This window comes from Cannabis sativa, chromosome 4 (genome assembly GCF_029168945.1).
Source record: "Cannabis sativa cultivar Pink pepper isolate KNU-18-1 chromosome 4, ASM2916894v1, whole genome shotgun sequence".
Lineage (NCBI taxonomy): Eukaryota > Viridiplantae > Streptophyta > Magnoliopsida > Rosales > Cannabaceae > Cannabis > Cannabis sativa.
Genome location: NC_083604.1, coordinates 80,119,943 through 80,246,928, shown reverse-complemented (window position 1 = coordinate 80,246,928; position 126,986 = coordinate 80,119,943). Strand labels below are relative to the sequence as shown.

The window sequence follows — 126,986 nt, the reverse complement described above, 5'->3', positions numbered from 1 at the left end:
TCTTCGCTTTATATGCATGCCAATTCCTCACCCTTTTTATTTGAATAAATTAGTGAGCTTAATTACCTTTAGTAATCCAATTAATGTAATATTAAGCAAATCATAAACAAATGGGGTATTATTGAGCACCACTCCTAAAAATGGGCTTATAGGTAAAGTTAAAGATTTTTCTTATGTTGAAGTGTAGTCATGTTATGCCCCCACATGGAATAATAATTTTGCAAATGAATGGAAAGAAAATCTCATATGCATGTGAAAAATCCTATTTTGACTAATTATTCTGCCCAATTCGACAAGATGGATGGAAAATGAAAGCATTTCAGAAAAGGGTGAAGTAAGAAAAAAGCATGATTAGAGGGTTGATGAAGCATCGCCATCCTAACTCCGACTATTGATATTAAGCATTAGTAATGTCAAATATCAATACGAGGGTATTTTTTTTTTTAATGTAAATTGGAATTTTATTAATTTGCTAAATCAGTTAAAAGACAAGACTGTAATTCAGTAGGAACATCCCTTGCATTGAAAACTCGATCTGAAAAAGAATATGGCACTTTAGCAAAGTTGTACGTAGTCATATTAGCAGATCGTTTAATAAAAAACAAAAAAACATTGTTTAAAATATATAGAAGCTTTCGACAGACCATCACCACTCCCCCAAAAGGCGAAACTACGGTGATGTTACTTCGAATAGCTTAGACAATTAAGAGACACAACATTATGCCATTCATGATCCTTGATCCAACTTAACGCCTCTTTAATAATAATTATTATATTAAAATATATTGAACCTGATACTTAAAACACTACCTCTTTTTAATTTTTCTATCCCAACACAGCCTAATGAGCCATAATTATGATACTTTGGTCTAAACAATGCAACCATGCAACTTAGTTATACAAAGATCTATTTGAGTAATAGTCTTAAGAAGCTATGATTGTACAATAATCAAAAGAGAAAAACATGAATGTTGGAGTGGAGATTAAATTATTGTATCTATATGTCAATGTGGACCACACTCTTGTTTGGCCACTTATATCTTTAATTGCATGGTGAAAGGAACCTAACATGAAATGGGTACTACTGTAGTGATTTGATGTTGAAAATCAATCTTGATGTATAATCTTAGATTAAAATAATAATAATAATAATAATAATTAACAAAAGGGTTAACGTTTTTGTTTTCTTTTTCCTTTTTTGTGGGTTATTTCGGTAGAAAAATTTGAATAAAAGGGGATTCTTTGCTGTTGAGAGGTCTTTCTTTTTCTTTTTTCATTGGATTAGTAATATCATTATATATAACTCATAAACACGTGTACGTGATATTCATTAGCCACACTCACACACACATGGTATTTGTACAATTTTTCTTGCCTTTTGATCCATTATAATCAATTTATTATTTTTTTAAAAAAGTACTATTAATTATACATGCATGTTACTTAATCAATTAATTTATTTGTGTTTGACTATACCTAGTTCTTGTCCATTTGATCTTAGATACTATTCTTTTAACATTTATAGATAAAAATGTATGTATATGCTTATACATATAGGACTCGTTTGGAATGCCGTATTAGGTCGTATTGTATTGTATTGTATTATATTAAATTGGATTATACATTATATTTTTATATAATACTATGTTAAACTTTAAGTTATACTAAAATATTATATATTTAGGTGTCCATAAAAGTTAATACCACATATAGTTTTACATAAAAATATTGTATAAAATACAATTCAATATAATACAATACAATACAATACGATCTAATACGGCGTTCCAAACGAGCCCATAATACATTAATTATGATATTTTAATTAAGCACTAAAGAATAATTTATATCTATTTTTTGTAGGCTAATTACTAGACTTCATTACTACGCAACCTTCTTACTTTTTATGTCTGCAAATATATATAAAGATTCGTAGCCTATTTCTTATTATGCCAAAGTAATAAACTGTGATTAATGAATAAACAACATTACTTTTGATAATTTAATTAATAACTTTGATGAATATAAACTATTTGGAATATTCTTTTTCCTCTTTTAGTTTATTTTTAGTTCATCTCATTTATTAATTAAAATGCAAATGAAAACTTCAAGGTAAATAATGGTATATACAGACAAATATTGTGGAAGAACAAAAAAGTTGTCATCATAGAGTTTTTTTTTTTTTTTTTTTTAAAAGGTCATATATAGTAAAATGTTAACTCTATATATATACACATATAATAAAATACAAATATACATATTAATTTTCTCACTCTGAAAAATATAGAGCATCAAATACATATAGTATACATATATGCAATGAAATTGAAAACTAGGTACGTACAGTCCAAAATAATGTTAATTTTTTTTGTTGCCCCGAAAAAATATATAATGTTATATAATTAAAGAAATATATATGTTCAATTATTCAACATAAATAAATTTTTATACAAGAGAAAAGTTACCAGCTTAATTATACCTTTTTCTTACACAATATTTGACCAATATTTAAATATTTATAGATAAAATAAAAAAAAAATAAAAAACAGAGAGAGATTTGACTATATATATTTGTCTGAGTGGCCGTAACCAATAATAAAAGTTGGAAGAAGACATTATTAATAATTTATATATGAGTGCATGTAGAAGCTGTAATAGAAAGAAACTCAATCAATTATTATGATCAAAAGTAGTGAAAGTATTATTAATTGTTTGATAACTTATCTAATCAATATTATTCAACGAAGAAAACAAAAGTATATATAGGAGTACTAGTGTTTAAAGTTAAAGCTATATATAGGATTGGAATCAAGTAATTAAAAAGCAAGAAATTATTATAAGAAAAAAAAAACAATATATATATATAGCTATAGCTCATCTTCTCAATATAGAGAATCCTTTTTTCTCTAGGCCTTTTTTTTTTTTAATTAAATATATTGTATTTCTATTAATGTGTCTTTCTGCCTTAAAAGTTGAATTGACCAGCAGTACTACTGTTCCTTCATTGACTAATCATCACAAATATCAAATAATTAATTAACTCCATATATATAATATAGATCCTTAATTAACAAAGATTCTTAATAAATAATATCATCATGAGAGGGAAGAAGAAAACAAAGTTTGTATATGTAAAAATGTTCTATATGGATATACATATAAAATACCTGCATAATAAAAAGGAGCACCAAAATATATATGGATGCCTAGCTTTTATAATAAGATTTTTTTATAAATACATTATTATATAAAAGGGTTCAATTATTTGTATATAATTATTAAGTACACAGGTGGAGCCACATTTGGCGCGGAGTATATGTACATATATATATACTTTAGTAATAATATATGAAAATATATATAGTAATAGTATAACATTAATTTATCATATATTAGTGTCCACATACTGACCAGTAGTACTACGTACTATTATAATTATGGGAAGAAAGAATATGAAAATCAAAATTAATTGTGTAATAATATTTGTTAATTAATTATAATATACATGAAAATAATATTGATTCGTTATTGACACCAAGAGAAGCTTAATTTCTTGCTTTGAACATCCTCCTCCACCAGACAATATATATATATATATATATATTGGAATTCATTGTTTATTTTCCCATAATTAATATATATATTTAATTATATGATTCAAATACATATAATATATAATATAAAAAAGCATGAAAACCATGCATGCATGCATATATACATTGTGAATTAATTATTCTTTGCATGCATATATGTGTTACCACAAAGTGATTAATTTCCTATTATTTGGGGTCAAATCCAATCCATTTGTGCTAATTAATAAAATTGCATCTTGTCTTTTTAAATTATCCTTAATATTGTTTTTGTTAGACACAATTAATATATATTTATATTTATATGTAATTAAGTTTGTAACTTTTTTTATCTCCTTCTCCTCTCTCACATCAAGGCTGTCTCTTTTTTATCTTTAATTTAAATCAAAAGACTTTGTAGCTATAGCCCAGAAATAAAGAAAGAATATTATTATAACTGCCGTTCATCCTTTTAAGAAACAGATGTAACTGAATTATATATATTTATATATATTTTATACAAAAATTATCCTCATTCATATATGACTATATATATATATATACTTACTTAACCAGTTTGTAAAAAGGTAATATATGAAAACAAAGGTTTCGTTTTTCAAAAAAGATAAAGAGGAGGACTAGGTGTATGCATGTCTTTCTCCTTTTCCCCGTTTTAATTAATTGTTGATTTTTTTTTCTTAATATATAATTTACACCATTAATATTACTTTTAAGTATTTGGACAAGTATTAATTAATAATTAATACATATAATTATACAATACCAACCAAATTAAGAAAATATGTGCAAACCTATATAAAACAACTAATTTATATGTTGGTTAAACACTCTATTTTTCAACTCAATAAATCAATTTTACTGCCCTAGATGACTTGTATTATAAACCATATATATATATGCACTCTTAAATTATATTATTATATATATATAATGAATGAACATGATGCATGGATGCATGATTGAGCTAGAGTGTGATGTAGAGCTTACCCTCAAATATTATATAGTTGACATTTTAATAGACAACATTAATTACGTGGTCTTTGATTTGCTGCCATATATATTACTATGCTTACCTAAACCAAAGAAAATATATAAATAAAAATTCAAATAATGAAGAAAACAAGATTGACTATACATATAGCTAATACTAGGTGATTGTTACGTGCCAAGCCACGTAGTGTTAGTTTTATTTAATATTTTAGTTTTTTATTTTAATTAATAATTAAAATAGTATAATTATTTGAACGATTTGTTTTATAAAAATAAAATATGTGTCAGTATATTTAGTAAGTAAAATATAGTTGTGTTATAATAATGTATGTTATTAATAGTAAAATGTACATTAATCTTCTAATTGAAAAAAAGTTCTATTATCTCATTTCATATCTAATAATAGCTACACAACTATATATTTATAGACTTTCACATTCTTTGCAAATTACTAATAAGCACCAATAATATTTTCATATTCTAATATTTTTCAACCTTCTCCTCTTGGTGGTAAAATTAAAAATAAAACTAAAAATAAGCACAAACATATAAGGTAAATACTAATTACAGCCCATTTCATCTTTTTTTTTTTTAATTATTTTTTTAAGCCCAAGCCCAAAAATCTCTAAGCCAACACAATCAATCTTTTTTTATATTATCTATATTTTATCTATATTTTTATTTTTTAAAAAATAAATAAAAAAATTATTAATATTCTCCCAGATAGGTTTGTTAGAGAGATATGTGGCTAAGATGATTTTTTTAATTTAAAAAGAAATTATTAATATTTAAAAGATTGTTTAATTTTTTGAGTTAATTATTGGGTTTATTTTTTAACGGGAGATCAAACCTAATCGTTAAATTTAACAGAATATTCTTTTATTTTTAAGTATATTCTGTTAAACCAAGAATGTTAAACCAAGAAATGCCGTTAGATAGGCACTTTTAATATATAAAGATATATATAGTGCGATCTTGTCTTTTAGGTTCATATATCACATTATTGATGCCTGATTTATCGCTTATTTTGCTATCCAACTCATATATATACATATTTATATATCATATAATTAATTCCATGCTTACTTATTAATAATTAATCTACCCATATTATTCATGAAAAGTTTCAAGGTCCACTCCATTGACTTTTGCCCCTAAATAGTACATTATGAAATATAGGGCTGGCCCTGAGAATAGACGAACTAGCCGTAAGTCTCGAGTTCCCAGATGTTCAAGATTCCAAAATTATGAAAAAAAAAATTATTAATATATAAATAAAACATTAAATAATAAAAAAATATTTTGAACAAATTTATCATTACACCAAAATAATAAAATTATTATTTTAGTAATAATTAAATTGGGATCAATTTTTTTTTAATTAAACATTTATATATTATAATGTATAATTTAAAACTCGAACTCAAACCTTCAACACTGATGCAGTCTTTTATGGCCACTTCAACTAGTTTAAAGTCGTTAAAATGGGCTCAAAATTGCCCCATATATATCTTAACACTGATTGATGATATATCGATGAAAAGGATCAGAGAGACAACTCATAAGAGAGGGCCTATGTGTGTGTGTGTGTACTGCTGTGCTGAAATTACCAAAATAGCCTTAACGTACCATCCCTCTCCTTGAACATGTTACCGAGGCAGCAGTACTGGGGACCCCATGCATCACCCATCATGGGAGACAATCTTGTCTTTTCCTAATTCTCTTCTTTCAATTAATTAATTAATTAATTAATATCTTTCAATTAATCAATTATAAAACGCCATGTCATAGACATTTAACTATTTTGGTATCTCACAAGATTAGGACCGGTCTCAAATTAAAATAGGTTATACTTAAAAAAAAAAATTAGCCTCTTATTACAAAGTTAAATGGTATTTTTAAAAAATATTTTTTTATTTGAGCCCTTAAAATGAATGGGTCCTAGACACGGGCTTAGCCCGCCTATACCTAAGGCCGGCCCTGCACAAGACGGACCCTGAAATATAATGGACTATTAGAGAAAATAAAATTCTCTAGCCCTTATTTAGAAGAAAATATAGTATTTTTTAAAATTAGTAAAAAAAAAAAATTAATTTAAAAAAGAATTTTTTTGAGTTCCTAAGTTAGGTATGCCCTAAGCACAAATCTAATCAGCTTATGCCTATAGTCGGGCCTGGTGCCCCATAGCAATGCTTAATGAAAAATGAAAAATGTTAAAAGTCACCTTATTAGCATCACTTAGAAATGTCATATATATTTTTATATGCATGAATTAATTAATTAATTCTATCAACAAATCTAGCTATGAGACTATATTGATGAGAATACGATGCTTTGCTTTCTTGTCCTTTTTTTTTTTCTTCACGATCAATTAATTAATATCTATTTATAATATATATAATAGTACGTATAAAATATAATAGTGACTCTCTTTTTCAAGCACTTAGTTTTCACACTTTGTAATTTATCACTCTTGTGAAAAATATATAATATTCACGTGGGGAAATTATGGTTGGATGATTAGAGAAAGTTTAAAATAATAATAAAAAAAAAAAACAAATTAAATTGAGCGTTTATCAATATTAGTTTAATTATAGCTATCAAATTATTGAAAGGTTAATTTTTTAAGACAAAGTTTGATTTTTTTTACTTTATTATAATTATTATTATTATTATTATTGGAATAGGGTGACTTAGTTAAGGACTTTGATTATTCTTTCTCCTTATTTTGATGGGACACACAAAGAATCAAACTATAGCTAATTCAATTATTTTGATATATAACTAAATTTGATTAATTTGCTTTTTTGAAAATGCTATATATACAGCCCATTGAACAAGAAATAGAGTACGTTGTGAATATAACTTTGTATGTATATATAAATATAATTATATATTTATTTAGTTTTATGAATAGTTTAAGCTCATGCATATATTATATTTAATTACCAATAAGTAAAAATAAAAAAGTAAAAGAGAGTACCGTACTAAGATTCGAGGATTGAATTGAAGAGTAGTATATATTAAAGAAAAAGAAAAATAATGAAAGAAAGAACAAAATCAAGTAGAAGCATATAATAATATATATATATATTTAAATTGTAAATTGGGTTGAGGAAGTCAAAGAAAGATTTGTTGAGGAACCGTCCAAAGAAGAAAAAGGCATTCCACCACCTCTCTTTCTTTCATCCTTTTCTTTCTATCTCCTCCCATTCCTATTACCTTTACCTTTCTAATACATTAATTCTTTAATTAATATTATATATTTAATTTACATTTTAATATATACATATTCTAATTATATATTCTCACATATTAATATTCCTTGACAATATTGCCCTCTTATGTCATCAATCCCCCTAATAATAATTGTGATCATCTTCCTATATTTTTATATACCAATTAATTAATAACCCTAATCTTGTCTCTTTTCTTAAATTTCATCACTTTCACTACTACAAAAATAGAGAATTTTCCTATGATAAATAAATTTTTTTTGAAAACCAACAAAAAAAATTTATGCAACTTTTTAAAACTGACGGCTATAGTTTGAAATTGTTGTCGATTTTTAACACTCACAATTTATTCCCATCTAGTTACTCATGGAAAACAAAAATGGTGTGTTTATAAGTTGATTATACATGTTGGTGGCTCCATAATCAGCTAAAGTATAACTGATGGTTTAAAACAGTCGACTATACTATATTTAACTATTTATAATGGTCACGAAATTCCTTTTTAAGTAGTGGATATATCCAAATTGTAAAATATTTTTTTCTTGAGGGAGAAAAGAAAAAATAAATAAATAAAAATAATAATTGTATATGTAATACCAGCTAGTTCCCAATAACATGTCGTTCAGAAAACAAGGAGACATGCATGCATAAAATTTTGTGTGATAATTATGTATGTAATAAAATGATCTTTTTTGCTTTTTAATTTTGTTTTATCAAATATACACACATGTATATGTATGTACTAAATATGGTATGTTTATGTACGTAAAATAACAAAGGGTATTCTAGTCATGTGATCAGTTTGACAAATAATCCCAAAAGTCATCAAACAAGAGCTAGGGTTTTTTCTTATCATATAATTATTATAAAATACATTATGTACATGTAGTTTTGATTTCATTCTATATATATCTTCCAAATATTATTTTTATATATTTTCTTGTAATTCAAATAGAAGAGGGTTATTATAGTAAATTCAATACCCCTTTTTCATATAATAACTTCCATTGTAAGCTTAGTTATATTTGGTTCTCTTTCTAAGTAGCTAGGTAGACAAATGTGTATCGAATTTCAAAACCTCCTTTCCAATATTCACTTTTCTTGAAACCCTTCTTCTCTCTCTCTTTTATCAACTTTCTCTCTTTTCTTTTCTCTTTCTCTCTCTCTCAGTACTCTCTTCTCTTATTATCTTTAAGCCTTGGTTCCGGTTCATGGATATTGAACCCTTGTGGGCTCTTGGGGGGTGGTTTCTTCTTCAAATTTGCATGGCAACACCTAAAACATCACCATCATCATCACCATCATCACCGACATCGTCGTCTTCAATCTTCGAAATCCAACCGAAATCTCTTCTTTTTCTAACCCTAATCTTCATTTTCCTTCTTCTCCTCACTAGTACTAGTACTAGTTCTAGTTCTTCCACTACTACATCGAATTTTCGGTATTCTTCATCAACATCTATGGCTTCAACTTCCTTAAGGAGAAGACTTCTCTTGGATTCTTCATCATCATCTTCTTCTTCTACTGCGAAATTGAATCCAAAGAAAAACGAAGAATCTGCACGAAAATCATCATCGTCGGCTACTTCGAGTAGAAGAGAGTTTGGAGTTGAAGCTCATGAAGTTCCTAGTGGTCCTAATCCCATATCCAACTAGGTATATATAAATAAATATAGCAAATTATCAAAATTATGATGATGATGATGAACATGGAGGTTTGTAATGGCAAATTTAATATGTTTTTTCATGATCTTTTGTGGGGTACTATTGGTTTTTTTTTTTTTTTGGTTGAGACACTTTGCCATTAATACTCCTTTGTCTTTTGGCAGAGGTTTGTTGCCTTAATTAATGGTTTATATATCTTCATTACTATTTTTTTTTTTTATTTTAATTTTATGTTTTGTTTTTTGTTTTTCGATTTAAGCTAGAAATGTATAGCAAGAGATACTATTTTTCCATATTTATTATGTATCCATTATTATCTATTTGTTTCATATTAATATAGACGATATATATATATGATGTTTATGCTATATATTATAATATTTAATACATAATCTACGGTTGTTTATTCTTCTGTTTTTGAGGTGCATCTATATTTCTCTCTCTCTCTGACTCTCCATATAATATTTACATATAAATAATCTATAGGTTTAAATATATATAATTTGCCAATATATAAAGATTTAACCATTTTTTATTTTTTTATATAATAAAATGGGCAAATAATATAGAAACCCCAAAACCCTAATTTCCATATATGCAACTCAAAAAATGAATAATATATAATTCCACATTTAATTAGGGTTTCTTATATATATTAATATATCAAGTAACATCTTTATATATATGTTTGGCTAATCAAATCTAAAATACATACAAAAGAAGCAAAAATAATAATATCCCAGCCAGAAAGGAATATATATATATATGTTGTAATACTAATAGGGATCTATAAATGTAGTAGCATAATTGTGTAATAAAATGATTTTATTTTATTTTAAAAAAAGAAAAACAACCTGATGAATGAAAGTGAGGGAAAGTAAAAAAGAAAGAAAGAAAGATTAGATTAGGGCAAAAGGGGAATCTGAGGGTGATAGAGGAAGCAAGTTAATTATAGTGTCAGATCTGAGATATACAGTCACGTACAGAGAAAAAAATAAATAAAGAGTTATTTAGCTTTTACTTTGTTTTGTTATGAAAGAGAAAATTTAATGATTTGGTGTTGAGTGGCTTGGTTGGTTTGGAGTTAGCTTTGTTTTGTTTTTTTTTTTTTATGAGAAAATTGAAAGTGAAAATAATAATTGTTTGTTTGGTTTGGAGTTTGCTTTTGTCGTCTCAAACACAAAATCCGATAAAGTTGATCAGATACCAAACCGAACCAAACAAACACAACTACAAAACTTCTCTCTCTCATCAGACCCCATGATTTGATAATTATAACTGTATCATTTTTCCCTCTTTGTTTCTCTCCACCCATATATACCCAATCATATAGGTATATGATTTTGTCTCGTGGTGTACTTTCACGGAATGTATTTTGGTACATTAGATGAGTGAGTCTTAGGGTACACTAAATGAGTATCAGGGTACGTTTCTACTTTTTAACCCTAATTACCCCTAGATCTCAGCCGTCAGATCAAATAACTCCTTCATCTGATGGCTGTTGTACATCACGGATTACAATACGTGAAAGTACAATAACGGGACAAAATCATATCCCTATATATATAATATCAACAATATTGCTACAGCTACTAGCATCTTTTATAGGTAGTATTTTATAATTGGTTAGTAATATTTTTTAAAAAATTATTATTTTAAATTGAGACCCAATTTTTATTTATAATATGACACATTGTAAGCGACTGTTTTTTATATAATTTGTTTCAATAACATGCTATTGGACACCAGTGTGCTTTGTGATTGGTTAGACAAACTTTTAAAGTTATTACATTAAATTATATAGAATTCGATATTTAATTACACTAATAGCAAAAGGATAGGTATGAAGGTGCTAGATACAACTAGTATCTTTTAACATTTCTCTTTTTTAAATCAAAATATGTTGCACGTGATATTGAGTTACATATATAGCGATATGCCATGTAATTTGTCACCATAAAATCTACCCCTTAACATTTCTCCTTAATTAATGATGTCGTTTTTCCATTTCATTTATTTATTGTGATTCGCAAGTACAATTTTTTTTCTCTCTTCTATCCACCATTGAATAATGATAATATTCTTTTTTCTTTGGTGTTTTTATATGTGTATATAAAATAAGCTAACTTTCTAATTTAAATATACTAGCTAGGTCTAAGATTTGCATTGAGATTTGTAACTATTTCATTTTTTCAATTATATATATATAAAAAAAGATACATTTAGAACCTTTTAGTGACAATATAGAGTTTTTGTGACTAAATGTGATTTTTAGTCACAATAAAATTACTTTGTGATTAAATATAATATTTAGGCATAAGTTATCACTACTTACAACAAATATTGTAACTAAAAACACATTTACAATAAATTATAATTTTTGTAAATAATACCTTTTAGTCAAACTTTTTGATGATAATATAAAAATAATAATTTATAATTAGTTACAAATTTTATTATGGTTAAAATATTTTTTCTTACAACCTTATCTAATACAATTAGATAATATAATCTAAGCGCTATATAGTAATAAGTGGAATAAATTTAAATAAAAAAACAATTAAAAAGTATTATAATATATATGGTACTACATCTAAATGCATGGTGTTAAACACTTGAGATGATATAATATGGGTGATTATATTTAATTAATCTAATGTTTTTAATTATAATATATGTTCGATCTTAAATTCAGCCATAAATATATTATGTTCAATAAATGAAAATATGAATTAATAAAGGCATATGATATTGTGGGAAAGTTATGTTCTACTTCAATACAACTATAATGTCATGTAATTTAGAAATAAAATAAAAAACTGTAAGAGATCACAAGAGTCATTATATGTATTTGTTTCTTTTAAAATAAAAATAAAGTCATTAATATTATTTATACTTAAAAAGATTACAATAATTTTGAGACGTCAATGCTTTTTTCTATGTTTTTATAGTAAAGCTAGCTAATTAAATAGAGAGGAAAGGAATTTAATTAAGGGTAAAAAGGGATGATAAGAAAGAATGGTTATTTATTTTTGTATATAATAAGAAGAAGTATTATTACGTTCTTTCACATATATATATTACATAATATGATATATCTCTCTTCATGTCCAATCAATAAAGCAAGTCCATTATATTATGTTAATTAATATAAACAAAAAAGATAAGAGAAAATCAATAAAGTAGAGATCGTACCAAATATGACATGTAAAATTATATGTATAAGATAGCAATGATGGTTGTTTCATGGACTTGGTAATTATTGCATTAAAATTATTGTTTATTAATTGTCCCCTTTGAACAATCTACAGTTTTTTATAATAATTATGATAATAAAAGATGAAAATAATATCCAATTTCTCCATTTTTTTTGCTTCAAGATAAAAACTAAAAAGGTTTAGTTCTGTTTTTAATATATACTCTTAAACAAAAAAAAAAAGGTCTTGTCTTATGACATGGTTTTGATTGTTTTGATCGTTTCAATTGTCCAGTTATAGTTTGTTTTGATCGTTTCGATTGTTCTGGTATAGCTTGATTGGTTTTGGTATTGCTCTGTACTACGAAATGGAGGCTGGCAGTGGAAGCATGGGTGGTTTGGGGGATGATATCTTCAATTTTCAGATTGAAGAAGAAGAACTCGAGGAGATGGCTGTGAGTGTGGATAGTGGGAATGAAGGAATTGATGATAGATGGTGTTTGGTCGGCAGATTTTTATCGAATCGAATTGTGGATTTTGAAAAAATGCAGAATATCTTGATTCTACATGGCAACCGGGGATGGGCATGTTCGTCAAACAAATGGACAATAATCGCTTCTTGTTTCAGTTTTATCATGAAGTGGATATTAAAAGGGTCATTGACGGTAGTCCATGGACTTACGATAGAATGCAACTGATTATAGGGAGACTACCAGTGGGCGGTGATCCAAAAACTTTGGCGCTCAACACGCTGGATATATGGATACAGATGCATGATGTTCAACCGGGTTGTATGACAGAGGCCACGATCAAAGGAGTAGGCAATGCTATTGGTAAGTTTCTTGAATCCGATCCAAAAAATTTTATCGGCGTTTGGAGAGATTATCTCCGTATGAGGATTACTATCGACATCACCAAACCTTTGAGACGAAGATTGAAGCTGACAAAGGATGATGGGACATGGTTTTGGGTGAATTTCAAATATGAGAGAGCGCCAACGTTCTGCTTCATATGCGGTATTATTGGACATACAGAGAGATTTTGTAGCAAGCTTTTTCATCAGTCAATTGATACGATTGCGAAACCATATGGCGAATTCATGAGAGCTCAACCACAGCGTAGCCATAAGAATATCGGAGCTAGATGGCTTCGAACAAGGGGCTGGACTCCACCAGTGGCGGTCGGAGGTGTACCGGGAAGCATGGCTGGACAGTGGCATCCGAATATGGAAGGTCCTGGAGGTGTTGACTCGGCAAGCAATCAAGTGGGGAGTGATTTGCTCAATGGTGCAATAGTTTCGGATGTAATGAGAGCAAATCAAGGAGGTGGTAAACATGGAAATAATGCTATGGGAAATCAAGGAGAGAATCAAGGAACCTATAAGGGGAAGGATATCATGTGTGATCAAGAAGATATATTGGTCATTTATGATAGCAAAAAAAGGAAAGTGGGTGAAGGTGCTAGTGTGGGTCACGTGGAGGGAGAAGAATATGCTGGTGAAATTTCAAAAAACTCAAGTTTGGCGGGCCTTGGAAATGGGGCTCGCCCACAATTATGAAAATTCTGAGTTGGAACTGTCGTGGGCTTGGGCCTTCACGAAATATTCGCCCTTAAAGAGCTTGTTGCTCAGAAAAGGCCCAATGTTATTTTTCTATGTGAAACTTTGAGTAATAAAAAAAAGATTGATTATGTGTGCACTAGTTTAAAGTTTGAAGGTTCTTTTACTGTTGAGGCCCAAGGACATAGTGGTGGGATTGCTTTGATTTGGAAAAACAATGACGAAGTGGCAATAGACTCTTTCTCTAAGAACCATATTGATTGTTTGGTCACCTTCGAAGGACACCAACCATTTCGGTTCACTGGAATTTATGGTGAACCGAACCGGAGCTTAAGACAACAAACTTGGACTCTCATTCGTACTCTCCATGCTCGGTCACTGGCACCATGGTGTATTATGGGGGATTTCAATAATGTTCTTCATCAAAATGAGAAGTTGGGTGGTAATCCTTATCCAACATGGCTAATTGATGGTTTCCAGGAGGTTGTTCAACAATGTGGCTTATGTGATTTGGATATGTTTGGGCATCCTTTCACGTGGGAGAAAAGTCGGGATACTTCTAAGTGGATCGAGGCTAAGCTTGATAGGGCGATGTGTTCTCAGAGTTGGCTTAATGTCTTCTCGACAGCAAGGTTATTTAATCTTGAAGTCTCTCCTTCGGATCATTGTCCTCTCCTTCTTGATGTTCAGCACCGTGAACCTCGTGACCAACCGCGTCCCTTTAAATTCGAAAATTGCTGGTGTAGTCATCAAGAGTGTGAAAATATCATCAGAGATTGCCGGGTACAACCAATGGTACTACTAGAGCAAAAAATTCAGCAATGTGGTGAAGCTTTACAAGTTTGGGGTAAGGGAGTGACGGGGAACTTTTCTTCACGGATAAAGCAAAGGTCTTGAACAAAACCATGAAGCATTTTAAGAAGAGAAGAGACGAGGAAGGAAAGCAACGTTTCAAACAAGCGAAGCAGCAGCTTTTCAGAGTGCTTAATCAAAGAGAAGTTTTTTGGCGCCAACGGTCAAAACAATTGTGGTTGAAAGAAGGGGATCACAATAGCAAGTTCTTCCATGCTAAAGCATCCGCTCGAAAGAGAAACAATCAAATTGTTCAGTTGAGAGACACTAATGGTGTGTTGCGGAGTTGGGATAATGGGTTGGGGGACGTTATGGTGGACTATTTCACTAACATTTTTAAAGCTGAAGAAGGAGATTGGGCAGATGTTCTCCAATGTGTGGAGCCGAGAATGAATGAGACACACAATCAATTATTGCTCCGGCCGGTTAGTGACCAAGAAGTGAAGGATGCCGTCTTTCAAATGCACCCTGATAAGTCCCCGGGACCAGATGGTATGAATCCTAAATTCTTTCAAAAGTATTGGCATATTGTTGGGAATGATGTTGTAAACTCTGTCAAGGATTTTTTTCGAACTGAGGTAATGCCCGCGGGGATGCAAAATACTAATATTGTGTTGATTCCCAAGAAAAAGAAACCAGATATGATGAGTGAGCTACGTCCTATTTCTTTATGTAATGTTGTTGCTAAAATTATCACCAAGGTTCTTGCCAATAGGATGAAGGGTCTTCTTTCGGAGGTGATTTCTGTTAACCAAAGTGCGTTCATTCCAGGAAGGCTTATCACTGATAACATAATGGTTTCCTTTGAGATTTTGCACTATCTCAAAAGGAAGCAGGTTGGCAAAGATGGGTACATGGCGTTGAAGTTAGACATGAGCAAGGCTTACGATAGAGTGGATTGGAATTTTCTTTGTGCAATGCTCTCTCGGTTGGGTTTTCCTGATAGATGGGTTCGTCTCATTTATGGTTGTCTTTCTACTGTTCAATATAATGTTGTTAGTAGCGGATACACTCTCGGTCCCATTGTTCCTAGTAGAGGGCTTCGGCAAGGTGATCCAATATCGCCTTATCTGTTTTTGGTCTTCAGAGAATTTTATCGCTCTTATGAGAAGATATGAAGAACGCAAATGGATTCATGGGTGTAAGGTGGCAAATGGAGCTCCGGTGGTTTCCCATATGCTCTTCGCTGATGATAGTTTCTTGTATTGTAAAGCAACACATGAAGAAGTATCCCATATCATTCATCTTCTGGATAGTTTCGCCAAGGCTTCGGGGCAACGAGTGAACTTTGACAAGTCCACCGTTTCTTTACGGTAAAGAGCAACACTACTCCAAATGGTGAGAAATTCTATTTGCCAACGCCCGGGTATTCATGAAGGCGATGAACGAAGCAAGTACTTGGGTCTGCCTAGTACTATTGGAAGAAATAAGAAGTCAGTCTTCAGCTATCTGTCCGACAAAGTGCAAAAGAGAATTCAGAGTTGGGATAACAAGTTTCTCTCCAGAGCTGGCAAAGAAGTTCTTATCAAATCGGTGGTTCAAGCTCTTCCTGCTTACACTATGAATGTCTTTCTAATCCCAGTTGGAATTTGCCAAGATATTGAAAGATCAATAAGCAAGTTTTGGTGGCGTTCCAACACAAACAAAGGCATACATTGGATGAGTTGGGATAGACTTTCGCATCATAAGAGTACGGGTGGCATGGGCTTTCGGGATTTCCGTGATTTTAATATTGCTTTACTTGCAAAACAAGGTTGGAGGTTGCTTACTTGTGACAATAGTTTGGTTGGGAGGATTTTCAAAGCAAGGTACTTTGCCAATGGTACATTCCTCACGGCAACACTAGGTAATAATCCCAGCTATATTTGGCGAAGCGTTTTGGAGGCTCAAGGCTTGGTTCGAGATGGAGTACGGAGGCTTGTGGGAACTGGCTCAACTGTGAGTATACTCAAAGATCCGTGGCTCTTAGATGACACTAATCCTTTTGTTGAGTCTCAGCAATTGTGTTTAGTGGATAAAATGGTGGACTCACTCATGAAAGTTAATGTGCGTGAGTGGGACGAGGAAGTATTACGGGATGTGCTCACGACAAGAGATCAAGAATTAGTGTGGAAGATTCCTTTGTCATCGGACGTTGAAAAAGATGGTTGGTTTTGGAATAAGGAAGCTTCGGGTCTATTCACGGTGCGAAGTGCATATAGAATTCTGCAAAGAAGAATTTAACACGCACCAAAGGTTCTTGCGGGTGCATGGACGAAGCTTTGGCAACTCAAATTACCTCCGAAAGTCAAAGATTTTCTCTGGCGAGCGTGCACTAATAGCCTCCCCACCCGATTTCAGCTTACAACTAAACATGTCCCCATTAACTCCGACTGCCCCATGTGCTTGGCTGCCCCAGAAACCGCCTTACATGTCCTTGTTCGGTGTCCTTTTGCTCAAAATTGCTGGCGGCAGACGCAACTTCCTGCTGTTGGGTTGGCTGCAATGCTCTTCTGTAGCTGGTGGGAAGATGGGTTACAAGTTTGGAAGGAAGCCGAATGCTTGGAGGCAAGCATGATTTTGTGGTCCATTTGGAAGGTTAGAAATGAGGTAGTTTGGAATGAAAAGCAGCCTACATCTGAAGAAGTGCTATTTTTGGCAAAACTAAACTTTGTTGATTGGTATAATGCTCAAAATCAAGAGTTAGGACTTCCTAATGAACCCCATCGGGTTCGTCTTGAGCATTGGACCCCTCCCACTTTTCCTAAATACAAAGTTAATGTTGATGGTGCACTTTTTTCAAACGAGAAGAGCTATGGTATTGGCTTGGTTGCTAGAGACAGTAATGGTTTGGTCATTCAAGCTAAGACTCTGAAGAAGGCGGGGGACTTGCAACCTCATGAAGTGGAAGCCATTGGTATCAAAGAGGCTCTAAGTTGGATTAAGGACAACAATTGGCCTAACGTGATTGTGGAATCGGATTGTCGTCGAGTTGTGTTGGACCTTCAAGGAAATAAAGATATGACTTCCCCTTATGGTCATATAATTTTAGATTGTAAGGCTATGTTAGCCTCTGTTACGGATGTTTCTCTTAATTTTGTTAAGCGGTCTGCTAATAAGGTTGCACATTCATTGGCGCGATCTTCTCTTTTTGAGGCTGACCGTGTTTTTAGTGGTGTTGAGTTACCTACTGTAATTGCTTCCTTTGTTTTGGAAGATTTGATTTAATGAAATTTCATTATTATTCAAAAAAAAAGATGAAAATAATATTTTAATTTTTAATAACTATTAACTTTTTATTCTCCACTCAAAAATAGTGTTACAACTTACAAGAAATATGAGAAGAAAAAATTGGTGTTTTTTTTAATGGGAGACATAGGTACTGTTTAATTAAGAAGGATTTATAATCTATTTATATAATTATTATTAAATTAAAATTGAGTAACAGTATATAATTTTTTAGTTAATTTTTACGCTTAAAATTACATGCCGCAAAAAATATTCTTTATAACAGTATTTGTTTCAGTTATAATATTATCTCTATATTTTTTGAAAAATTGCAAATAGTATTACAGTACACAAAATAGAATTCATGATATTTTTATTTATCACATGTGTTTAAGAAATTTTAAACTTATTTTTGACAAGGATAATATTATAATTTATAATTATTATAATGAATATTATTATAAAAAAATAAAAAATATATATTTTTGGTAAAAGGAGGTTGAAGGTACCACTATTCAAGATTGATAAGGGAAATAATATGTGAAAAGAAAAATTGTAATAAAATATTGATTAAGACATTAATGCTAAAGGAATATGGTAGCAAGTGATTGGTCGATTAAGCCAACTAAAAATACGATTAAGGTAAATATTAATGCTTCGATTTTTTACAATTAAAAGTTGTAGTGAAAATATTTTACATGATTAAGCCAACAGAATTTGGAGTTTTTTTTTTAACATAGTATAGTATTTTGAAAAAAATGTAAATAAAAAAAAATTCCAAAAATATAAAAAGATTCCGTTTGTAGGTGTACTATCTAGATTTTCTTAAGTTTCGTATTTGTACACCACATATTAATATTTTCTATTTTAAAAAAAAAAAACATATTGTGTACTATGTTAAGTTTTCATGCTTGTTTTATTGTTGTTTTTTAATTGTTCTGTTTTTTTATTTTACCGTTGTTTTATAAAAGAGTATTTTCGTAAAAAAATTCGTGTAACAGTAAAATTGTAAACTTTAACCTAAATTTCAATATTTTTGTAAAAACTTTTTTAAATTTTGGGATAATTATATAAGACACTATTTTTTGTAAAAAAAATTACATTTTTATGTTTAAAGAATTTTTTATATATTTATAGTTTTCTATAAAAATAACACGAAAACAACAAGAAAATTACATAAAAATAACATCAAAACAACAACAAAAAATAATATACAAATAACAAAAAATCAACAATAAATTAAAAAGAGTTATATAAAAATACCATATTTTTTGTAAATAAAATCAAAAAAATTGTAAAAATATTTAAAATTCCACAAAACCGTATTTTTATATATTTTTTTATTGGTTTTGTGTATTTGTGAAATAATTCCTTTTAAGTTTTCCCATCTTCGAGTCTAATAAAGTGGGCTTGTGAATGGGCCGGGCCCATAAGAGTAAAACCCTAAGCCAGTAGGCCTAAACCCCAAGTCCAACAATCAAATCCTGAACTTCCGACTCAACGCCGGAGAAGGAAAATCTCAGGCGTCAAGCTCCTCCGCTGGAAGAAATTCTTCATTTCCTTGAAAATCATTTCTGAAGAAAATGGCCTTGCGGTTTCGCCGATTGAGAGAAACCTCGAGGTTTTTCACCCGAAGTTTCTCAGGTTCTCCTCCTTCAAATTTCACCGTTAATCTTTGTGTATGCATTACCTTAAGAATTGTTTCTTCAATATGAAACCTAATGATTTATGGGTTTGTCCAGGTGATGATTACAAAAAATGTAGAACAGCTAAAAATTTGCGGGCTTTATATGGAGTTCCTCAAACGCATGTTTCGGATAGAGTTAGCAGAAGTGTTTTACCAAGCCAATTTCAATTTCAACGGTAATTATAATCCAATTTTGTGGTGTTCTTATCTGGGGTTTCTTCCATTTGATTCTAAATGAAATGAATTAATGTAGATTTTTAGCTTTTGTATCTTTCCTAACTTCTAAAAGACAGTCTTTTTCAGGTTCTCATCTGCTTCGAAATTGCCTAATAAGTTTACCTCAGAATCTAATATTGTGTCATTCATTAAATCCTCTTTGGATCAACCAGAAGGTATAAAGTAATTTCATACTTTCATTTTGCTAGATAATGATCCTTTTGTAATAGTGAATTATTTTTTGTTACTTATGGGAAGATTTGATCTTGGATCCTAACCTCTACAGATAATTTTATATGTATATATATATATATATATATTATTATTTGTTACATTTTCAATAGCTATGATCATACTATTTTTGGATGAAATAATTTTTTGTTATATATAATGAGTAAGTATTATGAAGAATGAGAATTCCATGGACGTTACTCCAAATTTTATCCATTTTTTGTTTATATTACATTCAGGTGCATCTCATTGTTGGTTGAACAAATTGGAAGGGAGCAACAATGTCTTTAAAAAAAATGGAAACTTCTTAGTACTCGCTGGACAATTTTCTGAAAGTTCTTTCACAAATGAGTTTGAAGCTGTTACATTTTTTGAAAAAGTAAAGTTACTTCAGCAAAGGTAAAGAAATGATAGTTGCACTTTTCAAATTCCCTGAAGACATTTTAGCTAAAATACTCAATATGTGGTCTGCTCTCGCTCTCTTGCTCTTTTTCTTTTATCTATTAATCTATTCATATCTTTCTATCTGATGCTATGTAGTGTGGTTATATTGTTGCAGATTTCCTCAGCTACACATTATCGGTTTTCAGTCTGGCAGTTTAATTTGTTCTGCAGCCGGCAGAAGTAATTTAGTCCAATTAATAGTGAAAGAAAACATTTTCTTTCCCATTTTGTTATCTAACAAGAACTTTCCTGAAGTGAGTTCTTTTGTTTATGTTGAATTTTGTATTTGGAAAATGTTGACAGATAGCTTACTAGCTGGCACTATAAGTTTGTTGCTTTTTAATTTCTTGTGTCTGCAGGTGGGGAATGGTGTATGCTACATATTATTTAAACATTTTAAGAATCCAGTTTTTTATCACGAGAAGGACCTTAATCTTGAAGTTCTTAGTAAAGGTAAACATACTTTGCGTGTGTGGCAATATTAGTTTCAGCGTTGTTCAATTGCTTAGCTTTTTGATTTGTGTGAATAACTTATTGTTGGGCCTGAATATATTTTGCATTTTGGCATACTGTCTATTGTACAAGTATGTAGAAACATACTGCACGTCTGATTATCTGGTGTTTTTCTCTACATTGCTCTTATGCAGCTGTTGAGGAGTTACATGAGCAGCACAATGGAAAATCTGAGCCACCTAAGTTGTTCGGAGACTTTGGCTCAAAGCCAGATGAGATCATCAAGGAATCAAATTTAAGTTCCATGCAAAACTTACTTTTTAACTTCCCAGGTATTATGCTGTGTAAAATTCCAAACTTTTCAGGCAATTGTATGTGTTACACATGATTTATTCTTGTTTGTTTTGAGGCTTTAGCAACAATTGTAAAACCTATCTATGTTTCCTTTATCTTCTTCTTTTCCCCAAGGGAAAAGATAATAGTAGACTTTCAAGCTTATAATTTCCTTGAAGTAAAAAAGGGTCAAATGGCACCACATTGGACGTGCTGCCAAAGATTCCATGGTACGGGAGATACGATTTCTAATGAAATTCTTAGTTTTAGCATTAATGTGGCCTTTGTCAATCCTCTGTGATGATCTGAAAATGTAAAAATTCCAAATTGAAGTGAGGCAAAATATAATAATTGGTTGTGGTTTAATTTTGGTTTATTAAACAAAACTGATAATATATGGTTTCATTCCATCAGTGAAATACAATGCCATACTTTTCTCCTATTTTTATTTTTTTTTTTTCAAAAAGGAAAGCCATTAACTTCTTTCTGGCTACATGTTTTCATTTACTTTTGTTATGGTATACATTAGAACTATCCTTCGGCATCTCATGAGTAAACTTGTGTAACAATTTAACTAAAAGTTTTATGTTTCAGGATGCATATCTGCGGATGAAAGTGGGAATCGTCTGTTCATTTCTGACAGCAATCATCATCGGATTATCATATTTAATAGCAATGGGAAGATTCTGGACTGTGTATGTATGAAAAACTTTTGCATTCAAGCTAAAGTGCAATGTGGTTTGTGCGCTTGTTTTAGCATATCAAGTTACTTTACAACTCCCTATACAACTACTTGTCTAAAACAGCTAAACCAGTTCAAATTTGAGGTTTTCTAATTTTCATTCTAACCAAAGACATTTGAAGTATGTATATCAGCTATGTATAATGATCTGCATGATCTTGTTTGTCTTTATGAATTTGTGATTCGTTAAAAACAAGTTGTGTTACCTGGTTTTTCTATGTTTTTCTTTCTGTTAATTACTACACAATTGCTTGAAACATAGTCTTAGATATGCGCTTGCATTGTTTATTCGTCAGATTGGTTCTTCTCCAGGCTTTGAGGATGGTGAATTTGAATCTGCTAAACTGATGCGCCCAGCTGCATCATTTTATCATGATGCTGAGGATTGCTTGTATCTTGTTGATTCAGAGGTATTTTGTTAACTTGTATCACTGTTCTAGCCTCAGTCTATAACAAACGTACTTTACAAATTTCTCACTTACCAATTTGCTTTGCTGAAATTTGGATCAACTAAGAATCATGCCATCAGGAGAGCAGATTTGAGCAAACGGATTCTAGAAACTTTTTCTCCAGCAAGCAACATTAGTAAGAGTAATCAATTTTGGAACTGGGTCAGGGAGTTGGGTTTGGGAAGTGTTGCAGAGCCCGAAGCACATGCTGCTGAATCACTTTTGTTCCCTTGGCATATGCTATATTCAGATGACGATAATTTGTTAGTTATAAACCGAAGGTAAAGAAGTTATAACTTTTTATTATTTTTTTTTTAAAAAGGAAACTTCTTATTCAAATAGCAATAGGGAAAATGAGTGTTGTCATTAAGCCAGTAAAGTCCTTGTACAATTTTTAAAGAAAATCACAAATATTTTAAAGTTCTTAGGGATGAAAATGAAGCACTGTGTTGGTTTTAGAAATCTCAGACTATTATATTGCTTTCTAGTGACAAAGTAAGTTGAAAATATTCCTCATTGAAGTATCTTGTGAAGTGGCATGTGCGACTTTAATGGTTACCAGTTTTGCATGTTACGACTAATTTGATTTATTTGGTAATTTTTTCAGTTTTGAAACTTTATGGACGATAAATATGGCCACAGGAGAGATAGAGGATGTTGTCAAAGGTTTGAAAATGGTTTGCTACTTTTTTTTATCATTATTATTAATATCATTATGTGAAATGATGTCTAATGTTAAACTCTTATCGTATAAAGGTTTTTCGAATATTTTGGAGATATGTAGAGAGCAAATATTGGAGAAAGTATCCCTCTTGAAACAAATTCCACCTAATTGTTTGCAGCAGCTAGCAAATGCTACCTGTGCATCATATGAGCATCCACATATTGGTCTCATATCTTCATTAACCACCTTTCAAGATCAGATAATCATGTCTGACACAGGTACTGAATTTTAGGGGATTAGTTTATTTAAGATATTTTATTTTTCAGAATCAGATAGTCATATGATTTTGGAGTTTATTATTTTTCTCATGTACTATGTTTTTGAAGTTGGACAGAGAGTTATGAAACTAAGTGAAGATTCTCAAGTTGCTTCCAACTTTCAATTTTCAAATTTCGGGACTCTTGGATTGCCATATTGGTTGTCACCCCGTCTAGAAAGAGCGAATCTGATGTATGTTAGCTGGTCTTTCATTCCATTCTTGACTCTTTATCTCAACATTTGTACATACTGTGTAGCTTTAAACTGCTTCCAAGAATTATAGATATAATGTCAATTTTTTTCCACGGCTAAAGTTACCAGTCCTGGATTTGTTTCACTCTCTGCGTCAGTAATTATCTCCACAACTTTAATGCCTTTTCAGTTCTGGTGGACTTCAGGGAACAGAGATTGACCATCTCCAGTGCTTCAATTTGCTGCCAGGTATTTCCCTATTACAGTTTTTGTTTATTTTTTAATTATTACAGTTAGATGAATTAGATTTTTGCATTCCTTAGCTGTCAGCAGATCAGATCTCACACTTTTCCCCAAGAGAAATGGTTAGGCATGTGGATTTTGCTCCATCAAGTTGTAGTTTCGAGTCCCTTAGTTGCTATAATTGTCTAGTCCTTAAATTTTGTATGGTTAGGCAGGGATTCCAGTTTCAGAAAAGATCTCACCTTTTTGTACAATATGCCATATGGTGGTGATTCTCCCTTTACTTCTGCTGATATCAAGTATTCTAAAGTTATACCAAAACATTTGTCTGTGGCAGGTAAAGTCGAGATACAACTAAACGTAAACATCCCTGTGGATACTGAACTTGTAGAACCGTTACAAGAAGGTTGCATATGGCGTCAGGCAAGAGGAGTTGCTACTATAGTATCAGAAATAGAAGATGTGGCAGGATCGTCAGAAAAGGTTCTTACCTTGCATTGTGTGTGTTGTGTGATCTGAGAGAGAGAGAGAGAGAGAAAGAGATACAGAGTGATTATAACTGTGACTGCATTTGGAGTTGGGGTAGTTGTGTTCCCCACAAGTTTTTCTGCTATTTTTCTTTTGAAAGCTTATGCAGTCATTCATTCAATGCAGGTTGGTTCTGCCCAAAAATGGTATGATGAGCTCGACACTCTTGTCTTTACTAGTCCCGAGTCAGAATCAGTTGATGAAGATGAAGATACAACTTCAGTCATAAAATTTGATGATGATAAAGTTCACATTATTACTGCTGTCAATACAAGTCCCGGAACAAGTGAGGTATGCAGTTTTTACTTTACCTCTCTGCGGTTTTATTTTACGTCTTTGTTGCTTGTTTTTGTAACATTTTTATAGTTTTCTTTTACTAATTTCTGCTGTCATAATGCAGGTTATTATAACCGCAGTTTTATACTTGAGACTACGAAGAAGCCCCGACCAACCAAACGATAATCAAGAGAAATACGCTGCGAGGATAGTGGATTTATCGAACTCAAGGAGAAGCGGAAAGATGGAAAGAGATGGATGCATTCAGTTCTTGTTGAAATCAAATAGGGACTTGAGAGATCTCATTTTTATGAAACCTCTACACGTTAGAGTAAAATTTGACAGCTTTGATCACCCGAAAGCTGATAATTCAAGAGATATCATCTCAACAGAATCGTCCATTGAGGTCAATGTATCTCTCAATTCATGATAGTTGTTACAGTTGAGCAAAACTGCTTATTCTTTGTGATATTCCCATATAGTTTAATACTGTATCAATCATTGGTGGTGGTAGTGAGTCACTAGATTAGTTATTTTTTTTCTCTTTTTCCAATTCATATATTATACAGGACTGAAAATTGCCAAGAGTGTAATTTCAGTCCATAATTGAGGTATAAGGATTCAAAAAAGTCATATTTATTTGTCAAGAAGTTATCTATAATAAAAAAAGGATTATTTTTATGGGTCTGTATTTTGTTGGCATCTAAAAACAGGAAAGCAAAACAAAACAATGTCATATGGTTTATTTTATGCTCTTATTCACATTCATACAATTTGTCATTTACCATTGAAAGGGTATCTGTTACTTAATCAGTTAGCTTTTTTATTTCTCTCTTTTCCATTAAAAGTGAAAGTTTCATTAGTGGGGTTGCACCATAAGATATGATGATATCAAGTCCTTGAGTCACGGGGCTAATATTTAGTTACATATATTGTCAAATTAATAGACAACTCACTTACTTTTCTTGCCCTTTTTATTTACCTTTAATTTCAATGCAATTTAATCTCACTCACCCCACCATGACAAAGTTACTGACACTCTGACATAATAATGAACTCCAACAACTACTGCTTTTGGCCGTTGTAAAGAAACCCTACCCTTCAATTACCAAAAACTTAAGCAAAGAGAACTACTGACAAGAACTTATGGAAAAATCTGTAAAAGAAATTTTTCGGTGTACTTTTTTATTTGTTTTTGGCATTTGATAAAGTTTTGGCTAATCATCAATTTTTCCCCCGAACTTTGACATATACCAAATCATGTTCCCTGAACTTTTTTAGCTGTTAAAAATTCTCCCTGAACTATTGAGATTGTTAAATTTAAGGACTTTTGTCTAATTTCATTCAATTTTACTGTTTCAAGTACTAAATCATGCTCCCCAGACTTTGATATCTACCAAATCATGCCCCTCAAACTTTTATATGTATTAAATCATGTCCCCTCGTCCATGTTAGAGTTTTTTTTCTAAAATTAGATAAAAGTCCTTAAATTTAACAATCTTAATACTTTAGGGGGAATTTTTAACGGCCAAAAAAGTTCAGGGGGCATGATTTAGTACATGTCAAAGTTCGGGGGGAAAAATTACTTATTAGCCTAAAGTTTTTTAGTTTAATTTTTTTTTTTATGATAGTGTACGTTGTAATTAATTAAGTTTGTTTATAAATTTTTAAAAAATTCTGAATAATTTATAGTCTCGAAAATAAAATTTAAATATTTTGTTGCACTGTAATTATTTTTTAATTAATTATTTAAATCTTATTTTTAACTGTATAAACTATTCAAAATTTACGAAATAAATAAAATGTGTACAAATATACAAATTTTTTTTGAGAGATGTCCTATAGACTTACCTAGAAGTTCACCCCAAGATTATTTTTTATATATAATAATTAAAAGAAAAAAGAAAACTTGTCTATATAAATAAGGGGTTAAGCATCTAACCCAAGCAACCAAAAATAGGTTAAAAAAAAAAAACAAAGCTGTGGTGACAAACATTTTGTGAGTGTGAAAAGTGAGAGGAATTAAGGAAGAATGAGTGGGAAACAGGGAAGAAGCAGTGCAGTAGTAGGAGTAGGAGTTATTGTAGTGGTTTTGAGTGTGTTTCTTTCTTGTGTGAGTACTACTATTGAAGGTGCTACCTATGTTGTTGGTGATACCTCTGGCTGGACTTATAATGTTCAGAGTTGGACCAAAGGCAAGAAATTCAAAGCTGGAGATGTACTTGGTAATTAATCATTATACATACATACATTCATATGCTTCTTTTTAGTGCATCATTTTCATTTTCAATTTCAAATATTATACATTTATATATTCTCTCTCTTCTCTGTTTTTGACCAGAAAGTGTGGCATTTTTTTCTTCAAATTTTCCTAAAGAATGTGTCATATAAAAAAGACAAAAATTTATATGTATACATATAATAATGATTATAAGTTCTTTGAATTTTGAAGACAAGAATAAGAAATTTCAAATAAAGAGCTGATATATAATAGCTCTCAAAATATCACTTGTTAAAAAAGGTTAGTTGTTGTTATTGTCAAAGTTTTATGAATAAAATTATTTTGTATCTTTGTGTATTATAAGTCTTATTCAACAGTCAAAATTTAACAAATCATGAGTTATTAACTTAAATTTAGATTATCCTACTTATATTTATTCAAAATTCACATTTTTATTAACCATTTCCTCAACTATATTTTTGGTGTGTTTACTTTTTATTTATATTCTTATTATTAGAGTATCCATATATTGTCATCAATCTTTCATAATTTTACATGGCAAATTTTGTGGTAATTATAAGGATTTTGGCATAATAATTAATATGAGTCATTAATATATATTATGTTTTGTGTGTAAATAAATTATTATAATAAATAATGAATGAGAACAGTTTTCAACTATGATCCAAACCTACACAACGTGGCAGTAGTGGACTCGAATGGGTACAAAGGTTGTTCTTCAAGTTCTAATAAGTCTAATAATAATAAGGCTTATTCCACTGGAAAAGATCAGTTGAAATTATCTAAGGGACCAAACTACTTCATTTGCAGCATTCCTGGCCACTGCCCAGGTGGACTCAAGCTTTTCATCAACGCTTCCTAAATTATTATATATATAAAAATATATATTATGGTATGGTGTAAGATCTAGTAAGAGAGAGGTTTTCATATATGTGACTATAATATATATATAATAATGTTTAATATTATGTTTGTGTCCAACTGTGATTTTGGACTCTCTGGCTATGTGTAAAAATTTTAATGCTGTTATATATAGTAATAATAATAAAAATAATTTACTAGCCTAAGCATCAATATCATATGTGTATTTAACAAAGTAGAGGCTATAAGCATCAAAATTTTACTTAATTTGCATTCCTATAACAAAAATATATATAAGTACACACGTTTTGAATTCTGTTTCGATACTCTGCAAGTCAAATACTTGACTTAATTGATAGCTATGTAAATAAATACAAATTTAGTCAAAGATGTAATCACAATAATATATAGAATAATTATCTTTTTTACCCCCTGTACTTATGACACTATACTATTATGCCCCTTAATCTATTCAGCTTGTTACAAATAGTCCTTGTATAATTTTATATGCATACATTTAGTCCTTCTGTTTATTTTGTTTAAAAATACCGTTTGCATTGATGATGTGGTATTATAACAAAGGATAAAGTAGTAATTTCATCTATTTTTAGAGGGAAAATTGACTATGAGGTGGCATAATAACTGACAATGAAAGATGATTAAAAAAATGATTTCATAACCTTTTAAAAAAATTTAATAAAAATAATTTTATTAAAATAATTCCAATCGTTTTTTAGCAGTTCAAATTAGAAAAAGGTGTAAAATTAGGATTCTACAGTATTTGAAGAGATGGATATCACTAAAAAGAACATGGGATTTTTGGAAAATTAAGGTAATGATATTCTATTTTTTGGGATGTTATTTTTCATTTTTTTTTCCTGTGATTGTAATTTTTATGACTTGTAATTTATTTTCCTAATGGTATATAATTTTTCAACTACTATCTATGTATAATGCCACATTATTAATTTAACAGTCAACTTTAGTCAATTTTAACAGAATTAGATAGAAGGATTATACTATTCCAACTGATATATTTTAAGGGGTATTTTTAACTACACTTATAAATTAAGGGGCATCATAGTATAGTGTCATAAGTACAGGGACTAAAAAAGCTAATTATTCTAATATATAATAGTAAATATTTTAATTTATATGGTAAAAATTGTGATTAATCAATATCACTAATTTTGTAGGAATTTTGGCATTAATTTCTTTGTGTTCACACTTAGGTGGCGTTTAGTTGAAAGTAATGAAATGGAAAAGAAACAATTTTCATTCTATTCCTTTGTTTGGTTGCATATAATAGTATTGGAATGTCATTCCAGTGGAATGACCTTTCTACCATTTTGGTGGAATGGCTATTCCATTTTGAATTAATGGAATAAAAGACCATTCCAATTCATGATGAGAAAAAATTTAATAATTTTTTTATCAATTTCTTTATATATTTTTAAATTTTATTCCATTCATATTCATATTTCCATTCTCATTCTTATTCCTATATTTTTATTCCTTCCAACTAAACGCTACCTTAGTATTTTTCTTTCTTTAGTATATTCACATTAAAGTAAAGGACAAATTTGTTCTTAAGGAAAGAGTGTTTTACGTTCCCCGAGTTTCCTTTTAACTACTAGTTTTACATCTTATTATTTGTATTTATACTTTTATTTTTTAATTAATTAATAATATATTATTATGTTTGTTTATTTCATTCATTCTCTATCTTATTTATAACAATACTTGCTAAATTTTGATTCGGTAATTTCATTCTTTCTTTTATTTTGTGAAGCAACCTTTCAAACAATCATGTACCAATTAAGAATATGAACACATTTGTCTTATTAAAATGGTATTATTCAAATATAACTTAAAAAGTTTAGAGAGATTTGTGTGAAAGAAATAAAAACATGCATGCATATGCCAATATTGCCATATTAGCAAAACAAAGACTATATATAAATATTAAATAATATACGCGCTTAATTATCTATGCAACGTTAGTGACACGTTGCTTTTAAAGTTTACCACCCTTAGTGATCACCATGATCATAATAATCAACTCTTTCTTTAACTATTTTTGCATAATTAATATTTCTTTTTTAAATTTAATATATAAAATATAAGTTATTAACTAAAAATGATATAATTAGGATGATCTAAAAACAAACTTATAAACTTGAGTTTGGTTTGGTTTGGTTTCCCATGTTTTTCTCCCTACAAAGAATCTTTAAGCATTATATTTTTAACCTTATTAATTTCCTCATTCTTTAAAATCACCATTTTATGCGGAAACACCTTCAAATTAATTAACCCATTTTCGTTGCTATGCTTTTTTTGGTCCAAAAACTTTCTTCTCTTCATCTCAGGTAAACCTCTCTTACTGGATTTCTTTTCTCATAATTTTCATCTCTTATTCTTCTTCTGTCCATGTATGTAATATAATATTTTTTAAAAAATTTATATAGATAAGAAAATTTACCATTAAAAAAAAGAAGGAAAGAAATGAGTTGCTTTTCGTGTTTTAAAAAAAGTAAAAAGAAAACAACAAAGAGATCAATTGACATAAGAAGGTCTGGCCAAACAACTGGAGTTCATCCAAGAAAAGAGACCAATTCTACTACTGCACCACAACCTCGCCCTTCAGGTAATTAAACCAAATTATAGCTCCTTTTTTGCAATTATATGAAACAGAGCTCTATCTCTCTTTTCTATTTATTTATTTATTTAAATTTTTTTAGTATTGTTATTAGGCACTAGAAGCCACTCTTGAGTTCAGGATAGTCAGACAAAAATTTATATGTATTTTCATATATATGCTCAGATAAAAAAATAATTATATGTGATAATTAACAATTTGCCCCCCAAAAGGTTTTTTTAAACAATTTCCCCCCCAATAGTGCCTTTTAGCATATTATATAAAACAGAGCTCTCTCTCTTTTTTATTTATTTATTTAAATTTTTTTAGCATTGTTATTAGGGACTAGAATCCACTCTTGAGGATAGTCAGACAAAAAAAATTTATATGTATTTCCATATATATGTTCAGATAAAAAAATAATTATATGTGATAATTGACAATTTGCCCCCCAAAAGGTTTTTTTAAACAATTTCCCCCCCAATAGTGCCTTTTAGCATATTATATGAAACAGAGCTCTCTCTCTTTTTTATTTATTTATTTAAATTTTGTTAGCATTGTTATTAGGGACTAGAATCCACTCTTGAGGATAGTCAGACAAAAAAAAATTATATGTATTTCCATATATATGTTCAGATAAAAAAATAATTATATGTGATAATTAACAATTTGCCCCCCAATAGTGCCTTTTAGCATATATGACATTTTTACTTCATTATTATGTAATTTGCAGAAAACCCAAAACCAAAATCAGCAGCAGAATCTGAGACCACAAACAACAACAACAATAAAGATATCAATAATAATAATAATGAAGGAACATCTAATGGGAACCAAAATATTGGAGCAAAAACATTTACATTTAGAGAATTGGCTACAGCCACAAAGAATTTTAGGCAAGAGTGTTTGCTTGGTGAAGGTGGATTTGGTAGAGTTTATAAAGGCAGACTTGAAAAAACTGGCCAGGTTAAACATTACTTCATTTTATTTATTTTATTTTTTAATTTACAAAATTATAATACATTTATTATTTTAATAATGGGATTGTTGTTTTTTTTAATTATTGAACTAGTTCAGGTTGTAGCTGTGAAACAACTTGACAGGAATGGTTTACAAGGAAACAGAGAGTTTCTTGTTGAGGTTTTGATGTTAAGCCTCTTACATCATCAAAATCTAGTCAATCTTATTGGGTATTGTGCTGATGGTGAACAGAGACTTTTGGTCTATGAATTCATGTCATTGGGTTCTCTAGAAGACCATTTATTAGGTACTCTTTTCTCTCTACATTTGTTAACTAAGCATTGCTATTGCTACTACACTAATGGTTTTAATACTATATTGAGCATGTGATGCATTGTAAGTATTTATGAGTTTTTTTGTATTATTTGCTTAATTAAAATAAGTGGATCTGATATTAAATTACATCAATAATGAATATGATACTTCTTACGATACTTGACAATTTAAGGTATTCCTGTAATATTTATCTTCTTAACTAATGTCCGACATCCTAAGACATGTCATAAGCGGGCTTATTAAACCCTTATTTAAAAAACATAATATTTAAGAAAAAAAAAAATTTGTGCCCTAAGTTAGAAGGGTTGTTGGCACAAGTCTAGTCTAAGGATCAGTCCTAATTACATTGATATTAGTACAAAAACTAATACGGTAGAACCTCTATTTAAGAATACTCTATTCAAGAATAACCTCTAATTTGTTATAAAAAAATATACCTCTATATAAGAATAATTACATCTTAAAAAAATATATACATATATTTTATAAATTTATTTATGTAGAATTAATAATTTTATTTCAAATTATATTACATATATAAATATTATATGTACTCGAAAATAATTTTAATATAATATAGTATTAAGAATTGTTTATTGGTATTTTTGTTACATTAATATTTTTTGATATTTTGATTTTTTTTTAAGTGTAACTTTATTTAGTTATAACCTCCCAATTAGAATATTATTTTCTTGGTCCCAAGTGTATTCTTGGATAGAAGTTCTACTGTATCAAGTCTTGTAGCTTATCATGAACCAAATTTATTAAAGTTTTTCTAAATTATATGTAAAAAATTAAAAATAAATATTTTTTATATATTTTTACATGTATTTGTCCCGTTAAATTTCGGTTTGGTTCCGCCATTGTATTTTTTTAATTTTTCAAATTGAAGAATGTCATTGAATATTTGTGTGTGTTTTCAGAGTTGCAACATGGGCGAAAGCCATTAGATTGGTACAAAAGGATGAAAATAGCATTAGGGGCAGCAAAAGGGTTGGAGTATTTGCATTACAAGGCCAATCCACCTGTAATCTACAGAGATTTGAAGTCATCAAACATTTTGTTAGACAAGAATTTCAATGCCAAACTCTCTGATTTTGGGCTTGCCAAGCTTGGACCTGTGGGAGACAAGAGTCATGTCTCCTCAAGAGTAATGGGAACATATGGTTATTGTGCACCTGAGTACCAGAGAACTGGTCAACTCACTGTTAAATCAGATGTTTACAGTTTTGGTGTTGTTTTATTGGAACTTATAACTGGAAGAAGAGCCATTGATACTACAAAACCAAACACTGAGCAAACTCTTGTTAATTGGGTAATTTTCTTTTTACTTTTAACATTATCATTAATCATTATCATCAAAGCATCATACTATTATTATAAGTAAAAGAAACTTATTAACATCAACCTTCTTTTTGTATCTCATTAAGAACTACTTTCTCGTTTGTTTATGCAAATTGTAAGTATATATATGTATTTTTAATAATTATCCACTAAATATTTTATACTTTTTTGTTATAATGTATATTGTGGTTGTCATAGATATTTCATTAATTTCTACACATTTTGAATAAGTTTTAGTGTCAAAAAATAGTGTTCAAATAGTTTATAGTCTTTCATAAAATAGAATGTTTAAACTATGCTTTAGTCCCCTAAGATTATTTAGAAAATATCAAAAATTGATAACTACACAATGTATACATTTATACAAAACATTTTAGATTATAGCAATCCAAAAGATCAAAAATGACTCTAGAGGTACCAATACTTTTCTTCTAACTTTCTTATTAACTTATTATATATTATAAGTATTGTTATTAAGTATTTTAAAATATTCAATACTTTACAAATAATATGCAGTATTTTATATTATTTATTAAATTAAAATATATAAAATATGTTAGGACATATATTAAGTGCCCTTTAGTGACTTTGTATTAATATATAATTTTATGAATGAACAGGCACATCCTTTATTCAAAAATCCACAAAGGTTTGGAGAACTTGCAGATCCAATTTTAGGAAGAGATTATCCAGTGAGAGGATTACAACAAGCGGTCGCAGTGGCTGCCATGTGTTTGAATGAGGAGCCCTCAGTACGGCCCCTCATCAGCGATGTTGTCACCGCTCTTAGTTTTTTGGGAACCAGTCCTGATCATAACACCGCCACAAGTACAAATCACCAAAACCAAAATGACCCAACTCATAATAATGATAATAATAATACCAACAATAATAACAGAAATAGTAGTAGTAGTAATAATAGTAATAGTAATAGAGGTTATCAAGAGAAAGAAGAAGAGAGATTAGTACAAGAAAGACAAAGAGCTGTACAAGAAGCCATTGAATGGGGTTCAACTTCAAGGCATAACAATCCCAAAACTCGATTTGGAAGTGCTGCTTCATTATGATATAATTATACTTAATCATATACTATTGTTAATTATTCTTTAACTACGTAAAAAGAATCACCATATTATATTTGGTATGTGGTTTGAGTTGAGGATGATTTTCATTCTTTCCAATGAAAGTATGATACATTTTTTTTTAAAAAAAAAAAATTACATTAATTTATTTTTTGATGAAAAAAAAAAACATTTACAAAATGTAATTAGTTGATTGGTTGTATATGAATCTTCACATGGATCTTTGGATGAATGATCATGATGATAAGACTACTTCTTGATGACTTTTGTTTTTTGTTTTTTGTAAGGCACTTCTTTAAGACTTTGAATTGCATTATATTCTAAATATTGAAAACGATTTATACAATAATATACATATATTTATATATAACTAGGTGATTGTTACGTGTCAAGCCACGTAGTGTTAGTTTTATTTAATATTTTAGTTTTTTATTTGAATTAATAATTAAAATAGTATAATTATTTGAACGATTTGTTTTATAAAAATAAAATATGTGTCAGTATATTTAGTAAGTAAAATATAGTTGTGTTATAATAATGTATGTTATTAATAGTAAAATGTACATTAATCTTCTAATTGAAAAAAGTTCTATTATCTCATTTCATATCTAATAATAACTACACAACTATATATTTATAGACTTTCACATTCTTTGCAAATTACTAATAAGCACCAATAATATTTTCATATTCTAATATTTTTCAACCTTCTCCTCTTGGTGGTAAAATTAAAAATAAAACTAAAAATAAGCACAAACATATAAGGTAAATACTAATTACAGCCCATTTTATTTTTTTTTTTTATTATTTTTTTAAGCTCAAGCCCAAAAATCTCTAAGCCAACACAATCAATCTTCTTTTATATTATCTTTTCTAAATATTTTATCTATATTTTTCTTTTTTAAAAAATAAATAAAAAAATTATTAATATTCTCCCAAGATAAGTTTGTTAGAGACATATGTGGCTAAGATGATTTTTTTAATTTAAAAAGAGATTATTAATATTTAAAAGATTGTTTAATTTTTTGGGTTTAATTATTGGGTTTATTTTTTAACGGGATCAAACCTAATCGTTAAATTTAACAGAATATTCTTTTATTTTTAAAGTATATTCTGTTAAACCAAGAAATGCCGTTAGATAGACACTTTTAATATATAAAGATACAAGAAAAAATTTATAGTACATACTTTGTACAATATATAAGCACAATCAATAATTTGTCTAAGATCCAATAATAATATGCTCAAAGTTGTTATATTGGATCATAAGAGTAAATTTACAAAGGGATTTTTCACAAATACAATTTTTTTCTTAATGATTTATTTATAATTTTACAACTTAAAATTTTATTTACAAAAATATAATTTTGAAGGTTTAAATTATAAAATATAACCTTTTCAACAAAAAAATAAAATAAAAAAAAAAAAACAACGCACGAATTTACAATTGAATTGATTAAAGGTGGGAACCAAGAATTTGCACTCAATAGGGGTGTTCAATAAAATTTACAAACCGCTCAACCCGAATAAACCGCCCAAACCAAACCGAATAAACCGACAAAAAATACAACCCGAAATAATATAATGAAAATCCAACCCGCCCAATGAATATATTGGGTGGTTTACAAATTATTCTAAACCGCCCAATTAACCCGAATAAACCGAATTAAACCGATTTATATATTTTTTAATAAAAGTGTATATCTTATATTATATAAATTACATTTATTAGTTAAATTATTTTGTATTTAAAGTTTGGACATTTTAATTTTTAACTTAAAACTTAGATTTTATAGTTAATAATTTTTAATGTATTTGGATATTGAAGTTAAAGTTTAAAATCTACACTATATTATCACTTTTTTTATTATTTTATTCAATTATTTTATGTTTACTCAATTATATTTATCTTATATTAAAGTTCTTAAAATTAATTTAAACTATAGCATTATTTAACTTGAAATATAAATAATATATTTTTATTTTTTTAACTTTTTTGTTACTTGAATTCTAGAAACGAACAATAATAATTATAAAAAAAAAATGAAGAACGGTTTGGACGGGTTAACCCGACCAAACCGACAAAATCATTGGGCGGGTTGAACTTTTTCTAAATTTTCATTGGGCGGGTTACGATTAAATTTTGCAACCCGATATTTATATTGGGTTAATAAAAATATGCTATAACCCGACTAAACCGACCGACGTACACCCCTAGCACTCAATAAAAGAAAAATAGAGTCTGATAGTGAAGCCAATAACGTAGTTTGAACAATTGAGATTAAAAAATGCTAAGAGACTGAGAATCAAAAGAGTTTAAGAGCTCTTCCAAGAATGCCGCATTTTATATAAATGTCCTTTCTTTTTATATATATTTAGGTGCCGTTTGGTAACATTTTTGTTTTTTAATTTTTTAATCACAAAATGAAAGTAAAATTTTTGTTTTTAAAAAATTTATTTTTGAAAAACAAAAATGCGTTCTGTAACCATTTTTGTTTTTCAATTTTAAAAACAGAAAACAAAAATGTGTTCTGTAAAATTCATTTTTATTTTTATTTTTTAATTTTATTTAAGTCGGGTCTATGTCCGGGGTCGGATTCGGGTTCAAGTCAAAAGTCGGGTTCAGCGCCAGGGCCGTGGAGAGGGGATTTGGGTCCGGGTCTGGTTGTAATCCAAAAGATTGATTAAGAAAAAAAAACTGTTTAAAAAAATATTGAAAGTGATTTTTTTTTTGTTTTTAAAATTTTGATTTCTAATTATAAAATTGAAAAGTAAAAACAGTTTTATAGAACATGTTTTTGAAAAATATTTTCACTTTTCTACTTTTAAAAACAGAAAACTGATTAAAAAAGTGTTACCAAACGCCACCTTATATTATTTGATTTATTTATTAAATTAAGAATATAATTTTGAGAAATTTTACGATGCACATTTTTAAAAGTAATGTATTGTTTCGGTACTTGACAAATTTTTTTAGTCCAATATTTTTATAGTCGTGCATATTATAATTATTTAAAACATCTTGTAAAATTTTGAGAAATTCAAAAAAATTTAACACGCTAAAAATAATGTATCTTTTTAAAAATGGTGCACTGATATACTCCTACCTATTTTAGCATTCAAGAGACTTTTTTAATCTATTATTATTTTATAGTCGTACATTATTGTTATTTAAGATAGGGTAAATACCATTTTGGACCCTGTGTTTTGCAAAAGTTATAGATTGGACCCTGTGTTTTGTTAAATGACAAAATGGACCCTGTATTTTCTAAAATAGTAAAAATAGGACCCTGAGCTTAATTTTTGACAACTTTTTTTTTTTTAATACAACCAACTTGAAGACAATGCTTAATACGAACAGATACGAAAAATGTAAACATTTTTGTCATAGCACTTTTAGATCGGATTATAATTAAACTTTATTTTGACAAAAAAATCAATTCAGGGTCCTATTTGTACTATTTTAGAAAATACAGGGTCCATTTTATCATTTAACAAAACACAGGGTCCAATTGGTAACTTTTGTAAAACAGAGGGTCCAAAATGGTATTTACCCTTTAAGATATCCTGCAAACTTTCGAAAAATCAGAGAAATTTAACATGCCGAAAATAAAATTCAAACTGTCTGTTGCACGCATCACTTTTTTATTTAGAGGGGTGTTGCACGCATCACTTTTTTATTTAGAGGGGTACATTGTGATGATTTGAATTAATTAATTAATATGATATTAATTTTTAATTTTATCAAAAAAAAATAATATAATGATAAGGAATATTTTTTAGTGTAATTTTTGGTGTTGTGATTGGAGTGATAATACATTTTGACACAAAATTTAGTGATAGTGTAACACCATATTTAATGTGCTCCTTGAAGATGCTTTAAGTGTAATGCATAGAATGTCATTCATCCTTGAGAATGATTGACTCAAGTGTACTCACTCTCCAACAATTTTATTAAAAGGATTATTCCACAAATATACAAGAATAATAAAAAAAAAATACAAAAATACGTTTGTACAGAATTTAAATATTTTTATGTTTTTTATAAATAGAAAATACAGTTTTTTTTATGTATTTTCATGCTGTATTCTTATTAATTTTTTATTATTTGTATGTTATCATTTGTTATCATTTTGATTTTATTTGAGTGTTATTTTTTTGTTACTTTTATTTAATTTTTTATTATTTTAATAAAAATAACTGTTAAATATATATAAAAAAAAACTGAACATATAAATATATAAAAAAAATAGTCTTTCAACTAATTATCTCTTTATTAAATTTGTAGAGGTATTGAAGTAGACTGGAAATACTCCTTGGGCCATGGGCCTCCAATACCATTTTTCGCCAATATATTTACCATAAAAATAAATTAGGGGAAATTATATCCTATGCCTTTTTTAAGTTAGCCTTTCTCATTTTTACCTTTTATTTTAAATTCTCTCGTTTATACCTTTTTTTTCAGTTTCGATCCCCATTATACCCCTTCCATTCACTATCTTTATTTGTCCTCTAACCTGATATTTTTCTTAATTTCATATAGAAGGCTCCATGAGCTTCAATGCTATCATTTGTAGGCTTTGCAACCATTTTATACCCCGAACATTGATCAAGCTGAGAAGTGGACTGTTGATGTTCTCCATGAGTTGTTATGGCTCATGGTTCAAAGAAAACATACATTTGACTCATCTAAAGCCACTACCAATTATTAATTTGCTAATTCATTTGTTATGTTAATAACAGAGAAGAAGAAAAAACTAAATGGAAGATTAGAGGAAGGAGAAACAAGATCTAAAGAGAAAGAATAATACAAATTTAGAAAAGGGAAAGAGAAAGTTATTGACCTCCAAATATCGAAGGATGGTGTAGCGTTGATGCCGGCGGTGGAGGAGGCATAAGGACGCTAGTAATGGCGGAGGAGGTAGAGCTTGCGTGCGTTGGGTTGGGTCGCTATGGCAGAATGGGGAGTCTTTAGACTTTTTGGATTGGGGACTCAATTAATCTGATAAGGGTATATTTGGTAATAGACTTTATCAAAGTAGGTAGATTTTAATGGATTTTCATATGGAGGTATTTTTGGTTAATCGACAAAAAAAAGAGGTAGTTTTAAATTTATCCCAATAAATTATACATAAAGGTAATTACTGATTCAGCGACATGTTCGAGGTGTAGTAGTGCTTGGGAATCGATAGGACATGCGTTGTTCACATGCAGTTTTGCCAAATCGGTATGGAAAAAGACTCACTTTACAATTGACTATCGACATGCTCATGGTATGTTTAATGGGGATTATATCATACATTTGGCAAACACGATGGAAAAAGATGAAGTTGAACTTTTAATATGTGTGTTGTGGTGGTATATGGAATGATAGAAATAAGGTACTACATGGTGGGTTCAAAAGACACCCCTCTTCTCTGGTTGCATATGCTGTCAATTTTTTGAATAATTACCGCTCAGCTAAGGTTCCCAACTGCAAGAATCAGGCCTTAAACACTAAGGCATCAGGAACTGTAGTGCGTAATTATACACACCAGGGGGTCTTTCACTTCAGCAAACAACACACCAGCAACCCCGCAAGCTGTTGACACCTTCACTGCTGGTGTAATTCATGAAAACCAGCAAAATATTGCAACTTCGTGTCAGGTGGCACAACAGCAACAGTATCCATCCCCTGGAAGCAATCGGAAACCAACAATTGAGATTTCATGGATGCCACCTGTAGGTAATCTCCTTAAGATGAATATTGATGCTGCAGTAAATTTTAAAGACAAGAAATTAGGAATTGGTGCAGTTGTCCGTAACAACAAAGGAGAAGTTATTGCTGCGTTTTCTAAGCCTTCTCAAGGCTGTTTTAGAAGTGATGAAATGGAAGCAAAGGCGCTCTTCTACAGTCTTATTTGGGCTACTCAACATCAATTGCCAATAGCGCTTGTGGAAACAGATGCCCAAAGAGTCTCTTTTGCTTTAAATTCTTTTCATAGGGACCTGTCTTATTTTTCTGATCTCATTGATGATGTTCGCTGTCTTTTATCCTCTTTCCCTGGCGTTACTGTTACTCATGCTCGTAGGCAAGCTAATCAAGCTGCTCATGACTTAGCAAAGTACGCTCAAGAGTTGGATGAAAATGTATTTTGGATAAGAGAAATACCTTATTCTATTTTCTCTGTTGTTGTGAATGAACTTTAATTTATAATAATATGGAAAAAATTTCAAAAAAAAAAAGTAATTGTTGAAAAAATAGAGAAAAAGAAATGCTTGGCAGCATAGACCCTCTTGAATATGATCAACATTAAACTGTCAATCACAAAAACAAAAATTTCTATTGAAAAAAAGATTTTGACAGTAATACTGGATTTTAGGTCAAAGTTTATAATTTTACTGCTACATAAATTTTTTTTACAAAAAGACATTTTTACATAAATACTGTCTTTTTACAAAATAACTTAAAATAATAAAATAAAACAATTAAAAACAACAGTAGAATAACTAAAAAATAACCGTAAAAATAACAGTGAAAACTTAACACAATACACAGTATGAAACTTACACAGTATTTTTGAAAAAAATTCTGTCCCACAGTAAAAATAAAAAAATTAGAAATTTGAATAATATGTGGTGTAATTACCTCTAAAAAAATCCAATTCTTAAAGACCAATTTCACACAAAATCCATTATTTCCATGTGGGTCTTTATTCTCTTTTCTGGAAGAAAACTAATTATGATGGGCCAAGATAAACAAGGCCCATTCAGTAATAAATGCAGAGAAGTTCTGGTATGTTGGCGCTTCTGTTCATCAATCAACAACCGGAACTACACAAAGAAATCTGAGAATTACAATTCCGGCAAAGGAAATTCTCTCTATTGTCATTTGGATTTGGCCCCAATTATGAGTAAAATTTCTTCACCCTCATATAATTTCAACATACTTTGCTTAACCATCTTATATAATATATATAATGTTTTTTGTTTCTATTTCTAAACATGCATTTTTCTCCTTTTCAATTCCAAAACTTTATGCGATTCAATCTTTTATTTGTCCGTATTCGTCTGCATTCATCGCCCCATTATCGAATTTAGTTGAATTAATATTGTAACATTGTCTTTTCTGGCTTCTTGTATTGACCTTGATCATTAATTATTGTTATTTCAATTTGTGTTTTTTTTTTTTTTCCTTTTATGATCTGAATGAATTTTTTGTCTTTTTCTTTGTAGATTTGGGCTGAATTATGACATGGGTATTGTGACATTCTTCACTATACGTAAAGGGTTTTGTAGAATTTGAGCCAAAGCAATTTAGGTGAAAAGATATGAACAGTAAAGCGTGGAGATGGGTTTTGGGTTTGATATACATAGTAACTGTTGCAGCTATATGGATAGCTGCTAGTTTTGTGGTACAATCTGTTGTAGATGCAGGTGTATCTCCTTTCCTCATTACTTATATATGCAATTCATTGTTTGTGATTTACATTCCCTTAGTTGAAATAGGAAGATATTTGGAGGATAATTATGGAGGTCTTTGGTTTTGGATTAGTAAAAAAAGTAGTCTTTCCAAACAATTGGGAGAGTCAGAGAATACCATTCTTCTTGGTGAGAGTAATGAAGGTCCAAAGACTGAAGCTTCTTTGCTTTTAGAAGTTGGAGAAACAAGTCAACATGTAGAAGATATTGGTTATGCAAGAGAACATGTATTAGAAGAGCTTGATGGTCCTCTGAATAATGAACATGATATTAATGAAGTTTCGGCTAAGCAAATCGATGCAAAAGGGCGTTGGACAAGGACTAGAATGGCTAGAGTTAGTCTTTTGATATGCCCCTTTTGGTTTCTCGCTCAACTCACCTTTAATTTTTCATTGAAGTATACAACGGTTACTGTAAGTATTTCTGAATGTTGTGTTCAATGCTTATGTTTTTCTTTTTGTGTAATCCTTGTTGTAATATGTGCATTATTTCTTTTATGCAGTCTAACACCATTTTAAGCAGTGCATCAAGTCTTTTTACATTTTTAGTCTCGCTTGCGTTTTTGGGTGAAACGTTTACATGGGTGAAGCTTATTAGTGTTCTTCTTTGTATGGGAGGAACTATAATTGTCAGTCTTGGTGACTCACAAACTGGTTCAAGTGATATTGCTTCAAACCCTCTCCTTGGAGACATATTTGCTCTTGCCTCAGCTGGGCTATATGCTGTGTATATCACCCTCATTCGTAAGAAGTTACCCGACGATGATGATGATAAAAATGGTCATCCTAGTATGGCACAGTTTCTGGGATTTTTAGGACTATTCAACCTCATAATCTTCCTTCCAGTTGTACTTATACTGAACTTCACTAAGCTTGAGCCCTTTAGTATGCTTACTTGGAAACAAACTGGTCTAATCATTGGTAAAGGTATGTCCTTTGCTTCCTTCATCTGTTAAATCTTGTTCTTGTTACATTAATTCCTTATTTTGTCTCCTTGTGTATGTTGGAGACGTTACTTTCCTCTGCTAGCATGACCATTGGTTATACTTAACTTTTATTCATAAATTTAGAGTGCCACTTCATAATCTTGACATAGGTGAAAATAAATATTATTATAGGAGTTTTTATTTTAATATAAGTAACCGTTTGTAGTAGTTAAGTTAACCATTTGTTAAATTAGCCCAGTTGTTATTTGAATTCAAATACCTTACACACAACACATACCCAATTACTTGAGCTAGACACTCAGGTGGCTATTACAGAAGTTTTTCTTTGATATGACTTTTATCGGTTAATACATGTGCTTAGCTTTTCGATAACCGAAAGTTTTATTGCCTCTTAATTTCAGAAGTTTAGTGGCTTTTTCATTTTTTCCCATTGTTATTGTAAATCAGATACTCATCGTAACATGTTGCTGAAATTACAAGATTCTATCTCAAAACTGATGACACACAAAACCCCAATGGCATTTGGAATTTTTTTATCATTCCCACAAATCGGTTCCTATAAACTTGTACTAATTATGAACTCTGTGTTTTCATGTTTAGGTTTGTTGGATAATGTGCTGAGCGATTATTTATGGGCAAAGGCAGTTATTCTGACAACCACCACAGTGGCAACAGCAGGCCTCACAATTCAGGTGCCAATGGCTGCCATTGTTGATTCTCTGACGGGCAATGCCCCTCATCTTATGGATTACCTCGGTGCTTTGGCTGTCACAATTGGTTTTGCCGGCATAAATATTCCATCTGAAGCCTTTTGCGGATCAAAAGAAACCAATGTGGAAGAAGTAGAATGTAAAAGATCTACTTTGACTGAGTATGATGGCAACCCAGAAGCAGGAGTTGTTTCTTGATTATGTTTTGCAAGTTATAATATACCATACCGTTCCATTTTAGAGAATCATCTCTCAAACATATTGTTGCAATGTATTTAGCTAATTAGTATATCATTTTTTTTGCAATTCATTACATGTAATATTTGATACACATTAAAACACATATGTTAATAAATAGTCTCAATACTTTCAGATCTCAAAGCCGGAAACAAACTTCATATCGTTTCTTCTAAAACCAAAACATATTTCTTCCCATAATAGGCATGATATCGAAGAAAATAAGTTCATGTTTGGCATAATAACTAAAAAACTGTTTTTTGTTTTTAAAAACAGAAAATTGTTTTTTGAAAACAATTTAGCTTGTTTGGTCTCGTTTTTTGAAAACAGTTTTCAGAAAACAAAGTTACAAAAAACAAAAATTTTAAAAACAACAAAATATTGTTTTCTGTTTTAAAAACCAATTCAATATTGTTTTTAAAACACACTAACCAAACATGAATTGTTTTTAAAAACTTCAAAAACTATTTTTTGTTCTCATTTCTAAAAATAATTTTTTGAAAACAAAAAACAGAAAATAATACCTAACATGCTCTAATATATTTTTTTTTTTATTTCAGTGACCTTACCTAACACAATAGAGTAACTTAATTCTAACAATCATAGTGCATGTTTGGCATCATAACTAAAAAACTGTTTTTTGTTTTTAAAAACAGAAAATTGTTTTTTGAAAACAATTTGGCTTGTTTGGCCTTGTTTTTTGAAAACAGATTTCAGAAAACAAAGTTACAAAAAACAAGAATTTTGAAAACAACAAAATATTGTTTTCTGTTTTAAAAACCAATTCACTTTTAGTCAATATTGTTTTTAAAAAACACTAACCAAACATGACTTGTTTTTAAAAACTTCAAAAACTATTTTTTGTTCTCATTTCTAAAAATAATTTTTTGAAAACAAAAAACAATACCAAACATGCTCAAGTTCTCGGGACTCAATGGGGTTGAAATTCATGTGTCCTTCCCTCTAGGCCAAGGTCGTAGTCGCCGGCTTTGGCCCTAGCCGAGGGGCAATGCAGTCCCAATAACAGTGTGGGCTTGGGAGACGACCTTTGTGTGGTGACACCTTGTTGCGACGGGGCTGCAGTAGGTCCTCAGGGAGAGCTGGACCTTGGTGAGGGGCTGGAGAACCTGGCTGTGCTGGGTGTCACTTCTCTATGAATGGTGAGGGATCAACTTCTGATTGTCCACGATTCTCGACAAAATTATGTTTAATGCATTGTTGCCTAATTGTTAGATTTTAGAAAAGAGACCATTCGCTTTGTGAGTATGGTGTGATGACTGTATGAGATTCTATTATAGTTTTCTTAAGATAGATTTATACTTATAAACGAAGATTCATTAAACTAGTGTTAACCACATAATACACACCATAAAAATTGATTTAAAAGCGAGTAAACCAGAATTGTTTCCAGTTCAATTATATACGACGCATCACAATTTTATCACACAGTTTAGCTTAATGTTGTCAAAGGTTTTAATACTGGGAAAAACATGTCCCCATGTAAGAAAATCCATTGCACATAAAAATCATAGTGACATTTGTTGTTTAATGAATTTGGGAGTGTGTTTATCTAACCCACAAATGATAAACAGCATCCAAGAAAATCATTCCAACAAAATAACTGATATTCAGTTTTGTGATATCACCGAATTCAAATGACCATGTTTCTGCATCACTCTTCTAGTTGCCAAAGCTGCAGCTTCACTCGCACGCAGGGTACCAGTCGCCATAATTGCAGCAAACTCGGCAGTGATCTCCTCTTGCACCTTGCTTCGCGCATCTCCTAGAACGTCCACCACCCCATTGCTGGCAGAACCCTGCTGTGTTCCTGACTTCACCTCAACGTTCTCTGAGGTTTTCGACTTACTTTGAGAGTTCTCGCTAGTCCCCTCTGACTTCTTTCCTCCCGTGGATGGTTCAGGTTTAACGCTTGACGTTCTTGTAGCACTAGGAAACGGTACTGTAGCAGGCCTAAATTGTGGAACTTGAGGAACAGCACCAGATCTCAATGTCGACTCCAGATTCTGTATCATGGGCACTGCAACAAAAGGAAAAAGGACCGACAAATCAAATGAGGAGAACAATAGAGTTAATAGGAATCCCCTTCTGCAATATATATATAAGAATAAACACTTAGTCCACACGGGAGAAAAAAATAAAGACCTACAGTGTTACACTCTATTGAAGTTTCTCACTATATACAGTAGTAAACCTATGGAAGTACCGGTAAGTACTATTTTCAGCAGTTTCCTTTTATTTTCAATCTTAGACACTACAAGAGAAGTACTACTAAATATTTCCAACACTAAGGAGGAAGCTGCAACAACCATATAACTAGTGAAGTTCACATGGAAAAGAAAAAATTAAGAAGGAACGGTGACCTTAAAGTAAAACCAGATGAAGCTAACTAATTATTCAACCACCAGTTTGGTTTAAATACCATGTTAGTAATCTGACAATAAGTTCATTTTTGTTTTTAAGAGTTCAAGCGTTTATAATGTGTTAACAGCATTAGTGTTTGGTTACCATCCAATGAATTATACGAAAAATCAACTGAAACGACAGAATCATTTCTCAAGAAAAATTAAACCGTTATCCTAGATAATTATCTCACGCAGCATTATAAAAAATAAACACATGATAGAATAACAGTACTCAAAGGAATAGCACAATGGCACTTACACATTAGTGCTCCCATTGGACTGCTCATGACTTCGTTAGGAAGGTGCAAGATATACTCTGGTATTGTAGTACCTACCAAAAATTGAGCAACTTCGTTGCTAAAGTTGTTGCAATTGTGAGTTAGTAAACTGTAAGTTTCAGCCGTGTACCGAGGACTAATCTCTTCCAAATACGTCTCAAACACATCTTTGGGCACATGAGTGACACCCAAATCTACTCTTTTTAAGGGTGTTCCATATGGGGTCGATCCAGCCGGAGAATGTTGTATACCACCACCAAAGTAATACTCATTGCCATAAACAACAACTCCAGTGTGCCTGACAAAACATAAACTTCAAAATCAGCAATTCTGTAATTCTTCCTCTGTAGCCACAAGCATTGATATGTTCTACTCTCACTCGCTCAAAACAAAACTTCAAGAAAAACTCACCAAATGCCCTCAATGGCTTTCCCCAAAAATGTGGTGGATAGTTGCCTAGCTAATCCTTGGCTAAGGTCATACACGTTAAGAGTAACTTTGTATCCGTCCTGCAACTAGTAAGTTAAGATTCTTAAATTTTAAATGTTTTAAGACAAATGACAAATAGTTTTAGAAGCAAAATTACATTGTACACACAAATAATTAAGTTCCATACCTCAGCCATCTCAAATTCAAATGTCCAGAAACTCGGAAGTTCAGTAAGACTCGATAATGGTCCCCCAAATTAACTGACATCGAAAAATTTACAAAACTAATTAGCAAATGAATTGATAGAAAAAGAACTCAATTGCTACATGGTTCCAACATGGGTTAATCAAACTAAATTGACCTACATTACTTAAGGAAAAAACAGATACAAAATTAAGCGCCAAAAATCATCAACTTTCAGCAATCAAAGTACAAATCTCGTTCATGTTCGCATAACCTAAACGTAAGTACACATACACAAAAGCAAAATACAGCTTCAAGACCTACATTGTGAAAACTCCGTATATAATCGAAAAATCCTCCAACCGCAGTTAGAGACAAACAAATACATAAGAGCTTTTATAGAACCGCAAAAGAAAAAGGAAAAAAAAATCACACAAATTAATCGAAAAAAAATTCCACAAATTCAAACCATAAAATACCAGATTTCAAATGAATCCTACAACAAGATAATGATCTACCACTTTAAGAATGAAGAGTACCTATATATATTCATAAAGTATAATCCATCGAAATCAACAAAGATCTTACCTTAAAACCTAATCGGCAAAGATTTCAATTTTCTCGGAAAATTGGAGAGCAAGAAAATGAAAAAGGTTCGGAGATCAATAAAAAACTAACCAAGAGAAGAAATGACCCGTTTATATAGTTGGGATTCAATGGAGCCTCAGATTCTCTACGGCCGGCTGCCCAGAGACGCGGGAGCTTAGATTCTCATACTTTCCACGCTGCTTCTATGACCTTCTAGAACTTACTAGCCAATCATCGCATGACACGTGTCCTCCACAATTGGAAATTAAACCACGTCATTAATTTAATTTAATAATACTTGGTTAACGTTAAGTTAACGGAGGCGGGAGAAGATACAGTTCGTGCGGTTTCGCTTTATTAACTCGGTCTTTCGGGAAGCGGTGACATTTTTTTTTTTTTTCTTATATTCTATGTAATTATGAGAGTTAGGGTAAACTAAGCAACAAAGGAACAATGTACCAATTATTGGTGGCACAATTAATTTATTGGCAAGAGGGAGGTTAGAATTCAATGTGCTATAAATATCAGCATATTTTATAAGAGTATTGTTGTTGGACACTATTGGTGTTTAGCACCTCTAAATATGTCATTTTGGGATTAGTTAGTAATATTTTTTAAAAAAATTTATATTAAATTAGACCTGCTACTTAATTGGATTAATAACAATATTAACACATAGTAGTGTGATAAGAACTACGGGTACCTTTTAGTATTTCTTATTTTATAATAGTGTGCTTGGTATTTTGACTAAGTGTTGGGAGAGGGGAACTTACTTGTTACATGTTGGGAGTAATGGGAGCAAGGAGCTCCATTAGTTTAATGTGGAGGAAAGGGGGGGGAGGGAGCAACGAACTCCTTTGGTTGAATGGGAAGCAACGGAGAGAGAGAGAGAGAGAGAGAGAGAGAGAGAGAGAGAGAGAGAGAGAGAGAGAGAGAGAGAGAGAGAGAGAGAGAGAGAGAGAGAGAGAGAGAGAGAGAGAGAGAGAGAGAGAGAGAGAGAGGAGCTCCCTTGGTTGAACAGCGAGCAAAAAAGATAGAGAGTGAGGGAACGGGGAGCTCCCTTAGTTGAATGGAGAGCAAAGGAGAGAGAGAGAGAGAGAGAGAGAGAGAGAGAGAGAGAGAGAGAGAGAGCAGGGAGCTCCCTTGGTTGAACGGGGAACAACAGGAAGAGAAAAGGAGCCGGGAGTTCCTCGCACGAGAGGAGCTTAACCTGCACCTCGACTCCTCCTCGTGCTAGCTCATCCTCTCGTGTGTTGTCTCACCTTGCTAGTCAGCTTCCTATTTTCTTGCCCATACATTTTTTCATTTTCATTAATTTATAGATCTTCAAAAATTATACTTACTAATTTTTGAGGGGTCAACAAGTTGTAATATTATTATTGGTGTAATTTAATATCGGATTCTACTTATTTTACTTTAACAAAAAGTATAATCAAACTATTTATAAGACGTGACCTTATAATAATATTAGACATCTTAGTATCTTATAACATTGCTTTTAAAAACACACATACAAGTTACATATGAGAAGGTGTACCAGTACCAAAACACATTTTTAGAACCCCAACTATTGATTTTTTATATATATTACCATTTGTTTATACTTAAAATCTTCAAATTATATTACTTTTTTGAAACAATCATAATATTTTTACCCCAATTATTTTTCTAACTTTTTAAGTTTGTTCAATTTTAAACATGTATTGATTGTCTACGTACTAAATTGTATTTTTAAAATTTGATATCTACTAAATTATATTTCCGAAATTTAACATTTATTAAATTATGTCTCTTCAACTTTTATCTATGAAATTTATACTAATAAAATTCGACAAAAATCATTAAATCTAACTACCTTCAACTTTCATCCATGAAATTTATACTAATAAAATTCGACAAAAATCATTAAATCTAATTATCTCTGTAGTTTTTTTAAAAAAATTAACAAAAAAATTGAAGTGACAAAATTTAATAAATTTCAAATTTCGGTGGTTAAAATTATAATAATTAGTCTTTTAATTTTAATTATAATGTAACCAAAAATAGAATAAAGCACGTGTAAATTTGTGCTGCTTGTTCATTTGGGTGATGAATGATAGAATATAATTCAGTTTTGTGAAAACGCATCACTACAAATTCAAGAATCTACCATTTCCTACCCACGATTTAGGTTTTAGGGTTCCTTTCCTCTCTGTTATTTGTTCAATGGAAGACCACAATTCGGGACTTGTTGAATCTGAAGAGATCTCTGATTCGTTCATATGCTGCGTTTGTTTGTAAGTTGATCGTTCATTACGTGTCTACGCATTCCAATTTCGTTATTTGATTAGGCTTTTTATTGCTGAGAAAGGGGAATTTGAAATTTCTATCTACAATTTATTACGATTAAGATATAGTGCAGTTCGTTCGTTATGATTAATTTTTAGTTTTCGGCTGTTTTCATCAGAGGGCTTTGATAGTTCTATTTGAATTTGAGTTATAATTATTACGTTGTTTTTGGTGCAGGGATCTTTTATACAAGCCTATAGTGCTTTGTAAGTCACTCTTTTTTTTTATAAAGATGTCATTTTATATTTCAATATGAATCTTTGATGGCTTAAGAGATTTTATTGGGTTTTTTTTTTCAGCTTGTGGTCATGTATCATGTTTCTGGTGCGTGCATCAATCCATGGATATTTTTAGAGAATCACATTGCCCAATATGTAGAAATCCGTACGCCCATTTTCCAAACATTTGCCATTTGCTTCACCGCTTGCTTCAAAAGATGTATCCTCTTGCCTATAAGAAAAGGGAATGGCAAACTTTAGGTGAGAATAAGCAGTGTATATGCTTGGTAGATAATTACATTTAAAAAGATGTCTCTGAACTTTTCAATTGTTTCAATGATTTGTGGAGAATTCAGCAGTTGATATTCAGAATCTTTTATGGTTGTTGATAATGTTACATTTTTTATATTGCAGAAGAGGAGAAGAAAATGGGTTATTTCTCGCCTCAGTTTGATGACAATGCTTGTTACAATTCAGCTAATCAAGGTCTTTATTGTAACGAAAACTCTGCTTGTGAGGAATCCTGTCCTAATATAAAGCAGTTAGATTCCGGATATCAGGTTCAGCATGGTGGGGATTTCAAACAAGTTACTGGGACTGTTCAAGACACATCCTGTGGGGATATAAAGCAGTTAGAGTCCAGGTCTCAAGTTCAGGACCAGTGTTTGATTATACCAGAGAAAGACCCCGATGAAAATTGTAAGACGGCTGGCACTAGGACTGCCAATGAAATGAGTATCCCTAAAGAACAGCATAAGGGGAATTTTAAGCAAATTACAATGGAGGATGTGCTATGTGGGGATATAAAGCAGTTAGAGTCCAGGTCTCAAGTTCAGGACCAGTGTTTGATTATACCAGAGAAAGACCTCGATGAAAATTGTAAGACGGCTGGCACTGGGACTGCCAATGAAATGAATATCCCTAAAGAACAGCATAAGGGGAATTTTAAGCAAATTGCAATGGAGGATGTGCTATGTGGGGATATAAAGCAGTTAGAGTCCAGGTCTCAAGTTCAGGACCAGTGTTTGATTATACCAGAGAAAGACCCCGATGAAAATTGTAAGACGGCTGGCACTGAGACTGCCAATGAAATGAATATCCCTAAAGAACAGCATAAGGGGAATTTTAAGCAAATTACAATGGAGGATGTGCTATGTGCTGGTTGCAAACAGCTGCTTTTTCGCCCCATGGTTCTTAATTGTGGTCATGGTAATGATTCTATACAATGAGCTGCCTATCTCATACATTATCTTTTCCATAAAATTTATGTAACTAACCTCCAACTTTGTATTGGCACAGTATATTGTGAAAGTTGTCTTGTAGTAGAAACTTCTGACAAGATGAATAGATGTCAAGTGTGTCAAAGTTTGCATCCGAAGGGGTTGCTGAATGTTTGTTTGGAGCTTAATCAGTTTCTGGAACAATGCTTTCCCAAAGAATATGCATTTAGGAGAGATTCTGCACAGCTAAAAAAAATTAACTTCAAGGATCCAAGCATGATTCCAAGTATGTCTGAGTTGCTTTAGTCTCTTCCTTGCCTTTTGACTGTCATTTAGTATTGATGTTTAGATTCATACAACATCCATATTTTAATTTAACTATCAATCTTTAATTTAAGCCTAGGTCAGCTTTGCTTTTTCAGAAAATCATGATCACAAGTACATTTTTGACTTACTTCTAACTTGATGATTGATTTGCTTGTGGTGCATTCTTTTAGATTCGAAAGAAGGTAGTAAAAAAGCTAGAAATGGACAATGGTGGCGTGACCCTCATGTAAATGCTCATATTGGTGTTGGCTGTGATTATTGTGGGGTAATCTTCCCCCTCCCTTCATTGATTAAGGCATATTTATTTTACTCATTTGTTGTAAAAAATATATATTTATTTTTAGTTGGAATTGTGAGACATACACTACGAAAAGCTCTAATAGATTTGAATATTCTGCCTAGAAGTAATATTTGAACTTACATTTACAGATGTATCCAATAATTGGGGAGAGATATAGATGCAAAGATTGTGTGGAGAAAATAGGATTTGACCTTTGTAGTGGTTGCTACAATACTACTTCCAAGCTTCCCGGACGGTTCAATCAGCAGCACACCCCAGATCACAAGTTTGAGATTATGCCGATCTCTTTTCAGAATCTAATACCTATGGCTGTATATGGATCTACCCATCTAGTCATAGGCAATTTTTCTGCAGAAAATTCAGAAGATGACTCTAGTCCTCACTCTCTCTCTGGTGATGCTCATGAGAATGCAGAATTCAGTTTAGTTGCTCCTGCTCCTACTCCAGCCCCTGCTCCTGCCCCGACTTCCTCTGGTAGCGGTGAGGACAATGATCGAGCCAACTCGGGATCCACTGCTTGATTTCAAAATCAGAACAGAGCCAATGATAATTTTCTTATCAAGGTGAGAGCACCCGAGGTTGCTTGCTGTACATGCTCGTTATAGTGCTCTATACAATTAAGATCCGAAGACAGTGTACATATTAATTTTCTCATATTTTGTAATTGTTTTGCGTTGTTTCCAAAGGCTTTTATGAAATTCATGCCCAAACCCGGCTTCTTCGTTTCGATCTGCCTTGTGTTTGAGAAGAATGTAGCTGACTTGGATTCCAAGTCTACATAATATGGACACTGCCTAGTGCTTAGAGCTTCGATAATTCCACACTCCAAATGGTATAGAGCTGTGTTTGTCATGCCATTGGTGTATATAAAAAGAAAAACAAAATTTTATATTTTCTTGTTTTGTTTTTGTAATAAATCATTTCTTTGTAGTTACCGTCGTTTTAGGGCCTTAGGCAAATAATTATTAAGTGCATTGTCTTCATCACTTAACAAGGTGTTGAACCAGGGTTTTATTCAGAACATATGGTCGTTAATAGAGTAATTTGCGGCATAAATACTTAAGTTTAATTTTCAGTTGCAAATATATACTTAAGTTTAATTTTTAGCGGTAATATTACCTAAGTTATAATTTTGGAACTTATGTATTTACCTAGTTAAGTAAATCGTCACGTGACAATTTTTGATTGGTCAAAGTCATTAAATTTTTATTATTTTAAAAATAAATAGTTCAAATATACTAATAAGAAAATGACACGTGAATTTAATGGCTTAATATTTAACGGTTAGGTATCTACAGAATTCTAGAAATATAACTTAAATATTATTACCGTAAAAAATTAAAGTTAAGTATTTATTTACAATTGGAAGTTAAATTTAGATATAATTTTTGTGTCTTTTCTGTTATAATTTTACATATTTAGATATAATTTACATTATATTATTTGAGTACTCGCATAACTGTTTTAAATATTCAAATAACCTTTGATTACACGCATGTTTTGTTGTTTAAATTTTTCCGGCAACAATTATCCTGCAATTTAGTTTTGATTTAATTGAGAATTGTAGAAAGTTTTTTTGTTGAGTTACTCAATGTTTATTTACTTTTATTAAGCTTGCTCAAGCCTCTCAGATTTATGTTGATCGTGTTTTGGTGGAAAGCAATACTCCTACATTTTTTTATGTTGTTTTCGATTATTTATTATTCATATATGTTGATAAATATTATTTATAATAATTTATTAATTTTTAATAAATATTTTTAAAACAAAAATATGCATATATAATGATATGTATATTTCTATTAAATTTTAATAGTAAGGAATGATCTTATTTTTTTCATATATTTAGTAAGGCGCCCTAAAAAATTACAATGTATAGCGTAAAAAAAAAATAAAATAAAAAAGTTTCATTTAGTTTTATATTTAAAAGTATGTAATAGAAAAAAAAACTATTAAGAGTAAATAGTATCTAATAACTAGTGAAGTGTCACTTTGACAGACACTATTAATGGATAGTTAAAAAGAATGTCAAGGGGGTCTTATCATTAACAATAATTAATTAAAAAACTTGTTGTTTCTTTAAAAAATATGTTTTTTTATGTTGACACCAACACTAAATTTTAGCATCAATCTATTTTCTCTTCCACCTTATTTCATTAGGGTTCACTTATAATAAGCCCTCATGTGGCATTTTTGATGGTTAATGCTCTAAGAATATCTCTAATAGAATACTAAAATAAGTGTTATATTTTAATACTTCTAAAAAAATAGTTATTCAATGGTGTGTTAAATTTAACATATCCTAAAAATTGTATCAATTTAGCACACAATAAATACAATCTTTTTTAATTACAAATTTATTATTGATCATTAATAATAATCTTTAATTACATTTTTTTATTGTAATATTATTATTAGTTATTTTTAAAATATTTAATTTATTAGTAATTTTTTTTGAAAGAATTTATTAGTAATTATTAATAATATTTTACTTTTTGTCACGCAACATACAATACTATTTGCTCCAAGGCATGGTAGCAAATATACAATTTATTTATTTTTCTAAATTTAACACAATATTTACTTCTTACATTTTGAGATGTTCTAAACTAATACATTACACATTATAAGAACATATCTAATGAAGTGTTATAAATGTAGTATATATGCATTTTTTAACCTATGCTCATTAAATTGAACTTCAATAGTAGTGTATAATGTGGTCTAAATTTGACATATGCTAAAAATTGTGCTAAATTTCGCACAAAATATAGCATTAGAGCATCTCCAATAGAGATGTAAATAAGTAGTGAAAATCTAAAATATAGCTCCTTTAACAAAAAAAGTGCTCCAATAGTGTGTCAAAAAGTATAATATAAATGAAAAATTTGATTTTTTATGCTTACATTTGGTTAAAAAAAATTTCCTAAACAAATAATAACTAATATTTGTAGGATATGAAAACTTTTATGATATTCCTAAAATACCCCCATTTACATCACCTCCATTTACACCATCGGACCACCCATCGAACCACCTATCGGACTCATCGGACCATATCTGCTACCAATTTTTTTTATATATTTTTATACATAAAAAAAATAACATCAGGTGGCCATCGGACTACTAATTTTTTTTTTTTTAATGTTTTTGCACTAAAAAAAAATAGAAAATTTGAGAAGGGTATTTTTGGGTTTTAGATAAAGTGGTCATATATTTTCAATGCTGATATGTATTAGTTTAGGAATAAAATATTAAGTATATGTAAGTATAGAAAATCAAATTTCTCATATAAATTTAGCACATAACAAATCTTATGCCAAATTTAACACAATATTTACTATAATGTAAAATTTACATCACAATAAATATATTTCTTTAATAATTAATTATTTTTATGTATAATTAACAATAAAACATATATAATATAAAAATATTTTAATTTTAATTTTTAAAATAATATATAAAATTCTTATATTTAACCAATGTAATTCAATTAACAAAAATATAATTATATTATCTTATACAGTCAAACACAATTTATGTATTTTTCTACAATTATATTTTCCTTCTTAATATTTAATTAAATTAGATATACTCTTAGGTGTGTATATCTAATAAGAGCATTGCTATTAGACACCAGTGATGTCTAGCACCTTCTCGACATGTCGCGTTGTAAATGACTAGCAATATTCTCTAAAAGTTATTATATTAAATTATATGAGACCCGATACTTAGTTGGACCAATAGCAATATTAACACATAGAAGGGTGCTAGGCACTACTGATGCCTTTTAACATTTCTCATCCAATAAGGTGGGCCGTAGGGGTTGGAGTTAGTTGGTAGCTGAGCTTTATCAAACCGAGGAAATCTGCCCAAAAAAAAATGGCGGGAAATTTTACACCAAAAGAATCGAAAAGATTCCCTTAGGATTGTACTGTGAATTAATTGAGCTTCATGTAAGCCACATTGATTATTGTGCTTAATTTAACACACACACACTCATCATTTAATTTAATTTATTATTTACTTTTGCACTCAAAGTAAAAAGCCCCCAAACTGGAAATATCTATATTTAATATATATTAAAAAAAAAATTTCTCCCAAAGGAGGCTTTACATAGTTTTGTCAATTTAAAAGAAAGCTTTTGTTTTTGTCAAAAAAAAAAAATAATAAATAAATAAATAAAAATAATAAGAAAAAAAAAATTGGGAAAAAAACAGGAATATTCTAAAAAGGGAAAAATATTACAACACACGCGCCGCCCAATGAACATTTGTAGACAAATTTCAAAAGGAAAATAGTACAAAAATACCACTTGCCCTTACCTTCAGCCGCACGTCACAAACGGAGAGGATGAATGAAGCTCCATCGATGCAAAACACGCAAACCATAATGAAACCAGATCGAACGTAAAACAGCTGTAAATCCCGTCGAATTTCAATAGGAAACGATCAAATCCAACGATCTAAACATAAATTTTTTAAAAAAAAGAGCAGGACAACCGTGGAGAAACTGAAATTCAACATTTGATTTCGGTTTTTATAGTGCAATATCACTCAAACGATCGTCGAAAATTCGTATCAAGCAATGTAAATCAGACAATGTATCCCGAGCTCCCCCTCAAATCCAAAAAAAAGGTATGAATCGAATTTTTTTTCAACAATGATACACAGCATTTTTAGTTGCATTCTGGTTGATTCAATGTTGTGCAACAGGCAATTCATATGGTAAAACCAATAAACAAGAACTGATTCTGATTAAGGAAACAAGGGATACTAATAACTTTTTTTTAATTTTTTTTGCGTTGGCTTACAGTTGCATTATCGTTTGAAAATGGTTTAGAAATCATGAAGAAGGGTTATATGACAAGTACCAAGAGCTAGCATATATACAAGGTAAGATGTATGTTAATGGTAGCAAATTAGTTTTATAATAGTTGTAAATCGATCTGATTCGAATAAACATGATGAAAAATGACAATGCGTAATAACTATGTAATTTTGGGGATATAATTGTGGTTTTCGCCTTGGCATAATCATTTAATAATAGTTTCATTACGTTTTTTGCAGAATTTATCGGAAAGATAAGAGATGTAACAATTCGAGAAATGGTTAGTTTCCCAAAATTTAAATGAAGTTTCTTAATAGTTTTATTCTCGTTTTTGTAGTTTATTAACAACCAAAAAATGGCAAAATCAGAATTACAATGCTTGAACAAAGGAATCATTTCTAACCCAATCTAAAGTTCGGGTTGCTAAAATTTAAGTGCAATCCGCCCAATTCGTAGTTAAAAAATCATGTGCAAGAACATACAAGATTTGTTGCTTGGATCCAAAATGCAAGCCGGGCACTAACAAGATCCGTAAACGGGCCAACAAAGTCATTCATCATTCGAAAGTACGTACGTAAAGGTGATACACACTTGTGATCTAAACATCAGATGAGCCGACAAGAGACAAGCTACAACGAAACTGATTGGAAACTACATCGTCTACCGCTCACCAACATAAAAACAACTCAAACGCCACAAGACATCGTAGGAGAAATGAACACAAGTATGGGGTCGAATGAACTACATGAAAGCATGGAGAAGCAAAGAGCACACGCAAGAAGAATTACGAGGAAAAGCCAACGAATCATACAAAACAGCCGCTCCTAAGCAGACATACCGCAAAAAACTAATCCCGCAATAAGGTACATGGAAACAGAGATGACAAACTTCAAGTACTTGTTTGTCGACCGGATGCATCAATAAAAGGATGGAAGAAATGCAACCTATAATAGTTGTTGACTAACTTTCCTTAAATCAACATATGGAGGTACACCTTCTCCTCGCTTGTAATAATGTGACGCAAATGGGCACATTTTTTCCACTAACTTTTTCTCGTTGTGGATCTCGTAAAACAACAACTCATGGCAATGGTTTTTCAAAAGGAGAGAAACATAGTGGATTGGGAGAGAACAAAGGTTTTTGATCCTCGATAGACATGAGAGCATGGGCAAGGGAACCTTGTCAAGTATTTTAAATCACACATCGTTACTTCGTGTATACCAATTCGTTAAGCAACCTAAAAGCAACCTTCAAGAAGAATGCAAGCAAGTCAGATAAACCATTCTTCGCCGTGTACCGTAGCATACACAAGAGAGGAAATTTGAATACCATATGAGCGAGTTGGATGTACTTTGACACTGTAAGACCATATTTACAACAAGTCGGATACCACAAATGGTCAAGATACCACCGCAAAAAACAAATGTATTCAACTATGACTTCAAAACATTGCCGAATCTCTAAATTGCAAAGAAATCCTAAGTAACAGAGCTACCAATCACAACACCGATGGAGTCATTGAGAGCATTGATTCAACAATGGACATACACAAACATGAAAAAAGCATAGAAAACAACAACATTTTTAACACCCATGCTAGAAAAGAAATTAGTCGACAACTTTCAGGAATCATCGACACAAAATGTAATGACATGTTAAATATTTTAGTCAGATTTAGTTTCTTTATATTGTTTTTCGTTGTTATGATATATTAACAGCTTTACACTTAATCCGTTGTGTAAACCACAAACGAGACCATGTTCGAAGTCATCAATCCAACTCGTATCATGGGTCATCAACCTCAAGGAGAAAATATGCTTGCAACAGATTCCAACTTGATGAGTTACCGTGTGCTCATGCGTCATTGCTATAAAAGAGATGAACTTGAATGTTTGATAACCAACGTTCTAGTTATTACACCACGCGAACATGGCTTGAAACATACAATGGCCAATATATCCGAGACACAATCACACAACTCGGGATGTGCCACAAAACATAAAAGATAATTACCGTTCGCCACCAAACCAAAAAATAAGATCCGGAAGACCAAGTAAAACGAAGGTTTTTATCCGAATGGGATACAAAAAAACATAACAAAAAGGTGAAATGTGGACAACACTGACACACCAAAGACATGCAACACCGCAATAAAATACATATGAAATATTCGAATTGTTTAATTTTGTGTGCAAATTCAAACAAAAGCTGATCCGTGATGCCTAAATACATGGGATTTCATTTTTATGAAATTTGGAAATAGCTTTTTTTAATAGTTTCAAAATCGTTTTGTTACAGCTTTCTGCGACCTTGTAAAATATTAAGTACCGAAATGACTTCTTCTTTACAAATAGCTTTAAAGGCAACAACAATAATTGATAAAACATAACTTGAATAAGGGAAAAGAGTTAATGGAATACGAAGAATAAATATACATTCATAGCACTATTTAGGAAAAATGAAAACATAGTTTGTATTTAGTTGGTTAATAAGTTTCTCCATAGTCAGGCGACCGTATATAAGAACTTGAACAATTAAAAAAACACAATAACTTCGGGAAATACAAACCTATACAATAAAGATATTATAAGTGAGTGGAATGTCAAATATCCTAAAAGTTTTAAACCAAACTTACATAGTATAAAATCAAAATATAATAATACATTGAAACAACAACAACACTAAAACTTGTCAAGTAAATAGATTCAACAAATAACATAATAAATAGCCACCAAATTAAAAGATCCTATTTCTTCAATTTAGATGCCTTAGAAGACGGTTTGCTTCGTCCTCGCCGTCAATACTTTCGTCAATTTTCCTTTGTCCGTACGAGTAGAAAAGTGAAGCAAGCTCTGCTCCGATAAACTTCGATGTCAAAGTCCGCAAAAAGGACATCCTTTCCGTGTATAAAGAATTCCGCAAAGGCAAAGCAACATATGCTCCACAAACACCGTTAAAAAACATAGAGAAAAATAAACAACATTAGAAACTAAAAAACAACATAAAAGAAACTTAAAAGAAACACTCACTTTTCATTGAGACGCAAGACCACTAAGCTCCACGATTCCGAATGGAGTCATAGGTCGAACCCAGGCAGAACTTGTGCTCTATTCTTCCCGTAACCCAAGTAAATCGAAAACAAAGTGCGCAACACGGACAAGCCTTCATCGCATTCCTAGTCATGTGATTCATCTTCATGTTCTCAAAGAATTGTACAGAAATAACGTCCTTTCGTGCACGTCAAGACGCCCAAAACCCAATGACTTTCCCTTCTTAAATTGATGATGAAAAGCACGGACGCTTCATACCAAGGCTTGAACAGGAATGCGCATACTCCTGGAGCGTAATGCGCAATTCTGGGTGGGCAAGCAATGTGTGACATCTTAGTCTTCATTGACTTGGCCTTGTTAAATTTGTGGTACAATGCTTGGATGGAATCATCAAAAGACAATCAGTAGTTGCGAAATCTCAACGTCACAATTAAGAATACTTACTCTTTTTTCCGTGTACTGGGGAATATGGTGTTCATATGCCGAGAAAAAAACAACACAAAACACAAATGAAAAGGTTTAACAACCGTAAAAAATCGAAATGTAGTATCAAAACTAAAAAACATTTATAAAGAACTAAAAAACAAACTACCATAAGTACAATATAAATTGAAAACTTTACTCGAGTCGTTCATAAACATGTCGCATGTGGCCAAATGGTAAAACCAAGTTTTATCCTCAACATAATCAACACCTAGCCTAAAACCCAAAATTTCTCTTTTGCGCCGTCTTCATAACAATTATAATGCCTACAACAACAAAAAACAAAGAAAAAATAGCATTAAAATGAATAAATCAAAAAAAAAAATAATACAAAAACAGATTTAATAAAAAACAAATACCCTAGATAAGCGTCAATCCTTCACCAATCCAAGAATAATTTGCCTCAACTTTAGACAAGATCAGTAAAAGCATCATTAAGAGCATAAACGCCTCTTCACATAAGTCACCATTTCAATCCCTATCATCCCCACTGAACAGAACCCGAGACATAAGCTCCATTGGAGCAGCCCCGATATCAGCTTGCACCCGAAATCAACAAATGAGATTTCAAGTGTCGGAGCACGCTCCTCTTATCCAACGCAGGTGTATCGTACGCATCCCCGCTTCTTCATCGCATGGAAGGGTATCCGACTTTTCACCAACATCCGGATCAAAGTGACCTAAAAAATAAAGAATGCATTAAAACAGTTTGCAAAACATACTGTAAACCACCTAAAGAACCAAAAGAAAACCTAGTTTTTTTGAAAACAATTAAAAGTAAACTTACATTGATTTTAGCAACAACTTCCAAGCCACAACATAACACAACTGATCATCATCTATTACAAGTCAAGCCTAACCCATCAAAGAAATCGTCCCCCTTCAATCGAGACTCATCGCCCCTTCTATTTCTCAACATCCTTAACATTTTTATCACTCCTCCAACATCCTCGAAGGATTCACACGTTGTATGAACACAGAAAGAATGCTCCTGTCGCATCATCACGCATCCCCACCAACTTTAACCTAACTCACCACCATCAGTTTGAGTTCGAATCACTATTTTCTGGACGTGCACCGCTTCTCATCATCCCTCGCATCATCATCACCACGCATCACCATCGAATTCCGAGTTACTAATTCATCCGATGACTTTCCCCGTATCAACCAACATAAATGAAACTTAAATAAAAACAAGAAAGAACCATACAAAAAAAATATAAAAAAACCTAAACAATAAATTAAGTATATAACTTTATATTATTATATATTTAATCATTTATATTATATAAAACAAGAAAGAAACTATACAAAAAAATATAAAAAAACCTAAACAATAAAATAAGAATAAATACCGTCGTCAAGGACGACTTGTATGAATGGCATTAACCTTCTCTTTGGATATCCTTAATTACAAATAATTATGATTTGAAATTAAAATCAACAAAACACCTCAACGAAATGAAGTCCTCGCCAATGATGATCGATTCGAATCCAGCATCAGCCTTAGATTTCATCCAATCAATATCTCGAATCGATTTCTTTGAAGATGAGCCACTCGGCTAAGGATTGCTTCGCTACACCACGTTCATCAATAGATTCATCGAGAAATAGACCGTCATAGTTGAAGCCGCCGCCTCTTCATCGCAGGACGATGTTTTTTATCTTCAACTGAACAAGATAATCAAACATAATATGAAAAAAAAATTAAAACAATTGGAAAAACCAAAAACAACAACATATAAACCGAAAAGAAATGAAAAAAACAAGAAAGAAACCGTAAAGTACCTTCTCCAAAGGTAAATCAGTGAAAATCTTGCCCTTCAAGTCTCGGGCGGTTGGATTTTTTTGGGTGACGATGGTGTTGCTGGGCCGTAATCCCGGAATAAGATGAAACTCTTTACGTAAAAGAGTTCACCATTGCGGGTGACGTGATTCATAAAACCAAATGGAAGAAAACCCAAGGACATCCCAATGCCCTATACTCAAACCCATCATATTGGCCTCCCTTCTCTCGCCTTTCTATTTTTCATAATGATCCCATGCTCAATCCTACCTTTGAATGAGTCAATTGTCAATTCAAATGATTCCCTACCCCAACAATACTCATCCCACCGACCGCTATCAACTACATCTAGAACAAACCTAGACACTTCTTTGTCGTATATATGTTAAGAAGAAAACACCGAATGAAATACAAAATGTACCATTTTCAAACCAATAGACTCATCCAAACCCCACCGACTACCCAAAAAAGCATCCTCGATGGCTTTGTTGTCAATAGTTTTTACACCACTAAAACATGTTTCTACCAATTGATTTGTTTCCCGTGAAAACAACAACTGGTTGCAATCACCGAAACAATCTAAACCAAAATAAAATCGGTAAAATTCTTTCATGCACTAAACCGTATGCAACCAGGCCAAGAACCTTAGCCCAAAACTCCTTAGGATTAGGCCGTAAAACTTCCCTTAGTAATAAACTATGTACCACTTCAGGATGAAACAAACCTCGTGCATATCCTTTAAAATGCCCAAACCGAGTTTGACGAAACAAAGAAAGCAAATTAACAGATAAAGTGTTTTTAATATTATCTATCACAGAATAAACACCGGTGCATACACACTTAGATCTCAGAAAATCGTATGACTAAATTTACAAATGGCCCCAAACTCCGCAACATAACAAAAAAAGTGGCCAAGATAAATTATAAATCCCGAGTAAAACAAGATGAAAAACCGTAATACAACTACAAACAAACTAAAAACAAACTATCAATGGCAAACAACTACTACGTAAAAATAACAAAGAAAGACCTTAAATCGTTTGGAAACATAAAAAACAAGTAAACAACTAACCCTAAAAGAAATCGAAAAATGCAAAGATAAAAAGAACAACAAAACTATATTAAAACAACAAACAAACTAAAAAACATATACAACTATAGAAAAATATAGAAAGCAAAGTTTTGAAAATCGTTTTGAAATCTAAAATATAAATGTTAGAAACAACTAAACCTAATGAAAATCGAAAACACATCAAAACATACCAAAAGAATAAACTATTAAAAAACTCGAAAAGAAACTAACGAAGAATGATTGAAAACACCAAAAACGAAAACAAAACACATAACCTGTAAGCACAAAAAAACACTAAAAATAAAGAAAACAAAACAAAATTAAAGAACAACACCCAGACCAGAATCAAATGGAAAGATCAAAAGCAACAATAAATAACTAATAAATTTAAAAACATGAAACAAAATGCGCAAATGAAACCCTAAAATCACACAAAGCATAATGAACATGAAAACGCCAAAAATCTGGGTAAAGCAGAAATGGAAGAAAGGGGGAAACGAAAATAAAACTAAAAACCAACCTCAGTCCGATCTTCAGCATGTGTAATAGATTTTTGAAATTTTTTCCCGTAAATTTCCGGGGAAGCGTGGGCTCCTCCAAGTTCAAACTCTTCGATTTCTTCGAAGAATGGGGTCTCACACGCTTCGCATGGGAGCTTCAAAATCGTAATCAAAATCATCAATGATCGGGCGTTTACCCTTGGATTTGCTTCGGCCAAAGATTTCTTGCCCATTTTTGATTTCTTTGAGAACCGGAGAAGGGGATGAAGATGACCGAGTGATTGCCATGGTATAAATAAGATTGAAAAAAAATGAAACAGAGAGGGAAAAAAAATGGGGCCATAAATCGTGGGCCTAAGAGGAAGTTGAAAATTCGTGGATGAACCAAAAATAAGAGGGAAAAACGTGATAAATTATGGGTAGTTAATGGAGGTTACTTGAATTCAAAAATGAACTTAGAGAACGTAAAATGAAGAATAGAAAATGAAATGAAAACAAAATGAAAAAAGAGAGGGAAGAGAGTATGATTTGATTGATGATGCATGGGGAGAGAACACGTGTATGCATGGTATGATGAGTAAGTGGTAAATGTGTAATAAAAATAAGTTTGTAAGTAGAAATGTAGTAATAGGCGTGTGAGGGTAATTATGTAATAAAGTGTGTAAAAAGGATTTTTCATGTAAAAATTTCAAATTTGTTGTTTAAAGAGGGGTTGTAAAGCTCACTATCATAAGGGGCCTCAGAAGTGAAAGTCGGTAATGATTTGGTTGAGACCTTTCTTTTTTTTTTGTTGTTATTTTTAGGAAAATTCTATAATGTATTCTCTCAAAATGAACATATCTCTATCTATTTTAGAATTTAAAATAATTTTTTAGTCAAATTTTTTCTCATAGTCATGTAAATTATAGTTATTTAAGACATACTACAAAATTTTAAAAAATTCGAAATTTTTAACACGTCGAAAACTGCGTTCACATTGATTATTCCGAATTTTTTAAAATTTTGTAAGATATCTTAAATAGTTATAATGTACATGAATATGAACAAAATAGACCAAATTTTTTTATAGATAGTGAAACAAATAGAGAGTGCATCAATACATCTATTTTAAGAGGGTGCATTGTAGAATCACTCATTATTTTATAGGTAAATAGTTAATTTTTTAATATTTAATGTTTACAAAATTATAATTATTTTTTAGTTTCGTCAATACAAATTTTTATTAAGCATAACACATATAATGCAAAAATTCTAAATAATTGGGTCTAACGGAAACATATAATACTAGTTATTTCTAAATCTTTTTTTAATAAATGCAAAGTGAAAACTTTACTGATAAAATTGGAGAAAATACAGTTTAATGAATATTCGATACTTATACTTCTAAAAAAATTATTAAATTTATATTGCTTACAAACTAAAAATTTTGAAATCTTATACCATCATTTACTCTAATTTTAAAATATAATTACTAATAAGATCTAATATTTTAATAATACTATGAGTTGATCAACTAAAATAAAATAATACTATCAATTATTATTATTTTTAATGCAACTTCAAGCTAATATCAACCTTCTACTTAAAAATAGTCCTCCTTCGAACACTTTTTGAAACAAATTCATCAACTAACTCTTAATATTTTGTTGTCTCCAAAATATCATTTTTAATCGCTATCAATGCTATAATCTATTAAGCTTTTTTTGTAACATGGTAGACTGCAAGTAAGACTTTAACAACTTTAACTTTAAAAAAATTATTTCTACATGAGCAACTGACGTATAAATAATCAACAAAATTATATATGCAATAATTTTTTTTAGAAAACAATCCATGCCTTTAAAAAATTAATATGTGAATAACTCTCATTTTTTCTCTAGGCAAGATTTGTTTTAATAACTTCAACTCTACACATAATTCATTCCCATCAATATAAGATTATTTATTATGTTTTAATGTCTTTTCAAAATAACTACAACAAGACTTTAAATTTACATTGTTTAACGATTGTAACTTGTCAGTTAATAAGGTAGAAAAATTAATTAATTCTAAAAAGTTCTTTTCCAAATAACTCAATAGATGAGGTATTTAAATTTTCATCAAATTATTTTTTCTTCGAATTGTGCACCTTTGAGAAAAAATTAAATCGATATTCATTTCAATAGTAATTTCCTTAGCATTATTCAAGGCATTATAAAAAAAATATATTAATAATAAATATAAATATAAAACAAAAAACTTATTAACATGTAAAAAAAAAATAGATTAACAACTTACCTTAAAAAATATATAAAAAAAATCTCATGAGGTCTCCTTCAAAATCTAATTTCAAACCCTAAAAAATAATAGCCCTAGTCAAATTTCTACCAAAACTTAGACTATTTATCAAAATAAAACACAAATAGCTTACATTGATAATTCTAAACAAAACCTTATAAACAAATTGAAGAAAAATTATCTCGTTCGTTGCTGCTAGTTCAAAATGAAGAGTATAGAAGAGAAGTGGAGAAGACAATCGAGTGTTGGGCATTTTTTATTTGACTAGACTATCAAGCATTGCTCGACGTGGCACACCAGCACGTGCTGTTCACATCCAGCACGTGCTAGATGAATCTCTTTCTAAAAAATTTATAGTACACTCTTTATAAATACCATATATTTATTAATATAGAAAAATAGGGTAAAAATTTATAGTACACCTTTTAAAAGAATATTTTGGCACATTCAAATTTTTAAGTGATTTTAAATAACTACAACATATATAATGATAAAAAATAAACTAAAAAGCTTTCCTAATGCCAAAATAGAAAAGAAATTACAAACACATCCCTTTAAGGCGTGTACTATAAATTTTCTGAAGGCTCCTTTGGTATACCGTGATGTATTATATAATATAGTATAATATAATATTGTGTTATATTGTATTGTATTGTATTAATATTATTTAATACAATACTATGTTCGATATTAATTTGTACTAATATGTTTGTGTAAAATTATAAATTCTTTATAATAAACTCGAATCCTACCATTACCTGATCTCAAACCCAAAACATGCCCAGGACTCAAACCCAAATCGAGACCTAAACCCTAGATTCAAATCTGAACTCGGACCAAACCCAAAAAAAATTAGAAATTACAAACACACCCTTTTAAAATATGTACAAATTTTCTCCAAATAAATATGAGATAATTAAATAAGTTATTTGAAATGAATGACTACAATTGCAACCTCGTCCAATAAAAATGTATCACATTTGAAAACAATTTCGAAGCTCATAAATACATGCATAGGCAAAATGAGAATAATAAATGCATTCATTAGCCTAAAATTAATTTTTTTCATTTCATTTCATTTGGTGACCCCATCTTGATCATTTTGCTTTTCTCGTTGAAAACGACTCTGTCCTTCCATCTTAGCTATAATAAATATTTTTTATTTATCTTAAAAAATATATTTTTGATTTCACATTTTTTTTTTCTTCTTGGTAATAATAGTATTAGAAAGAAAAAAATCCAATAGAACACCCCTAAAAAATGTATGTTTATGGTATATTTTCTATATATTTAGAAGAAAAATAATTATTTTATTTTTTACACCGTAAATTATTTAGGCTATATTTAAAAATTAAGTTTTGACAAAAAAAGAAAAAATAGGAAAAATATAAAAAAATCAATTTCAAAATAATTAGCATGTAATAAATTGTATAGAAAATTGATTCAATATAATTTTCTTACTGAAACATGTAAAGCTGATTTTTTTTATAATTTTTTTTTATCATTTTCTTTCCCCATTATAGAATCTAATTTACAAATATTACTTTAAAATTTTCTAAAAGTTACAGATTTTCTAAACATTTATAATACACTAGGTGATTGTTACGTGTCAAGCCACGTAGTGTTAGTTTTATTTAATATTTTAGTTTTTTATTTTAATTAATAATTTAAATAGTATAATTATTTAAACGATTTGTTTTATAAAAATAAAATATGTGTCAGTATATTTAGTAAGTAAAACATAGTTGTGTTATAATAATATATGTTATACAGCCTCACATGTGTATATATATTTATCTATATATTTTATCTTTTCTAGGTAATTACAGAAGGGGCAACTCATATACAGTCTCACATTTATATTATATTTTCTAAACATTTTATCTATATTTTTCTTTTTTAAAAAATAAATAAAAAAATTATTAATATTCTCCCAAAATAGGTTTGTTAGAGAGAGATGTGGGTAAGATGATTTTTTTAATTTAAAAATAGATTATTAATATTTAAAAGATTGTTTAATTTTTTGGGTTTAATTATTGGGTTTATTTGTTAACGGGAGATAAAATGTAATCGTTAAATTTAACAGAATATTCTTTTATTTTTAAGTATATTCTGTTAAACCAAGAAATGTCGTTAGATAGGCACTTTTAATATATAAAGACACAATAATTTTCATATGGAACATGAAAAACTGATTTTTTATTTTTATTTCCTATAATTTTTTTTTATCTTTTTCTTTCCCGATTAAAATCTAATTTCCAAATATAACCTTAAAATTTTCCTAAAAATTATAATTTTCACATGGAAGATGAAAAATTGATTTTTTTTTTTTATTTCCGACGATTTTTTTTTATCTTTTTCTTTCCCCATTAAAATTTAATTTCTAAATAAAATCTTAAAATTTTCCGAAAAACTACAGATTCTCTAAACAAATATAACATACACAATCATAAAAAAAAACTAAATAAATCTCCTAAAATACCAAAATAGATAAAAAAAATTATACCAAAACAAATTATACTACAAAATTATCCAATAACCCACCCAATTAATTACAATTTTAATATTTTCAATAATGAAAAAAAAAATTGATACCTAAAATCTAGATATGGGATTATATATAAAAATCCTAATTAACTTATTAAAAAAATATAAAACAAAAAAAAAACAATATTCTTTTTTTTTTCCTTTGTATTTTCCATTTATAAAATTGATGAAAAAAAGTACTGTTCCCCAAAACGCCAACCCTAATTTTAAATTTCTTATTTATTTATTTATTTTATTTTATTTCTTTTACCATCAACCTCAGAGTTTCTCTCTCTCTGTGAAAAAAAAAGAGTCAGATACGAAATTGGTCCCTCTTCTTCTCTCTCTCTCTCTCTCTAAAACCCTTTTCTTCTTTCTCTCTCCTACACACTTGGGGTTTCTCTCTTCTTCTTCTTCTTCTTCTTCTTCATCGTCTCTCTCTGTGTGTGTGTCTCTTTCTCTCTCTTACTCGTTCTCTTGCTCGCTCGCTCGTTCGCTATTTCATATTTATGAATCTGAGATATGGGAAAGTACATGAAGAAACCTAAAATCACAGGCGAAGTTGCAGTAATGGAGGTATCTCTCTCTCCTCAGTGCTCTCTCGGTGTCCGTACCAGAGCCAAAACCCTTGCCCTACAAAGACAGCAGCAACAACAGCAACAACAGCAGAGAAAATCGCCAACCTCGAACCCAAACCCTGTTGATTCCTCTGCTTTTTCCTACCTCGAGCTCAGAAGCCGCCGTTTGGAGAAACCGCCATTGCTCAGTGAAGCAAAGAAGCAGAATAAGGAGAAACAGGGTTCGCCGCCGGTGATGACCACGAGAGATTGCTGTGGAGAAAAAAACCCTAGGACTAAGTTTCGGTGGCGGAGTTCGAGGTTGAGTGATGTGAGGTCTTTGGATTCGGGCTTGGCTGACGAAACTTTGGGTTTAAAAGGTGACGAAACAGAGGAAGAAGAAGCCTCTTTTGGGGAGAATAATTCTGATTTTCAAGGCAGAGATAGGTAATATTCTTCAAATATTTTTAATAATCTCTCTATTTTCCTTCGATTTTTTCATGTTAATGCCCTTTTTATTGGTTTTCTTTCTAACTTTTTATCTAAAATATTTCATGAATAATATGAAATAATAAATATTTTTAAAAGTAAACCTCGAGTTCTGTTTTTCATGCGGATTTGTAAGAGGGGTTTTTCTTTTTTTGATAACTAAAAAAAAACTTAATATATGAAAAAAGAAAGGGCTATATGTATTCATTTTGGCTTATGTAATGTCTCAAATTTGCCTTGATAATATAAAATAGTATCTCTGAATTTTGAAGGGTAGAAAACATAAAAAATGATTTTATAACAAATTTTATTAAAAAAAAAAGCACTAAATGTTTTTTAATCTTATTTTTCTATGTTGTTAGTTAGTTCGTTGCTGAGAAAATAAACAGTGCTTTTGTTTGTGACCATTTTTCTTTAATATATAAATATTTAGGTCACTTTTACTTTTTCTCTTTATGTATTTCTATATTTGTAGTTTGTAATTTGTATCACTTTTCTTCGATTAATTAACCGTTTCTATCTTCAAAACTAATGATGGGCACTAAATTTTTTTAATTAGTTTGCTAATTATTCAGTAACATTTTTTCTCTGAGTAATTGCAACCTTAATTAAGCTATTATTATTAGTATACTTAGATTTAGTTATTATGATTTGCCTCTTTAATAATACTCCCTAAAGAAGAAATAGTATTCATACATTTAGTTTCATCTTGAAGACTGTCATGTAATGCGCATACTTTATTCATTGTTTTCTGGTAATTAATAATTCATGCAGTGCAAGTACTCTACAGTCTTACATTTAACGCATATTTTTCGGCTATTATAGATACAGACGTGAAATTATAGTGCCATCTGTGTCATGTTTTCTGGATAAGAATGTTGTTGTTGTTGTTGGTTTTTTTAATTATTATTAAAAAATAAGATTTCTTTGAGGTGTTTTTGATCTTTGATTTGGTTTGTCTATGTTCTTTGTTCATGTGTTATCGCTTTCATTTGATGAGTTGAATTGCCTGTTAATGCCACATCATTTCTGAGACTTTTTCTTTTATAACTGCTTTCATTGACAACTTTTTAAGGGTTGTGACGTTTGACTTAAGAGAAAAAGTCCTTTAATTTATTATCAAATGGGTAATCCGCATCAGAGCAATTAATGATACAATTTTTGTATTTTTTCCTCGTAGAGGGAAAGCTGAGTTAATGCATCTTGTTTTTTAGTGGGGATATTGTAATATCTAGTGTGGGGTGTATGTAATATACTATTTACTACGTTAAAAGTACTATTACATATCTAGCATAATGTTTATCAAAGATTTACATTTAAAAGGAAAAAATTTTAATGTCTCAAATCTTCTAGCATAATTGCTCTTAAGAAACATGGGTCTATCAATTTAGGTCTTCATTTGTTTTCTTCAGTGTTTTTTGTATTAAAAAGGTGTGTGGATCAATAGAAACCTATTTTTCGTTCCCAGTACAAATAGTGCCAAGAACGGGGGATAAGGAGAAAAGAACTAGTGTAGTTGTAGCGTGTTGTTTTGCTAAAAATCAATATCATAAACTTTAGCTTTAGTGGTCATTGTTTGTCCTCTAATGCACAAAAGAGTGTAAACCAAACTTTTGTCAATTCAATGATGGTAGTGTGAAATAATTTGAGAGAATTTGCGGTTATAATTTTTTAGTAATGAATGGCATTTTATTTCTCATGGGCCCTGATGTTAACATAGGTACATAAATGTGGGATGTCTCTTTTAGGACTTGCACTAGCTGACAAAGAGTAGCTTCATGCCTAAATTTTTTGGTACTTGTCCGGTATAACACCCCTTCTATGTTCCATGTGGATAAACTAGGCCATCATAATGAGAAAATATTGAGAATTTTTTTAGTGGGGGTGGAAAAATTCAGACTTTTTTCTCTGGTGTATTTACAAGTTCTTGTAGTTTTCATGCACAATTTTTATTTGGTTATGATGTGGGTATTTTTTTACTCTGGTTTTATAACAGCACCAGAGAAAGCACACCATCTAGCTTGATAAGGGAGTCAGACATCTTAAGAAATCCGGGTTCAACCACGAGGCGGCCAAGTTCAACTGCAACTAACCAAAGGGTGAGGAATGGAATGCAAAGAAATATCCCAACAGCGCAGGAGATCGAAGAGTTCTTTGCTTTCGCCGAGCAGCAGCAACAGAGAATCTTTATTGAGAAGTATACTATCTCTCTGCATTATTTTGAGTGTGAAGTTTTGACTGCTAGTGGTGCACAATTTGGGACCACAGCACACAAATATACAAATAACTGATGAACCCTTTAATATTATTTTTTCAGGTACAATTTTGACATCACTATTGATTCGCCACTCCCCGGAAGGTACGAATGGGTGCAAGTCGTTCCCTAGACGAGGAAAATTTAATTGGAAGTTGAATTTGAGACTGCAAGTTCTGAGTCCATAATTAGTGCTAAGAGAAGTTGGATTAACTATTAATAACATTGTGAACTTGACTGAACCATTTGGTATTTGCTCAAGTACAAAATTAGGTTTAGTTTTTTTACTTGAGAGAAAGGAACCATTTGAGAAGAGATTGGAAAAAAGAAAAAAGTAATTTAGGCTTTGATTATTCTGTTGATGTATCTATCACTAGATTTTCAGTTTAAACCGTTGTCCATATTTAGGTAGAATGACTCATCTCTTCAGAAATAAATGCAAACAACCAATTTCCTTTCTCATATTAATGTTTTGTTTTTTGTTTTTCAATTGTCTTTTTTATTGTAGTATTTTTCACCCTCAAATGAAACATAACTTGGTTATTATTTCAAGTCTTTGAAGTTGATGTTTGAATCTATCAAAAAATTACTCTTTTTAGTCTAGAACTCCTCTTTATTTTCACCTAAACTGTAATAAAAATAGGATATGGTAAATGAAACAGAAGAGCCATATTTATTTATGTAAAAAATAAAAATTTGGGAAGAAAGAATGGAAGGTGATGTTGTAGGTTTGAAGAGCAGTTTTGGATTGTTTATAGGAGTCGTACTACTGAAGACTCAGGCTCTTCTGTGAATGTCCTTTTATTTTTGTCAGAGTTGATTGTTAGTTTGTTGAAAATTAGGTCCTTATTTTTTTATTTTATTTACTGAAGTGGTGGTGGTAAAAGCTGCTGCAGTTTTGCTCTAGGGTAATTTATTATAGGATCCTTTATTTTATATATATATATATACATATACATAGCAAAGTAGTGGCCATATGTGGGGATTGTAAAAGCTATTAATTCACATGTGGGTTATGTACGGTTCTGTGCTCTGTTACATTTCATTTCATTTCACTACAGGTTGAGACAAGTATTGTTCAACTTAGATTTGATGATGTCTTTTATTTCTCTTCCATCCCTTTCCTTTGCCAGATCTTTTTGTCCAACCCAACCATGCTTGCTTTGCATCAAATTGTAGGGTTTAAATTGTTGAAACTTAAAGCCCCAATTTTTGTACGGATTACACTGATTGAGTTTTACAACTTTTATGGCTTTGAAATCCTCACCATCTTCCTCTCTCTCTTTCTCACTCAATCAAAGCCTTTAATGTTTATGAATCCCATATAAGTTTTTACTTAATCAGTAATGTCAGACATGAAATTGGTTATGGGTCTTCTCTTCTTGTTTGGTTGCCACATTTTGTTTGCTTTTTTTCTTCTTATTCCAAATTATTATAGACTAAACGCATTGAACCAGCTCTGATTAGTCGACATCAATAGCAATACATGTGCAAATATGATCCCAAAAAATTTGATGAGAAAGCAATAAATGCCAGCTTCAAATATGGACCATGCAAACCCATGTTGGCAGTTGGTTGAAATATACTTATTTTTTGTTTTTTAAGTTTTGATTGCTTTTGAATTCTATTATTACACGTATTTTACTTAATGAACAAAACGACAGAATGAAATGTATAATAATATATACACAAATCTCATGAGTGAGATTTGACTAGTGTCGGTGAGTAGATCAAATTAGTGTTTTTTAGAAACACAGAACATCAACAACAACAATATATGATGTGACTTTGAACATATCTTTTAAAATCTTAACCTTGGCTGTGTTCATTGGTACAGTAGGGTACACTATTCACCATTTACTTATTCACATTATTCTAGAGAGAGAGGGCAAGTTGTTCAGTGTCTTATACCAAACAAACCCAGAGAAAATTTACATGTAATGAAGACAAAGAAGTAAATTAGCAAAATCTTCAACACCAACTTGAGACCCCCCAAAATCTAAATCAAAATCTTTCTTTTCAAATTTTTCATCTTTTGTATAATATGCATTCTCCATAAAAAGCAAAAAAACAAAACTTGTTGAGTTTTGGGTGTGTGTCTAAATACAAAGATTAGAATGAATGAATGAGCACAATGGGGGTGGTTTTCAAGTTAGGTTAACTGATTTGAGGTTTTGATTTTATATCATGTGTGTAGTGCACTTCTTGGAATGAGTGGATTTTCACTGAAATACATACAAATAAATAAAGTTTGTACCCTGTTATGTGCATGTAAAAAAAATCATGCAGAAATCCAAATATACATAAAATAATAATATATACTAAAAAAGCATCAACACAGATGACATGCATGAAGAAATATTATCACTATTTTTTTAATCTTCTTTCGTACTAGCTCTGTTGACATAGAGCAAAATAACAGAAAACTTGTTAAATAGTAATTTTCTACCTTACAATAAAGACAATCATAATATTATCTGGCTATGGTGTTGAAATAAAAAGAAAAAAAAAAACATATATGCTAACAATGTAAAGTAACTATTGAGAAACTGTATTAAGAAAGAGAGCATCAACATGTACAGACTACAGATGACATGCATGGAGAATTATTATTATTATTATTGTTGTTGTTTTTAATTTTCTTTTGTACTTGCTCAGTTGCCATAGAGAAAAATTACAGAAAACTTGTTAAAAAATAATGCTATTCTACCTCACAGTAAAGACAATTATGATGTGTGGCTATGGTGTTGAAGGGGGTAAATTTGCTGAATTTGTCTCTGACATTTCAACTTCACATGCACTCCTATCCGTTGGTTTTCCATTCTCCAATGCAATCTCTCTCCTTTTAGCTAGTCTTTTTGCATGAAGCTCGTATCTGATAATAAATACAAAACAAGAAAATCAAATCCCAGTTTTCAGAAAGTACTAAAACAATAGCAACTATTCACTATTATACTATTCACTCCAAAGTCCAAACATCCTCATAAACTTTTTTCTTTCTTCTTTCAATAAGTTACCCTGAAATCGTACCATTCACACATGGAACCACTTGGTAGTGCCTCACACATCCTACATACTCAATTCCTTTTAAAAACAATAATTACTCACACACCACCACAAACTACTTTAATTAGCTAAATCAAGTTTAAAAACAATTCAATCAACTATATCTTCCACCAATCATCTAACAACTCTATTTATGCTTTCTAATCTTCTTCCCTAAGTCCGTCCATAGAGAAATGCTAAAAGACACCCATGTGCCTAGCACCATTGTGAAGTGTAATATCGCTATTAGTACAATTCAATATCGGGACTCGCTTATTTTTACTTTAAAGATTATATAAAACCGCTAACTATTTATAGGGCGCCAATCTCATAGTGGTGCTAGGCACCTTGTTGCCTCAAAGCAGTGCTCAAGTCAATAAGTAGAATACTAACACTTTATCTGGAGGAGAGTTACACTATGTTTGGCATGATTATGAAGGATTTTGGGGTGGAAGGAAAGAGTTAGAAAAGAGAATAAATCATGTGTTTGGTAGGTAGGAAAGAAGGAGGGAGAGGAAAGATGGAAGGATATCTTCTCCCTCCAAATGTACAAAATCCAATCCTACCAAAGGTGGAAGGAAGAGAGGAAAGGACAAAATAAAGTTTATTAAATATCCTAAATACACTTCATAAAAAAGTAAATAATATATATTTGAAGAGGACAATATAGTAATTTTAATAAATAACTATCTTTCTATCCTTCCAATTCTACTTCTAATACCAAACAACATGAGGAGACTTGTTATCCTCTCCATCTTTCCTAAACTCTCCCTCCTTCCTAATTTCCTTCCCTCTCACCAAACACAGTGTTGAAGTTTAACCCTAGCAAAATTAGTTACCTATAATGCTATAGATGCACTAGATATAAGTTATAAGCTTAACAAAATGCAGGCTTTTTCTAGTTTGGGAAAAAGGTCAATTTTTTAATAAAATTGTTTAGGCATGTTATGAACAATCAAAACTGACAATACTCTGTTCTGAAACACAAGTTATTGTATAAACAGAAGAAGACACAAGCAATTAAATATGTCCTTCTTTCTAGCAGCAGGGTCAGGCATTTCTTATCAAAAGGACCCGGTTGGTACTTGGTGCAGACTCAGCTCAGCTCAACTCAACTCAACTCACCTAGAGTTAACAGTATACAAAAAATAATTGAACTTACTCAGCCACGTGAGTCTTTACAAGAGCAAAATATATTCCCCAAAATTGATGTTCCTTCATGTAACCTGGGCATAGCTTATACCTAAGTTGTGAAATTTCCTGAAACATGAGAAACCCATATCAGACTTACAGTAATGCAGAAGCTGAAACGTGCATACTTGCAATGTGTCAAAGATTATTGTCTAGGAAATTTAAGTTTCAGAAACTTCTTCTTGTAAAAAGCACAACTTCACGTGATTAGTGTATGATACAAATATATATATATATATATATATATATTTATATGTGTGATTGTATATAATATATACACATACATAGCTAGAGAGAACCCTCACACCTTCACTTTAGAGAGAACAAGAGTTGCATGCCGTTCCTGCCATTCAGAAAGATCACTTCGAACACTGCCCGATGTTGTTGGGAAATCTCCACCATTTTTCTCTTCCTCGTCATCTACGTAACACCATTATCAATTTTTATTCTAATTCAGATTCCTTTTGAGTGTTGTAAGCTAAATTAAGATAATCCCATAACCTAAATTCCAAGTAATTGCAACAAAGTGTGAAAGAAATTTAGAGGAACTAATACAATGGATAAAGTTTCGATTTTTATTATCAATTAGGTTACGATTTTCCCAATACTCAAAACAAAAACATAACATTAAATTGATGAAAAAAAAAATCAAAGAAGTAAGTAATACCAAGAATTTATTATCGTTTTCTTTCACTTTCTCAGCAATCAAACAAGTACCTGAACGAGGAAAATTCTTAAAGGTGTCTAAGGTGAAGGATTTGACGAAATCGATCAACTTGTCAGTGACTCCGAGAATTTGATCGTCAAATTTGTGTGGTTGCTTTGGTTGGTCAGAAAGATCTGAGTTTTTAGTGCTTTTACTGTTATTGTTCCTTGTAAGACTGCGTCGAAACCAGGAAGAAATGTCCATGGCTTTCGATGCTTTTTCTGCTCTGAAACTGAAAACTGAAGAATGAAGATGAAGAAGCTTCCCACCACTTCTCACTCCTCATCTGAGATTTGGGCCGTAAGCCCATGATATTTTTGGACCATAAGGCCCATATCTGTTTCAACACAAACTAAGCTCAGAAAATATGGGCCCAGATAGGCCCTGTTTCAAGAAAGTTATAATATTTATATAAAATTGGTTTAGAAAATAGCTCACATTTTTTTTATTTACAAAAAAATCAATGATAGAAGTAATCCTCAAAGACATAAAGCACTTTAAAGTTTGACTCAAAATTTGATTTTTAATAGTAAATTATTGTGAATGGTAAATTACAAATTTGTCAAATTTTGATTTTTAATTTAGTAAATGATTATAGTTGTGAATGCTGAAATTGCAATTTTGTTTTGTGAATGTAACATATCATTTTATTAACTTTTGTACATACTCAAAGTCAAAGCTATAAATTTGGTCACATAAAATTTCTTTTCTTTTTTTTTTTTTTAGGAAAAATGGTAATTTTATTAATAAGAAGATTCAACCATTACAATAGACAGAAAATCAGCGGGAACATTATCCTCGCTAAATATACGATCTGAATACAAAGAAGAGCTACGAGCAAGACAATGTGCAGCTTTGTTTACATAACGTGTAACAAAATTAATTGTGACTAATGACAGATCGGCCATAAGAGAACGACAAGCCGCCACCTGAAGGCTAAAAGGAGAAGGAATATACACCGTGCTTTGGACTGCCTGGATAACAACCAAAGAATCAGTTTCAACTTCAACCGGTCCCCATTGTTTCTTCTTTATCCAACTCAAAGCCTCCTTAACCCATACCAATTCGGCCATAGCCGAATCCACACGCCCCACTCGTAACATTGTGAAACCTTCAATGAATCGACCCTGATAATCCCGGGCCACCCCTGCCGCTCCAAATCGACCATCACTTGCAAAGATTGCGCTATCGACATTAACCTTAATCTTTCCCATAACCGGTTTCACCCAATGCTCTAAGGCCATTCTTGAACCCGTAGGAACAAGTAAAGACCCCATTCTCCGTTGTTGAGCATTTCTCCATTGATTAAGGACTACTCTTGCCAATAGAATAACCTCCGCCGCTGACATTGATTTATCCAGCCAAACCACCTCATTTTAGGCATACCAAATCGCCCAAAAAACCATGAGCAGCTCTTCCTGGGCCGTGGATGAGTGCTGTAACAGAATGTGGCTAAATCACTCCCAAAAAGACTCTATATTATTATTTTAGTATTTAACACTTAAAAATAAGATGAAAAATAATAAGTGGTTTGTAGGTGGGGATAGGGAGTGATTTATTTTTTGATGATAGGGAATAGGAAGTGATTTTTGCTTATGTCCACATATTATTTTTATATAATTATTAAATTAAAATATATGAGATGAAATATTTAATTATATTCTAAAATAATTTCATAACAATTCGGGAGTTATTCTATTTTAGTGAATAATACTATGGTGTTTGGTATGAGGTTTAGACTTGACGTGAATGAGAATATCAAATTAAATTAAATTTTAATAATTAAGGGTTTGTGTTTTTAAATATAGTCTACTTTTTAAATATTAATCATTTCCAACACTTAGGTCGCGTTTGGTTAGAGGTAATGCAATGAAATAGAATGGAAAGGAAACAATTTTCTTTTCATTTCTTTGTTTGGTTGAATTTAAAATCATTGGAATACTATTCCATCGGAATGACCTTTCTATCATTTTAGTAGAATGATTATTTCATTTTTAAATGGAAAAAAAAAACCATTCCAATGCAAGATTTGAAAAAATTTTAATAATTTTTTTTATCAATTTTTTTTATGCATTTTAAATTTTATTCCATTCCATTCCTTCCCATTCCCATTCCTATCCTTATATTTTCATTTATCTCAACCAAACGCCACCTTAGTGTCTAACACCACCTAAAAGTGACGTCTAACAATTAAATAAAAATACTTTATAAAAATTATTACATTAAATTATATAAATTGCATAAATAATAATAGTATAACATGTGCTAAACAGACACCATCGATATCTTTTAACGCATCTCTTTCTAGCATATATCATAGGATGCATTTATGTGATAGAAATGTCTCATTCATTAACCACTTTGGCGTGCAATTGAGACTAATGATGGAACTCGCCCTTGCTTTTACCACCATCACCAACACACTTGAACATCACCCACTACTCACCACCACCCTTACATAAATATATATTCATTCATGGACCATATTGCCCTCCTCTACTATTATTATTATAGAGTAATTTGCGGCAAACCCCTTCAACTGTCAATTTACTTGCAAAAAACTATCCAACCTCATATTTTGGTGGGAAAACCCTCCAAAGTACTATTTCGTTAGATAGTTTTTTGCAAGTAAATTGATAGTTGGGGGAGTTTTGCCGCAAATTACTCTTAAATTTTTTGTTTTTATTTTAATTTTTATTTTGTAAAATATGGCCACGTAGGATAATTTCTTAGAGACCTGTCATTGCCACGTGGGCAAAATTAGGATTTAATGAGGCTGAATAAACGACACCTTAAAAATGTAAATGAAACAGTACTTTGGAGGATTTTCCCACTAAAATATGAGGTTGGATGATTTTTTGCAAGTAAATTAACAGTTGAGGGGGTTTTGCCACAAATTACTCTATTATTATACAACACATTTTTTCAAATCAGAAACAAACTTTATAAAACTTTAAATCAACAAACAAATTGGTGATCACATTTCCTAAAGTTGAAAACACCACAAAGACTCTTGTCTTTTGCTAGTCACACCACATAGTAAGAAAGTGAGTAGTTGCTTGCTTGCCTTGTTATAGTCCCTAATTAACCGACAAACAAGAAAATTTAACCAAGTAAAAAGAAAGTTTAACATAAGCCAAGATAGGCAACAATCATCATCTATAACTCTACTCACTTACAACAAACAATCATTAAAGAAAACACCATTCTATACTCATTTTCAAATACTAAAGTAGCCACGAGTGAAAAACTAACATTTTGCTTCAAACACAAATTTTGCAAAAATATAGGATGTTGCCAATCAAGGACAACCTGGCTTTTAGCAGGTCATGGTTATGCATCGATATAATATATAAACGCTTAATTCAAAAAAAAAAAAAAACTTTTAGCAGGCCATAAAAAAAACTACGTACCTTTATTTAGAAAAAAAATATAGTATTTTAAAAAATCACTAAGAAAAAAAATGTTTTTTTTTTTTAAAATGAATTTTTTTTTTTGACCTATAAACTAAGTGTGCCTTAAGTACAAAATTTAATATCCAATAAATAAATAATTGGATTAGATTGGTTGGGTCCGAATTCATTGAATGTGATTCAATAAACACTCCTACTCCTATATATATATATTTAAAAAAATTATATTGAATGTTTTACATTTTCTTTAATTTCTTTGAAAAATTATGTTTGGACTCTTCCCTCTTAATTTGGGACTCTAACTTCGAATATGATGAATGTCACTTATGTTAAATTCTATATCACTCATTTAATATGCAACAACAAAATTCAATTCTATAGATAAACATATTACATATAATTATAAGTGTATAACTATAGATCTAAAGAATACCTTTGTTGATTCAAAGAGAAGAATTCAAATAGCGGAACCGTACCTTAATTCATAGATAGTGATGATCTTAATCCATCTTGTAGAGATAATCTTTGTGGTGATTTTGGGTAATGATCTTCCAAGAAAACAAGACTTAGGTTTTCTAATTTTCTCTCTTGATGGGGGAAGATGAGAATAGAAATTGGCACTTGTTTCTTGGGGACCACTACCAATTTATAACCTCATAGCTAGGTTATTAATTTTAAGTATTTCTAATTTAGCCCCTCAATAAATTAAAAATATCGCTTAGGGTATCTACACATTTAGCCCATGACACTTTAATACCCAATGACCCATAATTACTAAAATGATCACTTTATTTTGGGCCAAACTTCAAATAGCAATACACTAATATACATATGAGCCCATATTGAGGATTTTAATCCAACAATCTCCCACTTGGGCTACATATGTTTTCTGATAGTGTGTAACCTTATAAGCGCTTAACTTTTGCTATCATAATTATAGGTATTTCAAAACAATCTCGTCCATTAATTATACTAACATAGGATCAAAGCGGCCTTCGCAACATTTATCGTAGCTAAACCCATCAATGGTCACGTATATCAATATAATCAAATGACATAGATCAATCATGGATGCGTAGCATGGAAATTACATGCAAATGTGATCTTAGCATGTCTATTTCCAACTTGTCCTCCTTAATTGAGATCAATTCTTTATTAATTCTTTCTAACCTTATACTTAAACCTCAATAGAAAGAATACATTCAGAGTACTCAAAACTTAAATCCATACTTTATCTGCAGAATCAAACCATAAATATGTATCAGCTTGATAGAACATCTCAAATACAAACTCCCACTAAACCAGCACAATCTTAAATAATACCACATCCATATATGAGCAATACGCTCCTGAAAAGTCTTAAGTGGTATATTCTTAATGATCCAGATCACACAAAATATGGAGTTTGTCCTTATTATGTTCTATAGACACCTTATTACTCTGAACTTTATTTTAATAACAATTAGCTCAAAGTCAATGTGCCTTTGACCTTATAGAGTTCATGTTGTTACTAAAATGCAACCTGATTGATTTATTGTCACAAAATATATCTTTAATAGCTTTCAATACCATTTTTAATTTTACAGCCATATGTGACAAAAAATCTCACAACTAAAAGCTTTATAAGATCAGAATCAGAAATCTTAATGATCTCCAAACATTTTCTTTTTTCTGATTTCCGATAAGTGAACATATAGTATTTTGTTCTCCTTAAATTCCTTATAGCTTATTTGGCTGCATACCGAAAGTTCCTTATATGGTTACTTAAATATCTATCCAACATTCTTAATATGTATAAGTACAAATACATACATGCTTGAGCATATATTAGATTCCAATGTAAATTAAAAATCTTCTATATTTCTTGAATTCTAAGGTTGCTTTTAGGGCAATAATTTAGACACCTTATTTTCTTTAGCTACAAGCTTATCACACAGTATAGTATCTTTCATGCCAAAAATTTTGAATACTTTATTGATATATCTCTTTTGTTATAATTCAAGAATATTTCAAGAACATTCTCAACATATATTGAATTCCTAATACAAAATGAGTATATCATTAATGGCAAGCAATTGTTCACCAATATAATACCAAGATCATATTCTTACTCCCACTGAACCTGTGATATATACACAATCATCAAAAGCTTTTATCTCAAAAAACCAAATGAGAATACTTAATGAAAATTGTGTAATTATTCACGAGAAGCTTACTTGAGTATACACATGGATTTTCCTAATTTGCAAACCATATTCTTTGGATCTTTGGACACAAAGTTTTCTCGGTGCACACATAACTTTTGTCATCAATATCATTATTGATAAATGACACATTAGTAATCCATTTGATATAACTCAAGACCATAATGAGCAGTCAGTGTCATGCTTATCTTGAAATAGTCTTTCAATTAAACCAAAGAAAGTCTATTCAAAATAATAAATATATGCTTTATAAGTAATTCCTTACATGCAAGACATAATGTGCATCTCTCCACATTGCAATTTGCATCCCTCTTGATTATAAATATTTATTTATAACCAATTAGTTTTACACCTTATAGCAATAGGAAAAATACCAAAACTTTATTGTCTCACATCAATTTGTACTCTTTATTTATGATATCAGTCCAGTTTCGAGAGTTGGAACCTTCATGGCATGATAAAAGTTGATTGGATCATCGTCTATCATTCCATTATTTCTTTATGTCCTTTCTCTCATGGATTTCTTTAATGACACTGACCTTTGAGGTTGTTGAGTTTGATTATCTGAAACATTTACCATATCTTGATTGAGAAGTTGTTTGATATTGTCTTATCAAGGTTTAATTCACTTATTGATCAATGAAAGTCATGAAAAACTAAACATTGTCAAAAGTGATAGTTGGAATTGAGTTTAACGTCAATTCCTTCTCAAGAACAATATCTATAATAATCTTATTTCTCTCCCAAACTCAACATCCTCAAAATTATTAAAGTTTCTCGTCTCAAAATTGAACCATAATGTGGGATCACAAAAATTGTAGCTTTTTAATTACTAGAGTATACAGTAAAGTATAGTTCCTTACTATTTTGGAGTTCGTATTCCTTTTATGAGGCTTATAAGACCTCATCTTAATTGAACATCCACAAATAGAATATATCTATATGTTAGACTATGAGTCTAACCACAACCTTAGTTTATAAATAGTTTTAACTTATACTTTACTTGATACACAGTTCAGAATTTATGTTGCATTCTTAAGTGTTTCTCCCCAAAAAACGAGTTTCATGACGAAGAATGAATTATCACACTTCAAGTCATGTCCTTAGTTAAATGTTAATTACATCTCTCAAATACCCTTCATGTTAGATTTGCCTAACATTTTGTATTGTAAGATGAAATTACATTTCTTTAGTATTTGTGCAAAATAATCTTAGACGTTATTCACTTGATTCGTCATACCTCCCATGGTAGTGTTAACCATCATAGTTAGTTTCAACGATTTTAATTTTCTTACCTAGTTGATTTGTCAACTATGGTTTAAAAATTTAAAAGAAACGTCTAAAGATTAATGCCTTATGAACAAAACAAGTTTCATTAGTCTGAAGACAAGATACTATTATTGATCATTCCATGAAACCATGAGGAAAGATCTACCAAAATATAGCATAAATTCTTAGATAATGAAACTTTTATTTTGTCGCTTGATTTCTTTATGTTTGTTTGTTACCCCTTTATAAAATCTAAAATTTATTAAATCAAGGGATCAAGAATTCTATTAAAAATAAGTCCTTCTATTCTCCTTTTGGGAGATATAATCTTAATACTTATACCAAAGTATAATAGAATTCTCATGATTCAATTTATATTTTGTACCATAAGAGAAATTATAAGGTTTCTTTATATGAGGCAAATTTCAATAAATACATAAATTAAAGAGCTAGTAGAACCAATATTGGAAAAGACTTTTAATTTCTAAATGAACAAGAATGTCCTAACTTATTCAAAATAGAATTCAAAACCAAAACTCATCTAGGTGATGATACTGTATAAGTCTTTTCCAAATCCAAAAAATAACTAGTCTTTAACCATAGTTTGAATATCCTTATAGCCTCATATGTAGATGTTTCACTTTTGCCCCTAAAGATGAATCTTTCATCATCACTTGGCTTTTAGTTTCATAGATAACCTTCCATAGTATACTTACATAAGAAATTTCATAAAAATTACTTATTAAGTATAGTTAGGTACAATAAATTAAATCATTTACAAAACAAACCATAGTGAGAAACTTATTTTCATTAGATATGTCTAATGACATACTTGGAACACTTTAACCTTATTTTAATTCCTTTTGTAAAAGTCATAGATAATTCCATATCTAAAATCTTTTGCACTTTCTTTTTAATGTGTTCCATATGCAACATACTGAATTTTATCTTTGTCCTTATCCTTTCTTTAAACAAGGTAGCTAAAGAAGCATATTTGCATCTTTCCTTTACTTAAAAATTTATCTCATTGGCATGAGAATTAACTTTATGTTGGTAGATATAACTAAAACATGAGCAAAAAAAATAGAACAAAATAACCAAGGGTTCACAAAAGAATCAACATAACAAAATAAGTTCAAATAATGGCAAATCCCATCTCAAGATACCAAACACACCATTAATATCAAGTCTTTGGACAGTAATATTAACTGTAAGCGGTACTCTTGTTGTAGCAATCAAATATTGACAATAAATCCTGTCAAACAATTTGTCAATCTTTGGACTGTACATATTGTTCACATGGAAACCTTATAATTGTCACATATTTATCACCACAAGTATGTGTGCCCTCAAAATAAGTATAACCTTCCTTTGGGCCGATCAATACTTACATGAGAAACACACACACAAACATCTAACATTCCTCATGAGCAATCTACACAAGAGAGGTTGCTTTGGCGACATCATGTTTCAATCAACTCATTTAGAATGAGAGACAAACTTTAAAATTTTAGTATGCCAAATTTGAACAAAATTGATTCAAATGAGTTTTGACTTTATCTCAATATATAATAACACATCAATCCCAAATAAAAAATAATAAATACAATAAATATATACTAAATAACATTTTACCAAATCCTTAATTTCCATATATATATATATTTAAATAATGAATATAATAAATACATACCAAATAATATCTTACCAAATCCTTAATTCCCATATATATATTTACATAATGAATACAATAAATATATTATACCACATAATATCTTACCAAATCCTTAATTCACATATATGTATATCCAAAAGCTTAATCCCCTTAATGAAAAAAAAATACTACGAAATTGATATTAGGATAAAAGATATAACATGTATTTTGAATTTATTGGTAACTGTAGTAATAATTTGGAATGAGTATTGTTGTAATCTCGAGGGTGTGCTACTGTAATTCATAACTTATCTTAAACCATTGATTCAATGGCAATCAAACATCAAGTTATATTTATACGGTAGTCATAAAAAATCAATACATCAATACATCAGAGGAGAACGATATATTATGAAACCAAAACAAATAAATAAAATTTAAACCCAAAAAATAGCATTACTTAATCATCATGATATAAACATATATAAATTTATATCTCAAGCCAAAAAGTGGAAAGACCATAACCCTAATTTTTAAATTTCCCAAATTTCTTTAACATAAACCTTAAATTCTCAAAGAATCAATCAAAAGTGGCTCTTGATACCACTTGTTAAATTCTATATCACTCATTTAATATGCAACAACAAAATTCAATTCTATAGATAAACATATTACATATAATTATAAGTGTATAACTATAGATCTAAAGAATACCTTTGTTGATTCAAAGAGAAGAATTCAAATAGCGGAACCGTACCTTAATTCATAGATAGTGATGATCTTAATCCATCTTGTAGAGATAATCTTTGTGGTGATTTTGGGTAATGATCTTCCAAGAAAACAAGACTTAGGTTTTCTAATTTTCTCTCTTGATGGGGGAAGATGAGAATAGAAATTGGCACTTGTTTCTTGGGGACCACTACCAATTTATAACCTCATAGCTAGGTTATTAATTTTAAGTATTTCTAATTTAGCCCCTCAATAAATTAAAAATATCGCTTAGGGTATCTACACATTTAGCCCATGACACTTTAATACCCAATGACCCATAATTACTAAAATGATCACTTTATTTTGGGCCAAACTTCAAATAGCAATACACTAATATACATATGAGCCCATATTGAGGATTTTAATCCAACAACTTATGCTATCTTTAAAAGCAACATTCACAAAAATGCAAATGTGTGTTTAGTAAGGAGAATTGAAAATAAAATAATATGATTTTGTATAGGAGTAATCTTTCTTTAAAATTTTTGAGAAAAAATGTGTTTACAAAAATGGATTAATCTGCAATTTTAGTAAATCGTTTTAGATTACACTAACAAATAGTATAATTAAGATGAAATGAAATCATCTTTGTTTTTTAATGTATAAAATTCATACTTCCACTAATTGGAAATATATTGCGATAATACTTTTACTCAATTATAGCTATATGCGGTAATTTTTTTTTTTTTTGAAAGAAAAACATTTTATTCAGCAAAACAAAGCTTACAACTGGTCAGGCTTCTCTGCCTTTAAAATGGCAGCAGCACAAGAGGGTAAAACCTCTGACCAAAAAGAATTACATCTTTGAGTAATAGTCCACTTGGCTAAAGAGTGAGCAACTTTATTACAATCTCTATTAACAAATTTAATTTCAGCACACCCATCTAAAAGTTTTGTTGCAAAAATATCCACCAACGGCACTCCCCAGTCAACACGAGGAGCCTTCTCTATATGCGGTAAATTTGTTAAGCATAGCCTTCTCTATTAGCTTTCCATAAATAAAAATAAATTATTTATCTGAGCATATGTGCATTGATCAAGACTAACTCTAGCTAAAATCACTACTTCTTTTACCTATTTAATATTTATACTTCTCATACCATACAATCTTATTTCTTTCATTTTAAATAACCAACACAACATTCAGAATAATTTTTGTTTTTTTGACTAAATTATGTAAAATTAATTTCAGTACATAGATATATTAGTTTTCTATTTATTTTTCAAATTAAAGTAAAGAAATAAATTGGCTGGTTGAGGCTAAAATATGCATGATCAAACTAGTGAAAACATTGAATTGTGTTAAGATTGGTACAATAAGTACAACTATGTATGTTTTCCAAATACAATGAAAGAAAACATTGTCATGTAACAATCAACAATGAATGAAGTTTAGCAAATCATGAAATTCTTCTCTATTATTGTTGCTTTTCTTTCCTCCATTAAATCATTAGACAAATTTTCTTTTTGTTGTACTACTTTTTATTTTTTCATATATTTATATAAAAAAAAAATAAATGTGATGCACAGTGTAATAGGGGCAGTTTTGTCAAACAAAAACTTAAGGCCAACCTAATAATTATTATAGCTAGACATATGATATGACCAAATCAAAATATATATCAATCAAAGAATTTTATTTTGATAAAATATATCAATCAAGGAATTAATTTACTAATTAATCAGCTTAATTTACGACAAAAGTATCAATTAGGAGGATGATTGGGTTTGGTTATAGCTTGTTTTTTTTAAAAGAAAAAAATTTTAAAAAATAAATTGCTGTAATAAAAAAGAAGAGATGGTATTTGCAAAAAAGAAAAAAAAAAAGAAAGAAGATAACGTTTTTATTTATTAATAACATGAAAACAAAATATTGATACTGGAATCGAATCGAAACTATTCCAAAGTTTACCAATAGCAATTATTTTAGGGTCCATATCATATACTATATATATATATATCATATCCTTATGCATGCAGCATGTTCATGTGATGTCCATCACCATTAAATTATATGATATTGTTTGTGTTGACGTTTGACTTTCAAACCTAAAAAATAATGTATAACTAAACAAATAATATTACACATTTTATATGTCAAAAAAAATAAATAAGAAATAATATTACACATACCTTCCTTAACAAAAAATAAATAAAAAATAAATTATGTATGGGTTGTAAATATATATTTTAATAAATTATATTTTGGTTCCCTAACTTAAATAATAATAATTTTTTTTGGGCCATATCCTCAACCTAAATTCTTGGGTTGTTCAATCTATAGTTTCAAATTTTATTCAATTCAAACCAAATTTTATAGGGAAATTCTATAATGCACCCCCTTAAAAGGGATACACCGATACATCTCTATCTGTTTTAGTATCCGAAATAATTTTTTAATCAATTTTTTTTTTCATGGTCATGTAAATTATACTTATTTAAGTCATCCTGCAAAATTTTAAGAAATTCGGAAAAGTTTAACACGCCGAAAATTGCGTTCAAGTAGTGTGTTGCACGCGTGACTATTTTATTTTATACGCGTGTAAAATATACTGTTTGAACATTGTTTTCTATATTGTAAATAATTCCAAATTTCTTAAAATTTTGTAGGATATCTTAAATAACTATAACGTACATGAATATGAAAAAAATTTAGATTTAATTTTTTTTCTAGATACCGAAACAAATAGAGGGTGCATCAATACATCCATTTTAAGGGGGTGCATTGTAGAATCACCCAATCTTATATATATAAATTAAATTAATTGTTCATGTGTAAGTGATTTAATTGCAGGGTTTATATTTCACTTATCAGCTACCAAATCTTAATTTCTGATTGTTTGGTTTTTTCATTAAAAACTGATTGATTTTGATAATTAGGTATGTTGTGTACCATGTGATTAAATTTATAAAAAAAACAATAATAAATAAACATTAGACCAAACCAAATTAATTTGGTATCAATATTAATTTGGTTCAAAAAAAAAAAAAATCAAAATAAACCAATCCATAAAGAACTCTACTAAACTCTACCTTCTCTTTCAAAAATTAGTTACCTCATTTTAGTATAGCATGTTTGTTAAATTATTTTAAATTTTTTAAAAATTAATATCTTAAATAATTACAGTATATACTATTAAGAAATACTAGAGGGTACCACCGATACACCTATTTTTGGCGGGTGGGCCATAATAAAACTTGCTATTAGTATATATTTTAAGAAAACAAATGATTACTGAAACTAAAATAAATAAAAAAAAGGTTGAAGTAACAAAGCAAGGCATGTAAATGTAGTTTATAGAGTAGTAGAGGGTGGAAAAGAAAAGGTGGTAGTGGAAGATAATGATATATGATCATAAGATATGATAGTGTATTTGTAATTATAGGTGGTGAGACCCATTTTGGTCCCTTTCATTTAATAACACTAATATATATATGACCCTACCAATTTAAAGAGGTGGTGGGTACTCATATATATATAAACTTAACATTGATTGTTCTTTATTTCTTGATTTCGACATTTTCTTTGTTATAATCCAAAAGAGAAAGGCCAAGAGTATTTGCATAAAAGAGGGTAACAAGCAATTGATTTTAGAAGCTTAATCTTCTATTTTATAAAAATTACTCATTAAATTATTTATTTTATTAAAGTGAATTATAATTTTTCTCAAAATAGTATTAATTATGATCTGATTTTAATTTTTTTTTATCAAAATAATATTTTTCTATCTATTCGTGCTAAAAATTAACTTTCAATTAATTATTTTTTTATAAAAAAAAATTAAAAATTAAACTTATAGTCCTATTTATACTATTTTAAAAAATACAAGATTTATTTTCTTATTTGATAAAATAGTTAATCTAATTAAATTTTTTTACAAAACACTTGATGCAAAATAATATTAACTCTTTAGAATTTCCAACCAAAAAAAAGTAAGAGTTCATTTCTCAATAGCAATATAATTGAATATATTATATTTTGTTGAGCTTTGTTTATAAATGGTATAACGTACCAAAGAATGGGGCCAAAATTATGGAGTTTTAGTAAGATAAGGATTGATTATTGACTTTATTGGCCATATATTAAAATAATTATGTTGCATTTTCTATTTTATTTGTATAACAATTTTATTAAAGTCATAAATTTGGACTATTGGAGACAAAGAGAGATAATAAATGAATATGAAATATATACTTGGATTGGATTTCTGTCTTTGTGTAAATTAAAAGAATGGAAACTAGAGTTAGCAAAAGCAGCCAGACAAAATGGTATTACATTATGGGTAATTAAACCACGAATGTCTGCCATTTCAAGCCACTTTACCAACTTCTTTAATAGTGTTTTTCATAAGACAAAGAAAAATCCAAAAGGGTGTTGATTAAAATGTAGAAAAGCTTTTTGGGGTGAATACTCAAATATCTTAAAGTTATGTGGTGCAAATGTGAGGTGAATTTATTATGGGGAATGTTTGCTAGCTCATCTTAAGTTGTACTATTACAACATGCCCTAATATCTTGATTTTTAATAGTGATTTGTGAAATTTCAAATATTTTATGGTGCTAACAAATAAAATTCAAACAACACATTGCACGAGTTAAGATTAGAGCATCACTATTAAGTACTAATGTAATGTCCTACACTATTATGAGATGATACTTAATGAATAATGAATAGTTAGTAATATTTTATAATAGTTATTAAGTTAAAATAATAAGATTTAATATTTAATTACATCTATATTAATATCACAATTTGTAGTAGTGTTAAACACTATTGATATCCTTTAACATTAATCTTAAGTGCGTGTTTGATTAGAAATAATGAAATAGAAAGAAATGAAAATGAATAAACTTTTCTTTTATTTATTTGTTTAATTACATTTTAAAGTATGAAAATATCATTTTAATAAAATGACTTTTTTATTTTAAAATAGAAGTTACAATGGAAAATGGGAAAAATTTAAATTTTTTTAATATATTTTAAATTTAGATACTTTTACAATGTACCTCCTTAAAATGATTGTACCAATGCACCTCCTATTTATTTCGTCATCTAGAAAATTTTTTTAATTAAATATTTTATAGTCATGCACGCTATAATTATTTAAGACATCATGCTAAATTCTAAAAAATTCAGAATAGATTACAATGTAAAAAATAACGTTCAAACAATCTATTTCATACGCGTATAAAATAAAATAGTAACACATAAAATAGACCGTTAAAACAATATTTTCGGCGTGTTAAAATTTTCAAAAATTTTGTAAAATAACTTAAATAATTAAACCGATCATAGAAAAAAATTAAATTAAAAAAATTCTCCCAAAATTACCAAAATTAAAACGCTTCAATTAAGCTACGCACGCATGCGGCGTAATATACCGGCGCAGATTATATTATGAACCGAAAGAAAGACAAATTTAGATACTCAAATACTCTGCTTCTCTTTACCGTTATACGGTGGAAAAGGTAAAAAAAAAAAATTTAAAAGTGTCAAAGTTGTCAAACTAAAGTAACTACTTTTGTTCTCACTTTTTGGCTATGTTCTTGATTGGTTTTTTGACTTTTTCTCCAAACAAAGTTAGAAGAGCACCACTTCCTTTCTTTCTGGCTTATTTTTTGGAAAGAGAAACAAAAAATTAGAGTAAAAGGTCTTCCCTTCAAAGAAAAGTTGAGTTCATTGATTTGGTTTGTTTTAACATAAGATCAATTATTAACTAAACTAGTAGGAAGAAGAATAGTCAAGAGATTTTGAAAGATTTGAACTTTGATAATGACATTATTACAATATTTGCAATATATATTAGAAAAGAAGTAAGGTATGACCCACCAAAGTGGCCCATTGATTTGGCTAATTGCAATCTATGCTTTCAACAATGAACACCATCTGTTTGATGACAATGGCCAAAGAAGTTCAACAACAATTTCTTCAACTGGGTCTCTTTCTCTTTCTCTCTCTTCCACTTCAATATTCATCACTCAAACCAATCTTCCTTTCTCTTTTCTCCTTTCCATTCTTGGGTTTTCTCTATTGGGTTTCTTCTCTACACTCTTTCATCCATGGAAAAGCAACAACAACAACTCTCTCTGGCCAAGAGCTCAAGGCATCGTTGTAGTGAATGGTTTGTTGTTGAGTCTTTCTTTCTTTCCCAAGTGTTTTTATGTACACTTTCATATTCATACATTTGATTGATTTTTAACTGTTGTTTGTTCTTAGGATCTTCCGTGATGTTCCAAGTGATATTACATTAGAAGTTAATGGAACAACATTTTCATTACACAAGGTAACTAACTTTTTCTTCTCTGCTTTAATTTGAGCTTTGAGCTATCTTAATTCAACCCTTTTATCAAGCTCTGTGTCTGATGTGATTATGGTTTTTGTTTGATGATGAATTAAGTTCCCTCTTGTATCCCGAAGTGGTCGAATTCGAAAACTAGTAGCTGAACACAGAGACACAGACATATCAAAGGTTGAGCTTCTTAATTTACCAGGAGGAGCTGAAACATTTGAGTTAGCAGCCAAGTTTTGTTATGGCATCAACTTTGAAATCATGTCCACAAATGTTGCTCAGCTCTGTTGTGTTTCTGATTACCTCGAAATGACTGAAGAGTATGCTAAAGACAATCTAGGCTCAAGAGCTGAAGAATATCTAGACAGCATAGTATGCAAGAATCTTGAAATGTGTGTTGAAGTTCTTCAACAATGTGAGAGTTTGCTTCCTTTAGCAGATGAGTTAAAGATAGTATGTCGTTGTATAGACGCCATAGCCTCGAAAGCTTGCGCCGAGCAAATCGCTTCTAGCTTCTCTAGACTTGAGTACAGCAGCTCAGGGAGGCTTCATATGAACAGACAAACTAAATGTGAAGGTGATTGGTGGATTGAAGATCTTTCTGTTTTGAGAATAGATTTGTTTCAAAGAGTCATAACAGCCATGAAGTGTCGTGGGGTTAGGCCTGAGAGCATAGGTGTTTCACTAGTGAATTATGCTCAGAAAGAGTTGACAAAAAAATCAAGCCTTTGGAACCCTTCTAGCCAAACTAAAGTTGATCTTGTTTCAGGCTCAAATGGGCAAGAAAAGCTTGTGGTTGAGACAATTGTTGGCCTCTTACCGGTAGAAAAACTAGCTGTACCGATAACTTTCCTTTTCGGGCTTTTGCGTAGTGCTGTCATGCTTGATTGTACCATTGCTTGCAGGCTTGATTTGGAGAGAAGGATTGGATCACAGTTAGATATTGCTACACTTGATGATCTCCTAATCCCATCTTTTAAACACGCAGGGGATACTCTATTTGATGTTGATACAGTTCACAGAATTTTAGTCAATTTTTCTCAACAAGATGATAGTGAAGAAGAAATGGAAGATGCTTCTGTATTTGAATCTGATAGTCCTCACTCACCTTCTCAAACGGCATTGTTTAAAGTTGCCAAGTTAGTTGATAATTACTTAGCCGAAATTGCACCAGATGCAAATCTCAAGCTTGCTAAGTTTTTGGTCATTGCAGACTCTTTACCAGACCATGCTCGAACCTTACATGATGGACTATATCGAGCCATTGACATATACTTAAAAGTAAGATTCAATTTTTCATGAAATTTGATTTTTTAAAGTTGTTTTCACGTTGCAGCAACATAGTATAATCTAGGAACAATGTGAAAACAACGACCATTCGTATTTTTGTACAAAGAAAGTTTAAATCTGTAATGTTGAAAAAACTGTAAATTAACCCATTTCTCATAAAATGGCTTTGTTTTGAAAAGGGTCACTAGTAAATTTTTCATTGGCAATGTCTATCTACACACACAGGCACATCAAGGATTACCAGAACCAGACAGAAAGAAACTATGCAAATTGATAGACTTTCAAAAGCTATCCCAAGAAGCAGGAGCTCACGCAGCACAAAATGAAAGACTCCCTCTCCAATCAATAGTCCAAGTTCTCTACTTTGAGCAAATAAGGCTAAGAAACTCTCTTTGCAGCTCTTATGGTGATGAAGACGGCGGTGTTGGTGGCGGTGGCATTCCCAAGCCAACTACCATCCACCAGTCATGGCGGATAAGCAGTGGCGCGCTCAGCGCAGCCATGTCTCCACGAGACAACTACGCCTCGCTGAGGAGGGAAAACCGAGAGCTGAAGCTGGAGCTGGCCCGACTAAGGATGAGGCTTAATGATTTGGAAAGAGAACATGTTTGTATGAAAAGGGATATGGAGAAATCAAGCTCTAGAAAGTTTATGACTTCTTTCTCTAGAAAGATTGGTAAACTTGGCTTCTTTGGACATAGTTCTTCAAGGGGTTCAAGCTCACCATCAAAGCATTCTTATAGGACTGATTCTAAGGTGATTGAGAGAACTTGTGCAAGCACAGATTAGATTTAGTTTTTTGTATCTTACCAATACACATTTTTTTTCTTTACTTCTTTCTTGTCTTTTTTTGGGCCATTTTTTTGGCTATCTTGTAAATGAGTTGTGGATGTAACCCCATAACAGGAGTATCATCTTAATAGAGTGTTGTTTTGTGTGAGTGTATCTATGAATTTTGTTTTTTAAGAGCAATGTTATTAGACACCTTTAAGGTGTGTCATCTAACAATTGTTTTATGATAGTTAAGGTACCAATTTATTTTGAGCCATGACAAATTTTAAAGGCATCTTAAAACAGAGTTATCAACAGAAGTTAACACATTTATATTAGAATGTCCCATATCAAATAAATACAAGAATGTCAAGTAACATGTATGAGTATAAATTAATTATAGACATTGTGAATTAATTTTAAGCCTTACTTAAATTTAATTTCAATAAAATATAATGTTTTACTTTCAATTGTGAATCTACATATCCACATTTTTCTATGATAACCAAACCCTTAAATTGAAAATTATTTTTGATTATTGATAAAGGCAATTTTGAGTGCTTTAATTGAAAATGCTGTGTATTTTCTTTTCTTGTCCAACAAATTAAAACACTCCAAACCTACCTATAATTTTTTTTCTATTGTAAAAATTTGGCTTTTATTTATTTATTTGATAAAAAAAAACTTAATAATCAGTGATGACAACAAAAACCCATTACAAGTTATTATAAAAATCTAAAATAGCTAAATCTCGCTTATTCATCTTTTTAATTTTGGCTTTAAGATTTCTTTTTATCAACTCCATATAAAGAAGTGGAAGTATAAGCTTTTATATATATAAGTTTTTTCTATTTATCCACAAATTATAAACAATTGTAACCACTACAATCGAGATAACATCAGAAAGCAAATTACTATCCTTGAACCAATCCAAACTAGCCAATGCTGAAACTGAAGTGGCCAACAAGTACACCCAAGTTAATTTGAAACACCTTGAACAACTCTCAGAGAGAAGCTGCACTCAAAAAATAAATGAGGATCTTTGAAGAACCTGCTCATAAATAACTTACATAAGGCATAAATGAGAGCCCAAATGGATGTTGCAAGTCAACAATTTGTCTTTAGTTAGCAAATATCTATTCATCTGCTTGCCACAAAATGAATCTATATTTAGGTACATTGAGCCTACATCAAATAACTTTGGTGTAAGTCACCATGCATTACAAGCCTTGAACATGCCATTACAACATGCATTGGAAATATCACTTGGCAAAAATAACTTTCTAACATTGACCAACTTTTTAAGAATAAGATGAAAAATCCTAATCTTTTAAATAAATATTATGTAACCATTTAGCCTAAAGAAGTATTGGGAAAACATGTTTAATAGGATCGATTTTACTTTTTTACCTATAAATATTAATTTCTTATAACATCAATATCATGAACAAAGTATATAATATTTTGTTAAACTCGTAATTTTTTTTTGGTGACGTGAACATCAATGTTTGACACGTGACAAGAAAAGATAACATCTCGGAGTTGAGTAGTCCTGAGTCATAACAGTCAACTTGAGAGGGGCCCCTAGCCCCACGCCCAAGTTGACTCTAATAACTCTGAAATGGTAGTTTGTATTCCCATAAGTCATTTTCAACTCACTAAATTTTAGTATTATATACCATGAAGACATGGAGCAAAAGATTTCAAGTCCCGGGAGCTGAAAATATACGAATCATCACCTCAAAAATCAGCCTGGGCACCTAGGGTTTCACCCAGCACCCAAGTTGACAACCCTAACTAGGGTTTCAATTTTTGGGACCGTCTTAGTGCAAATGAGTCAAACTTTGTATTGGGACATGAACTAGACATACCACAAATATATTTAAGGCATCAGAATCAGATTCAGAATACTTTTATTTTTGAGCACCCGAATAACACTAGTGCCCGGGTTGACAATCTATCAATCTAGGCCACTTCCAAACATCAGATCGAAAATTCAACTCATGCATCTTCATTGTCTTTGTCAAAAATGGGAAAAAGTGCTTTCAAGGAAGAAACACCCCATCGTGGGTGCCAAAATCAGTAGGGTTGTACGTTAGTCAGTTTGACCGATTTATACTACATATTTTTTAACCCAATGTAAAGGTTGGGTTACAAATGCAAAGATAAATGAAATTAGTACTACAAACTACAGTTTTAAATCATAGAATATATTATATATAATAGAAGTAAAATGTGAAAAAAAAATAGAAAACCACTAGTCGGGTTGGGCGGGTTATTTCAGTTTAATTGGGCGGGTTATTTCAGTTTAATTGGGCGGGTTGGACTTATTTTTAACTCACCCAATTAACTGATTGGGCGGTTTATAATTTTGTAGGATTTTTTTAGTTTGTATTTTTCGTCGACTTTTCTAGTTTGGTTTGGACGATTTACGAAAATTTATGTATAGCCTTAAGAATAAGGAGTGAGCGCCCAGGTTGACATTTTGTCAACTTGGGTCAATTCCAAGAAATTTTTCTAAAAAGTATTCCGAGCATATTCACCGTTTTCAACAAAGTTTGAGATTCAACTATTTTCGGGGACCAAACGGAACTTCTAGGTGGCTTGAAACTGCACCCAACGCCTAGATTAACTAAATCAGTTTTTTAAAAAAGTATTCCAGACATTTTTTTCGTCATCAGAAATAACAAAAAACAAGCAAATTTGAGGAAAAAACCACAATCCTAAGAGCATCAAAACTGAGCCGAGGTTGACAAAATAAAAAATATATAATAATATAAAGATTTTAATTAATTACAAAACTTAAAGTAGAGAGATCAACCATCTAATTCATACTTAATTTTTTATTATAACCAAAATATATTTTCTTTAATTTAGAGAAAATAATAATTATAGAGAGACCATATGGAACAAAGAATATATTCTTTCCTTACCTCTTAAGACCCTTTTACATACACATCATCACCATAGAATCTCTCTATAGACTAACACCACCCTCGATCGAATTTATGCCAAAGCAAACACACACACACATATATACACACACACATTATATAACAACACATTAATTCCACACAGAATTTTTAAAAAATAAAATGGGTTGGTTTTTAAGAGACGGAAGCAGTTCGTCATGGAAAGTTGGGTGGACAGAACGAACCCTTGCCTCGTTAAGCTTTCCTCCTCTTCCATTAATGGCAGTAGTGGGAATCGTTGTCGTTTTACTCTCCATTTCGTCGTACGCCAATTACAGATCACACATGCACCAAACCGTTATCGGTTTCAAGATATTCCTCTTGTTCTTGCCTTTGCTGTTGATTTTTTTGGCTAAGTTTGTTACTAAATACGGCAGCGTTTTGGTGATTAGGACTCCAAGGACAAAGCGTGAGTATTTTTCTTCTTTGTCTTTGTTTGAAGGTGGAAATAATAATAATAATAATAATAATAATAATAATAATAATAATAATAATAATAATAATTCTCCATGGGGTGTGGCTATGGTGCTTGTTGTAGTTATGGTTTTGATTTCTTATAAGTCTTATTTTCATTCCAAGTGGTGGCCTCCAATTTGGGGATCCTACTATTAGTTTTCTCATCATCATCTTCCCCACTATATACAAATGTTGTAATAATTCTATATAGTTAGTTACATCCTCACCTTATTTTGTTTTTGTTATATATACATGATAATTTTTCTTGATGTAGTTATTTATGATTGTATGTATGTAAAGTTTCTTAAAACTCCGAATAATTTATGGAATATTACTTGCACGTTTGATTAATTTTTTCATATATGAATGCTAAGCAAATGTTTTGTACTGTGTAAATTAAAAAACGATTTTGGAGAAATCTATATTACATCCTCAAAATATATACTATTTTGATACACTTTCGGTCTATTACAGTATATATGCTAGTAAATTTTTTAGTAATTAGTAATAGTTTATAGTCGTTTTGTTGACCTGGTTTATCATTGATAAAAAAAAAAAAAATCAAGAATTTTTATTTCTAGGAAACTCTTTATTTTTTGTTCATTCTTGATCTTTTCTATCTCTCCTTTCCTCCTACACTAACTCCTCTACTTATATCAATTTTTTACCCTTAAGTGTTAACTTAACAAGACCTTTTGATATATGTACTTCACTTCCTACAAGGTATCTTTACATAATTTAATAAGTGTCCTTTATTTTATCTTAGATGTTCATATTCTATATCTATTCTATTCATAATGTGTAACTTTCTTAATTAGGATATTTAAATCTTTTGTCTTGTATTCTATATCTTGAATGTAAGTTACTTTTTTGGATGTATCTTCCATCGTAAATGTATGTAATTCATTTTATTTATACTTATGTATTTTTGAGATTGTCATCTGGCCGATTAATAAACTGAGATATGAGTTATTTGGATTGACCGATTGAGATATGCAAGTCATTCTAACCGAACGATTAAGATATGAGTCATTCGACCGATCACTTGAAATACAAAAGTCATCCAGATCGATTCGAATTAAATATAACTTTGATTTGTTCGATTCCCGTTCACTTTTGATCTTGATCTTCTCAATCTTTTTATGAGCTTTATTTGTATTCATGTAGGTCTTTCCTATGTTTTTAACACCACGGGTCTCTTGTTGGCCATTGATTTTTCTCCCAAACAATAATAAAAATAATATTTTGTTTGCCATCCGTTAAACTTGCAATAAAATATTTAAGTGTTTATTTTATTATTGTATTCCATATTTAAAAAAAGAAAATATTGCCATAAATAATTATAACATAAGTATACATAATTAGAATAAAAAATTCTTAAGATAAAAATTGTACATGGCTTTTTTTTTGTTTGTTGGAAGTTGTCCTAATAGATTTTTTCTCTAACATGAAGTTCACACTAATAAAATTATGTGAGATTTTTATTTGGAAGAAGAACAATGAGTTTGTAATTGTCTCAAACCCAAATTCTAATTTTAATAACAACCTGCTTTTTAGAATTTATTTCAATTTGACCAATCTATCAAATCCTCAAATCTCTGTCGTTTCTGATAATCATCTCTCTCCTTCTCCATACCCAAATTCCTCAAATCAAATCTCACTTTCAGATCAACCAATCTCCTCTCACCATCCATTTTCCTCATACAAGATTTCAATTCCCTCACCACCTCACTCCGTTGACCACAACAACCCCCACCGTTGACCCCTCCCGAACTACTACTCGACCTCCTCTCCTCCATCCATTGCCGTTGAAATTCTCGATAACTGTTCTTCTCATCCAGCCAAGGCGTCGTCGTCACCACCGCCATCGAATCTCTCTCCTCATTAACACCACCTCCAAACGACGTGTCGTCTGATTCCGAACTAGACGAAAACGACGCCGTTTGTTGGACCCGATGATTCCCTGATTTGATGAGATTGTAAACGGTGCGATTTGGAACTAAAAGGAAGACTTTGCCAGGTGGCAGAATCAAATCGGGTTTTAACACGACCCATGGGTACTTGAATATGTCGGGTCGGGTTATAAGGTGTCTCGGGTTTCTTCTCATGACTTCGGCTACTGTGATCGGGTCTTTTAACACCTCAACGAACCGACCCGGATGGACCAACTTCACTTTCCCTCTCTCCCCAAGAATTTCACTCATTCTCATATGTATATATATTTTATTAATTAGAATTATTATGAAAATAATTTAAAGAAAAAAAAAATGAAAATATGGAAGATTTTCGAAAGGGAAAATGAAGGTGTGTTAGTTTAGTACTTATAGAAGTGAAAGGTTAACATATTCGATGATTATTATGAAAGAGTCTTAGGTAAATACGTATATTAATCTTTGTTTATCTTGTTGTATAGATAATGATTATCATGATTTGTTATGATAAATAGGAAACGACATTGGTTAGAATTAAATTTAATGATCCTCAAGCTGACTCATCATCTGAAAGCATAAAATAAAATAAGTCATTGTGTATGATACGATGTTTTAAGTATTTCTTGTATATTTCTCAAAAAAAAAATATTTCTTGTATATTATTTTTCAGCTAATTATTTGCTGTTATAATATTTGAAAATATTAAATGAGGTATGGGTATTTACTGATCGATTTAGTCCAATATGCTGGTTTTTTAAAATTCGAAATTGAGTTAGATCAATTCAATGCTCAAACAAAACAAAACCACTTACAAATAGATTGGTTTAGTTCGATTTGTAATTTGTAAGTATTTAAAAGCATGTTTGGTATTGTTTTCTATTTTTTGTTTTAAAAAATTGTTTTTAGAAATGAGAACAAAAAATAGTTTTTGAAGTTTTTAAACACAAGTCACGTTTGGTTAGTGATTTTTAAAAACAATATGTACCAAAAGTGAATTAGTTTTTAAAACAGAAAACAACATTTTGTTGTTTTCAAAATTCTTGATTTTTGTAACTTTGTTTCTAAAAACTGTTTTTAAAAAGCAAGGCCAAACAAGCCAAATTGTTTTTAAAAACAATTTTCTGTTTTTAAAAACAAAAAACAGTTTTTTAGTTATGTTTGGTATTGTTTTCTGTTTTTTAGTTTTTTCGGTAATAAATTCTTTTACTTTTTAAAGCTTATAATATCTAAATAATAATAAAAATAAATATTTTTAAAATGATATTAATTTACTATTAATATTATAGCTAAAATTGTCCTTAATATCTACTATTAAATGTCCAGTTATTATTATTTTTTTTATATTTAAATTAATTTTTAAATAAAAATTAAAAATTTAATGACTTAAATTAATTAGAAATTATCACGTTGCAATTTAATTGATATTATTACCGAAAAAATTAAAATTAAATATTTATTTATAAATGAAGATTAAATTTAAATATTTATACTACAAATTAGTCTATTCTAAACTGCAAAATCTTGTGTGTTTTTTTTTAGGTGAATGGTCAAGCACACCCAACTTTTGGAAAGCTGACTAATCTGACTAGGCAGCAACTACCACTAGCCACCAACCAACTAATCAAATACCGGGGTAGTGCAGCTGCTGGTATTGATCCATAGGTTGGCACTATTAGAAAAACCAAGGCTCAAAAATGGATGCTTTATTTCAGTCATTCATTTCTTAATTAAAAAAAAAAAAAAAAAAAACTCAAAATTAAACCGACCCATCATTCCAATAGCAAGACACCTTCAATAGACAAGCTTGTGAGATCATAAAATGGAAATATTCTAAAGAGTGACAATTTGAGATTTCAGAGAAAAAATTACAATAGAAAAAGCAAAGCACAAACAATTACCAACTCAAAATAACAAAAGCAAAAGGGGGTGTCTGTCTCCTCAAACTTATTTATTGTCAATTTTCTTTTTCTTTTTTTCAAATTACTATTGAGAAATTCAACTTTTTGTTTCTTAAGCTTGAGCTGACTTGGTGTAGAAGCGAATTCCGACGGCTACACCCAAAATTAGAAGAGGAACAAGTACTTGGAGGATCTTGATGATGAACTCTGGTGTCTTGTCCTGGTTATAATGAGGCTGTTTTGGTGGTGTGTATGTCACCTTAGAAGGAATAGTTGTTGTGTCAATATCTCCTATGTAGAAATCATCCATCATTGAGTAAGCACTTGTACTATGCCCCACATCCTCAAAATCATTAGTTGCATCCTTTCCTGGAAAACCCACATACAACATTTTGGTATATATGAGAATCAACACAAGTTTTTATGTGAAAAAAAAAACAAGGGAAATGAATATAGCTCTAATGAACCTGTGCTAGATAGTATGACATCATCACCACCAGGATGGTCATCCAAGAATTTTGTTACATCATATACCTGTCCCCAACAAATGACAAATGAGAGTAGAGTTAAAGATCAATGAAATTGTAAATGGATGAATATAAATGTCTAGGCATAACATAATTGGTTGCTGAGTTTGAAGTCAAGCCATGTGACAAATTTCCATGTTGTTGGCCTAATTTTGAAGTCAAACCACAGACCCCTATGGCTCTACATAACACTATATATGGCACATAAATTAAGTGAATACTAAATGACCACTAAAGTTGCTTGGAAATTTGGGTCAATTAAGTGGTAAACTTTTATACATCTTGTAAGTGATTCTAATTCCTAAAGGGGCATAAGAAAACAACACAACAGCCATAACAATCTTGTAAATTGCCAAAATGACCTATTCATGTCACAACAAACAAGTTAGTAACAAGATTTTTTTTTTTTGTTTTGGAATTTAACTTACTCTCACCATTTTATGTCAATTTCAACCAACCCTTTTTTGGGTACTTAGATCTGAATTAATAATAAATACAAAAGGATTTGTATTAATGAAGTCAACACTTTCCTAAGAATCAGATACCAATTTCACAAAGCCCTTCAAAAATCAAACTTAAAGGTACAAAATTCAAATAAAAAAATCCCAAAAGTAAAAACTTGATCAAGTTCTTATGTACAATTCCCCAAACACTCAATTGAAAACAATAGACACCCAGATCCAATACGAACAATCCCAATAAATCTAAACGAAAAATCCCCAGAAAAGAACAACAAAAACCCAGATCGAAAATCAATTACCTTTCCGCGGATGACGAGCCAACATTTGTCGCGGTTGTTGAACTCAGAACACTCAGCAAAGGTGTAAACTTTTTTGTCTCCTCCCATGCTTTTGATCTGAGTTTGTGCCGCGCACACTCCAGAAAGCTTTAAATATCAAAAGAGAGAGACGAAGAAGAGGAGGAGGAGTTGGTGAGATGAATGATTTGGATTTCAAAGTGTAATTTTATGGTTGGTTTGGTGATGTAACCTTCTAATTGTAGTCAGTTGTCACCAACCCCCAGCCTATTAAATTTCAATTTTTACCCCTTCATTTTATTGTATTTATATTTTTTGCCTGGTTTCAACCTCATAAACTTGCAAACTTATCCTTGAGTTTACACTTATACTAAAAATCAATATCAATATATATATATAAAGGAAAGCATTAGGGAGTTGAGGTGGCAATCTATATGTGTTTTCTATCCTATTCTTTGTTTTCTTAATTTTTATCATTTATTTATTTTTTCAATAATAATTTTAGCTAAATATCTATTATTATTATCAATAGAGTAACTCACATTCACATCTATTATTATTAATTAATAATAGTGTAACTTATAACTACGTTTAATTACTAATCTATGATATATTAATATAAAAATAATTTATTACTTTATGATATATATGAAAGTAAGTATTATAAATTGGAAAGCATTATTTACATTATCTAAAAAATGTACATTATTATATATGCAAAGTATTATCTAAATTTGAAAGTATTATTATAAATTATAAATCGGGTATGTGCTATACTACATTTTTAAAATTAAATACTTTTTGATCATGTTTTGACTAAATCTACAAAATGTACTCTTATATATGCAAAGTGAAAAAAAGAACAAGCAAAAAAAAGATTAGGTAATGTATTATACTTTTTTTATTCTATTTAACTCCCATTTTTTTTTTAAAAAAATAATAATTATTAAAAAAATAAAAGGAAGAAAAAATAATCATGTAACTCAACTCTAGCAATTCCAAATTACGATATTTTCAACATTGTATGTATTATTTTTGTTTTGTAATTTTTCTGATTTTTTATTATATTCAACTCTACTTAATTACTTACATAATATCAATATCAATATATATATAAGAGAATTTCAAAAGAATGATGTGGTACTCTCAAATTAGTTTATAGCTATTTAATTTAACTATGTTCTTAAAATTAAAATGGTATCATCTTCTTTTAATATTTTATTTTCTCTATTAAAATATAAAGGATGATAACAACTAATTAATAATAACTTTTAATAAGTAAGTTACAACACATAATAAATTACTTAATAATTTAATAACAATTAATATGAATATGAACAATCTCTTAGGCCTAAATTATTTTTCTCTATTAATTAATAATAATAATAACAACAACAATAATATATTAATACAATTATAAATTGTAATTATTATCATCTTTTACTCTTTTTATTAATAATAATAATAATAATAATAATAATAATAATCAATATCAATCAATATATTAATATAAAGTAGAGTTTTGAAGTGTTGATGCGCCATTTAAATTAGTTTACAACTATTTATCAATTTAATTTTTTAAAAAGTGGTAACATCACCTTATAATTTTCTATCAATATCAATCATCAATCAATATCTATATATAAATATAAAGGAATGCACAAAGCATTCTAGGTGGCATCTTATATGAAGTTTCTTTCTAATTCTTTGTTATCTCCATTTTTCACTTTTATTTAGTTTTTAAATTACTTTTCCATTCAATTACATCATAATAATTTATAAATTAGTAATAGTAACAATAATAACTTAATTAAGTTTGTAAAAGAGAAATTATGTGTCCAATTAATATCAATAAGTATTATAAAAATCAAAGGTTATTCAAAATAATTTATACTAATAGAATGATAATTAAATACAACACCTATTATATTTATATTTGTATTAACCGAATAAGTAAAAATACAATTAATTACCAAAAATAAATAAAAAAAAACATAAGCCAACAATAATATAATAATCTTTCAAAAAGTCAAAACAATAATAATAATTTTTCAGAAAAAATTCACTATATAATTGTAATATTTTTTTAATTCTATTTTGTCATTTTATTAGTTATTTAAATTTATATCTATTTAATATTTAAATAAGAAATATCCATATTTAAAATTTTGTAACTGATAAGAATTATTGAAAAAGAATTATGATGAATTTTAAAAAGAATTTAACAACATATTTTATTATTATATATTTATTACCTATTATTATTAATATATATAATTGTAATAGTATACATAATTAAATATTCAATTACAAATCCTTTGAAAATAAAATATATATTCAATTATAAAAGAAAATTATATACGATTCTAATACCACAAATTTATATTTACACATAATAATAATAGTAATATTAGTAATTATAATTATATATATATAAAAATTAAAAAACATTAACTAATCATTTATACACAATATATATCAAGTAGAGACTCTTCCACTTCACTTTGATTATTACAATTCCTCAAAGTCTTTTCATTTTCCTACCTACCTTTCAAGTTTTTTTTTCTACATAACATCTCACACTCATGCAATAGTTTTTCTATAAATATAATTCATTCTCTACTTGATCTCCTCACACTCCTCTCTCTCTCCCTTTTAATCTTTTAAAACTTTTTTTTTTGTGTTTTCTATTTTCATTTTCAAAAACAATGGGAGGAAAAAATTAAAATGTCATGGCTATGGAGAAGAAATCATCATCAACATTATCATCTCAATCACAAAGACAATGTCTATGAAGAAGAAGTTTAACAATAGTAATAATAATCACACCGAAGAAAAATATGTGTGTATCGAGTGTATTTATAGAAGTTTAGTATTGATCATCATGTTTTTTAGTCATGTCATTGTCTTAAGAAATCAACCTCTTACTTGTATGTATATATATTTAAACAAAGTTTCATTCACAAATAAGGGAATCTTTGACAAAAAATTAGAGGAATTTTCAAGTTAAATTGTTAGGCTATCATGTATGTGTGATTTTATTCTATGTGTAATTTTTATATTGTATATGTTTTCTTCTTTTTCTTTTAAAGAAAAAAGTGTAATTGTATGTTAAGTTGGATGTTTAATTACTATTATTATAATTAGAATAAAATATATATGATATATTATATTTTAAATTTAAAAATATAATTAAAATTATATATTATTCTGAAAATCATCATATTCTTAATTATTTAATTATTGTACATTTTTTTTATTATTTTTAAATTAAATTTCTTATAATAATCATAATTATGTAATAATAATGTAATTGATTTATTAATTCATATACATCTTTTCATCTACTTTTACATTTTTATATAATTCATAAATAACTTATAATATATATGTATATTGTTATATAAATAAATAGCATTTTTTTTACTTTTTCCCTAAGTAACTTATTTCAACATAATAAATGTATACATACCATTAACTTATTTCAACTTTCAAAACAACACAAATTTAAACAAACTTATATCAACTATCTTTCATTTTGATTTAACAATTATATATAAATATATATTATTAAAATTAAAATAAAATGAAAATAATATATACCATCAAATCATTTCTTATTAATAAAATTAATAGTGTCTTTTTAACTTTTTATAACTTACACTATTATTATTATTATTACATTCTCATAATATTTCACTATAAGAAAATCTCATTCTAAAATAATAATAATAATAATAATAATAATAATAATAATAATAATAATAATCTCATAATTGATTCTTAATTATTTAGTCTTTTATAAACAAACTAATTATTTGTATTGTGTATAAAAAAATCCTTTAAGTTTTTTAACAAATAAAAAATAGATTTTTTTTTTTATTTTAAATTATTGATTTTAATTCAATATACATAATACTATTACATATATAAAATAATAAAAAATTATTCTATTTTTCATTTAAAAATAATTGAATAATAGCAAAAGAATAAATTATAATATTTTATTTATTTAATAAAAATATTAACAATTACTCAATATATGAATTTTTAAAATAATAAAATAATTATAAATTAAATTTTATTTTTCAATAATTATAACAATAGACAGAATATGTTTAAAACTATCTCGCGAGTGCTCAATTAATTTCATACGATACTTATAAAATTTTAATTACTACAAAACAGTAAGACAAATAAATTATAGAAATAATTTGTCGCATGAATCATAATTTTATTTTCATCATTACAATTTAAGGTAGAAATTTCACATCTACATAATTTGTTAAAATAAATTCCCTTACAAACATTTCATATAGAAAAATTCTATCACTAATATTTTTTATATAAAATCCTCATTTTTTTTAATTTTAGAAAATATATAATATTGTGATAGCCCATTTTACAGTTGTCATCCTACATTCAATTTTGTAGAAAAAGTATTTCACTGACACCACAAAATAAAATGTTAAAACTTTTATAAATAGTATGTTAAGAAAAACGTTTAAACAATAATTCAAAAATAACTATATCATCAGTCACAAGCTTAAATTATTAAATTTGTTTTCTTTTTCTTTTATTTTATGATAAAAATACATGTTATTTCTTTATTAATTCCACTATTTAATATTTATCACAAATTTGCTATATTTTTGTGTATTATAAAAATAACAATTTTTTTATTTCAATAGTATTACTTTATTTATAACGTACACATAAAAATATTATATTTTAGATTATATCATTAAATAAATAAAAAAAAATTATAAAATATTTATAAAAGTTGGACAATACCGCGCAAAGCGCGGCTTAGTTCTCTAGTTGTACTATATTTGGCAACAAAAAAAATAAGACTTTATAATGTGTTTGCATAAACTTTTAGCATTGTGCTTTAATAAATTAATTAATAGTGTAAATTTTGTACTAAATTTGGCTCGAAAAATAAATTAGTCTAATTTTTAGCATAAATTTTATAATTGTGTTCTTATACACTATGAGTAAAAAAAAACTTTATTATAATAGAAATGTGTAAAAAATTAACAAAAAATTAAATTTTTATTGAAAATATATAAAAATCATATTAAATATAAAAATAAAAATACAAAAAGTTATCAATTGCATTAATATGTGGCAATAGAGTAAATAAAAAATAGTTCTTTCAAAAAAAAAAAAAAAAAAAAAAAAATAGGGTAAATAACGACATAATTATTTAAAGTTTTAAGTTTGTAAGCGGAAAATTACAGTTTTACAAACATTGGGTACTTATCTCGCTAAAAATAAACATTGGGATTATGCCACTTACAAACTTGAAACTTTGAGTACTTATGCCGTTATTTATCCTAAAAAAATATAATATTTATTATGATATAAAATTTAGCTCATACTATATTTGTGCTAAATTTCACATAACTATTTTTTTTTTAATTTTTTTTCTTTTTCTTCTTCCGAAACCACAACCCAGAGCATCGTTGTGCGTGGTGGTCGTCTTCGATCAAATGTGGTGTATGGAAAAATGACCCACAAGATCTGAAAGCTCTCAAACAAGGAAGCTAGAAACGAGGTTCTTTTAGCTTGTTGACAACCGAGAGGTCAAATTGGAGCCGAAAAGCTTCGGCTCTGGCGAGAGAGGAAAATTAAAAATATGGGGGGAGAAACTCAGGGTTTTGGAATTCGAGACCTAAGGAGCATGGATTTGTGATCCTTTTGGACCATCACGGCTGTCATGGCCTTGTCGTCATGGTTGCACAAAGAACGGAAGGGAAGAGCAAGAGAGACAGAGACATGAGAAAGAGGGAGAGGGAATTGGGTTTTATGGGGATGATGAGGGAGAGAAAGATTGAGGAAGAGGGAGCTCGAGAAAGAGATTTTCTGGGTTTACGGGACCAGAGCTCATGGTAGTCCATGGCTAGTGCCGCCACGCAAGAGAACTGTCAAGGCTGGAGCTTATAGGGGAGTTAACAAACGATAGTGGACGGAAGGAGTACAGAACAAAACGATTTTGTAGATTGGGGAGTTCAACCTTAACTATTTCAGTTTAATGGTTGATCGTGTCAAACTTAAACGTTCAAAGAGTTTAGCTATAAACTACCCTTTAAATTATATTTGTCTCCTTATCACAATTAATAAAAAAAATTACATTCAATTTTTAAGAAAATATTTAAATGAATAAATAACTTGTATCAACTTTGGATTATGGTTGAAATTTTAAGAATCAAATTTCAAACAATTTGTTACATTTTGGTCTTTTTTATTTTTTTGCAAACACGTGGAAAATAACAATTTTACTCTGATTCGAGTGAGGTAAATTATCTAAATTTTTTAAAATAATTATAAAAAGGCTATTAACACCATCATAAAATGTTTACAAAAAAAATATATTAAAAGTATCTCAATTAGACTATACTCGACTGTATGATTTTTTTTTTTTTACATAACCTACCATAGTCACTTCATATATTATAAATAAAAAAAATATAATGTACAAGAAATTCCTAACTTAAAATTTTTCTTTTGAATAATTTAATATAAAAAATTCAGGATTAGAATTGTCTTTTGCATGCCAAAACAAAAACATATTCAACAAGCTGGTTAAAATTTTGATTTCGACATCCTAATTACTTGAATTATTTTAAAAATTCAAGTAATATAGTGGTTAAAAAAATCTTAGTCATGCCAAAAAAAAATAATGAACTACCTAATCACTATCAAACAATACCACTCTCAAGTTTAGAAACATTTTCCAATAATATGAACCAATAACCATGGAGGCTTTTATGCATGAACAATCATCCAAAAGTCAAAACACATAAAATTTTGGCTGTCCAACACTACTTTATTATTTTGAGAAAGAAATATAAACCATTAACAAGTTTACTTTCTTCTGAAGAGCTTCTCCTTCATTCTTTCTACAGCAGCTCTAAGAGTTGCTTCATCTTTACAGAAGGTAAACCTCACTAAGTTCTTTCCTTCTTCCGGGTTCAAGTAAAATACACTCGTCGGTATGGCTACAACCCCGACTTCTTTGATTAAATACTCGCAAAACTCAATGTCATTGTTGGCTACCCCGAAAGGGGTGTGATCTACAACCACAAAGTAAGTCCCACTTGATGGATAAACCTTGAATCCAACAGCTTTCAACCCTTCAACCAAAATCGCCTTCTTTGCATTGTAATCCCGCCTCAGCTCCTCATAGTAAGAGTCTGGAGCTCTAAGAGCCGCGGCAGCAGCCCACTGCATAGGAGTGGAGGTAGCAAATGTGAGAAAGGCATGTGCTTGCCTGACTCCCCATGCCAGATGTGGAGGAGCTATTGCCCATCCGATCTTCCAACCCGTCAACGAGAATGTCTTACCTAGTGAATTCATTGTCACTGTTCGCTCATACATTCCTGGAAGAGAGGCTATAGAAATGTGATCCATTTCAAAGGCCAACTTATCATAAACTTCATCTGAGAAAACCAACACATCATTTTCAATGCAGAGAGATGCAATTGTATTGAGTTCTTCCCGAGTGAACATCTTTCCAGTTGGATTATGGGGAGTGTTTAGAAGAATTGCACGAGTGTTTTTCGAGATTGCTGACTTGAGCTCCTCAATAGGTAGAGCGAAATCCGGAGGGCACAATGTGATGCCCTTTACTTTAGCACCAGCCATGGATAAAGTAGCCTCATAAGAATCATAAAAAGGTGCAAAAAGGATAACCTCATCACCAGGATTTATCAAACCCAATATAGTAGCAGCTATAGCTTCAGTGCACCCAGAAGTAACAGTAATTTCTTTCTCGGGGTCCACCACAAGACCCGTATCTTTCTTGAATCGCTCAGCAATGGCTGAATTCAAGTCTGGAACTCCATAACCACGAGCATATTGATTCTTCCCATCCTTGACGGCTTGAATCGCTGCTTCCTTCACAAAATCAGGACCGTCAAAGTTGGGGAATCCTTGACCAAGGTTTATCGCCCCATGTTTAACAGCTAGATTGCTCATTTGGGTGAATATTGTTGTTTTGAACTTCTCCAAACGCTTTGCAATCTACCAGAGTATATAAACACCATTTACAGTAAGAAGAAAAACAGTAACAACATAGAAAAGTACAGCACAAAGGCATGGCAATCATTTGATTAACAATTACAGCACGATCGAGTTCTGTCCTTCAACCGAGCACCAAAACATAATTAAAGAAGATAAATAAAACGCAACAAAAGTAAGAAACTATTCCTTTTACAAGGAGGGATAGTATGAAAAAACAATGCAAATGATGAGTAATTTGAATAGCAAGATTTAACATGTAAAAAACTAAAAATAGAGTTCTCCCTTCCTTGAATCCTAATCTAATTCTTTATTTCAGCTTTGTTTAACTAGAGAACATAGAGAAATAAAAAGCAGAAACTGATTCATAACATCAAGCACGAAGCCATGAAGTAAATAAGAGTGTTCAGAGCCTGAAAATGCTTCCAATTTATGAATAAGCAATGCAGCAAATCTTTGATTTAAGTATACAAATATCAATGGTGTACTCCATCTCAAACTACAGACATGCTCTACCATAATCATCATTAAGGTTATCTCTCCGTATTTAGACTAACCTATAATATTTGAGAAACAGTAAACTATAACAACAACTCATGTTAACAATAACTCTTAAACACTGCAATAAATGAGCAACTCGAAGTCGAAACTCATATTAAGGTTAGGATTGGATTGTTTTTAAGAACAAAAGGAAAATATTGATTTTCTCTCTCATAATTTGCATCTGATTTGACTTGTAAATCAGAGACTTTAAAGTGGATAACATTACAGTTATTTGGTGTGGCCAACCAAAATTTTCGAGCCTCTAGTTAAAATTTATTGTATAATGCAGAATTCCAGATAGTTAATATAAAAACCTAATCAAAAAACAGGTGAAATTTTGTGAATTCTGAAGCCAGATTTGAAGAATACATAGATAAAAAAAAAAGGAAAGACATGATTTTGATTTAACAAATAATAAAAAAAGAACAAATCTGATAAAGGGTAACATTTGCAATAGTTTAAGTTTAAAAGAGATGAAACCAAATTATTGAAAGAAAGGAAGAAACCCCATTTCCAATTCAAGCATATAAGAAAGACCCATGAAAATACGAATCGAAATGCAGTTGAATCAATGGTTAGAAGTAAAAAAAAACAAAGGTACCTGCAATGGCGGATTGGGGTTGTGGGTTGACCCATCTTTATTGGAAGCGACCTGATTATCAGGTGTGGTGGTAGAGGTGGACATGGCGGCCGCAATAGGAATAAGTCCTCGTGTTTTGGAAGGACACCCAATTCTTCTCCTTATTTGCTTCGACAACGTTAGAAATGTCGAAGGTTTGACCCGCAATTGTGGGCGTGTCCAGGTACACTGAATTTGCATCCCAAAATACAATAAAAAAGTAAACTTTACTATCACAGTCAAGCTCCTAGGTGAGGCTGCAGTTGCAGTGGAAGAAAATTTAGGTGAGATGTTGGGGTAGTTTGATCATTGATTTTGAATACATGTATATTTTTCAAAGATGGTATTTTCGAAAAGAATAAATAAAATTTAAGTACTTTTACATTGTAATCTAGTGACATGCACTTCATCGTCTACTTGTTTTGACGTTTAAAAGAATTTTTAGTCCCATTTTTTTTTATATTAGTATATATTATAATTTTTTAAGATATTTTATAAAATTTTAAAAAATTTAGAATAATTTACAATATACAAAATAAAGTTTAAACAGTTTATTTCACACATGTATAAAATAAAATAGTCGTACAACATATTGTTTGAACTCTGTTTTTAGGATGTTAATTTTTTTTTCGAATTTTTTAAAAATTTACCGAATGTCTTAAATAACTATAATATACACGACCATGAAAAAAAAAAATTAACTAAAAAATTATTTTGGATAACAAAACAAAGAGAGGTGTGATACATTCCTTTTAAGAAAGTTTATTGTAGAATTTTTTATAAAATTATATCCCCAAACATATACTTGTGACTTATTTATTTTGTACTTGAAATAAATAATTTGAAGATAATTTTTTATATTGTAAATTATTCTTTTCAAAACCACCAAGAGGTGAGAGAGGGATGAGAAAAAAGAAGAAGTCATGAATTCAAACTTAGGACCTTAAAACTATTAAACTATTAACAGATTGTAAAATACCATTACGTTACACTCAAAAAAAAATTATTCTTTTCAAATTTTATAAAATATTTTAAATAATTATAACTTATACAATTATTAAAAAAATTTAAAATTTTTTATAAAATACCGAAACAAATAAAAACAAATAAAAAGTGAATTGCGTGTCGTAGAAACACCCAATACTACTTATTCTTTTTTGAAAAATCTCAAATATTTATGTAAACCTAAAGTTGATGGGATTAACTGAAGGGCTATTTTCAAAAATATGGGAAAAATTATTAAGGTTATGATAAATATGGCATAAAAAGTAAATACCACTAAATATGGCATTATCTAACCAATCAAACTAAAAATATGGTTTTTTTCTAAAAAAAACCATACAAAACATTAAAAAGAAATCTGAATTTAAAATTCATAAAAAATAAAAACTTAATTAAATTACTATAAAAAATATTAAAATTCCCTTCATATTTATTTTTTTTAAAAAAATAAAACAAATAAAACTATAGTGATTGCCGAAGTTGTCACTCGTGCTGGAAAAGTCACCGGAGTTTACTGTCGGCACCGGAAAAGTCGTCGGAGTAGCCGCCGGTGCCGAAAAAGTCGCCGGAGTTCTTCTTGCCGTAGAAAAAGTCGTCAAAATTAGCATTGTCGTGGAAAAATCACCAAAAGCCGGTTCTTGGTGATTTTTCGATAATTTACCGATGTGATGCCAAGTCCGACGACTATTACTGAGTTTGATGTCGGTGCGAAAAAGTTGCGGAGTAGTTCTGGTGTTGGAAAAATCGCCGAGTTATTGCGGCGTAAAAAAGTCGTCGAAGCGGCAATGTCGCCAGCAAAATCATTAGAAAAATCACCAAGAAAGTGGTTTTTTCGTCAAGAAACTGGTTTCTTCACCAAGAAAGTGGTTTCTTCATCAAGGAACTAATTTTGTTACACAACAATAATAAAGATTATGAAAACAAAACAAAAATGATATACACTGAAAATAATTGAAACCAGTTTCATCAATCAACCAAATAGAGAAAAAAAAATATAAAAAAATTACCAAGAAACTGGTTTCTTCATCAACCGAAAAAACCGGTTTCTTGGTGATTAGCCCGATAATTTTTCCTATGACAATGACAATTTTGACGAATTTCCTAGAGTTTCTTGTTGATGCGAAAAAGTCACCGGAGTACTGTCGGTGTATTAGTCGTCGAGTTGCTACCAACGCTAGAAAATTCGTCGAGCCATTGTCGTCGGAAAAATTAGGAAAAATTACCAAAAAAGCCGGTTTCTTCATCAAGAAACCGAAACCGATTTCTTGGTAATTTTTCCGCGACTATGCCAATTCTAATGACTTTTCTAAAGTTTCTTGTCGGTCTTGGGAAAAGTCGCCGGAGTAGCTGCTAGCGTCAGAAAAGTCGTCAAAATTGGCATTGTCAACGGAAAAATCACCAAGAAACCGGTTTCTTAGACTTCAAGAAACCGGTTTCTTAGACTTTAAGAAACCGGTTTCTTGGTGATTTTTCCGGCGAAAATGCCAATTCCGACGAATTTTCCGGCCGAAGAACTCCGACGACTTTTCCGCACCGACCGCTACTCCGTGACTTTTCCCGCACCTACAAAGAACTCCGTGACTTTTCCGGCATCAATGACAAATAAAACTTCCTAAACAAATAAAAACAGTAAATATGGGATTTAGAAACCTAATTACATATATATGGCATATCAAATACCATACAAAAACCTAAAAATAAAAAAATACCATATAAATTGGCCAAACTTAAATGTGCCATATTTATCATAAGAACTTTTAAAATCCCATACTAAGTGTAATTTCCTCTTAACTGAATTATTTGGGCCAATATTAATAGATGGCCCAAATAATCTAATTCGATGTTAGTCTCTTTCCCAGAAACCCTAGTGTTCTTCACCATCTTATAATCTCCTCCATAACCCTAAAAATGGAGCTTAGACAGAGAAACACCAGAAAAACCAGAGTGTCGAGAGGGACAAAATGGTGTCAGGCTCAGGAATCTGCGCAAAGAGAGTGGTGGTGGACGCAAGGCACCACATGCTCGGTCGATTGGCGTCGATCGTAGCTAAGGAGCTTTTGAATGGTCAGAAAGTGGTCGTGGTTCGATGCGAGGAGCTTTGTATTTCGGGAGGTCTAGTGAGGCAGAAGATGAAGTACTTGAGGTTTCTCCGTAAGCGAATGAACACGAAGCCTTCCCATGGTCCCATTCACTTCCGTGCTCCCGCTAAGATCTTCTGGCGTACAGTTCGTGGGTCAGTTCAGTATTTCCCCTTTCATTTTGCCCTAAATTGAGTAATGTAAAGTTTCATGTCGCTGAAATCGATTTGGGTACCGTTTTTCTTTTTGGCTATGTAGAATGATCCCACACAAGACTAAGCGTGGTGCAGCTGCACTCGAGAGATTGAAGGCCTATGAAGGTGTTCCTGCGCCATATGATAGGACCAAGAGGATGGTGATCCCTGATGCTCTCAAGTAAGTATTTTTATGTGTTTTGATATTACAGTTTGATTTATTCCAATTTTGTTTTTATTTGATTGGTTTTGTGATATGGGTTCTATTGAATATGTGAAATTTTAGGGTGTTGAGGTTGCAAAAGGGCCATAAATATTGCTTGTTGGGAAGGTTATCATCAGAGGTTGGATGGAACCATTATGACACCATCAGGGTAAGATTTATTTCTCTAATTAAATTATACTTGTCTATCTAGTTTATTGAGCTTATGAAATGGATATAATATATTAGCCAAATCTTTTTGTTGAAATTTGAATTGGAGTTATTGGTAAAATAGATTGTAAAATGTTATTATCCAAATTAGGATCAATATTGTTTCAGATTGTAGTACTAGTAAGTAAGATACTTAATGATAATGCTTGCTTAAGATTTTAGGAAGACGTTTAGATTTAGCTTATGTTGATATTATTTTGATTTCAAGTTAGAAATTATACTCACATTTTAATGCGTAATTAGACTCTGTTATTTCATCAGTAATTGTAAGAATGTATTGGGTGATGACTTGTTGGAATTTGAATGGTAGTTATTGGCATTGTAGATTGTAAAATGTTATTATCCAAATTAGTATCAATGTTATTTCATATTGTAGTACTAGTAAGTAAGATACTTAATGATAGTGTTTGCTTAAGATTTCAGGAAGACATTTAGATTTTGCTTCAGGTGATACTATTTAGCTTTCAAGTTAGAAATTATACAATCACATTTTAATGAATAGTTAGACTGTCTTGTTTCATCTGTAACTGTAAGAATGTATTGGGTAAGACTGTCTTAGTTCCAACGATCTTGGCCATGTAATGTCTATCAATATGTGAAGGAGAAATTCATTTTCTGAAATTTCTCTGTGCTCAGGAACTTGAAAAGAAGAGGAAGGAGAAGGCTCAGCTGTCATACGAAAGGAAGAAGCAACTGAATAAACTTAGGTTGAAAGCTGAAACTACTGCAGATGAGAAATTAGGTTCCCAACTAGACATTATTTCTGCTGTCAAATACTAATTATTTACCAGAAAAACTAGTTAGGTACCTCCAATTTTGTCAGGTCTCTGAGTTTCATCCATTGATTTCATATTTTTATTATTTTTTTTTAAATGAACGGCCACCTTGATATCTTTTGTTATTTAGTGTAGAATTTTTCTTTCATATCTATTAATTTACACTTTCATTTACTACTCAAAAGTCAGAACACAGCTCTTTGGTTTTGTGGTCTTTAATTCTTCATTAAAGAAAAGCTCCAAACTTTGTTTTTATGATCATCTATTCCTATTGAACTTTATCACCAGGCATTTGTGTAAAGCTAATTGACTTTATTTAATCTAGTGTGAATCTAATAGCTTTTTAATTAAATTGCAAAAGTGATGAGGTGTAAGGTGAATGATAGTGAATCTTTTGTTTTGTAATTTTGCATTAGAGCATTTGTGAAATTGGGAAGTTGTATTTTGTATAGTTGATTTCATTAATGTGCAGAAGAAATTCAATCCAAATAGATATAGTATGAGCAGTGTGATGTTATGTATTAAAGAGTATGCATAAATTTATATGTTCATCAAATTAAATTTATTTTTTCTTATAATTGCGCCAATTTATTAGAGAGTGAGTCTCAGAGATCATTTAATAGAACAACGTTCATAAAAAGAAAGGGAAAATATATGTGAAACTTTAGGAAAAATCTATAATACATTTTGGTATACCATTTATTTTTGAGAATTTTTTAGTCTAATCAAGTTTATAGTATTGAAAATAAAGTTAATTGTTGTTAATTATTTTTATTGCTATCAACCAAATTAGACTGGTAAACAAAGAATCCTAAAATGGAAATTTGAAATTCCATGCTTAAAATGCCTTATAATTTTTCCCCTAACTACATAGTTATTAAAATTGGTACTATATGACAACTTTTTTAATTTTCCTAAATTACTCCTCCCATTTCAAACCCCTCCCTCTCATCCTCTCTCTTCCTCTCGCACAGCCGCCAGCCCCAGTACCCACTCCTCATAACCACTATTTTTTCAATCGAAGCTCAACCCCGTCCCCACCGTGCTTCGTCGACGCTCAACCCCGACCCACCCACGCCGTCAACGCTCAACCCCGACCAACCAGAACCGACGACCCCGAACCCCACGAAAATGCCCCTCTCTCTTCCTCTCTCTCACCGTGAGTGACCGCCCCCACTGCCAAACACACCACGGCTCACCTCCACCACCCACCCACTGTTGACCGCCCCCTCTCACTCTCTTCGTCTCTCTCGGACCCGAACAGAAAAAAAAAAGCATATGGTCCGATGGTGGACCATATGCTTTTTTTTTTTTCAATTTGAGGAAAACGAAGAGAGAGAGAGAGTCGGACCCCATCGGACCATGTGGTCCGACCATCGGATCGGACCATGTGCATTTTTTTTTTGTTCGGTCCGAGAGAGAGAGAGAGAGAGAGAGAGAGAGAGAGAGAGAGAGAGAGAGAGAGAGAGAGAGAGAGAGAGAGAGAGAGAGAGAGAGAGAGAGAGAGAGAGAGAGAGAGAGAGAGAGAGAGAGAGAGAGAGAGAGAGAGAGAGAGAGAGAGAGAGAGAGAGAGAGAGGTATTTTTTGGGTTTTGAAAAAAGTGTCATATTTTTTGTAGTGTAAAATGTATTGGTCTAAAAAAAAAAATTTAAACATTTTTAAGTATAGAAAATCAAATTTCCCTTAAGAATAGTCTTACAATTCTACTGAAATTGGGGACAAATGGTGATGCAATCATATTACTCAAATCCAATTTTATACATATTTACACTTCTAATTGTTGCACTCACTAACATTTAAAGAAGATTTCACACTTTATTTGTTTTTTTAAAACTAAATTTGTATTACATAAATACTTTGGGTGAATTAATAATAAATTGTAGAAAAATTAAAAAGCAAAAACGTCGACAGCAGGGTTCGAACCTGCGCGGGCGAAGCCCAACAGATTTCAAGTCTGTCTCCTTAACCACTCGGACATATCGACTTTTGTTTAATCCTAACTTAAAACTATAATTATCCTTAATCACAAATCTTGTTCAATATTTTATATATAAATATTACAAAATAATTGTTTTGCTTTAATTAAATGAAAGTATAAATAGTTTTCTTTCCACAAAAGGGACCATTAGAACCACATAAATATTTGTGGATCAAAGTATAAAATTGAAAGCAAAAACAATTACACATGAGCTAACACAACATAACATACCATAATAATATCATTGTGTTATGATTTATATAATGCCCATGCGGCTTTCTTAAGCATCCTATGCATCTCCCACTATTTCTGCTAATTAATTTCTCTTGAAACTTCAATTGCAAGCTTTGACTTTTGATGTTCATATCTTTCCTTTTCCTTTTTTTTTTCTTACCCACTTTATAGTTTATATAATCAAATCTCTTTTTCTCAATGAAAATTCAAAAATATTATCCTATAAATTTGAGTTTTCTTCATAGCAATGCTTATTTCACCAAATGCTAATGATTTATGCATATGCATTGTTTTTCAAATATTTCAAGATGAATACTTAAATTACTTAATTAGATATAGTTAAGGATAATTTGATCATACTAATAAATTTGTTGACTAAATTTGAGTCCAAATCCAATAGTACTGGTTATATTCTAGTTGGTTCTTATTATAATAAACAAAATAAGAATATTAGAGAGACATGACATGAAATATGAAATGTGAAGGTATTAAAGTATATGGTGTTTTAAGTGCTCCCTAAACCTTTTTTATGTTTTCATCATCTATCTACATAGTTTTAATTTTATTTTATTTTAATTATATGACAATGTATATTGTAGTTGTTTAGTATGTACTTTACAAAGTTAAGATAAATTTGAAATAATTTACAATACAAAAGAAACTGTATAAAATATAAAAGAACTATTTAAACTTTGCTTTAGTGCATTAACCTATTTTAAATATTTTAAAATTTTGCATGATGTTTTGAGTGACTATACACTATTATATAAAATAATTGAGATAAAAACTATCTGGATGTTGAAAACACCAAAGGGTGTACTGTAGAATTTTGCTAAAATATATGATATGAGAGACTAGTGGTGTGGTGTGGTGTTCTTACTAAGCCTTCAACCGAAAGTTGGCTATGGTGTTCAGAAGAGTCTACTTTTTCAATACAAAGTACAAACATTAATAGTAAGTACTAAGTACCACTCCTATACTTGTACACAATTGGTTTGTTTAGTATATCTTAAGCTACTACTACTAGTATTGTATTTACAACCAATCATAAATCATTATCATAATTGCCACTCCTCCATCATCACCCTTCCCCCTAACGAACTTTTCTTTTTTTCTCTTTACGTCTTCACATTTATATACATTTATATTTATATATATATATATATATATAGAGAGAGAGAGAGAGAGAGAAGAAAGAAACCACTTTTACTCATTGCACTTTCATCAAATTGTCACTCCCACACTAAGAAACAATCATTTTCTCTTTCTTTCCCCATACAACGGTAAAGATCCTTTCTTTTTGGTCTCTCTTGTCTTGTTATAGAGGACTACTTCATTTTCATAACTTCTCATACTTCAATGGAGAAGAAAAGTTTCTGGGTGTTTTTCATTTTGTTTTCTGGCTTTTGGGTACTTGCTTTATCTGATATTAAAGATGGTATGCAAATTTTTTGTTCTCTTTTGGTCATTTTAAGTACTTTTTGAGATTGAAACTAATGCTTGATTTATAATAATGTATAATGGGGTCTTATTTTTGCAGGTTTCTTGAGCTTATCTTGTGGTGGAACCTCAAATTATACTGATTCATCTGGTGTGTTATGGATCCCAGATAGTGATTATATTAGCTTAGGCAACATAACTACCATTAAATACAATCAAAACAACTTCACAACAACTGTTTCAGCTCGGTATTTTCCAGTTTTCAGAAGTAGAAAGTGTTATAGGATACCATTAAAGAATACATCTTCTTTGGTTCTTATTAGAGCTAAGTTTGTGTACAAAAACTATGATGGTCTTGGTAAGCCTCCATCATTCTCTGTTTCACTTGGTACAGCCATTGTTGGCACTATAGACCTTGCCAAAAATGATCCTCAGATAGAAGAGTTTGTATGGCCAGTTAGTAAAGAGACATTGTCGTTTTGTTTGCTTGGTGTTCGACGAAAAGGCGCGCCTGTTATTTCTTCACTTGAGGTTAGACCACTTCCTCAGGGAGCTTACACAAGTGGTGTTGAAGATTTTCAACATAAGTCTCTTAGGAAGAATCATAGAATTAATTGTGGTTACACAAATGGTTCTCTTAGGTATGAACCTTTCACTTTCAACCTCTTATACATTAGATTCTTCAATATTTTTAGGCTAAATGACATTTTGAATTCTGTGCTTATAAAAGTTATTGATCAGACCCTTGTTTTGTTAAATGACAACCAATTTAGTTTATTTTGTACCATTTTGAAAAATACAGAGTCCAAATTGTCATTTATCAAAACAGATAGTCCAGTTTATAATTTTTACAAAACACAGAATCTGAAATATTTACCTATGTTTTTATGGTAGTTTTCTTAATTGGGTTTCTTTCAAAACAGGTACCCTTTTGATCCATATGATAGAATATGGGATTCTGATATGAACTATACACCATTTCATGTGTCAGCTGGGTTTAAGATTCAACATAGTTTCAATGTGTCTGAAAGTCTTAAGGAGAGTCCTCCACCTGCCATTCTTCAAACTGCCAGAGTCTTGGCTAGAAGAGATGTTTTGACTTACAACTTGTCTCTTGATACTCTTGGTGACTGTTACATCATCCTATATTTTGCTGGGATTCTTCCTGTGTTTCCTTCTTTTGATGTTTTAATCAATGGGGAGGTTGTACAGTCAAACTATACTGTTAAAACTTCAGAAGTTAGTGCTTTACATGTTACAAGAAAAGGACTAAAAAGCTTGAATATCACACTTAAGACTGCAAGCTTCTATCCTCAAGTCAATGCAATTGAAGCATATGAGATCCTTGATATTCCATTAGAAGCTTCATCAACCACAGGTAATTGTAAACAATTTAATCTGCTGCATACTTGTAGACTATTAGGACTTAGGATCCACATTGACCAAGTATGAGATTGGTTAGTAGTAGTACATAACTACTCTAATGCTAGCTTTTGGGAGTTAGTTCTACCCAAGCTGTTGTACCAAGTGGTATCAGAGTCATCCACTCTCAAGTGGGACTGACGTCGCGGATGGGGTGATATGTGAATTAGGCCCAGGCCACCCCCCTCCAAAAGGGGATGTATCCAAGTATGAGATTGGTTTGTAGTATATAACTATTTGAGTACCCTTTTCTTTTAGGCGAGTTCTACCCAAGTGGTTGTATCATATCCTTGATGAGATGATTAACATATTTAATACTTGGTTAACTTGTTTTCTACAATCTTTTTCAGTTTCTGCTCTTGGGGTTATTCAACAGTCTACTGGTTTAGAACTTGGATGGGAGGATGATCCATGTTCTCCTATATCATGGGATCATGTTGAATGTGAAGGAAGCCTTGTCACATCATTGTATAAAACCTTTTTGAGTTCTTTATTTTTTTAATCTCTTTCATCTTGGGTTTTGAACTTAATGTTCTTTCTCTTGTTAGGGAGCTTCCAAATATCAATCTGAGGTCAATTAGTCCAACGTTTGGTGACTTACTGGATCTTAAGAAATTGTAAGTCAAAGATTTGACCATTCTTCTGTGATAATAACAAACATTCAATTACTAATACTATTTTACTCATTACATCCATCCATGCTTGGTTTTTGTATTCCCAGGAATTTGCATAACACTTCTCTTGGTGGTGAAATTCAGAATTTGGGTAGCTTACAACATCTTGAGAAATTGTATTATCAAACCCTTCATAAACTCCATTTTTTGTTTTTCTCAATCATCTTAGACCATTATTGAATCAAGTATTATTGACAGGAATCTGAGTTTCAATAGGCTAACAACCTTTGGTTCTGATTTGGAGAGCTTAGTTAATCTTCAAGTTTTGTGAGTTTTGTTTCTATAGTAACCAAGAGAAACTTGACCTTTTTTGATATATTTTCTTGACAATATTGTTGCATTCTTTAGAGCTGTTTTTCCTTTTTATATCCAGGGATTTGCAACACAATAGATTACAAGGGACAGTTCCAGACAGCTTGGGAGAGTTGGAGGACCTTCATTTATTGTATGAAATTTTCAGAATTCTTGCAATACAAAACTCTTCTCTTCTAATCTCAATATACATGTTGATAATTTTTCTTGACATGATATCGTCTCAGGAATCTTGAAAATAATAGGCTTCAAGGTGCTCTTCCACCATCTTTGAACAGAGAAAGTTTGGAAGTTAGGTAAAGAATTTAGGAATAATTGCAGGTTAAGTATCTGAAATTTTGAGTTTGTTACGGGCATAAAACTCAATGATTTTTTTTACGGCTTAAGTAACTCATTGTTAGTAAATTTGTAATTTTCATCTAGTTTCGTCAGTACAGATTTTGAGTTTGTACTGATGAAACTGGACAAAAATTAAAGTTATACCAACAATAGATACTTATGTTTATACCACTTACAAACTCAAAACTTTGAATACTTATGCTGCTATTTATCCAAACATTTACACCACATATCTTTCATGCATCAAATTTTAGTATTATGACATACCATTTTTCATGCAGAACATCTGGGAATCTTTGCCTTTCTTTCTCTGCAATGGCTTGCAACGACGTGTCGTCTACCCCTTCACTTGAGACACCCCAAGTTACCATCTTAGACAAAAAGCAGCACAATTCTTCTGTATATAACCATTTAGCTATTATACTTAGTGTCACTGGGGGTGCCTTGCTTGCTCTACTCTGTATCTCAGTAGCAATATTTTTCTATGTGAGGATTAAGAAAAGTGCTCATGAAGTCTCATACACACAAAGTATTTAAAAACCATGCAAACCCCTTTTCTCATTTGAACTTAATTACTTTCTTTCTTGCTTTTTAAGTGATCATTTCTTTTTCTTGCCATTCAAGATATTGCAGCCGATATTCGAAACTGGAATTCAGCTAAAGTTTTCAGTCACAAAGAAATCAAAGCTGCAACCAATAACTTCAAGGAGGTGATTGGCCGAGGTAGCTTTGGATCAGTTTACTTTGGAAAGCTACGTGATGGAAAGCTTGTGGCTGTGAAAGTTCGTTTTGATAAATCCCAACTTGGAGCTGATTCTTTTGTCAATGAGGTTATCTATGTGAACTACACATTGAGTTTAAGGCTATTTATTATAATTTAAAGTTACTTTAGTAATGGAGTATGCAAATAATATAAACAAACACAATTCAATTTGATATATATCAAAATTCGAGGGACATGATTTGATACATGAGCAGTCACTATATTAGGGTCCATTAGTAAAATTGAACTGAATTGAACAGAAGTACTCGAATCCAACAATCCCGATAGTATATATTAAAGTTTTGGGGTAAAAATCATAATTAACCGAAATTTAATATACCAGGACTTGAACAGATAAGTTCTCCTTGTTAACTTCTTTTAATGCTTTTTTCCAATATCTTGGAATGTTTTCAGGTGTGTCTCTTGTCACAAATTCGCCATCAAAATCTTGTGACTTTAGAAGGATTTTGCTATGAATCAAAGCAGCAAATACTTGTTTATGAGTATCTGCCCGGTGGATCATTGGCTGACCATCTTTATGGTATGTTAATGTGAATCCATTAAAGCAATTTCATTGATCTATTTTCTGATATGAGTTGCAGGGCATCCATTATTAACACATATCAAGTTCATTTCAGGTCCAAAAAGCCGAAAAGTTTCGCTGAGCTGGGTTCGCAGACTGAAAATCGCAGTTGATGCTGCTAAAGGTTCCTTTCTTTTCCATAACTATAATTTGAATTTCTGAAAGAACAAAGATCTCATATGAAGAAAAAAAAATACATTTCTTTTGAAGGACTTGACTATCTACATAATGGGAGTGAACCAAGAATTATACACCGTGATGTGAAGTGTAGTAACATTCTTTTGGATGTGGAGATGAATGCTAAGGTTTGTGATTTTGGCCTCTCTAAGCAAGTGACTCAGGCAGATGCAAGTCATGTCACCACTGTTGTCAAAGGCACTGCTGGCTATCTTGATCCAGAGTAAGATTTTTTCTCAAGTTTGTATACTCTGAAATAATGATATGAAAATAAGAATGAGAATAAAAATAGGAATGAAATGGAATCAAATTTAAAATGTATAAAAATGGTCATCCTTCTATTTCAAAATGGAATAGTCATTCTACCAAAATAATAAAAAGTAATAATTTAAAATGCAACCAAATAAAAGAATTGAATAAAATTTATTTCATTTCCATTTTGTTTTATTTTATTACTTCCAAACAAACACCACCTATCAGTAACTAATTGATGTAGAAAATATATACCATTGATATATTGAGATTTAAGAAATAATGTAGATTGACAATATAATACTAACTTACTGAATCTTCCTACAAAATCTTAATTGGATTGTGTCTCCCATCAAAGACTTTAATTGATTAAAAAAATTTACACTTCTCCTTCAATTAAATTTCATTCACACAGATACTAAGTTTATTAACTATAAATCACTAAGTACATTGGCTAAAATGGCAAAGAAACAATCTATCAACCCATATTTTAATAAAATAATTATAATGTTAATGTGCCCCCTACTTGGAATATGAGAGTTAAAAACAAAAAGGATTCCTCTTTGTTTTGACCTTTGTGTATAACAATGATATGCAGATATTATACAACTCAGCAGTTGACTGAGAAAAGTGATGTATACAGCTTTGGAGTTGTTCTTCTAGAGCTCATTTGTGGGAGAGAACCACTTACTCATTCTGGAATTCCAGATTCATTCAATCTAGTTCTATGGGTATATATAAAAACCAACCTCAAAGTTCCTAATTGTTGCTTTTTTTCCTTATGAAAAGTCTTGACATTTTGCATTGAAAAATTGCAGGCCAAACCATACTTACAGGCAGGTGCATATGAGGTTGTGGATGATAGCTTAAAGGGAAGTTTCGATATCGAAAGCATGAGAAAGGCAGCCTTGGTTGCTGTTAGGTCTGTGGAGAGAGACGCGTCACAGAGACCAACCATTGCACAAGTGTTGGCTGAGCTCAAAGAAGCTTACAGTATTCAACTGGCATATCTTGCATCTATTCATGACATGTGATCTCTAATGTTATGGTTATATATTAAAATTGTATGCACACACATATACACACAAAAGTATATTAGAGCCAAGAACAGTTAATAGTAAGGAATACTTTCTTAATCTCCTTAACAACTTCTGCTTTATTATGAGTTTCATGAGTTAGATTAGCTATAAGTTTACAGCATAAATTATCTACTATTAAATGTGTAATACACTTTAGCAATGTGCTTAGTATTGTGTGGTTGTGAAAATGTAATACCACACTGATAATGAAGATGTGTTTTGGCTTTATCATAAACATAAAACGCCATAAAAATACAATCAAACTAATTTTCTTTCAATTGTAATTATTGGAATAGTCTTCGTGTTGAAATTGAAATACTGTTTGGTAATATCAGTCAGTAGTGATGAAATTACTTTATGTTAGCTGCAAGTTAGGCATATTGTAAGTAAAACACGTTATTTTAGATTTAGCTATGAAAAGATATACTTTTGCGCCTTTATTTGCGGAATGACCGTTGGAAATTTGTCAGTTTTAATACAAATTTGTAATAAGTAGTTCCGGTTGATTCAATAAATTCAGTATCTTTCTTCCACCTCTCTTCTTCTCTCTTTCTATCTTTATCTAAATTTAATTTTATTTAAGAAAGAAGAATGGGAAAGATAAGTAGCGATTAAAAAAGTAAATTTGGAGAACCACCATCGGCTCCGAAGAGACTGTCGTACCCGCACCCAAAATCAGTCGAGGGTCCCTATAGTCGGGCTTCCGAAGACGCCGTAATACTTTTGTCCATTGTCATTAGCACGACCATAAGCGCACAATTCCGATAAGTCTATGTTTATCTCCAATAATTCTCTTAAAACTTTGTCTTTTCTGTATATATACATACTAGAATAAAGTTACGTGCAAGGCACACGTATACTTAGTTTTATGTTAGGTATGTTCTATTTTATTTAATACAATAAATAATTG

General features: G+C 30.5%; 15 protein-coding genes and 1 non-coding gene across 19 annotated transcripts; 11 read left to right on the top strand and 5 right to left on the bottom strand.

The window, feature by feature from the left end:
- Positions 1-8,834: 8,834 nt before the first annotated feature.
- On the top strand, positions 8,835-9,847 carry LOC115712124 (CLAVATA3/ESR (CLE)-related protein 41). Its single transcript, XM_030640358.2, has one exon. The coding sequence runs from the start codon at positions 9,028-9,030 to the stop codon at positions 9,469-9,471; it is 444 nt and encodes a 147-aa protein (XP_030496218.2). The 5' UTR covers positions 8,835-9,027; the 3' UTR covers positions 9,472-9,847.
- Positions 9,848-19,764: 9,917 nt separating this feature from the next.
- LOC115712898 (uncharacterized) lies at positions 19,765-25,757 on the top strand. 2 transcript variants are annotated; one of them, XM_061114658.1, is made up of 17 exons: positions 19,765-19,937; positions 20,036-20,156; positions 20,284-20,372; positions 20,667-20,826; positions 20,987-21,125; positions 21,231-21,324; positions 21,519-21,656; positions 22,252-22,352; positions 22,696-22,809; positions 22,915-23,129; positions 23,456-23,514; positions 23,605-23,790; positions 23,899-24,022; positions 24,213-24,271; positions 24,603-24,748; positions 24,920-25,084; positions 25,194-25,757. In XM_061114658.1, the coding sequence occupies exons 1-17, from the start codon at positions 19,877-19,879 to the stop codon at positions 25,497-25,499; spliced, it is 2,277 nt and encodes a 758-aa protein (XP_060970641.1). In that variant the 5' UTR covers positions 19,765-19,876; the 3' UTR covers positions 25,500-25,757. The 2 variants fall into 2 exon arrangements, with proteins under 2 accessions (XP_060970641.1, XP_060970642.1); XM_061114659.1 differs by having other exon boundaries at positions 19,925-19,937; positions 20,274-20,372.
- Positions 25,758-26,999: 1,242 nt separating this feature from the next.
- On the top strand, positions 27,000-28,385 carry LOC115712066 (basic blue protein). The gene is made up of 2 exons (XM_030640283.2): positions 27,000-27,294; positions 27,962-28,385. Exons 1-2 carry the CDS (start codon positions 27,102-27,104, stop codon positions 28,171-28,173), a joined length of 405 nt encoding a protein of 134 aa, XP_030496143.2. The 5' UTR covers positions 27,000-27,101; the 3' UTR covers positions 28,174-28,385.
- A 1,674-nt stretch (positions 28,386-30,059) lies between these two features.
- Positions 30,060-34,761, top strand: LOC115712437 (probable serine/threonine-protein kinase PBL25). The gene is made up of 5 exons (XM_030640710.2): positions 30,060-30,819; positions 31,544-31,776; positions 31,888-32,077; positions 33,030-33,421; positions 34,071-34,761. Exons 1-5 carry the CDS (start codon positions 30,678-30,680, stop codon positions 34,515-34,517), a joined length of 1,404 nt encoding a protein of 467 aa, XP_030496570.2. The 5' UTR covers positions 30,060-30,677; the 3' UTR covers positions 34,518-34,761.
- A 6,487-nt stretch (positions 34,762-41,248) lies between these two features.
- Positions 41,249-44,030, top strand: LOC115714901 (uncharacterized). Its single transcript, XM_030643658.2, has 4 exons — positions 41,249-41,425; positions 41,748-42,406; positions 42,496-42,919; positions 43,540-44,030. The coding sequence occupies exons 2-4, from the start codon at positions 41,843-41,845 to the stop codon at positions 43,845-43,847; spliced, it is 1,296 nt and encodes a 431-aa protein (XP_030499518.2). The 5' UTR covers positions 41,249-41,425; positions 41,748-41,842; the 3' UTR covers positions 43,848-44,030.
- A 1,231-nt stretch (positions 44,031-45,261) lies between these two features.
- Positions 45,262-47,982, bottom strand: LOC115713969 (uncharacterized). Of its 2 annotated transcripts, none has more exons than XM_030642469.2 (5): positions 47,878-47,982; positions 47,204-47,276; positions 46,999-47,096; positions 46,569-46,885; positions 45,262-45,924 (listed from the first exon to the last, which is right to left on the bottom strand). In XM_030642469.2, the coding sequence occupies exons 2-5, from the start codon at positions 47,210-47,212 to the stop codon at positions 45,515-45,517; spliced, it is 834 nt and encodes a 277-aa protein (XP_030498329.2). In that variant the 5' UTR covers positions 47,213-47,276; positions 47,878-47,982; the 3' UTR covers positions 45,262-45,514. The 2 variants fall into 2 exon arrangements, with proteins under 2 accessions (XP_030498329.2, XP_030498328.2); XM_030642468.2 differs by having other exon boundaries at positions 47,788-47,967.
- Positions 47,983-49,815: 1,833 nt separating this feature from the next.
- On the top strand, positions 49,816-53,115 carry LOC115713859 (E3 ubiquitin-protein ligase PRT1). Of its 2 annotated transcripts, XM_061114662.1 has the most exons (8): positions 49,816-50,063; positions 50,293-50,321; positions 50,415-50,594; positions 50,748-51,542; positions 51,633-51,839; positions 52,051-52,145; positions 52,310-52,744; positions 52,868-53,115. In XM_061114662.1, exons 1-7 carry the CDS (start codon positions 49,993-49,995, stop codon positions 52,700-52,702), a joined length of 1,770 nt encoding a protein of 589 aa, XP_060970645.1. In that variant the 5' UTR covers positions 49,816-49,992; the 3' UTR covers positions 52,703-52,744; positions 52,868-53,115. The 2 variants fall into 2 exon arrangements, with proteins under 2 accessions (XP_060970645.1, XP_060970644.1); XM_061114661.1 differs by having other exon boundaries at positions 49,849-50,063; positions 52,310-53,115.
- A 15,866-nt stretch (positions 53,116-68,981) lies between these two features.
- Positions 68,982-72,470, top strand: LOC115714739 (cyclin-dependent kinase inhibitor 3). Its single transcript, XM_030643494.2, has 3 exons — positions 68,982-69,712; positions 71,751-71,951; positions 72,072-72,470. The coding sequence occupies exons 1-3, from the start codon at positions 69,231-69,233 to the stop codon at positions 72,139-72,141; spliced, it is 753 nt and encodes a 250-aa protein (XP_030499354.2). The 5' UTR covers positions 68,982-69,230; the 3' UTR covers positions 72,142-72,470.
- Positions 72,471-74,538: 2,068 nt separating this feature from the next.
- LOC115712016 (uncharacterized) lies at positions 74,539-77,233 on the bottom strand. Its single transcript, XM_030640218.2, has 4 exons — positions 76,962-77,233; positions 76,552-76,664; positions 76,216-76,313; positions 74,539-74,883 (listed from the first exon to the last, which is right to left on the bottom strand). Exons 1-4 carry the CDS (start codon positions 77,152-77,154, stop codon positions 74,748-74,750), a joined length of 540 nt encoding a protein of 179 aa, XP_030496078.2. The 5' UTR covers positions 77,155-77,233; the 3' UTR covers positions 74,539-74,747.
- A 14,655-nt stretch (positions 77,234-91,888) lies between these two features.
- On the top strand, positions 91,889-94,889 carry LOC115714737 (BTB/POZ domain-containing protein At5g48800). Its single transcript, XM_030643493.2, has 4 exons — positions 91,889-92,383; positions 92,479-92,545; positions 92,660-93,832; positions 94,067-94,889. The coding sequence occupies exons 1-4, from the start codon at positions 92,322-92,324 to the stop codon at positions 94,628-94,630; spliced, it is 1,866 nt and encodes a 621-aa protein (XP_030499353.1). The 5' UTR covers positions 91,889-92,321; the 3' UTR covers positions 94,631-94,889.
- A 2,764-nt stretch (positions 94,890-97,653) lies between these two features.
- LOC115714625 (uncharacterized) lies at positions 97,654-98,384 on the top strand. Its single transcript, XM_030643371.2, has one exon. It carries the CDS (start codon positions 97,708-97,710, stop codon positions 98,194-98,196), a length of 489 nt encoding a protein of 162 aa, XP_030499231.2. The 5' UTR covers positions 97,654-97,707; the 3' UTR covers positions 98,197-98,384.
- A 3,382-nt stretch (positions 98,385-101,766) lies between these two features.
- Positions 101,767-103,479, bottom strand: LOC115714152 (cytochrome b5). The gene is made up of 3 exons (XM_030642721.2): positions 103,157-103,479; positions 102,337-102,403; positions 101,767-102,238 (listed from the first exon to the last, which is right to left on the bottom strand). The coding sequence occupies exons 1-3, from the start codon at positions 103,241-103,243 to the stop codon at positions 101,982-101,984; spliced, it is 411 nt and encodes a 136-aa protein (XP_030498581.1). The 5' UTR covers positions 103,244-103,479; the 3' UTR covers positions 101,767-101,981.
- A 6,399-nt stretch (positions 103,480-109,878) lies between these two features.
- LOC115713933 (uncharacterized) lies at positions 109,879-112,776 on the bottom strand. Its single transcript, XM_030642417.2, has 2 exons — positions 112,323-112,776; positions 109,879-111,181 (listed from the first exon to the last, which is right to left on the bottom strand). The coding sequence occupies exons 1-2, from the start codon at positions 112,539-112,541 to the stop codon at positions 110,024-110,026; spliced, it is 1,377 nt and encodes a 458-aa protein (XP_030498277.2). The 5' UTR covers positions 112,542-112,776; the 3' UTR covers positions 109,879-110,023.
- A 2,385-nt stretch (positions 112,777-115,161) lies between these two features.
- Positions 115,162-117,110, top strand: LOC115715164 (large ribosomal subunit protein uL13w). Its single transcript, XM_030643984.2, has 4 exons — positions 115,162-115,575; positions 115,679-115,795; positions 115,901-115,988; positions 116,684-117,110. The coding sequence occupies exons 1-4, from the start codon at positions 115,304-115,306 to the stop codon at positions 116,825-116,827; spliced, it is 621 nt and encodes a 206-aa protein (XP_030499844.2). The 5' UTR covers positions 115,162-115,303; the 3' UTR covers positions 116,828-117,110.
- Positions 117,111-118,725: 1,615 nt separating this feature from the next.
- Positions 118,726-118,807, bottom strand: TRNAS-UGA (transfer RNA serine (anticodon UGA)). The gene has a single exon. It is a non-coding gene; the product is annotated as a tRNA-Ser (tRNA).
- A 1,379-nt stretch (positions 118,808-120,186) lies between these two features.
- Positions 120,187-126,405, top strand: LOC115714891 (probable LRR receptor-like serine/threonine-protein kinase At5g48740). Its single transcript, XM_061114657.1, has 16 exons — positions 120,187-120,473; positions 120,576-121,116; positions 121,399-121,853; positions 122,248-122,365; positions 122,446-122,514; positions 122,619-122,687; positions 122,770-122,838; positions 122,945-123,016; positions 123,111-123,179; positions 123,504-123,751; positions 123,847-124,052; positions 124,400-124,526; positions 124,624-124,692; positions 124,779-124,968; positions 125,596-125,728; positions 125,816-126,405. Exons 1-16 carry the CDS (start codon positions 120,395-120,397, stop codon positions 126,029-126,031), a joined length of 2,730 nt encoding a protein of 909 aa, XP_060970640.1. The 5' UTR covers positions 120,187-120,394; the 3' UTR covers positions 126,032-126,405.
- The last annotated feature ends 581 nt before the right edge of the window (positions 126,406-126,986 follow it).

Bases quoted from the DNA above. Each gene is read 5' to 3' on its own strand.
- LOC115712124 (XM_030640358.2), top strand. From the start codon at position 9,028: ATGGATATTGAACCCTTGTGGGCTCTTGGGGGGTGGTTTCTTCTTCAA.
- LOC115712898 (XM_061114658.1), top strand. From the start codon at position 19,877: ATGGCCTTGCGGTTTCGCCGATTGAGAGAAACCTCGAGGTTTTTCACC. The intron at 22,810-22,914 runs GTATTTTGTTAA...GGATCAACTAAG, and splicing joins TGTATCTTGTTGATTCAGAG to AATCATGCCATCAGGAGAGC. The intron at 25,085-25,193 runs GTATGCAGTTTT...GTCATAATGCAG, and splicing joins CAAGTCCCGGAACAAGTGAG to GTTATTATAACCGCAGTTTT.
- LOC115712066 (XM_030640283.2), top strand. From the start codon at position 27,102: ATGAGTGGGAAACAGGGAAGAAGCAGTGCAGTAGTAGGAGTAGGAGTT. The intron at 27,295-27,961 runs GTAATTAATCAT...GAATGAGAACAG, and splicing joins CAAAGCTGGAGATGTACTTG to TTTTCAACTATGATCCAAAC.
- LOC115712437 (XM_030640710.2), top strand. From the start codon at position 30,678: ATGAGTTGCTTTTCGTGTTTTAAAAAAAGTAAAAAGAAAACAACAAAG. The intron at 31,777-31,887 runs GTTAAACATTAC...GAACTAGTTCAG, and splicing joins GACTTGAAAAAACTGGCCAG to GTTGTAGCTGTGAAACAACT. The intron at 32,078-33,029 runs GTACTCTTTTCT...GTGTGTTTTCAG, and splicing joins TCTAGAAGACCATTTATTAG to AGTTGCAACATGGGCGAAAG.
- LOC115714901 (XM_030643658.2), top strand. From the start codon at position 41,843: ATGAACAGTAAAGCGTGGAGATGGGTTTTGGGTTTGATATACATAGTA. The intron at 42,407-42,495 runs GTAAGTATTTCT...TCTTTTATGCAG, and splicing joins TGAAGTATACAACGGTTACT to TCTAACACCATTTTAAGCAG. The intron at 42,920-43,539 runs GTATGTCCTTTG...TTTCATGTTTAG, and splicing joins TGGTCTAATCATTGGTAAAG to GTTTGTTGGATAATGTGCTG.
- LOC115713969 (XM_030642469.2), bottom strand. The intron at 46,886-46,998 runs GTGAGTTTTTCT...ATGTTTTGTCAG, and splicing joins AAAGCCATTGAGGGCATTTG to GCACACTGGAGTTGTTGTTT. The intron at 45,925-46,568 runs GTAAGTGCCATT...CTTTTGTTGCAG, and splicing joins TCCAATGGGAGCACTAATGT to TGCCCATGATACAGAATCTG.
- LOC115713859 (XM_061114662.1), top strand. From the start codon at position 49,993: ATGGAAGACCACAATTCGGGACTTGTTGAATCTGAAGAGATCTCTGAT. The intron at 50,064-50,292 runs GTAAGTTGATCG...TTTTTGGTGCAG, and splicing joins TTCATATGCTGCGTTTGTTT to GGATCTTTTATACAAGCCTA. The intron at 51,543-51,632 runs GTAATGATTCTA...GTATTGGCACAG, and splicing joins GGTTCTTAATTGTGGTCATG to TATATTGTGAAAGTTGTCTT.
- LOC115714739 (XM_030643494.2), top strand. From the start codon at position 69,231: ATGGGAAAGTACATGAAGAAACCTAAAATCACAGGCGAAGTTGCAGTA. The intron at 69,713-71,750 runs GTAATATTCTTC...GTTTTATAACAG, and splicing joins GATTTTCAAGGCAGAGATAG to CACCAGAGAAAGCACACCAT. The intron at 71,952-72,071 runs GTATACTATCTC...TTATTTTTTCAG, and splicing joins CAGAGAATCTTTATTGAGAA to GTACAATTTTGACATCACTA.
- LOC115712016 (XM_030640218.2), bottom strand. From the start codon at position 77,154: ATGGACATTTCTTCCTGGTTTCGACGCAGTCTTACAAGGAACAATAAC. The intron at 76,665-76,961 runs GTACTTGTTTGA...GGTGTTACGTAG, and splicing joins TAAGAATTTTCCTCGTTCAG to ATGACGAGGAAGAGAAAAAT. The intron at 76,314-76,551 runs GTGTGAGGGTTC...CTCATGTTTCAG, and splicing joins TTGTTCTCTCTAAAGTGAAG to GAAATTTCACAACTTAGGTA.
- LOC115714737 (XM_030643493.2), top strand. From the start codon at position 92,322: ATGGAAAAGCAACAACAACAACTCTCTCTGGCCAAGAGCTCAAGGCAT. The intron at 92,384-92,478 runs GTTTGTTGTTGA...GTTTGTTCTTAG, and splicing joins AGGCATCGTTGTAGTGAATG to GATCTTCCGTGATGTTCCAA. The intron at 93,833-94,066 runs GTAAGATTCAAT...CTACACACACAG, and splicing joins CCATTGACATATACTTAAAA to GCACATCAAGGATTACCAGA.
- LOC115714625 (XM_030643371.2), top strand. From the start codon at position 97,708: ATGGGTTGGTTTTTAAGAGACGGAAGCAGTTCGTCATGGAAAGTTGGG.
- LOC115714152 (XM_030642721.2), bottom strand. From the start codon at position 103,243: ATGGGAGGAGACAAAAAAGTTTACACCTTTGCTGAGTGTTCTGAGTTC. The intron at 102,404-103,156 runs GTAATTGATTTT...TGTTGGGGACAG, and splicing joins GGCTCGTCATCCGCGGAAAG to GTATATGATGTAACAAAATT. The intron at 102,239-102,336 runs GTTCATTAGAGC...TGGGTTTTCCAG, and splicing joins TGTCATACTATCTAGCACAG to GAAAGGATGCAACTAATGAT.
- LOC115713933 (XM_030642417.2), bottom strand. From the start codon at position 112,541: ATGCAAATTCAGTGTACCTGGACACGCCCACAATTGCGGGTCAAACCT. The intron at 111,182-112,322 runs GTACCTTTGTTT...ATACTCTGGTAG, and splicing joins ACCCCAATCCGCCATTGCAG to ATTGCAAAGCGTTTGGAGAA.
- LOC115715164 (XM_030643984.2), top strand. From the start codon at position 115,304: ATGGTGTCAGGCTCAGGAATCTGCGCAAAGAGAGTGGTGGTGGACGCA. The intron at 115,576-115,678 runs GTCAGTTCAGTA...TTGGCTATGTAG, and splicing joins TTCTGGCGTACAGTTCGTGG to AATGATCCCACACAAGACTA. The intron at 115,989-116,683 runs GTAAGATTTATT...CTCTGTGCTCAG, and splicing joins ACCATTATGACACCATCAGG to GAACTTGAAAAGAAGAGGAA.
- LOC115714891 (XM_061114657.1), top strand. From the start codon at position 120,395: ATGGAGAAGAAAAGTTTCTGGGTGTTTTTCATTTTGTTTTCTGGCTTT. The intron at 121,854-122,247 runs GTAATTGTAAAC...AATCTTTTTCAG, and splicing joins AGAAGCTTCATCAACCACAG to TTTCTGCTCTTGGGGTTATT. The intron at 122,515-122,618 runs GTAAGTCAAAGA...TTGTATTCCCAG, and splicing joins TTACTGGATCTTAAGAAATT to GAATTTGCATAACACTTCTC.